The sequence below is a fragment of the Leptinotarsa decemlineata genome, unplaced genomic scaffold (assembly GCF_025532065.1).
Source record: "Leptinotarsa decemlineata unplaced genomic scaffold, Ldec_3_MD MMD2_tig00001365_RagTag_RagTag, whole genome shotgun sequence".
Classification (NCBI taxonomy): Eukaryota; Metazoa; Arthropoda; class Insecta; order Coleoptera; family Chrysomelidae; genus Leptinotarsa; species Leptinotarsa decemlineata.
In genome coordinates this window covers 329,078-459,567 of record NW_027412561.1, presented here as the reverse complement: position 1 = coordinate 459,567, position 130,490 = coordinate 329,078, and the positions used below count along the sequence as shown (strand labels likewise).

Genomic DNA, 130,490 nt, shown 5'->3' with positions numbered 1-130,490 from the left:
AACTAAATTCAGCAGTAACGAAATTATTTCAGTATGTAGTGCATATTGTAAGCGATTTTATTTCCGTTCCACTCCATTTTTCTCCTTCTTCACTCCGTTACAGTTTCTAGGTTGGTATTCATGTATTCATTTTCTACGTTTTTAGTATATCCACTCTCAAGATTTATTATTCGTTTCTTGTATTCATTTTTTATTTGAAATATGACATGTAGCACTGTTTTTATTTGAATTATTTGCATATGTGAGATTATATATCTTATCAAAATCTGTAATTTTGGTATATATATAAATTAATGGAAATTGTTACAGTTTTCATATTGATTTCTTCTCATCAACTTATATTCTGGGATAGAGTAGAAAGGAATAAAAATAATGCTCATTTTCGCATAAAAAAACTTGAATGTTTCTATATTCTGTTTAAAATATGTTTTTCCGTTAATCAGCTGAAAGAAACCGATCCTCATGAAGTTATTGATCCAAACAAAGATAATTCAAAAATGTAATGGACTGAAAATATTATGTTTAAATGGGTTTTTACAAAATTGCATCCCTAAGCATCTGCTAAGCATTCGACAGTTACCAGAATAAAGCGTCAACTTGACATTCGTCCTCTAATAATTGATTAGATAAGTTGATGCACATGTGCAATATTTTCTTGGAAATAAAAACATTGTTAACAACGATGTTGTGGAAAACACATTCCTGTTTGCAAATTTCCCATTGATTTTTATAAAAATATAGGTCCATAGTATAGCAAAAATGGTAGTGAAAATTTTAGCTAAAAATAAACTCCAGACATCATATGCGATATTTTTTGAAGAGATAAAGATGAAGTCGATTTCTTGTAAAAACAAAAATATTTTATGTTAGTCATTTATAAGAAGTAATCTGATATTTTCCATCAGAATCTCTTTAGAAATAAGTGAAGATATAAAGTAAAATCAGTGGAAAAAATGCAATCAATTTTTAATCAATTTATAAGAAGTAATCTGATATTTTCCATCAGAATCTCTTTAGAAATAAGTGAAGATATAAAGTAAAATCAGTGGAAAAAATGCAATCAATTTTTTGATTCCACTATCTGTCGTTTCTCATGTCGTTTCCAAGAGCTTCATTGAACGAAATATAAATTTCGAAAGAAATTATTTATATAACAAGTATATAAGATGTGTGACTGTATATATAATTTTAAGACTATTTATAAGTATTCGATGTTATCCAATGACAAGGATTTTCAAGCAATATGAAATAAACAAATGTATACCCTTAAAACCAATGACTGCATTTTTACTCCTTGGTAAATGATTTTTGAAGACCAGAAAGTGCAGAAACAACATATGTTTGTGAATAATTCAACTTGCTGTAATTTTCACTGTCCATTCTTTGGAATAGATGTTGAAAAGAATGCAAATGCATTTTCTATTTCCAGGTATTACATTAACCAAACTTTCTGGAGGAAATATATTCAGTTTCAGATTGTTTTCGGAATTCAAAATTATGTGTAATATATCTTTCGTGAATAACATTGTTCAAAAATGGTAGTATACTTTTCTGGAAGTTTTTTTACCAAAGGGGTGAATCACAGAAAGGGCAACTAGTCGATATCTGAAAGTTCGGTTATTTAATTAATTGGTCTACTCGATCAACTCTTCAGACAAATTTCAATTCAAAATAAGTATGTTTTGATCATGTGTACTGTGGAAACTAGAATAAATTCTGTGGAAAATTGCTCATGATTTCTTTGAATAATAAAAAAAAATGCAACTAATTGCAACTGCAACTAATTGCAACTGCAACTAATTGCAACTTAGATTCAAACAACCCACAACCTTTTTCAAATGTCTTGTTATCAGTTGAACAACCAGAAATATAATACACTATTAACGGGAGACGAGCAAAAATAATTAATTTGAAAACAATATAATATTCAAATTGAAATATTGAATTAAAAAAATCTTCGTTTCACCAAATGATATGTAGCACTTTTTTTGTGCATGAAATATTCAATAAAAATGAAAATGAAATATATATAAAATGGAATAACTGTATATAATATGATTTATGAAGAGAAAAATGAAACAAATGATAATATATTGTTGAAAATTTTTCATAACGTCGCTCAGCCCTTTGACGTGACATTTTAATTCTGAATACTTTATATTGTACTGGATTTTTTCTATATCGATAAAACACAATTGTCTTTTATAAATCAAACAGGTTACTTATAAATCAAACAGGTTACATCAGAACATTTTCTACATTTGAACGTAGTTGAAACATTTCGGGATATTGAAGAGGAGTTGATCTACATATAGATTTCTGCTATAATATCCATATGGTGTAAGTTTCGAATTATAAAGTACTCTAGCAATGTGCTGAATCCAGAATTATAGTTAACTTGTTATTACACTGTATTTTCTAAACATAAACCTATAATTCAAAAAAGCGACAAGGTTTACCTATACATAATTCTGTGATTCACTCCGTAACTCTACACATTCACATCCACTTCACCGACTTGCGAAAATCACACCTGGATCTAGCTTCTCACTATAATCCCTTTCGGTGGAAATGGTACCCTAGTCACCTTTGGATGATTTTCGGAAGTTAGTTAAAACTCAGAAACATACTTCTGTTGAGATGCCATATGGTACAATTCAGACATTTTGCTGTTTGTCCGGGATCATGTTCTGTTCTTTTATCACATACCATACATATTTCAGAAGTGGTAGTTACTGTGTATCGAATAATCAGGACAGGCACTTGCAAGAGGTTGAATTGGAAATGTCTTCGTGTGGAAACGAGTTGTTTCATATGCCTGACAATTGTTTGGATACAACTGATTATTCTTTATATGCTGTATTTTTTGACGATACCAATCTGGGAGTTTGTAGATATTGCAAGTTAGTTAAATCAAGTTAAAGTTGTGTATTTGGCGGAAGATAAGTGGTGATAAGTGGTGATATTCAAATTATCACACACCATTTTTGAAATATCCTAAAAAATAAAATGGCCTTATTTGGTTTTTCACCTTATCCCTTTTCCAAATAAAAAAAATATATATATTTTTGATAGTCAGAATTTTTTAATGAATAGCATTGGATTTTTTTTGAGTTTATTGTTTTATATTATTAGGCTTCATCACATTTATTCATTTCTCATATTGTAGGTGAAAATCCTAGAATACTTCAAGGAACATGAAAATGTATCAAAAGGTAAAACTGGAAGCTCTGGTGTAGAAAAAATCCAAAACGAGCACTTTCTTCAATCACCAGCCAACCGTGGTGAAAACGCTCATCAGAAAGAGTTTTGCATTTCTGGTGACTGAAAAAGTGCTTGTTTTGGGTTTATTCTACGCCAGAGGTTCCAGTTATACCGTTCAATAGAATAAATAATTATTTTCTGTAGACACTAGAATACCGGGTGTAACGAATCTATCGTGCAACTTATTACTTCTAGATAGAGTATTAGTTATATCAAAATAAGATTTGATATAGGTAAATTGTCAAGTCAAGTCAAATCAATTTCAACATTAATGGATTCCTGGTATAGAAGTTCTACACATGACCCATTTTTAGGGTCGTTATAATTTTGCCATGATCGAATATAAACTAATCTGAGGATCTCAGGTGGCATCAGAAAGCTCAAGTGATTATCATGATAAACATGTTCTCCGAATCACATTTTTTTGACAAGCATTTTCCGAAAAAAAAAATGAATAGATGAGCACTATTCGTTGACTCGTAAATTATAGTCAAGTTTTGGATTATCGGAGGATATATACTTGTATACATAAATTATTAATTTTTGGTTACATTTCAAAGCAAAAATTTGCAATAATTTTTTTAGTTCTCAAGACCTACCACTGTATATGCATAATTATAAAATGTTGAGTATATGATTAACTGATAAAAATAATTTGTGAATAAGATCAAGTCATTGGTACACCTATTCCTGCCTGATCCCTGTAAATTTATGTTCGACAATGAAGCAACTAATTCCTTCCAAGATTCATTTTCGATTCGGGTTTCGCCATTAAACAATTGGGTATTGCAGTAAGGGTTACATTGTCTTTGTTAATTGACACTATCAGTTAGCGTCATCTAGCTATTTCAATTACACCAGTAATTCATTAGAGGCCCTACCGCCGTCTATAATTCTAATTTTCTGAATAATCACCATGGTACAAACACCACATGCGTTAAACTTGATTAATTTTCAATACTTCAGACGTCACATTGTTTGCCTCTTTGTCTTCTCTACACGCGTTCATACATCTATATTATAATTTATCACCCTATCCCGCCTGTTTTCTCTCAGGAATAAATGACTGCCATTCATTCAACGTGAAAAATTTGGTCTTTGTCAATAGGTTTGTGCTCAATGACTGATTTCGAATTATTACTGAGTGACCTTGGTGACGTATTCTTTTCTCGTTTATGGAAATTTATTCACGTTCTTCATTCATTCTATTCGAAGCTGAAGGTATCAACTTTATCTTTTCCGTTGTCATCGTTTCGATGACTTTATTAGTGGAAAAATATTCGATCAATTAAAAATATTGATATTAAGAAAAAAATATTTGTTCACCTCTAAACAAACATTATCTTCATCATTGGATGTGGTGGTAGTTATGGGCAATGTCTTGACGAGCGAAAACCTGTGACCAGTGACTGTTTTTGTGATATTATTTACACCCGGACACTTGATGTTTGCTGTACTGTGATTGACTGATTGATCAATATATTACAGCATTTGACAGTTCAATGCCACTGTAGATTCTTTTGTTTGAGCAAGTTTTCATCATGATTGATATTCGATGAGCTTGATTTTCATGTTGTGATGATTTCCTAATGTTTATATACAAATCTGAATAGACCTGAGGTTAGGAGTGAATTTTAGGATTCATTTGAGAAACGTTACAGTATATCTATCTATCTGGTAGACTTGCAAATGACCTCGATATTCTGACAAGCTCTCATCAGTTTACCAATTCCGTCAGTTAGCGTTGCTTATTGACTTGGAGGCATTTATTATTATGCCCGTATGAGTATCAATTACCTGTAAGACATTATTAAGATGTTAGACAGTGAATACTCATATTAGGAAATCACAGGTGCCACTGGACGGTAACAAAGCAGTAGATTCACCTCCAATAAATGCATTCATAATGAAAGCCTGCCTCAAATAATTTTCGCAAAGTGAATAATGGTTTTATTATTTGACACCCAATTCAAGTGAAATGGTTAAACTTGTAAGGTATCAAAATGTAGTTATAAACTTTCGAAAGGAAATTGAACGTTGGGAATTGAATACAGACGATTTTTTCAAGTGTCTCGTGAAGATACAATGTGGAAAGGGGTAGTATTTATGAAGATATTGGTATAGTATTTTTCCCAGACACTTTGATTTCGTGTAAGTTTTTTGAGTAATATTGGATTCAGGTGTGAAATTTGCAAAAAAAATATTGAAGCTCCCAATGAGACAACATTAGATCACTTTCAAGTGTTGACTTAGTGTGTGACGTGCAGAAGCGGACGCCATGTTGGAACACTACAGCATTTATAACAAGGGGCGAGTAATTCTACTAATATTTTGTGCAGTGACATTTAGCAGTCATGTGATAATTTGACAATTACTAGATTTTTCATACTTTGCGATGTTTAATATAGTGATATAGAAGTAGCCTTTTGTAGAGATATTAACGAAAGTATAGATCTAGATTTTTATGAAAATGTTTATGACAAATGTAAAATGAAGTTGAGCATCATTTATACATCTGTCATCCCGTGATATATAATTCAAAATGTTATAACGAGTACTAGAATAGAGAAAATAGTGTGTAGAAACTTAGAACAGTGATTTAGAGTAGAGACGTGTTAATAATTATATTTCGGATAACAGTTCTTGATTTTTATAGAAATAACATCAGTTGGGCTTATGTGTGATAGATTTAGTTAATGTGTAGATCAGAAAAAATACTGTTTTTAGTTACAATGTTTTGTTTCACCTAACATAATAGCAAACTTAGTTATCAGTAATTTTTTGTGAACATTCCTAGCACACATCACCAAACATATAACCAATTCATCGAATAGCGTATAAAACTTCCAATCGATATCCTTCGCTTCTGAAATATGATTTTCGAGAGAAAATTCCGCGAATAAAAATGTGTAGACATGTTTTGTATTGAACCTTGTCCGGCGATGATAGATGGAAAACCACAAAAATAAATTCAATACGAATCATGAGGACAGCTTTACATGTCTTGAAATGGGTGTGCATATACTCGTAGAAATGTTCCTCTGAGGGCATGGTAAACTGTCGCTTCTAGTTGTCCGTTGATATAAAGTATGGGTGACACTGTCATACAGTAGATGGAAAAGTTACCGTTAATAATGGAATATTTTGACTAAAGTTACTGAAATATATAGTTTTGATAATATGGGACACAAGCAGAGTATTCTTTGTCTTATTGATTCAACCATACAAGTATATTAATTTAGCTCACAATTCTACCTCAACTTTGATATTGATGAGTGGCCTTTTAAAATTTGTTCTCCTTTCTGAATACTAGTCCCTTATCCACAGGCCAAATTTTTTTGTATACTCATCAAAGTTTTGTAAGGGAAATATTATGAAGTTACTTCATGAGTGGCGAATTTTTTTCCAATATTTCCACGTGAACTACTATCATATTACCAGAACCGGTTTTATTGAATTCACAGGCATACAAAATAGAAAGGTATTTTGACGTAATGAATGCGAATCCTCTTGCGGTATAGTTTCATCACATACTATTTTCATGTAAATTCAGCATAAACTGATGAAAATCACCCCTGTTTAAAAAAAGGTGAACTTCGACACGACCAAATAAGAAATGCGCTCATTTGAAGAATATTGAATTTTTGGTAAAATTTATATATGGGCTAAAATATCATCACCAAGTGATCATTTTGATATTGAAAAGAACAATTTAAATCTCTGCCGTTGAAGTTATTCAACGATTACTCTATATCCACACAATTAAACTCTAGTACTCTCCTCAGCAAGAGTTTGATAAACTAATTTATAGTATTTTATACTAACTACGAACCTTTGACTTGGCCTCATTTCGTAGACAAGAAAATTGTCATGTCACGCAATAAGCTTTCTTGGAAGTCGGTAATAGAATAGATAAAAATTACTTGTAATTGTTGAGATCGGTACACGACACTAAACTATCGTATACTTTCGTAAATGTAGAAATACCAAAGTGTGGCGTGAGAAGTATGGACAGTGTTAAAGGCCTTAGTCTAAACAGTCCATTGTAGATCCGTTTATGAATCACCTTCTAAACATTGAATAGAACTTTTCCAAGAAATGTCATGCTGATTTGTATTGAAGAAATCATCCACGTATGTATTATAGGTATACATAATTATAGAAGGCTGTGTAAGAATTTGGGAAAAGTGTTTTTCTAGACGTATGAATGAAACCTGAAACACAATACACTTTTCACTGAACAGCCGTATTATACCATATTTCAGAACCCTACCTAACCTTTCTGAAACGTTATTTACCTACTGTGATATTATAGGTTCATCCAGTTTTCAACTAGGTGCTACGTAATTCATACTGATTCAATGAAATATTACCGCGCTCGAATTGGTTATCGTTTGTATACAGTTTCAGTTCCTTATATTTTTTTTAATTTGAATCATTTGAGAGTGAATAAATAATATAATCAACAAATCTAAAGAAATGAACTTTGAACGTTCAAGTCAGTCTCGGAAATACTTACACAGTAGGTTGAATGGACTGACGCCTGTCAGAAAACAACTTCTCCCCTGGCTAATACCATGAAGGGCGTTGGATTATATCCGACAGGCGTCGTCAGTGCAGGAATCTTCGCAGGAAATTTTCTGTGAATATTCCTGCAGGAATCGGGCAAATTTCGCAAATGCAGTTGGTTAGTACCTCGTCCACTAGATGGAGTGGCATTTTGTTGTTCGCTCCAACTTAGGAAGAGGAATGAAATACTCTGAAAGAATTCAGATTTTCAATTATGGAATATCATTGATTTTAGGTCGATGATGGCAACTATCTTGCACTGACGAGTGGCTAATGAGCCGAAACCGGTCTGCAAGTGTGCCCGTTTCAAAATTGAAGGTCGACTCTCTCAGTTGTATTGCCAATTGAATATGCAGGAAATTTTCTGTGAAGATTCCTGCACTGACGCCTGTCGGATATAATCCAACTCCCTTCGTGGTATTACCCAGGGCTGTTTTCTGATAGGCGTCAGTCTATTCAACGTTCTGTGAAGGTATTTCCGAGACTGGCTTGAACGTTCAAAGTTCATTTATTCAGACTTCTTTCTCATTTAGGCCAATTCACATCTCAGCATATTCAGATTCGTATTCAATAGGTACAAATACTTGGAATATCATCGTGGCTCTCTATAGGAGTCCTCCTCTTTTTTGTATGCCTATGAAAACATAGGCATATGTAACTGAAAACAGTTACATCGTGTTTCCACAAACAAATCCTCATGTAGTCAACTTGTAATAACCCAAATTTGTGTAAAACATAAAAAAAATATTGATATCGTCATATACCTCATTTTCTCTCGAAATAGATTGGATGTAAAATTACTTGTGGATATGACATGAATATATAAATTATTGAGAATGTGATATTCTTAGCTCATCATTGTACACTTGTTCAGATATAATCTTAAAACTTTTTAATTTTTCCTAAAAAATGCAGTTTTCAAGTTGTCCAATTTTCGTTCCAAATTCTATTCGGAACAAAATTTCTTGATATCCAAATCTATTGCTTCTCAAAAAATGAGTTCATGTCAAATCCATATGGATGCATAAAATTTATTTGATATCATAATACACACTTCCACGTGTTTCGACTTTTCTGTTGTAATATCGAGTTTGTCTCTGTTTTCAGTGGATCTAACCAATGGACAGCTCACTCCGAATAATAACACTCCGCTCTTGACTCAAGCATTGTCAGGTAATCATCGTTTCATCATACTCCTATATAGTTAGAACCTCCACATTTTTACAATTTTTTATCCTGTTTCATAATTTAGTATATTTCACAAGTACCATCATAAAATTTCAGTTAGCCTTCACCAATAATTATGATGGAAATGTCATTCGATTCGAAATTTCACAAATAGTAATTTACAATTTGAGGCAAATTGCGCTAACAAATAGTTCGAAAGTTATGAACAATAGTGAGACATAAAAAGAATTGTTGATTTTTTGCAAATATCTCAAGAACTATTACAGATTTTTAAAATTGGATAAAGATGTTTTAAAAAATATTCACGTACCAAAACTGTAGCGCCAATATTTATAGTTTCACTTGAGCATATGAAAAAGGAGGGCTACTTAAGGCTCGCGCTCAAGGCTCACGACTCAATTCTGTCGTTTTAACAAAAAGAAATATTTCAACTAATTAAGTGTGAATACTAAGGAATAAAAAATGAGTTACTTGGTGGAAAGTTGAATGAACAGTAATGAGCTGACAAAAACTTTCAAAGCAACTGTCCATAACTTGATGATGTTTATAACTTTCTTGAACTCATCTCATAAGAATTAATTTTTTTTTCAAATATTTAGATTAGTCTGTTTTCCTACTGATAAAAGGTACGCTGATATGTTTGAATTTGTTGGGGATCTAATAATCTTATAGTTGATCATGGCTTTTACGGCTGATGTCAAAAATATCATTTGATGTTTCCGGGTTTATTAGTCGTCGTCTGAAGGTTTTTATACCTGACGTTTCTTCTGCTACTGCGGCAGATATAATCAAAAGCGATGCGACAACGGTCGAAGTCGAAATAAAAAAATCAAAAACCTTTATTTACAACGTTACTATTTACAATATTTACTGTAACACTCCAAAGAATTGAAGAGGGGAGAAAAAAAGAAACCCCGAACAAGACGCGCCCTCACGACCCAGCCGAGAAAGGGAGACAGACACGATTTTGTTGAGATCTCGCCAGTTGTTAGATATACTTTCAGTCAGTTGTTGTTCTTCTGACACCTCCTCCTTGAGCTTATGCGCCACTCATTTTGAGGTTGATATTAAGGTCCATCATCAAAAATCACATTCGCTGGCGATCGGATTTGTGATACAGACAACGGTAGAAGTGATCTACCTTGCGGCGATGCACGAACTGAAAATGGTCCTGGTGCGTTTGAACTTTTAATGGGACTAGATGTCGGACGGTTCTTGTACCTAAGACCCTTTTTCGATTATTGAAAGAGTCTGTATGTTATGAATTGCCGGTATGCATGTCTTCTTGATGTTCAAACTCTCTTCCTTACAGTTGAAATTATTCTTATGTTCAAGTATTTCTATAGCCTCTCTGAATAGCCTCGGATAGTACCAGCTGGTTTTATCAAAAACTTGCGTGCATTCGAAGGCAATGTCATGTCTGCCCTCTGAGAGAGCGTGTTCTGCCACTGCCGATTTTATCTGTTGCCATAGCGGCAACTTTTTATGCTAGTCAATTGCATTATAACGTTTCTTTTCATCGTTCCTCCTGGTTTACTTATAGGATTTCTGGCGGCTTAAATGTATTTCTGGAGTCTTTAGTTGACCTGAGACTATAATCTTTCGTTCTGGTGGACTTGAAAATTGCTCTAACTCCATGTTTTTCCAGGATCCTTCTAATGAAAACCTCCAGACCACGGCTATTACACCCAGAAACATCGGATAATCTTTCAATCAATTATTAATTTGGAAAAACACATTTTTCAAAATTTTTCATTACATAAGAAATCATTGATCAATCAACTATTAATTTTTGATAGTGAATCGATAATAATCAATAACCATTATATTCCGAAAAAAGATCTTATTATTTGAAATTTTTCATTTGTTTGTTTGATGAACAATTACCTGTTAACGAAGGAATTTTCATACTTCTTTTTTAAAATATAAATGAAAATAACCACTTGCAAATATGAATATTTGATTGAAATGCACTTTTAGGCATTGAAATTTTTCAAAAGCATTTTTTCGAGTAAATATTTGACTATCATAGTTTCCGATACATTCGTTTATAAAAATGATTGAAACGATGGTAATAAAAAGTTTAAAAAAATCATATCAATGTAGCCTTTATCATTGAGAAAACATATCAATGGAAATATTAGAAAATGATTGTATCCAAATAATTCGATAATTCATAAATTAATGGAAAATGAATTTTTCAAAATGAATCCAGAATGGATATTTTTTAAAGAAAAAAAATCCAGTCTTCAAATTTAATAATAATCAAGGTTTCTATATACACTTTCAACTTGAAAAAAATATTTGACTATCATATTTTCAGATACATTCGTTTATAAAAATGATTGAAATGATGAGAATAAAAAGTTTTGAAAAATCATATATCATTAGAAAACAAATCAATCCAAATATTTGAAAAAAAACGTATTCAATGGTTTTTTTTTATTCAAAATCTTTGATAATTCATGAACGAATGGAAAATGAATTATTCAACTTTTCAAAAATAGATCTTTGCTTAAGGAAGAAAAAATCCAGTCTTTGAATTTATGAATTATCAAGTTTTTTATATATACCTTCAACTTGGAACAAAATATTGTCAGCTAATTATGGTTCAGTTTCCTAATACTCACATTCAATGGGTTGAAAAAAATGTTGTAGCGATCATTAAAACTATAAATATTGGCATTACAATTTTGGGAAGAGGACATTGTTTAGTGAATTTTCTGCTATTTCAGTATCTTCTTAAAAATTTTGGATCTGAAAAGATTTTTGAAATATTCACAATAAACAAATCTCTTTTTCCAGTAAACTAAGTTGTTTATACCTTTGAATCTATCAATGAGGAATCAAAAGAAATGGTACTTATGAACTAGACTGATTTGCTTGAAAACTGTATTGTTTATGTACATAACACCAGTACATCATATGTACATAACACCTCGACACGTGTTTCGATCACCAAGTGATCATCTTTAAGAGGAAGATGAAACTGGAAACTTCGCGAAACTAAAGCTATTTATGCTATACAGATATATCATACAGGTAAACCATACAGGTGTACCACCCATACAGGTATACCACCCTAAATTAATTTCACAATTAGCCTTATCTATTATTTTACAATATGTCCTTATGTAATGTTTAAATGTTATAGCTATATATAAAACAATTTTCAGCTATATAAAAATTAATTTCACAATATTGCCTAACTTAATATATTTAGAATGTGTCCTTATGTAGTAATCAGTAAATACAACAATATTATTTCAACAAGCTATATAGTATGCTATTTGGTATTGGTCGGTCATCGTTATTCCTAATATTATTATGTTTACCTATTTCTACACTCTTATCGGCATCTAGTTGCCTGTTGTTGTTAACTTGTCTAACTAATCTTAATGAACTGTGAAGTCTATGGAATGGTTTTGTTGCAAAATATGATGGGCGACTGCTGATTTTTCAGGTCTTCCATATTATAAGTGTGCTATGTGTTCCTTATATCTCACTTTAATAGATCTTTTTGTCTGTTTATAATATTTTGCATCGTAGTCCTTACATTCAATTTCGTAAATTCCGGACTTTTCCGCATCCTCGACTTTGTCTTTTGGACTTCCCAAAAGGCTCTGTAGTGTATGACTTGTTCAAAAACCACCTTCATACCTAGTTCCTTGAAAATATTTCCAAAGTTCTTCGTATATTGGTGGTATGGAACTGAGATGTATTTATCTTGATAATTATCATTATGATGTATTTATCTTGTTCCTTGAAAATCTTTCCAAAGTTCTTCGTATATTGGTGGTATGGAACTGAGATGTATTTTCTTGATATTTATCAAGATAAATGAAGGTATGAAGGTGGTTTTTAAACAAGTCATACACTGAAGAGCCTTTTGGAGAGTCCAAAAGACAAAGTCGAGAATTCGGAAAAGTCTGGAATTTACGAAACTGAATGTATAGATGCGATGCAAAATATTATGGACAGACAAAAAGATCTATTAAAGTGAGATATAAGGAACACATAACACACTTAAAATATGAAAGACCTCAAAAATCAGCAGTCGCCCATCATATTTTGCAACAAAACCATTCCATAGACTTCAGTTCATTGAGATTAGTTAGACAAGTTAACAACAACAAGCAACTAGATGCCGATGAGAGAGTAGAAATAGGTAAACATAATAATATTATGAATAACGATGACCGACCAATACCAAATAGCATACTATTTAGCTTGATGAAATAATATTGTTGGGTTTACTGATTACTGGAGTAAGGACACATTGTAAATATATTTAGATAGGCAATATTGTGAAATTAATTTTCATATAGCTGAAAATCGTTTTATATATATCTGTAACATTTAAACATTACATAAGGACATAGTGTAAAATAATAGATAAGGCTAATTGTAAAATTAATTTAGGGTGGTATACCTGTATGGTTTACCTGTATGATATATCTGTATAGCATAAATAGCTTTAGTTTCGCGAAGTTTCCAGTTTTATGTTCCTCTTGAAGATGATCACTTGGTGATCTAAACACGTGTCGAGGTGTTAAAAATAACGATTTGGTGTTGTGAAAAAACTCCAGTAATATGTATTGTTTATGCATGATTATTGATTTGCTATGCAACATCAACATCTGAGATATCAAGTTGTTCTATCATATCGTGCGGATAATGAAAGAATCATTATTATTCATGCCAACGGAAGTTTATCAAATAGGTCCTATCTTGCATACTGTATTTGTTATGTTGAATTTGAAATGTAGTAAATATGAGTCGAATACCTTTGTAAAATATTAGGCAGTGTTGGAAAAAGCGAAATGAGTGATGTCTTACATTTCAATCATTCGAATTGTTCTTTAAAGTTACATTTTCTTATAAGTATCCACTTATGAAAGTATAAGATGTAGCAAAGTTTTCATGAAACAAACTGATACATCAATATTTTCGTGATGAAATGTTTTGACATCTAGATAAGACAATGCTATTGACATTAAGGAAATTGATATCTTCTTGATTCTATTAGGATAGAAAACTTAATGAAAACCTTGATTCAAAATAAAATATTTTAGCAGTAGCACCAAATCGAAAATTTGAAAGAAATTATAAATTGAAATTAAAGTTATGATTTGTTGCAATATAGGCAAATAAATGAGACTTATATTCAGAACTTGCAAAATATTATGTTGGAAAATCCGTTTCACCAAAAATTATTGTAATTGTCGACCCAGTGAAAACTTCCATCCACCTATTCAAGAGCGACCTCGCCATCTTTGATATCGAGCGCCGAACAAGATCTGTCCTTTTATTGCACTACAAGGCAACTGGATGAAACCATAGCCCAAAGCAAAGCATTCATGATTCAACATCATAGGTGTTTCGACATAGGTGTTTCGACCCATCAAGGTTTCATTATTGGAACTAAGCTGAAAAACGAATGCTTAGGTGGACTCAACTATTCTTAAAATTCTTAGGCAATGATATCTCCCCCCACCAGAATTACATCTAAGGGATCGATAGAAGACTCAATTCACTAATATTCATAGTAAATGAGAGTCATCAAGGCGTAAAAGGAGATATAATTCCCTCTATCCACTTTGGGTTGAGTCCAACACTTCATTTGTGGTTCAGCCTAGCACCGTTGATGATACCTTGGCGGGTCGAAACAGCACTGTTTGGTATTAGATCTTAAATGCTTTGTCTGAAGGCTCTGATTGAATCTAGCTGCCTTGCAGAGAAATATGCAGTGGAAGAAAGAGGACGAATCTCTTCCGAAGGTAGATGTCGAAGCTTGGGTTTGCAACTGACATTTTGTTTTTTATTGAAATTTTCAGACCGCGAAATCTAATATGGGCTCCATTCACTTCTTATTGAAACATTTTCAATATAACTAATGAAAGTTCACCGTGACCAAATAGACCTACATCCTTTGAAATATTTCATCTAATTGATATTTTTTTTATGTACTTTTGGACAAAGTAGTATTTTCAACTCTGTTATTGAGTAATTCAAAATTTACATTTTGAATAAAATAAATGTTACAAGAAGATAACGAAACATATGTACCTCAGATCTGTCTCTTTCTTTCTTTCATTAATCATATTACGAAACATGAAAAAATGTCGTAATTTCAGAGGACTAAAGATATAATACACGACTCTGCTTCAAGTATTCCTCAAGAATTATGCTGTTGTGACATATTTGATGGGGGATGATTTTCATTGAAAAAAAATCTTTCAACCATATTCTTCTCCATGGTTATAAAAAATTGTGAAACTTTCGAAAAAAAAAAACCGAATTAATCAATAAAACTCTTTATGAAGTTGTGTACACGCACATTTTCATTCAAATTTGAAGTGAAATAAAAAATATATCCCAAAACAAATACTTTCAAATATATGAACTTTGAATTATGAAAGTTTTCCACTTCTCTATTATTATGGAGAAGTGAAATTCCAAAAGATTTTTTCCGAAAACTAGTATTATCTAAAAAAAATATACCTCATTTATAAATACCCCACGATTTTTTTCATTTGTGGCAGTAGATGTATTGGTAGTCTATGAGCTGATTGAAAAATATTGAACATTTTGGAAAAGAGAAAACGGCTTCGGTCGGCTCCAGGAGAGTGTATTTGTGTCCCGTAGGGTCATCCGGTGCCAGTTGGACGCAGCAGCAGCCTTCAGGAGCCGACCATCAGAGTACATCTGCACCCCAACCACACCACTTCTCCGTTTCCTTTGCAGTGATGAACAACTACCAGGCTGCAGCAGCAGCGGCAGCTCAGGGATTCGGCCCGCCGACTTCACCCCATGCCACCAACACCAGGGGCGGGTTCCCGGCCGCCAATTCGCCGGGTCCCACTATCGATATGTACAACAGCAGCGCCGGAGATAGCGTGGGATACGTCCAAGCTGCCAGTCCTCAGCCCAGTAGCTTTCCGGCTATTGCTGTCAGCAGAGCTCCATTAAATTATAGTCCGGTGAGTTACCATTATTTTCGCAATAAATTCAGTCATAAATTTTTCCAATTAATAATCGTATAATGAACATCTGAATCATGTTCATTCATAATAATAAATTGATATTTTCATTTGGTCACAACTCTATGTATATAATATGTAAAATACGAAGTACAAAAAGAAATTGTTCAGTGCATCAGAAATCACGATCTAGATATCGATATAGATTATAGATTTGTCCTCACAACTACATGCTCCAAGCTTTGTAGGCAACCCTAATATCCGTCTCTATCACATGTAGGGTATGGGCAAGAAGAATGAGGGGGTGTTCCCATGTGCATCGAATTTTCACACACCGTACATAACAAGTTTTTACCACCTTATCGACCACTGGAGACAAAATGGAGTTAGTCAATCAGCCCTGAAATCATGGAGAAATTTGTAAATTTGCCTAAATTAAAATGTTAACAAATCGATGTTAACAAACGTTTTCAAATGTGAACAGGAACAAGAAAATAATAAAACAAACTGGATGTCGAAAACAGTGAAAGAATCGTGTACAATATGTCATGACAAGAATGAAGATCTGAAATCGTATATTCTTGCACAGTTATAGAGGTTTGTGTACAAACACCTTGCTGATATCTTGAATACATGAAAGGAAGACATCTTCATACTTTTTTCTTTAGGATAAAGACTATATAGAAGTAGAGGCGTCCTAACAGATTTTTGAAAATATGAGTTTATCTGAAATATACCTGAAATAACAAAAATTTCACCTGATCTATCAATCTCAGATGGGGTATTGATAATTCAGGTAACATTACGGTGGCGGGTCGAATAACCCATTCACTTTGGACCTAACCTAAACTAATATTTCAGCCACATGTTTGATTAATCTACCTCATGACATTCACTATATTATTGCATATTTGAGGATTGCAATTTGTTTGAAATCAATAGAGTTTGCGCTCTACTCTTATGCAATTATAATATTATATTACTCTCAGTATTTGGGATTAATTAGAACCATCTTGAATATTACTGGAGTTTTTTTCCAACATCAAATCGTTATATTTAACACCTCGACACGTGTTTCGATCACCAGGTGATCATCTTCAAAGAGGAAGATTAAAACTTTAATCTACTACACCAAATGTTCCAAACAGTGCATCATAAGTAGAACCATCTTACTGGAATCAGAAATATCAAAAAATATGGGCAATAGGTTCGAAATCGATGTTATTATTTCTGTTCTGGTTCCATACGACTTTTATTATCGACGACTTTATCCACTAGGTAATTCTATAATATTGAACAATCAAACGCAATATGTTTTATGTACGCGAGTAGATGAATAATAAGAGAACTGGGGCTGAAGTGGCTATCATTGTTAGCGGTGCCGTTATCGCTGTGTAAGGCATAACAATTCGAGTGTGCTTATGAGAGCAATAATATTAGGTGTACAGGGTGTCGTTTCAAAACATATCAATCGAATATACAGGGTGTGTAGCTTTGAAGAAAAAAACATGACTGCCAGCGTTAAAAAAACGAACATGGCTGCCGTCGCGGTATACATGTTGTGTGCAGTGTTATAGAAAAAAACATGGCTGCTATGGAGGTGTACAGGGTGTGTTTGCAGCATTGAAGAAAAGTTGCCATGGGGGTGTACAGGGTGTGGCGTTGAAGAGAAAAAGAGGGTTGCCAGCGTTAAAGAAAAATAACGTGACTGCCATCTTAATATACATATACAGTGTAAAAGAAAAAATATTTCATCGAAAGAAAAACACTTTCTGTTTATAAAAATACAGATAGAGTCCGAATCTACAATAAAATAACCATTTCCGGTTATCACTTCCGGTTATCACTTCCGGTCTTCCGATTTCGATAATTTCGATATCAATGGATTGTCTCGATGCCAAGAAACATATTAAAGCATTTTCAAAAGTGTAACAGACATAGGAGGCTAACTTTTTTATTAGTGAAGAAAGGAGTGAGATGTGGGTAATCTAGCCTCACAATGTTTACTGGAGAATATGAAAATGAAAAACATAGGTATGAAGCATGCATTTTATACAAAATATCAACATTATGGAGACTGCAGTTGAATGGGCTTCATTTGGAATGATGCCTTTAGAGCGTGCAGCGTTATCAAATATTAGATGAGGAGGTGGAAGATGTCAAAGAAAACCCGCGACATTAGGCGAGTGGGTAATATTATTGTTTGAAAGTATGTTAAGATCATTGAGCAGATGAAATAGTCAGTATTGAAATGTCATTTGACGGATACATCCGGAAAGTTGAAGAGTAGAGTGGTCGATCGAAAAGTACCCCAAGCGAGATATCCATTGCGAAGAATTTAAATGCCACTAATAATGCTTAAAATGAATTTCGTGATTTCCAAGGCCGTAGCCAGGGGGGATCAAGGGGGCCATCCAAACGGCCATCCAATGGCCATCCAAAAATTATATAAAATGTAACGATTGACTTGTTTGAACATCACAGGAGCCATGAGAATAAGACCAACCGCGGCAATGGAATTAATTACTGGTCTGTCTCCTCTGAACCTGTACGTATAGGAGGTTGCGTTAATAGCCATGTTACGATTGCACACGGTTGGTGTACACCTTGAAGTAGGAATGGGTCAGTTGAGGCTGAGCCTATGGCGAGAAGCGCTTACTGCGCATTCTCTGCTGCAGGCAACCAGTGATGCAATTTTACCCAGGTTTGTGTTTAATGAACCTCACAAAATACAAATAAAACAGAGCATAGATTCAGATGCTACAAATGCAATACGCATATATACAGATTGCTCAAAAACCAAAGAAGGCTCAGGATATGGAATGTACTCCAGATCACTAAGCCTAAGGATCGATTGGGGAATGAGAAAAAATACAAGCGTGGTTCAAACATAACTGGCTGGTATTTCAATTGCCACAAAAGAAATAACCAGGAAAAGAATTTTTGGCAAAAAAATAACAATCTGCACTGATAGCAGACACGCCTAGCCTAGAACAGACGTGTTACCTCAGGACTAGTACTAGAGTGCTACCAAGATTTAGCCAAAGCCTCGGTAGATAATAGCATTATCATGGGGTAGATTAAAGGGCACGACAGGCGTAAAGGTAATCGCATTGCCGACAAGGAAGCGGCTGCACTAAGAATGTTAGGACCCAGTGGCACCTACGGCCTGATGACTTCGACAATTGCGGAACTAGCCAAATGTTATACCCATGCTCAATCCCTAAAAAGATGGGATGAAATCAAAGGTTGCAATCTTGCTAGGATCACCCTGGGCGTCCCAAGCAAGCTGGCGCCGAAGAAATATCTAGCGATGACCAGGAAAAATCTACGCTTAACAGTAGGAGTTCTGACTGGCCACTGTCAACTAAGAAAATACCTCCATAATATAGGGCTAGTGACACACCCCCTATGCAGCATATGTGAACAGGAAGATGAAACTGTCAGGCATGTCCTATGCGAGTGTTATCATCAATAAAAGACTGTGTGTTCAGCGAGTCTTGGCCTACACCTGCCGATATAAAGGAGATGCCTCCTAGTGACCTGTCCACCTTCCTGGAAAGGACAGGATTGACGATGACCTAGGAGAACAACTCCTTGAGAGGATGTACAATGGTTCACATGTGGCCTAAGTGCTGTGGGCCTACACTCACCCTCCCCACTCTACAGATACAAATACTATTGGAATTATAAAATCCGTTAGAAATTATATCAAGTCCTTTGCAAAGCGACACCAGTGTTTGAAAGAGAATATTGAAAAAACTTCCCCGAAACACAATGGAAAAACCTTACGGCACTGAGCGTACAAACTTTCAAAGATCTTGGCGACACTACCTGTTTCCACATGTACCCTTGAAAGGACTTTCTCTTCTCTGAAACGCCTCAAAACTCCACAAGCCAGGAATGACTAAACGGTTTGGCGTTAATGTCAATCTACCGTAGAATTGACATCGACACCGAGAAGGTAATTGATTTGTTTGCTGCAAAGAAAGCTAGATAACTAAATTTGAATTTGTAAGAAGATGTTAATATTTCTGTAATGATTTTCTAATAAATATATATGATCATGAAAGACAATTTTCTTTCCTTTCGTTATTTTTATATTTCATGTTTTTCTACAGTTCCACCAAACCAACCCCCTCCCCCCCGAAATTGTTTTCAGGCTACGGCCTTGTTTCAACTGCAATGATAAATAACGTTTTTTTATGTAAACGTACCAAAGGGTGAGAAATACATGGCAATATGTGTAAAGACCAATAATTTCGGTCATGAATACAATAGAACACAATGGAAATTAATGAGTTCCACATTTGTCAATGACAATTAGTTGGCAGTGTTTGTAAGTGAAGATCCAAAAAATACCCCCTTCAAATATAAACTGAGGCTGATATACCCAAGGTCTTCGAGAAGTAGACACGAAAAAAGTTGAATTTGTTCCAGACCATGCGAGGCTAAAGAAGTCACAAATGGAATTTGACCTTTATAATAGAATTCTCATTATAGTATCTACGATACTAATAATTATGGAATTTAATAAGAAATGGATAGTTTGGTTCAAATAGTAAATAGTTGAATATTCACGAATTTTTGTATTATTTCAAGTCGAAGAAAATATATAAAACAGTTATGCATAATTGATCTCTTTATTGATAAAGCCGAAAACAGAAAACTTGCGATAAGCTGAAACAGGAAATATACGATGGCAGTGAATCGAGGAGAAAATATGATAAAGGGGGTTTTTTTTCTGTTATCTGCATGACAACGGTTATTTATTCCATATCAAAAATTCTCGAATGTTGTTTTGTCATCACGCCAGAGTAATAAAACAAGTCAGGACGAACAATAAGCTTCAGTTTTCGATTAACTTAGCAGCAGCAAAGATTGTCTTGTTTAGTTTGTATGTGTGCATCATCGTCAATAATCAGATGTAAGTACAATATTTATTTTCAAAATCTTTGTATAATCATGCTTTTTATTGTCGAAACTCAGTGAACCGATTTCAATTGAGTAGTTTTCAAAATTTTTGTTCAAAGTTTTACGCTTTCGTTGTTTGTGTAGACAATGAATTACATTTATCAATTCGAAATAGGAAATTTTCCGTTTTCCAAGAAGTTTCTCAAATTTTTGCTCAAAATTGTGCACTTCAGTGGTTGTGTCAAAAAAAATCATCTTATTTGTTATAGATGGATTTTAATACAATTAACGTTATCTCCGTTCTAGAGGAAAAACCCATTATGAAATTGTAACATCTTCAGTTAGGAGTGCCACATCAAATGTCCTCAGCCAAAATGGTATCCACTAAATGTGGGAAGACAGTACTCAAAGAATTGAAGAAAAATATCGTGTTTTTTACCGAGGAGGGTTACCGCAACATATGAGCCATTCATTTCACATTTCCAAGGGGGAAAATACCTCTTGTTTTCAAAGGTGTAATAGACGTGGGCAAAGCCAACCCGGCTACATCGTTCGAAATTGTAGAAAATTGAGGTTAGTATTGTTGATTTTTTTTGGTATGAAGTGAAAAAATCGTTCGAAATATTTTTTTCCTTTTTCATTTCCATATACTTTCACTCCTCGGTGCAAGAGAAATATTTTTGTTCGAACTTTCCTTTCGAGCATCATCTGCGTTTGTGACTTCATCAAGGTTGCTTTTACAAGTCGTTCCTGTGCAGTTTCTTCAGCCCATCTACCGGACTACTTAAAGTTTCCATTTGGAGCGTTCAGCAAGCATCCATTTGCCGCAAAAAAAATCTTGTGAGTTGAAAATGATGTTTTCAAAAACTTTATCGCAAATTGATAAATTGCTTGACGTAATCAAACAAAATTATTCAAGTTCCATTGCACGAACTTCGTTAAATTTGATTAGTAAACATATTAGAAAATGTGAGTTGAAAAAATGAAACAAGTGGAATTCTTAGGTGAAATAGGTAACATTGGGGAATTGAAACACATTAGATGCATAATAAAAGTTATGAAAAATGATAAGTATATTGGATCAGGTTTGAAACGAAGCAGTAGAGTTTAATGGAAAATGTGAATCTATTCTTAAGAATAGAGTTAGAAACAGGTGTCATAATAAATTTAGCGCACAAAAAAGTAAGAAAATTTTTGAGTGATGCATATTCTCTTTTCAAATGTAGAATTTTCAAATTTTTGAAGGAGATGCAATCCCTCAAAGTGAACATGACACTATTGGGGGATCTCATTAAAATCCCGAATGACGGGGAAATTATTGATAGAAAATATTTTAATACTCGTGATGAAATCATTGATTTGGAGACGGATTTGAGTGTTTGGTACAATGAGCATGTTGTGGATGTTATTTTGAATAAACTTGATGGGGATTTCATCAGTTCGGACTTCCATTGTCTAATATAATATAAATTGATTTGACATCCCTTCAAAAAATCAACAAAATCAACAATAAAACATTTAGTGAAGCCAGCGTAGAGATACGTAACATATGGAAACCTCTAATGAAGCGAAAAATGACCAACTCTCGCCAAACGGTCATCTCCCGCTAAAACCAATGAAGCATAGAGAGGGAAAAGGGGATAGGTGAAAGCACTCGAATGACCTATAAATAGTCAGATCTCGAAGGAATAAGTCCAGTTATCACCCGAAGACGGAATATTTTCAATTTTCTGCTTTTACTAATATTTCAATTTTTTGGTTGTAGCTTGTATATTATTTCTTTATAATTTCAGTTTTTTGTTTAATAAAATTGTTTTTTTTCAGGGATTTCAAATCAATTTATATTATATTAGACAATGGAAGTCCGAACTGATGAAATACTCCACGAAACATTGTAACCACCTTCAAACAAACGTTGAATACCCAGTACGGACCCGGAACTAGCGACTTATTCCCAGGATATGAGAAGACTATGGTCAAGCTTACCAAAGAAGAAACTCACCTCAGCTTCTTGTGCAGAGCTAGAGACAATAACATCATACTCAAAAGTTTTTTGCTGAAATCGCCAATCCCAGGAGAGACAGCCAAACGCATATAGGAACGCGCCAGCCGGGCACTGATAAGGTTTCAAATCAATTACCACCGTTGAAAGAGGTCAACTCTGATTCGGGATGCCACAGAACGATTTGAAGAAATAAGAAGAGAAACCTTGGAAAAGGATCATGGACCAATCTTTGCCAAGATTGAAAGTACGTGTTTGAAGATCCGATAAGACATGGAGAATACCCAAGTGAAGGTACTATGTTGTTTCTAGCTAATTCCTTATGGAGATTTACATGGGAATTCACTAAGGTTCATTTGGGAGATTTTTTGCCCATTTCAAGGTCACGCGTACGACGGAGAATCGAGCAGAAACGTGTGACGTCATCGACGCAAGGTGGAATGAGTATCGTAGCGATTCAAGTGTTGAACCCCTTAACTCCACCCCTCGGACCCGCTTAGTACCCCACCCCTCGGCCCCCCTCAACTCCGCCCCTTGGTCCCCTCAAGACTCCATCCCTCGGCCCCCCTTGATTCTAATTAAAAAAAGTTTATAGTTATGAGAATCGAACACACGACGTTCGCGTGGTAGACGTTGTCCTCAGTGTCTACACCAACGTATGATATTGAAAGTAAGTGCGAATGATGAGTATTTACAGAGTTATTTTTATTTCCGTAGAATTCAATCATCATTATTATTATGTTGAAGATACGCGTTGTGGACTCAACATGTGGGGTAATGGGGTTATTTGACAAGGAAATTTCAAAATACGTTGTTTTGCATAAGTTTCGACAGTTTTTCGTTCGTTTTTTTTCATGTTACCGTTTTGCGTACGACAGTATTTCGTGCGTTTTCGGCCGTTTTTCGTGTGACCCTTTTGCGTGCGGCTGTTTTCCATGCGTTTTCGATCGTTTTTCGTTCGTTTTCGCCGTTCCGCGTGCGATTCCATCCAATGTGTGTGTGTACAGTGTTGTCTTTTCAAGGAACATGACAGATGGCTCTATCGTTTTAGCCTGCGATTCTTCAAAGTGTACAGGGTGTTTTATTCCAGAATCATGGTTGTCATCGTGATATATGGGGTGTGCAACGTTTAATAAAAAAAAACATGGCGTCCAGCATTAAAGAAAAAAACATGGCTACCATCGTGATAAACGGGGTGTGCAGCGTTCAAAGAAAAAAACATAGCGTCCAGTGTTGAAGAAAAAATAAGTTGACATCAGGAGATGACGGAGAAAAAACATAGATGGTGCGCGTGCAACCCGAATATGTCAAATATAACAAGGAAAAAAACAAAGATTGCGGTCAGAGGGGCACTAAGTTGTATATTCGCTAATAACAATCAAATCATTGCATACAGCACGTCAAATAAAAGGATAAGAAATGCAGAATTCATCGACAGAAAAAAAACAAAGATTGCGATCAGAAGGACACTAAGCCATATCTTCGTCAAATGAAAGAAGAATAAATGCAGAATTCATTGACAATGAAAAAATAAAGAAGGCGGCCAGAAGGGCACCAAGTCATATCTTCGTTAATAATAGTCGATTCATCATAGCACGCCATATGAAAGGAGATGAAATGCAGAATTCATGCAAAAAAAAACATCCAGGTTGACATCATCAGGAGATGACGGAGAAAAAACATAGATGGCGCGCGCAACATGAAAGGTTAGGAGGGTCTAATATTTTTTCGTGGGATCCAACATGACAGAAAGATAGCATTATTTGTGTTTGATGAACGTATCAAATAGATGAATTAACAAAGTTTCAGATCTGTACGATTCATCCGTGTTGGCATCATCAGGAGATGACGGAGAAAAAACATAAATAACGCACGCAACATATAAGGTTAGGAGGGTTTAATATTTTTCCGTGAGGTCTAACATACCAGAAAGACAGCATTATTTTTCTTTGACGAATGTGTCAAATATATGAATCAACAAAGTTTCGGATTTGTACGATTCTTCCTAGATGGCATCATCAGGAAATGACGGAGAAAAAACATAGATGGCGTCCGCAACAAGAAAGGTTAGGAGGGTCTAATATTTTTTCATGGGATTCAACATGCTAGGCATCATTTATCATTGATGAATGTGTCATATATATGAAATAACAAGGTTTCAGATCTGTACGATTCATTGAAAAATAAACACTTCCGGTTTATAAAAAATTGAGATAGAAGCAGAGTAATGGTGAATTCGGAATTGCCATATCGTGTAGAGTCCAAATCTACAATAAAATTGTCACTTCCGGTTTTCACTTCCGGTCGTCCGATTTTGATAATTGTGACATCAATGGATTCGTCTCGATGTCAAGAGAGGGTTGCGAGTACTCGAACGTCAAAATTTTCACTGGAGAACATGAAAATGAAAAACATAGGTTTGTAGCATGCATTTTATTCATTTTGGTAATACATTATAAAGCCATTTGTATAGAATATCAGCATTTCGGAGACTGCAATTATATTTGGTTCGGTTGTGACGTACAGTACATCAAATGAGAGGAAAAGAAATGCAAAATTCATCGGCAGCGAAAAAAACAAAGATTGCAGTCAGAAAAGTATTAAACCATATCTTCGTTAAGAATAGTCAGATCATCACGGATCATCATACAGGGAGTGAAGATATGTAAAAATATCAACAGGGAGTCTCAGTTTCATTACAGAAGTTTGTACAGTCAATGGTGTCCAATGGTCAACTATGAAAATATGAGTAATCTCCGTGCTTTTTTTGTTCCAACTTTAAAATAAATTTCAATATCCTTGCTAAAAATCAATTGTACACTTCCTTAGGACAAGCCGGTGAAGCCTGACACGAAAAACAAGCACCGCCGCACCGATGGTTTTTCTTATGAACGAAGGGAACATAACATTCTTCACAGTAATAATAACAGCAGAATGCTGTAGTAAGGGAAAACAGGGCGATATTTAGTGCAGCGTTAGAGAAAAAAAATGTTTGCTACCGAGGTTTACAGGATGTCTCATCATTTAAGGAAAAAAGCATGACGTCAATGTGTACAGGGTGTCTCAAAATACGTGATTCAAGAAAAAACATGTGTAATTCTTCAATGTATACAGGGTGTCTCATTCAAGAAAAAACATGTCAATTTAACGGAGCCCTATCGTTTTAGCGTGTGATTCTTCAATTAGTACAGGGTATCTCAAAATACGACATTTAAGAAATATGGCAGTTCAACGGGATTCTATCGTTTTTACGTGCGATTCTTCAATATGTACAGAGTGTATCAAATTACGTCATTCAAGAAAAAACACGACAATTTAACGGGGCTCTATTGTTTCACCATGTGATTCTTTAGTGTGTACAGGGTGTCTCAAATACGTCGTTTAAAAAAAGATGACAGTTTAACGCCATTTAATAATAATAAACATCATTTCTGGCTCAAAATTCAATGCGTTTTCTTATGGAGCTTGAGTTTGTAGCAGTATTTCCTAGCCTAGAAATCAAAGAAAATTAGCCAATTCGAGTGACATCCGATATAAATATGATATTCCAAACTAATAGTAGAAAAGGTTACATACTATACGACAATAAATCATACGTGGAATTTTTTGAAACACCCGGTGTAATAACAACCAGAGGACGGATTTCCGATATATTTCCGGGAATTCCAGGAGATATCACAGGTGATTTTCGATACATTGATGGACACATGTATTTCTTAGAAAATACACCTACTATAAATACAATGCTGGAAAAAAATTCTATTGGAATTTATTTGGTGTTCCATGCCCTGCAGATGGACTTTTGCACCAGCTGAAAGAACTCCTGAAAAAAATTACATCTATTTGTCAGTAAATGACTATTCCGTAATTATATTTTGCTTAATGTATTCAATAAATACTTGTGTAACAACTCAATGTTTTTTTCTATTTTACAACCGTTACAACACCAAGCTTAACAATCTGAAGATCATCTGAAGAAGCCTCTACTCTCACGTTACGAGCATTATCGCATGTAGGTAGTCCCTCATTGTTAGGTCAAATTTCAAATTGTAAATAGGTAAAATATCCAAATTCTCTGTTCTATTTCAAATCGATGAAAACAAATGAAACCTTCATGTGAAACAGAGAATCGAGCAGCGTTATCGCGGTTCGAAAGATAACGATTCGAGCGTGCTTGAAATAATATGAAAACAATAATATACAAGGTGTGTGTGTGTTAAGGAAATAAAACATGGCTGCCAGCGTTAAAAAAAAAACATGGCGGCAATGTAACGGGCATTGAGTGGAGTATACAGTGGTGCGTCATAACTAATTTCGCAAAGCGCAGTTGGTCAAGTATGTGGCGGTTACGCAAAGAACAAAGAATTTGAATATTTTACCTATTTACAATTTGCAATTTGACATAATGTCCTCCGGCGGAGTAATAATGTTCCGTTGGGGGGGCGTGTCCTACGACTCCGCCCCCGTCGACCGCGTTTACCCTACGTCGCAACGGCCGGCTGGCCTCCCAGACCTGAGCCCTTGGGATTTCAGGACTCAGCTCTTGCCTGGGTGCAACGAGAGGTTGGTATGCTTCGGTTCGCTCGTATTCTGAGAATCGGGATGCGTTTAGGTACTGACCCCGCCATGAGGCCACTCACAAGTCACTCTCGGCTTCAAGGTGACTCCCTGGCATTCCTCCACCCCCTAGCGCTTTCGCTAGGTCGTCAGTATCCGGCTCTAACCGGGGACGAGGTGCTTCTTTGCGCGATGACCCCTTCTCCTCCCAGGAATCACTAAGTGTTCCCCCCTGAGGGCATCGCGACGCCTGGCGTCGGACGACCTGTGCTTCGTCGCTTGATTTCCTGTTGCCAGCATCTCCAAAGCCTCCTTTGCTTTGGAAACGCTGTCCTTCACCGCGCCTCTCGAAACTTTCCTTGTTTCGAAAGTCCTGTCCATGATAGCATGATTCTCTTGTCGGGTTTGTCAATGGCTTCGACATTTAGCTAATAACTGTTGTCACAGGATGGCTGTACACCCTGTGAAACAATACCCTTGGTGACTCTACTACATAAGTAGGTATCACCGCCTCAATGTTTTCACTCAAAATCTTTCGTTCGGGGAAAACTCTCAAGTCTAGAGGCAGACAACCCTCCGGTTGTCGCCGCCGGTTAAAAATTTCAAATTGTTCCGATTTTTCTGGTTCTGATGAAAAACGCTGTTGGCTCGTTTTCGGAGCCGATCTCAGCATAGGAGATCACGTTTTCATATTTAATATCTCGCGAAGCCCTAATTGGGGTTCGCTCTGTGGATGTTTTTCTAGTAGAGACCGTTCTTGGCGTTGTCAATTCAGCTCGCATGTCGAGCAATTGACGGAGATTGGCCTGGTCATGCTCCTGGTCCTGGACAACACCTCTCCTCGGAGACGATGTCCATTTTCTCGGAGTAACGTCTCCTGACGTTCCTGAGCATTATTTTCCTCCTGAAAAAACGTTGCATTTTCCTTCTGGAAAAACTGTGTATTTTCCTCCTGGAAAAACGGTGTATTTTCCTCTTGGAAAATACTATTTCGTCGACTCTGAGGAGTATTAAATTCCCTAATGCGATTTAATACTGATTGATAAGCCGAGTTGTTACCGCGATTTGAGGACTCTGTCCTTTGTGTCATGTCGAGTTCTCTAGCTACTCGACTTGCTGAAAAACCACCAATGCCCAAAGTTTGTCGTTCTGCGACCACGGGAGAGGCACTGGTGTCTTCGTGCGCAAAAGGTCTACGTTGAGTAGAGGATGCCCTCAGACTGGCCATCTCTACCGGAGTTCTCGGAATACTGTTTCCTGTGAAAACAGAGTCCTGGGGGGTTCCGCGTCTGCTTGTAGAAGTCGCACTCAGGCGGCTAAGCGTGTCTGACAAGAAACTAGATTGACCGAAGCTTGTGGTCTCGCGGTTTGGCACTGGTGTATTTTCTGCAAGCTGCGCTCGCGCTTGTCTTGCCCCACTCTGCATTTCAATTTCAAAGTTTCCCTAAAATGACTCTGACGAGGAAATAGTCAGAGGGAAGGATTCACGGAAATCTAATATTTTTAAGTTCATCCTTGGATCGCGAAAGCTACTTTCCTATCCAAGGCCTACAGGGTGAACAGAGCTAGTGAGTTAGGAACAAGGAGCCTAACGGTTGAACAGCACCCTAGGATGAGGGCCGCTCGCAAGATAAGGTAGAAAGGTATCGTAATCCTGTAAGGTCCCATCGGTTAGGTTGAGTCGTTCGCCCGAAGGACGTAACTAATGATGTCTTGACCCTCTCGAGTTTAATCTCGAAACACCTCGATCGTTTAACACCGCAAGGTGATCGGGTGGAGTGAGACCAGGCAACTTTAGTAGGGACCTGTTCTTCCTTTGCAGGATTCTGGCTGCTTTCCTCTGGCGGAGTGCCAAAAGGAACCTGGACAAATGTAAAGTATGATTAAGCACTTCAATAAGTTACCCAACCAATAATCTGCTCCAGTATAAACTCTGTTAAATCCCAGAGTTTCCACAATCCTAGAATTCTTCGAATAAGTATCCAGCCACTAATCTGCTTTGATTTAATCTCAATTGGTCCTACAGATTCTTGATTCCAGTAAAATTTCCTCCAATTCCACTAATTGATAGTAACCGCCGATCCCTGAAGACTCCTGTGTTGTGCTTTGTCTCTAATAAGTTCTGAAAAGAACCAGAGACTCGAATTCATTCAATTAATCCCAACCGCAGCTTCAAACTTTCGAAAAATCTTCGGATTTTTAGGATGACTGCTACTCGCTCGATGTTCAAACTTCGACTAACCCTCGTGGCTTGGAAATCCGTATATTTATGCTAAATAAACGGGCTCTCTTCCGCGCCACTTTCGGCCAATTGGCGATCGCGAAAGCCGTGCGATCCTGCCTGACCTAGATTCAATATTTACACAACGAAAAAAACTCATTTCGTATGGATTTGCCAGCGTTTACGACCTGTTTTCCTACAGGCGCTGGGCTTTGAAGTAGGAATACCGCTCTGCTAGTTTCCATTGACGTCTATATGCCGCTGTTTCTATCTCATTCTTTCCATGTATTGTTTCGATTTCTCAATTTGCGTTCTTCGATAAATGAAATGAAATCTAACAGTCTTCGGCCTTACTCGGAAATCTTCGGAAAATCACAAAAATTCTGAATTTTTGTTTTCCTCGATTTCATATAGAACTCAGCATCCTAAGACAAAAAGTCTTATGCCGCGTCTCGATATTCACATTCCTTCTTACAAAAAAATGCATTTGAAAAATGTTATATTTTTCAAAACTTGAATGCTAATAAAAATTGAACCATGAGTACTAGAAATGTGATCGAGGTGTCAAACAAAAGCTACTAAGAATCTCTATCGATGCTTCTTTGAAGAAAGCACGATTTCCCTATCTAGATAGCTGAAAAAGCCATTTTCCATAAAATCAGCTTTTTCCCTTTTCAAAAAATTGGCGAAGGCTACTAATCTTGCAAAAGATTTTTCTATCGCTTAGGAAACGCTTAATTTTCGAAACTAAGCTGAAATACTTTGGGAAAACCAATATTTTTCCACGTTTACTTAATGTTCATTCTAAGTGGGCGGTCCTTGTACTGGAGCTCGTGAAATTCCAAACTAGTTTGGACAATAACACGACAATAACCATGAGGCACTACCTACATACGTGAGAGTAGAGGCTTCTTCAGATGATCTTCAGATTGTTAAGCTTGGTGTTGTAGCGGTTGTAGAATATAAAAAAACATTGAGTTGATATCCAAGTATTTATTGATTACATTAAGTGAAATATTATTGCGAAATAGTCATTTATTGACAAATAGATGTAATTTTCTTCAGGAGTTCTTTCAGCTGGTGCAAAAGTCCATCTGCAGGGCATGGAATACAAAAATAAATTCTAAATAAATTGTCCAGCATTGTATTTATAGTAAGTGTATTTTCTAAAAATTACATGTGTCCATCAATGTATCGAAAAGCACATGTGATATCTCCTGGAATTCCCGGAAATATATCGGAAATCCGTCCTGTGGTTGTTATTACACCGGGTGTTTCAAAAAATTCCACGTATGATTTATTGTCATATAGTATGTAACCTTTTCTACTATTAGTTTGGAATATCACATTTATATCAGATGTTACTAGAATTGGATAATTTTCTTTGATTTCCAGGCTAGGAAATACTGCCACATAATATTTACGTTTATTTTCATCGAGTGCAATTATGTAGCCTGCTGAATTTTGAAAAATTTGGTCAACAAAAACGTTTTCACAAATATAATCAGCAATTTTCTCTGGTTTCGCAGGTATCAACATCTCATTCAAATCCAGTTTCCATAAATATTTTTTGTAACCTGGTCTGTGATTTGTAAATTCTGAAGCCAAAAACATAAAATCGGGGATTTTCACATTGCAAAGGTTTTTTATTTCAGTCTCAGGGGTTTTGGATGTTTTTTGGTTATTCCGCAAGGTTCCGCTACGAGGTCTGAAAATGACTAAACTTAAGCTCCATAAGAAAACGCATTGAATTTTGAGCCAGAAACGACGTTTTTTATTAAATGGCGTATTTTGAGACACCCTGTACACATTGAAGAATGGCGCGTTAAAACGATAGAACCCGTTAAACTGTCATGTTTTTTTAAATGACGTATTTTAGACACCCTGTAGACACTGAAGAATCACACGGTAAAACAATAGACCCCCGTTAAACTGTCGTGTTTTTTCTTGAATGACGTAATTTGACACACCCTGTACATATTGAAGAATCGCTCATAAAAACGATAGAATCCCGTTAAACTTCCATATTCCTTAAATGTCGTATTTTGAGATACCCTGTACTAACTGAAGAATCACACGCTAAAACGATAGAGCTTCGTTGAATTGACATGTTTTTTCTTGAATGAGACACCCTGTATACATTAAAAAATCACACATGTTTTTTCTTGAATGCCGTATTTCGAGACACCCTGTACACATTGACGTCATGCTTTTTTCTTGAATGATGAGACATCCTGTAAACCTCGATGGCAAACTTTTTTTTTTCTTTAACGCGCTGCACTGAATGTCACCATGTTGTTTGTCCCTTACTACAGCATTCTGCTGTTATTATTACTGTGAAGAATGTTATTTATGTTCCCTTCGATCATAAGAAAAACCATCGGTGCGGCGGTGCTTGTTTTTCGTGTCAGGCTTCACTGGATTGTCCTAATAATCCAGTGAAAATCCCCTGCGAGTCATACAAAAGATCTTTTCGAGGTCGAGTGTGTTTCGAAAATCATATTCGGAATAAAATGTGTGGAAAAATAAGAAGATGCGAGGAATATTTCAAAATTGTACCAACTAATCGTTCTCACGTCTACGGAGAGATCTTCTGCAAAATTTGTAAGAAAACAATGTCCCGCCGGCTACCTTTGTTACAATCAACCGGACACAAAAAAGTCTCAGACTTATAATCTCTTGTTCATCTTTTATGATCTGGAGACACGTCAGGAAAGTGTGCAGGACGATGTATCGATACTTCACGAGCCGAATTTGGGTCCATGCAATTCATCATAATGTACTCCATCATAACATCAAAGGAGAGGAATCGTAATGCATCATAACGCTACAAGATCATAATCGTAAGCCGTCATAATCGCAATTCATCATAAAGTAAAACATCAGAACGTACTTTGTCATAAAGTACAAAATCACAACGTACTTTTAGAAACGTCAACCGATCATAATCGCAATGCATCATATCTACATTGTATCATAAACTCAATGTATCATATCGCTAAAGCGTAGAAACCGCATTGTACAGAATCCGTATTCCATCATAACCGTAATGTATAGAATCCGTAAAGTATCATAACGTAATCCATCATAATTTGGTTGCGCGCGCATCGAGGTCTTACCTTTTAACGTGTGATTCCTAACACGGGTTGGACGATAGCAAGTGAAGATCGATCGTTCAGACAAGGGCTTGAACCACCGACCGACACGGCAGTCAATTCGAGTGAGTGAACAAATCACCCTCGCTTTGTTTAAAGCACGCATGCTTTAAACATCTCTCACTAGAGAGATGATTCATAATTATTATTATAATAATTAATTTTTTTCCATTTCCATTGAACATATGTAATAACAACATTTTGTAAGTAGATATCAGGTACTTCAAAATGGCCGATCAGATACATAATTACATCTGTTTTGGTGTATATTGATTATAATAGACTTCTTCGTATATTAATTTAGTCCCTGTATTTCATCGTTTGGCATAGTAGGTACTCTTCGTAGCGGTTCAGTCTCAAAGCATTGTTGATTTACGTAACACAATAGAATCCATAACGTTAACATTTTTCACTATTTCATTGAAGCTTGTGGCTCACCGTCGTATTGTTGGATAATATTGCTTTGAAGTGACGTCATTACTATCGGTTTCATCAAATTGTTTGAAGAGCAGTTCTTCGAACCATTTGCCGAGACACACGGGTTAATTATAACTTTTTGCTTTTTGTCTGCCGTATTCGCCAAATTCGTTTTACTAGATTTGGCATCTGCCAAATTCCACAAAAGACTATAGTGTTTTATTGAATTGTGATTCAAATTTGAACAACTTGTTGAAAATTTCGAGAGCTGAAAACAGTTTTTCAGATATTTGGAACTACGCTGACATCGCCAATTGGAAAATACGTATTTATGTATTAGTATTCTGAGCTGATACTTTTTTTAAAGATGATAAAGTTTATGACTCCTGCTTACATTTCAAGTTAATCTCATTCTGAAACTATAAACAGTAAAAAATATCATCACTCAATGAGAGAGTTTTGTTCAAGTTGCCAATCAACATTTTTCATGAAAAATCTCTATCGCTTTAATTGTAGAAATTTATATGAATTCTTGTACAGAAATGAAAACTAGACCAGCTGCATATCTTATTTTTTTTAAAAACGTCCCTAATAACTATTTTATGGTCAAAATTAACTTCCTAGGGAATCTAGGAAATGTGTGTTATGTATGATTTCAAGGGATATTTTTGACAGATGCTATGCCATTCACCAATTTCACAATGTTCATTTTTGGGGATGGATAGAAGCATTAGAATATCATGCAGTTTCTCATTTTTAATTGTTCTGGAATAATTATTACAGTCATTAAACGAACATATAGTTTTAGTGAGATGCTTAGCAGTTTATGCAACCAACAGAACAAACAGAAAAAACTAATGTGGATGGCACTAATAACCGATGGGAGGATGATTTTTATTTTGCATCTGATACTGATACTAGCTTTCGAGTTCAAAGACAGCGAATAGTAGCTGGAGGCATTTTGAATATGAAAAATATTTGCCGAGCAATCACGTAAAAAAATTCAAATGGAAATGAAGGAAATGAATCGAAGGTGGACTAAATAAATATTGTTTAAAAAAACTAAAAAACACGCTTCTAAAGAACATTGAACTAAAAAGTGAATTTGTTTGGAAGTAAAGGGAAAATTTTCAGTAATACTTTCAGAAAAAAATTCAGTCTTGATGTTTTGATTTGAAGTTTCATTCAAAATATTATTGGAATATTTTTTCAGTGAATAATTTTATTTTTCGAACCAATCTCTTGATTTGATATGTATGTCAAGCACCTAAATTCTAATTTTTCGATTTTTTTAAATATTTAAGTAACTGAATTTTCTAGCTCTAGGTACAATTTACGATAAAGTTTTCATGGTTGAAATATATATTCTGGTTTGCTTTCAAATAATCGAATTAGATTTCAAAATGTATCTTCCGTTTCGTTCAGAACTTTTTTTTGTAGTGAATCACGGGTAATTGAAAATATTCAAATATATCATCTGTAGTACAAATCGATTTTCTTTTGAACAACCTATCAAGGAGGTTACGAATAGCGCCATCTGCCCGCGAATAGCTCAAGCAATAATTGATAGTTACGTATCTGCCCGCGAATAGATTAAGAAATATCAATCTTTAGACAATGCAATGAGGTTACGTACAGCGCCATCTGCCCGCGAATAGATCAAGCAATAATGCCGATAATTCTGTCAATACAGATCCCGAGCTTGAGAGTTACAAACAAACATAGGTACATACAAACATACATACAAACATACATATAGCCTATTGGGCATCGTCAGTACCGGTACTGACGATGCCCAATAGGCTGAAACAGCTGTATACCGGTGGCTCTTAAATTGAAATCAATATGGGAATGATCAAAGAGTACTTATCTATTCATTATATATATATATATATATATATATATATATATATATATATATATATATATATAATCTAGAAAGGTTAATGCAGTCAAGCTGCTGGAAAATAATTCCATGAAAATCAAAAAATAAATAGATAAGTACTCTTTGATCATTCCCATATTGATTTCAATTTAAGAGCCACCGGTATACAGCTGTTTCAGCCTATTGGGCATCGTCAGTACCGGGCAGGCGGTCCTCGATTGAAGACAAAATGAGAAAAAACCAAGAAAGTACTTGATAAAAATAGCTGCGTAAACGCAAGCGAAACATAAGTGGAACCACCTATTGGTGTGACACCCAAGTCAACTTGCCAAGTTTTTATGTCAGTGTTGGTAGTTTGACCAATCAACCGACAACTGCGGTAGCAGAAATTTGGGAAGCTAACCTGAAATGCCATCGGAAAACGAATCCACATGTTTCTAGAAATGATATGAAATCTAGAAAGGTTAATGCAGTCAAGCTGCTGGAAAATAATTCCATGAAAATCAAAAAATAAATAGATAAGTACTATTATCTTTAGCATACTTTGTATTATTCCTGTTATAAATGTTGTTGAATTAACGTTATCATTATTATTTCTGCTTTGATAATTATTCATTTCAAATAATGGTGGACGAGCGGGTTTGATGTCGTCGAGTGAAACTACATTTTTATCAAGACTCGTTGCTCCGATCGACTTTCCACACGAGTACTTTTATTCATAAAATTGTCCAAGTAACCTTAATTTGTTGAAAAATATTGAAAAATATCTGTCATTTCAAAGTTTTGGGGTGTGGACCATCGGGGGTAGTCCGTTCCTGACTTTGTATCAAAACAACTGACTCCTGCACGAAAGCTCATCGAAGGAATTCATTTGTTTAGTCAATTACCAAAGTTTGGATGATTTTGAATATTCACTTGAAAAGTTATCAAAGAAAAACATTTTTCATTTTGTAACTTCGAGGGCCCGTTACTTGATAACGAAGGATTTTAAGAAAAAAAGTTATATGAAGTACTGGTGATATTTTGACCCCATCTATACATTCCCGAGAGGAAAAGAGGAAGTCCAGGGACACCCTGTATATATATATATATATATATATATATATATATATATAGTGTCATCCCCAAACTATGCACCATATGGAAAACTTACCTATGAAGGGTTTTTCGACAAAATATTATTGTTGATATATATATATATATATATATATATATATATATATATATATATATATATATATATATATATATATATAGCCATTTGTATAGAATATCAGCATTTCGGAGACTGCAATTATATTTGGTTCGGTTGTAACGTACAGTACATCAAATGAGAGGAAAAGAAATGCAAAATTCTTCGGCAGAGAAAAAAACAAAGATTGCAGTCAGAAAGGCATTAAACCATATTTTCATTAAGAATAGCCAGATCATCACGGATCATCATACAGGGAGTGAAGATATGTGAAGATATTGAATTTATTATTTCATTGTTTCTAATTTTTCATAATTCTGCATTATAATGCTGGGTGAACTTTTGAGACGGTTGAGACTACCAATATAACTTTGAATTCTGTAAAAAGTGTGACTGTGTTGCTGTCAAGGTTCCAAAATCAAAAACCACGATATGTGCATAAGGTTAGTAATTTCATCACATTGATACAATATTTTGAATCTACCCAATTATAATCAAAACCAAACCAAAACAGTCATAAAAAAAAACATATGTGGGTGAGTGCACTATAATCCTGAAATCTATAGAGGATGCGTTCAATTTTGTGATTTGCTTGTTTGAAGGTGATTGACAATGTTTCGTGATGAATTTCACTAGTTCGGACTTCCATTGTTTACCATATAAAATGATTTGAAATCCCTGAAACAACTAAAAAAGGAGAATTAAAAATGAATAGCTGAAAATAAGAATTATGTTAACCAAAATAAACCTGAAATGAAATAATAGTGAAATAAAATACAAGTGAAAATAGAACAATTGAATAAATAAAAATTAAGGAAAGAAAAAAGAAAATAAAAATAAAAAGTGGAGAGATTCCAAGTTTTTTCTTCATTTTTATTTATTCAATTGTTCTATTTTTACTTGTATTTTATTTCACTATTATTTCATTTCAGGTTTATTTTGGTTAATATAATTCTTATTTTCAGCTATTCATTTTTAATTCTCCTTTTTTAGTTGTTTCAGGGATTGCCCTGTCTGAACTAGTGAAATTTTTGTGATTCGCATTCGATTCAATTTGCATACTAATATATATATATATATATATATATATATATATATATATATATATATATATATATATATATATATATATATATATATATATATATATATATATATATATATATATATATATATATATATATATATATATATATATATATATATATATATATATATATATATATATATATATATACATATATATATATATCCTTAGCATCATTTTGCGTCCATCAATAGGCTCGGTACATTACATTTTGCTTCCGTGACTATTTTACGTCCGTATATCGGACGTAAAATAGTCATCGTAAATATCTCTCTAGATAAACGACTGAAACCAACCATATCACAGATCCCCAACGGATATATTCATGGCTTGTTTCTGGTTCAGATAATTTTCCTTCTCTCCTTACCAGATGTCAGTAATAGACAATTCAATGGAAGTAAGTTAGTGCCAAAAATGAAAGTAAATATACATTTTTAGTTCATCATAAATCCGATTGGGAGCGCGAGCGTTATATACATAATGTATATTTTCATTTCACTCCACGCATTAAATTGACTCCTATTCGTGGCAACCCTGTAATACCCATTAAACGTGACTTCGGGACTCCCAGGTCAGAATTTCCATATATTTGTATTGAAGTCTGAAAAGTTGAAGTTTATAAACTATAAAAAAGTTATAACAAAAGCATAAGCAGTTACGATAACATTATAAATTTGATTATGTCCGATTGAAGTTCTAAGGTTTCTCAATTCTGCTCGAATTAAAATTCTTAATGAAGTACCTAATATTCCTGCTCATACTCCAAAAATAAAATATTCAAATATAAAGTTTCAATATTTTTATGATAAGTCGAGAATAACCATTCGCATTCGATTCAATTTGCATACTAATATATATATATATATATATATATATATATATATATATATATATATATATATATATATATAGTTGAAGGACAGTCTTTGCTGACTAGTTAAGAACAAAACTTGGGAATTTCTTTGGGTGAACAGCAGAACGGAAGTGTACTCTTATAACACAAGTTATTCCAATATTTCGATAAAATTTATTATCATCTTCTGGGAAAAGCTACAAATGTTTTATGGTGATAATACAATATGAAAAAGTTTTTTTTTTTTATTTTAATAATGATATAAAAAATTTTTTTTAACAACTTACTGTTAGTGAGGTTGGCCGTGTCGAAAAGAATGTTATATCTAAACAATTGAAACATGTCAATACAATAAAATAGTCATCAAGTTAAAAGAGGTAGACACCTCACTGGATACAAAGAAGAATAATGAATTAAAACTTTTAATAAAAATCGTTATTTGTTTTAAAATTATGGGAATACCCATAAAAAAATACTTTTTCATATTGTATTATCACCATAAAACATTTGTAGCTTTTCCCTGAAGATGATAATAAATTTTATCGAAATATTGGAATAACTTGTATTATAAGAGTACACTTCCGTTCTGCTGTTCACCCAAAGAAATTCCCAAGTTTTGTATATATATATATATATATATATATATATATATATATATATATATATATATATATATATATATATATATATATATATATATATATATATGTATATATATATACATATATATATATATATATATATGTATATATATATATATATATATATATATATATATATGTATGTATATATATATACATATATACATATATATATATATATATATATATATATATATATATATATATATATACAGGGTGTCCCTGGACACCCTGTCAATACTTCTGCAAATGCTTATTTATGTTTCTTGACATCGAGACGAATCCATTTATGTCAAAATTGTCAAAGTCGGACGACCGGAAGTGATCATTTTATTCTGGATTTGGACTCTACACGATATGGCAATTCCGAATTCACCATTACTCTGCTTCTATCTCAATTTTTCATAGACCGAAAGTGTTTATTTTTCAATGAATCGTACAGATCTGAAACCTTGTTATTTCATATATATGACACATTCATCAATGATAAATGATGCCTAGCATGTTGAATCCCATGAAAAAATATTAGACCCTCGTAACCTTTCATGTTGCGGACGCCTTCTATGTTTTTTCTCCGTCATCTCCGGATGATGCCATCTTGGAAGAATCGTACAAATCCGAAACTTTGTTAATTCATATATTTGACACATTCATCAAAGAAAAATAATGCTGTTCTTCTGGCATGTTGGACCTCACGAAAAAATATTAAACCCTCCTAACCTTTCATGTTGCGCGCGTTATTTATGTTTTTTCTCCGTCATCTCCTGATGATGCCAACTTGGATGAATCGTACAGATCCGAAAATTTGTTAATTCATCTTTTTGACACATTCATCAAAGACAAATAATGCTGTCCTTCTGGCATGTCGGATCCCACGAAAATATATCAGACACTCCTAACCTTTCATGTTGCGCGCACAATCTATGTTTTTTCTCCGTCATCTTCTGATGATGTCAACTTGGATGTTTTTTTTCTTACATGAATTCTGCATTTCATCTTATTTCATTTGACGTGCTATATATGATGATCCGACTATTATTATGCTGCCCTTCTAACATGTTGGATCCCATGAAAAAATATAAGACCCTCCTAACCTTTCATGTTGCGCGCGCACAATCTATGTTTTTTTTCCGTCATCTCCTGATGTTCACTTGGATGTTTTTTTCTTGCATGTTGGCAGCCATATTTTTTCTTCAACACTGGACGCTATGTTTTTTCTTTGAACGCTGCACACCCCGTATATCACGATGGTAGCCATGTTTTTTTCTTTAATGCTGGACGATATGTTTTTTTTAAACGTTGCACACCCCGTATACCTCGATGACTGCCCTGTTTATTTCTTTAATGCTGGACGCCATGTTTTTTTTCTTAAACGCTGCACACCCCGTATATCACGATGAGAACCATGATTCTTGAATAAAACACCCTGTACACATTGAAGAATCGCAGGCTAAAACGATAGAGCCACCTGTTGTGTTCCTTGAATAAGACACCCTGTACACACACACATTGAGGGGAATCACACGCGAAACGGCGAAAACACATGGAAAACGGCCGCACGCAAAACGGTCACACGAAAAACGGCCGAAAACGCACGAAATACTATCGTATGCAAAACGGTAGCATGAAAAAAAAACGAAAGAAAAACTGTCGAAACTTATGCAAAACAACGTATTTTGAAATGTCCTTATCAAATACATCCATTACCCCACACGTTAGTCTACAACGCGTATCTTCAACATAATAATAATGACGATTACATTCTACGGAATTGAAAATAACTCTGTAAATACCCATCATTCGCACTTACTTTCGATATCTTACGTTGGTGTAGAGGCTAAGGACAACGTCTACCACCCGGACGTCGTGGGTTCGATTCCCATAACTATAAACTTTTTTTAATTAGAATCACGTGACAAGGGGGCCGAGGGGTGGAGACTGAAAGGGACCAAGGAGGCGGAGTCTTAAGGAGGGCCGAGGGGTGGGGTACTAAGAGGGTCGACGCTTGAATCGCTACGATACGTGACGTCATCTCGGGTCGATGATGTCACACGTTTCTGCTCGATTCTCCGTCGTACGCGTACCTTGAAATGGGCAAAAATTTCCCAAATGGACCTCAGCAATTTCCCATGTAAATCTCCATAAGGAATGATCTAGAAATGGCATAGTACCTTTACTTACCCACAACAGGAAAAGTTGCTGAGGAAACAATGCCCAATGTAGAACAATAACAGGACAACTATGAAGCCACCAACGTCATCAACATGAGTTCCCGCCCGCTCACGGATGTAAAGGAATCTTTATTGAGGAAAGGTCTAAACTTCGCCATTGCACCAACATCTGTGCCCACTTTGGAAATAATAACTGCAGTAGAATCCACCAGTTCCCTTATGGATCAGATCGAGGCAGAAGCATTCAGATGAAAAATCAGAGAACAGCCAGATCGAGAACCAGTTCCACCTTCTAACGTCAGCAATGAAGAACGAAGAGAGGGCTCTTTTTCTACGTTCAGGGGAACGAGCTACGTAGAGACAACATCATCAAGATGTCAAATCAATTCATATTATATTAGACAATGGAAGTCCGAACTGAAGAAATACTCATCAAGTTCATTCAAAATAACATCCACAACATGCTCATTGTACCAAACACTCAAATCTGTCTCCAAATCAATGATTTCATTACGAGCATCAAAATATTTTCTATCAATAATTTCCCCGTCATTCGGGGTTTTGATGAGATCCCCCAACATCCCTTTTTTTTGCCAAAAACTGTCTTTCCCAAAAATTAATCACTCCTAAAAATATAACCCCTTCAATTCAAATAAGATTCCTCTTGGCTAACATTAAATCAAATAGGTGTATGAATGTCATTACGATGTCATCGATGACATAAGCAGATCAAGCTTATTCCGTGACATTAAAAAATCGTAATTCATGAATGAATTGTGTGTATTTTCTATAATGTTATCCAATTTGGTACTGAAGAGCCTTGGGGCAAGTGCCTTAAGGCGAAACATCGGTGTATACCAGTGAGGGTGACAGTGTTCCATGTAAGTGCAATTTATTACCATTCATTCAAAGTAGAACTCATGTGAATGATATCTGATTTTTATTCTACAACGAGTGTTTGAAATACAAACTGAGTAGAGAAAAGTATCTTCTGTATAATTCAGTTTTCATATAGAAGTATTTGTTTCGAAAGAATTTTTTTCTTTCGTGTAATTCAATGTTTTTATGGAAGTAGCTGTTTCAGGAGGACTTTCTTTCAGTTTGTGTCTGAAAGTTACTTCTTTGCATGATCTACATATCCATGTATAGAATTACTTATTTTCAAATTGATTACTTCCTTCCTTTCTTTGGAAGATTCCCTCATCCCTTTTTCTGTATCAAGATGGAGTAGTAGAAAGCCAAAAACTTTCTTTCCCAAAAATACTTATCATTTCTCATAACTTTTATTATACATCTAATGTGTTTCAATTCCCCAATGTTACCTATTTCACCTGATAATTCAATTTTTTTCATTACCAACTCACATTTTAATCTACACATTTTAATATTAATCAAATTTAACGACGTTCGTGCAATGGAACGTGTGATGCGATGGATACTGATTTTTACGAACAGAAGATCGAAGAGGTGCTTCAGAAAGGAATATACACGAAGATCGTAAGGGACCCTACTGCATCAATTGAAAGGAAGTTGTACCAGACTTTGAAAACACACCAAGTCTATTTTTCGGAAGAAGAGAGATAATCGCTAAACCGCACCACAGTAAGCCCCTTTTTTTGTATGAACTACCCAAAATTATTATTATTATTATTACATATAAATAAAGGATGAAGACAAAGTCCTATGTAAGCCTAAAAACGAAGGATATCAACAAGTTAATACAATGCATGCAAAAAGAAAAATAATTAATAAATGCATAGAGCCGATTTAGCAAATAAGCAAATGTCTATTTTGTTTTTGAAACTGTTCACTGAGTCGGAATTCAAACAACGTTGGGTAAGTTATTCCATGTTTCGAAAATACAATTCACCAAAAAATATTGTCTCTGCCTCGTTGGGAATTTTTCCTCTTTTAATTTGAGTGTGTGACCACGTTTGTTGAAAACAAAAAGGATTCCGCTCAGACCGATCATTAGCTCCAGAGATTCAGCCACTCAGAACTTGTCCAGAGTCTTACTACCAATAATTAAACCATTGCAAGGTAAAACATCAACTTTTGTGATAAATTCAAGGCATTTCGTTGAACTAATAGGGGAAATCGAAGTCAAAGAGCAGGATGAACTGATCAGTTTTGACGTGGAAAGCCTCTACACCAACGTTCCTGTCGAAGAAACACTTCAAATCATACAGAAGAAGCTTTCCGAAGAAGGGGACCTGAAAAATAGAACAAACCTACCGATAAAAGTAATCATGGAATTACTAGAATGCTGTGTACGAAACAGCTACTTCCAACTGAACGATAAATTCTTTACGCAAGATGAGGGACTGCCGATGGGATTGCCACTTTCAGCGGTTATAGCTAATATACAGGATGTACTGAATGAGTATAAACATTTGAGGAGGTGACTCCTCATCGAAAAAGAAATAGGATCTTTCATATAAAGAAACTTCATTGGAGTATCCTTTTTTAAGATACAGCCTTTTAAAGGTGGTACAAAAAATTTGTATAACAATATTTTTCACAAGCACTGAAAAAGCTACAATATTGAGATTAACCTGACGTTTTGTACTACCAAAAAGACACTTAGCCAGTAATTTATTTGGTTTACCCCATGGTTGTGACGGGTGGAAAACGCAACTCCAAAAATGTATTTCCAATGTAACTTTTTGTCTTATTATTTGTTTACCATTTAAATTTCCGATAGCCTGTTTCATTCTAAACAAAAAATGTCTTTTGAGTTTTTTGCCTATAATAAACCAGTTCGCAGCAAAAAATTATTTTAGGAACAACTAGAGAGATACATCGTCATAAATGCGAAAATTCTTAACTAATCTATCTAGTAGGTCGCCATTAGCGATAGTGACAATTAAAATTTAAATGGTAAAAAAATGATAAGACAAAAAGTTACATTGGAAATAAATTTTAGGGGTTGCGTTTTCCACCCCGTACAACCATGGGGTAAACCAAATGAATTTTTAGCTAAGTGTCTTTTTGGTAGTACTTTAGTAGTAGTACTACTTTTTTAGTTCTTGTGAAAAAAATTGTTTTACAAATTTTATGTACCCCCTTTAAGGATATTAACAAGGGATGCTCCAATGAAATTTCTTTATATGAAAGATCCTATCTTTTTTTCGGATAAAAAATCATTAATGTACGAACATCTTCAAAATTCGAAACATAAAATAGATAAAGATAATTTAAAGATCCTACATACATGCGAAAAAGGGAAAATGATGAATCTGTTGGAATCTATGGAAATAAACAGGTCAAAGAAAGATCCCAATTCTATTGTCCTCAACGAACAACTTGAATTAAATAATAGTCCTCTCCTGAACCTATAGTCCAGATCCCAAAACCTACATTATATTGAAAGCTTTGTTATGTTCATGGATTTTACAGGTATATGAAACGCAGGTACCGGATATCAGGTATATCAGATATATCAGGTATATCAAATCATTTATGCTAGAATAATATAGCTATAAATTACTCGGATTTAAATGTAATCAGTTAGTTTTGAAAATGGTATAATAGCCGAAACCGGTCAACATTAAAGAAATATAGTGGAAAATAGACAAAAGTGTGTTTTTGTAGTGTATCCTCAGTGAACATGAATTTCCACAAAATAAACAAGTCGTCAATCGAAGAAATTAATATTTCAATTTTTTGGTTGTATCTTGTATATAATTTCAGTTTTTTGTTTAATAAAATTGTTATTTTTGGTTAATCTTTTAAATTTTTTTCAGGGATTCCAAATTCATTTATATTATATTCTACAATGGAAGTTCGAACTGATGAAATACACCACGAAACAATGTCAACCACCTCAAACTAATTTGATGAGTTTCAGGAACAAGACTCTGGTTGAGCATTGAGTAAAATTCTTTTGCCTGAGGTAGCAGTCAATAAATATGAAATGGGCAACGGTTCATCATTGATACAGCTACCCAGTGAAATTGCAAACAGACTGCATGTGTGCATTTTGATAATCAAGATGATGCGTGTTTCTTCAGAGCAATCGTAAGCGCTTTGTACCCTCCTAAAGAAAAGCTTATACGTGCATCTTCATATACAAATTATGATACAGTTTTGAATATAAAGGGTTTGGTAATTCCAATGCCTATTAACTGCTTCACAAAATTTGAGAAACAGAATTATATATGATGAAAAGAGAAATGAAAATTTCTATGTTTTTAACCACTTTTATTTGTAACTAACGTTACTGCTGTTTCGTCCTATATGGACATTCTCAAACTCATACAATAAACTAGTTTATTGTATGAGAATGATAATAAACTAGTTTACTGTATGAGTTATTTGTAACTAACGTTACTGAAGTTTCGTCCATATAGGACGAAACTGCAGTAACGTTAGTTACAAATAAAAAACATAGATACTATGAGAAAAAACATAGGAATTTTCATTTCTCTTTTCATTATGATCTCCTACGACGTAGTAACGGCTACATCCATCAATTCATAGGGTGATATATCCGTAAATGTTTATACTTCAGAAATGAATGTTGTTGAAGAAAACCATTTTACGATGGACCAGAAATAAATCAAACAAACATGTTAATTTACTTTTAGATCAAAATGTATACTTTCCCAAATTGAATGAGTATGACGCTCCACCTAAAGATACAGATGATTATGATATCAAATACCACTATTGCTATATTAAAAATATGTATAGATTATTTTTTTTAATGAGTGATTATAACGGACAAAAGTTTTTCTGTGATCGATGCATTAATCATTTTCATACCAAACAAAAATTGTGTTGTGTGTTGTGTGAGAATATTAACGAGTGTAAAATTTCATAAAATATATATATATATATATATATATATATATATATATATATATATATATATATATATATATATATATATATATATATATATATATATACATAGGCTGCAACAGCTACGGTGTACCGGTAGCTCTTATATTAAAATCAATGTGGGAATGATCAAAAAGTACTTATCTATTTATTTTTTTATTTTAATGGAATTATTTTCCAGCAGCTTGACGGCATTAACCTTTCCAGATTTCCTACTGATGCCTACTGATGATGTTGCAGAATGCTTTCACTTCTTATTGGAGCCATGCCCATACTTGTCAATAGTCGAAATAAAAATGTGGCAAACACCGATATGATTGTAGTAATATGCGTTTTTTCTCAATGCGGTTTCCGCAATTCGAATGCGTGTTGAAATTTTGCAAAATTTTCCATACGTTTTTCACGACAAAAAGTCAACGGTTTATCGCACTATATTTTTGATGTTTTTGAAGCGTTTTTTCATGTCAATTCTGTATTATTTTCCGTGACGCATTACAATGCAAATCATATGGGTTTTTGCGAGAAACGGAGGTTTCAAAAATGCATTTTTTTGCGAATAAACTGACAAAAATGACTGTTTAAACGCATTGAACAAATGCATTTGTTTCGATACGATTAAAGTGACGAAAACGATTGCTTCAATTATATTATATTACATCAAATGAAAAAATATATCTCATATTGAATTATGTTATTATTATATGTAATAATGTTACTGAATAATGTTGGCTTCACCGAATATAGCTATTATTTCATTGTCTTGAGAAGAAGAAGAATTTGCAGATTCTTTCGAAGCCATAATTAGTTTCAATAACTCGTTCGGATCATTCCAATACACATACTCGAAGGGATCCTCGTTGTATATCCAACGATGAGTGTCGATGGCTTGTGTAGAATGCTGGAAACAACTACATCATTGCTCACCTTCACCAAGTGTTTGATTACGGAACATGGGTCTAACTATATCGGACCATTTCCATTTATGTGTTCCCTTCATAGATCCTCTGGCATTCAGGTGGCCTTGTGTCACCTGCAGAAGATGGTTATGAGAGGCTTGCTCCTCTTTATTATAGTATTCAGGTTCATTGAGGAAGATTAAATTATATAGTTGGAGTTCCTTTGAAAGAGAGTTTTTCAGTTGTAATATTTCCACATTTATATCAAAGTCAATGTACTTTCTACCGAGGATCCATTTTGAAGAGGACTCGTCATGAACTGGTCCGTATATTTTATCTATGGAAGTGTCTTTAGCCCAGTGTTTCATTACATATTTGTGTATATGGGTAGATATTGCTCCAGATACTTCATCATTCTCTCCTCTGAAATATTTTCTATTGATGGTTGTGGTGGTGGTGATCCGTGGAATACCTCATCATAATCCTCATTCCCTCCTTCTCCCTCTTCTTGGTGACACCACTACGTTTCAAATGGTCTACCGATTTTTTAGAGATTTCAGCTATATCCTTCAATGGCCTAGATATAGGTTGAAAAAACTTTTGCAACGAGTCATCCTCTTCAGACTTTCTTAATTTCAGAGCTATATACTTTTTTCTTATACTTTTCGAAATTTCATTAATTTTGTTTTTCGCACAACATCGACTTCTTTACCGAGAGGTTTCTTGTTGACAAATGACATTTTCATCTCTTATGTACTTGTCAAAGCCTTTTCGATATCGCCCCGCATTCAAGTCACATTCCTTGACAATGATAAAAGTTCTATAGGTACATGTCGCGCCAATATTCTCCACATATTCTGTTGAATTCATCGAAAGACATGTCGGGAGAGACGTGTTCATCGAATACATGTTTCAAATTCATTTCGTCTTGCTTGCAATTATCGCGTATCAGTTGTTTGGGTATCTTGGAATACGTCTAACACATATACACGGCATCAATGTCCTTATGTTGGCACATGGAATAATATCCAAGTATTTTCTGTTGACCATCGCAGGCTACATCATCGAATATGAAAATGGAGTTTCGATTAACTGCATCTGGACTCTGAATTTCTTCATTGTCTTGAAATGCGAAATAATCGACTTCTTTGGTTTTTTCCAGTAAGCAGCTGATATTTAGGTTGATACAATGATTTTGAGTACACGTAGGTATTTTCAAAAATTTTGGGTCCATTCGGATAAAATAATATTGATGAAGCTGTCTTGGTTTTTCCACACGCTGATGGACCACATATGATGGCGCGGAAAGAATTGGGCAACAACTTGCCGTGTTTATTTCGATACCTGACATCATCATCTAAAAAGTCCAAGTTGTCTATGGGCAATCTATTGTCTTGAGAAACGACCTCCATATTATCATCAACAGTTAACATATTCACTTAAATATGTAGCGTGCTCATTGACGCCATACATCATTCCTAATGTTGACTCATCACGGAGAGGGTATCGTCAATACGCTAATCAATAAGCTGCCATTCGAATTACACCTACCTGTCTATAAGTATTGCGGTTCTGGTACGACTTGGTATATTCGCAAGATACGTCTCTCGAACCTAGAAATCGAGCTGATGAGAGGCAACACTTGAGGAAAAGGCGAGCGCTCTATTCGTCACCGGAGTGATGAAGTCCAAATGCAAATTGGTAATGGGGAGTGTGAAATTATTTCAACGCAGCATTTTGCAAAATATAATCAAGAACTGGAAGCCTACGACGAATGACGTTTATAAATTTGTAGCATCGGCTCTAAAGGCGGCAAAAATGGCCGTCCATAAAGCTGGAGGACGTAAGAAGATACATATACCGATAGGAATCCTACCACTCATATTTGCAGGTCTTTCAGCTTTGGGTTCATTGGCAGGGGGGCGAGCACCATCGCAAAAACCGTGATAGATGCAAAAAATGCTAAGAAGAAACTCGAAGAAGATTCACGTCACAACAAAGCTATTGGCAGCGAGAATGTGCTGTATTGAACTGGGATTCTCGATTGAATGCAGGCACTAATTGGGTAGCTTAAATTAAAAACGGCAATGCTGTACAATATTTCAATAGTTTCGGTAATCTCAAACTTCCAATGGAATTGATACGATATTCTGGAAGGGGTATAACGATTACATATAACAATGATCGGTATCAAAATTTAAATCAGAGTAATTGCGGACATATGTGCCTGCAATTTCTACTTCATAATGCCAAGACATAAATCTTTGCTGGACTTAACCGATGTTGAATTGAAAACTTTATCAATTGACTATTTGATTGAGAATGCTGAAACCTTGGGAATTATTCAATGTTTGGCATAAATTACCAAAGGACTACCAACATCAATTCGCTTTGTAGATTCGTTTACCATGTTTCATCCATTATCGACATGAGTTACCACCACCACCTACATCAGCTGCGTCATCATTACAAAAAGCAATGTATTATGGTCCTGTTAGCTCACAAATATAATGGTATTATTGTAGAAATGAATAATTCAAAATATTGTTGTTTATAATCATTATTTAGGGTGTGTACATGTGGGAAATGTATCAGTCATGTCTATGAAACTAACTCTAACGAGTCGTTCTTCAACACTTTCCATCGATTTCAATCCACCCATTTGATTGGATTCCGATTCCGAATACAGTTTAGTTTGCTCAGTTTCCATTCGTACAACAGTATACCGAACATTGAAAAAGTCAAGAAATTCTATTATTCTATAACGAAAATGGTGATATTGAAGCTCTAATGAGCAAATATATTTTCACCTAAAACGTACAAGGAATTTTTCTATCCCAAACCGAACAATAATACGCTGAAAAGCGAAATATTTTGTTTGAAACACTCGATTGATTTCCGACCTGCAAATAGCTTGGCTGACATTTTGGGGTTTTCATCTACTCTTCTCAAACTCAACTTACGTTACACATCCGATCAACCTGTGGGTTGATTAAAGTATGTATCATACACATAGATAGCAACATTATGTTTGGAACCTTCTACAACAACCGTCTCATGCGATATACTAATTTGCCGTTGATGTTGATCCTGGTTACGCAATTGACGAAACACCCAATCATCTTATTTACCTACCTGTTTTTGATACGAATAAAATGAAGAACATTATATTGCGAGTGCTCGACCAACATTATAGGCACATTGATTACCTAAACAAAGAAATTATAATTCATTTGGAATTAAAACGAAAGTACGGTGTTAACTATCTATAAGGATAACTCATCACTAAACCTTCCGTCAGTCTTCGTCAAGACCTTCAAACAGCGTCAACAACTGTCAACGAAGAATTCATTATTTTTGAAATCTTTTGGCTATCATGTTTTACAATCAATTGTTCAACATTTTCGAAAAACCACAAAACGATGAATCCATACAAAAAGTAGAATGGCAGACCTACTACCAGCATGTCAAATCTTTTCGCAACAGTGATGCCATTGAATCAACACCAAAGGTGTTCACCTTCGTGAACAATGCTGATGGTTTCATTTTTCAGGTGGAACTAATTCAAAGTTTTTCATCAGTTGACAGTTGCACCTCATGAGACCAGTATTCGTTGATATTCAAGAATTTGTTGTTGAACAATAATTCCACCCCAAACAGATTACCATCAAGATCGCTAATCATTGTAATGATTTTCTGTTCATGCCGCCGAAGCTATTCTCTCCCTTGAGCAGACACGATAGAAAAGGCATTGTCTATGTGGAAAAAAACATTCATTGTTTGAAGTATTCTTCTGGCTTTTTGGAGTATCATCTAGACAAAATTCTTAAGGAAAATCTATATGACGTCGACATCATTTATGTGCGTGGTCATCAAAAAAAAGGCCTTTCTGGATGACAGACTTCACCTATCAAATGAATATACAACAATCGGGAATTTGAAAGACTTAACGGATGGTGAACTGTTCCGATTTTCGAGAAAAACATATCGTTCTGTATGCACCATTCCAAAGGAAGCCCATTCAACTGCAGTCTCAATAATGTTGATATTTTTCATGAATGATTTTATAATGTACTACCAAAATGAATAAAATGCATATAACATGCCTATGCTCTTCATTTTCATGTTCTCCAGTAAAAGTTGTGAGGTTAGAGTACCCACATCCCCTTTCTATCTTCTCTGATGACAAAGTCAGCCTCCTATGTCTTTTAAACTTCTGAAAATGCTTAAATAGTTTTCTTGGCATCGAGACGAATCTATTGATGTCGAAAATATCGAAATCGAACGACCGGAAGTGAAAACCTGAAATGTTCATTTTATTGTAGATTTGAATTCTCTTCCATATGGGCAATCCTAATTCACCATTAGTTTTCTTCTATCTCAATTTTTATAAACCGGAAGTGTTTATTTTTCGATGAATCATATAGATCCGAAACTTTGTAAATTGATATGGTCACCATCATCGGTATGTTACGTTAGCGGTCATGGTTTTTTTACGCTACACATCTGTATATTGCGATGACAGTTATATTTTTTTTAACGCTGGCAACCATGTTTTTTTTCTTCAACGCTGCAAACACATCCTGTATACCTCCATAGCAGCCATGTTTTTTTTCTAACGTTAGCAGCTATGTTTCATTTCTTCAACTCTACCCACCCTGTATACCTCCATGGCAACTTTTCTTCAACTCTAAAAGCACACCTTGTATACCTACATAACAGCCATGTTTTTTCTCTAACGTTAGCCGCCATATTTTTTTATATAACGCTGCACACAATATGTATACCGCGATGGCAGCCATGTGGTTTTATTTAACGCTGGCAACTGCCAGCGTTAAAGAAAAAGTAGAAGTAGAAAACATAACTATGTTTTCTACTTCAAAGCTACACACCTTGTACATTTTATTGATGTGTTTTGAAACAACACCCTGTACACCTAATATTATTGCTCTCATAAGCACACCCGAATCGTTATGTCTCACACAGCGATAACGCCACCGTTAACACTGATAAGCCATTAACTAACGCCCCAGTTCTCTTATTATTCATCTACTTACGCGAACTACTGACTGATTAAATTTATTCAGAATGCGAAAGCAAGGAAGGCGACGAGTTGGCAAGTGGTAATAGCGATGGTTCGTTAAAATGGTGATAACAGCGGTATGAGTAGTAGGGTAGTACTAACAAAATTTGCTCGGGAATGGACGAATTGACTAATTCTAAGAAACTTTTGTTTCACTAAGTTTGTCAATTCATTCACGAGTGAATGTGTCAATTTTTCAACAAATGAACCCACGTCTAGGTTTTCGCGAATAATTCAAAACGTAAATATTTGATGAAAGAAAAACATCTCAAGTGACAATATAGTTAAAGAAAGAGTAATGGCTTTTCGGTCATTGGTTTTAATCTCATAAAACGCCAAAATTGAAAGTTTCAATGGAAAGGCACCATAGAGCAATACAAATAATCATAACAAGATGATGAATGGAGCACTCATTTACTTTCAGCACACAAAGGCAGGCTTTGGAAATAATATTCCAACTCGTCTATAACATTCTCGAAAGTAGCAATCCGTAGCTCTAAAAATACGTTACGGAAAATAATATTTGGATCGAGTATATCAAATACAACTCCGAAGCAGACACGAGCAAACCTTGAGTTCACGAAAATACCTAGTTGATTGCTGCACTACAATTCAAGGCCATGGAAAAGGACTAAAGAAATGGATATGCAGTTGAGAATGATTACTATATCCGAATAAGCAACGTCGAACTGGAAGTCGAAAAGCTCAAACAAATCATCTATAAATAGAGCGATTCCTCCAGGAAGAGGCGTTAATATAACTGAGGATATAAGAGGTCCCTGCAGAAGAACTATTGGAAGAGATTAGGCGCCATGATATATGGAGAAAGAGACGAACAAAAAATTTACTTCTAAATCTGAAAGAAGTAATGAAAATCAAATCATTTTGGAAAGAAATGAATAATAGACAAACCACACCAGATAAAAGACACGGGTAACCATTGTCCGATAGCAGATATCGATTTCTGATCTGGTAATGATACTCAACAAAAATATACATCACGATGATTTCCTGGCTGTAAGGCATCTAGCTAGACATAATCATTCACATCTGAAGGGTAGAAAACCGGCTAGAAAAAAAGTTCATTACTTCATTTACATCAATATACCATATATAATTCATTTGTTTGTCATTACATGATCATAATGACAACAGTCACTTACGGTTTTAGTTGACTTACTAGTTCAAACTAAGAAACTAATATAATCTACAAAAAATTACATTCGCTTCCATATACCTTACTCATATGGGCTGCCGAATGCTACAGCTATGAGAATAAGTGCATCAGTGGATCAACAACCACCAGCACCATTTAGGTGGCTGGTGGTGGCATTTGGGTCTTGAATTTCAACCACTTTTCTCTTCCACAATTTCCTTCTTTTTTTCATGTCCTGTCTTCCATTCGTTCCAGGTTTGCCCTTCCCAGACTCTCTTTTGCATTTATACTACCCTTTTATTCATATCTTTTCTACTCATAACCCATTTCACAGTCACCTCTGAGTCACAATTTCTTGATCATCTTCTCCCTACCTGTTAGCTCTGCTCAATTTGACAAAACGTTTGACTCTTTCGAGGCCGAAGTTTTCACTATTTTTCGTTGGTGGACTCATCCAATCCCCTCACATCCTTCATATCTCTTCACTCCGGTATCTATATAGACTTCTACCACAGCTATGATAATTTACTTTTCATTTTGTCACCTCCTTCCACTCTTGCCCAAATCTTTCGATACCCTTAGATAATCCCCTCATATCTATCACGGACCTCCACATACAGTAGTGCCGGTGACGACATCGTCCTATGGGAACCGTTATTGCAGAGCCTGTTGCTAAACAGAAAGCACCTTTGCTCAGCATTCAGTTGCCTTCGTAGTCCACTGTGATTCGCTCTGTTCCCCCATATTTGAACCCTTCATATTGCTGCAGCATTTTTGACTTTGTTGTATATAATTCAATGACATTGTCTCATCATTATTTTCCTGACGATATATCTACTAACTTTCCCTGCTAAGCATTTCTTATGTTTATGAAGTTATATTCCGTCTATAGGCTTCCGTTACCTTTTCCACTTCATCATGTACCCCCTCGAATGAATGAAATCCCATGTATTTTCTTATGGTGCTTCATTCTGGCGATTTCACGACCTCCGATCGGAACCTTGTGGAACACCCAACTCAAGGTAGGTGTGACGTAGTCGTCCCCACTTCTTCAATTTTGCCGTCTGTCAGTCAATAAATCAGAACCTACCCCGCGCTCATCGAGAAATTTTAATCAAATTTGTTCCTAGCCCAAAATCCTATGTATTTTCTTATGGCGCTAAATTTTTTGTAATTTTCATGACATTCGATCGGAGCAGGAGTGGGAGAGAGAAACATGTGACGTAATCGATTCAGGAAAGGATTCCGAGAGATTCAAAGAGGGTGAGACCTCTTGAGTCTCCGCCCCTCCCCTCGGGCTTCCTTAGGACTTCACCCCTGAGCCCCCTTGTCGTACCAGTCACGTGTTCATCGGCAACTGAGGGAAATTCAGTTAAAAAAATTTACTGAACTCAGATCGTCGGTGTAGTAGTTTTTGTACTTAGCCTCGACACCAACGTGGGATATTGGGAGTAATTGCGAAATGTTAATATTTATGGCGGTTGTTTTGTCGGGACCAAAATTCACTCATTTTCTATACTTGTCCGCATTTTTTGATTCCTTATGGTACTTCATTCTGGTCAATTTCAGACCTGCGATCGGAACCTTGTGGAACATCCAGCTCGAATAAAGTATGATATGTGTAGAGAATAATGAAAGATGGCGACATACCAAAAGGACTAAAAACCGTATCTTCGTTGATACTAGTTGGATCTCCACTTGCAGCACATCAATTGAAAAAGAAACGAATGCCGAACTCATCGACATAAAAACAAAGATGGTGCAACATGTCAGAAGAGCACTAAGTTGCATCTTCGTTGATAATAGTCGGATCTTCATGTCAAACGAAAGGGAAACGATAGAGAAAACACAAAGATGGCGCAACTCGTCAAAAGGGCACTGAGTCACATCTTCGTTAATGACAGTTGAATCTCAATGTGCAGCACATCAAATGAAAGAAAAAAATGCGTAATTCATCGACAAAGAACGAAACGAAGACGATGCCGAAAGGTCACTTAGTTGTATTTTCGCTAATAATAGTCGCATCATCACATGTAGCACATCAAATAAAAGGGAAAAGAAAGCAGAATTAATGTGTTATATGTTTTCTGTTGACCTTATCTATTCACACCCAAGGTGACATGGATCAATGTTAATGCTGAATCTACATCCGACAATACCCCTCAAAACGTTGAAACGAAGAAGACACTTTATTTTTTTTGTCTCATTTTAGAATATATGAACACTTATTCTATTATAAATGCATCCTGCGAGGTGAACCGAGGTAGTTGTATCAGTTGAAAGTACCAGTGAAAAGTGCATTCATTCTATTTGAAAGTAAGTGTTTTTGAATTTGATAAAACATGGAAAATGCTGAGATTTGAAACTCGTTCTGGAAAGGTTGCTTACATGGTTTTGGATGCTGTTGTAGAGATGTATCTGAACTGATACTGCACACGTTAATGAATTTTGGAAGCTACTGTGATTTGAAACTCTTTCTGGAAAGGTTGCTAAGACGGTTTTGGATGCTGTTGTTGAGATTGATTCTGCATTCCTTTCTCTTCCATTCGATGTGCTACACATGACAATGCGACTATTATTTGCGAAGATACGGCTCAGTGCTCTCTTTGCATCATCTTTATTTTTTTGTTCTTTGTCGATTAATTCTGCATTCATGTCCCCTTCATTTGATATGCTGCATATTGTTATCGCATTATTATTAACGGAGATACGGCTTAGTGCCTTTTTGGTATGTCACCATTTCTAATATTTCTTTGTCGATGAATTCTGCATTCATTCTTTCTTCATTCGACGTGCTAAATATGACGATGCGAATATTATTAGCGAAAATACGACTCAGTGTCCTCTCGGCATCATCTTTTTTTCTTTGTCGATGAATTCTGTATTCGTTTCCATTTCATATGATGTGCTGCATGTTGAGATCCAACTATTCTCAGATGAAGATACGGTTTAGTGCCTTTTTGGTACGTCGTCATCTTTGATTCGTCTCTACTCCGTACTGATATTACCACCTTCTCTCTCATACAAACATATCGTATCGTCTCACTTCACACTTTCCTCGTGTTTTGTATTCCACAACGTTCCGATCGGAGATCTAAAAATTACAAGAATGAAGCGCCATAAGAAGAAGCATGGCATTTTGAATTTGAATCTGTATAGCTCATATAATGGATAAACGGTTGCAAAATGGTCTGAACGCACGCAAAACAACGTATTTCTCCCCATTTTCGAACGTAAACTCCACTACACGTAATTTGTGGACACATTTGAATATACAGGGTGTCCCTGGACTTCCTCTTTTCCTCTCGGGAATGTATAGATGGGGTCAAAATATCACCAGTACTTCATATAACTTTTTTTCCTAAAATCCTTCGTTACCAAGTAACGGGCCCTCGAAGTTACAAAATGAAAAATGTTTTTCTTTGATAACTTTTCAAGTGAATATTCAAAATCATCCAAATTTTGGTAATTGACTAAACAAATGAATTCCTTCGATGAGCCTTCATGCAAGAGTCAGTTGTTTTGCTACAAAATCAGGAACGGACTACCCCCAATGGTCCACACCCCAAAACTTTGAAATGACAGATATTTTTCAATATTTTTCAACAAATTAAGGTTACTTGGACAATTTTATGAATAAAAGTACTCGTGTGGAAAGTCGATCGGAGCAACGAGTCTTGATAAAAATGTAGTTTCACTCGACGACATCAAACCCGCTCGTCCACCATTATTTGAAATGAATAATTATCAAAGCAGAAATAATAATGATAACGTTAATTCAACAACATTTATCCTGAGATGTCTACCATTATTCGAAAATATTAGTTTTTAAGGAAAATGGAAATGATAGGTAAAATGTTCATAACGAATTTTTATAATGCAAACACGTTTAACTAACGAAACTCAAGAGCCTCAAGAGCAAACAGAAATGAAAAATCCGCTACAGAAACTGCTCGATATGACCACCTTCTCTCTCTATACATTTTCTTAGTCTGCGAAGACACCCTCTCTGTACTTGAAATAGCATTCCAGGGTCGTTTCGTATGGCTTCACAATGTAATGTTATTCTATTCAACAATGCATCTCTTGTGTGAATAGGTGTAGCGTAAACAAGGCTCTTTAGATGCCCCCACAGAAAGAAATCCAATGGATATAAATCCGGAGACCGCGATGGCCATGAATATGGCCCACCTCTACCAATCCATCTATTGTGGAAAATATGGTTCAGATGGTCACGCACAATCAAACTGAAATTAGGAGGAGCGCCATCATGCATAAATCACATATCTCTTCGGGTTTGCAATGGAACATGTTCCAAAAGTCCATTCAAATCGTTCTGAATGAACTCCAAATAACGTTCTCCATTCAATCGGTCCTGTAGAACGAATGGTCCTATAAGATGGTTTCCTATGATACCAGCCCAAACATTCACGTTGAATTTCCGTTGGTGTTTGGTTTGCAATATCCCATGGGGATTTTCTTCGGCCTATATATGGAGATTATGAGAGTTGATAACTCCATCTCTACTGAACCTGCTTCATCAGTGAATAAAACTCGATTAATAAAAGTCATATCCTCTCTTTGCCTATCCATGAACCAATTGGCATATTCCAGTCGTGCTGGAAAATCTTGAGGTGTCATGGCATGTACCTTCTGGATGTGAAATGGGTGGAGCAGTTGTTCCCTAATTATTCTATGAATAGTGGACTTGGATGTATGGAACTGTTCTGATAGATTTCTGATGCTCATTGAAGGATTATCAGCGACGGCTTCCAAAATATTTTCCTCCAATACAACGGTACGTACAGTCCTAGGAGCGCCCTCACCACCTCGTTTTGGCAAAACTGTACCTACAATAATATCGAAATAAAACAACGTGCTCAAATTAATTATCAATTATTACATACCTGTCTCCCTCAAGCTGCGATCGACACGCTCGAATGTTTCTCTTGACGGTACCGTTCGATTGGGAAAATGCTCGGAATACAGACGACGAGCTTCTGCAGCATTACAAAATGCTCGTCCATAAAATACATGCATATCTGCATATTCATTGAATGTAAACTGTTCGGCCATATCAAAAAAATTCAAAATATCCTATAGAATATTGACAATACAATGATAGTCATATGACAACGCACCACTCAACAAAACAAAATCGCATTCCAGTTTCTCATTTTTTATCAAAACTTTCTAAAAGGTTTTTTTGTCAACATCTGTGAAAGAAATGGAACATAATTATTCCCTGGATATTTTTCACCTGATCATGTGCAGCCGTTTTTGTAGTTCATTCGTTTGCTTTTTATTAGTATAGTAAATATTTTTTCCGATGTGCGTTTTTTCAGCTAAATTTAGATTCGTGTTAAAGAATTTCTCCCATAAAATTATAATTATCAGTGAAACTCCTCAACAGTTTAGCTGTGAAGAAGAATTTGAAACATTCGAATGTTGAGTTTCATGAGATTCAGATAACTGATCAACACGAAACGTGATTATCCCGCACGTATTATGTACATACAAAATATGGAATGATTTCGATATTTCATAGTAGAGTAGCTTGTTAGTTTAAAAACACCACGAATCTACAGAACTTGATATTTCTTTTGAAAAAATATCTGCTATCACAATTGTGACTTAAACTTCCAGATAGGTACTGTACTTTTTGTTTACAACTTCATTTCAGCATACTTTGTATTATTCCTGTTATAAATGTTGAATTAACGTTATCATTATTATTTCTGCTTTGATAATTATTCATTTCAAATAATGGTGGACGAGCGGGTTTGATGTCGTCGAGTAGAACTACATTTTTATCAAGACTCGTTGCTCCGATCGACTTTCCACACGAGTACTTTTATTCATAAAATTATCCAAGTAACCTTATTTTGTTGAAAAATATTGAAAAATATCTGTCATTTCAAAGTTTTGGGGTGTGGACCATCGGGGGTAGTCCGTTCCTGACTTTGTAGCGAAACAACTGACTCCTGTATGAAAGCTCATCGACGGAATTCATTTGTTTAGTCAATTACCAAAATTTGGATGATTTTGAATATTCACTTGAGAAGTTATCAAAGAAAAACATTTTTCATTTTGTAACTTCGAGGGCCCGTAACTTGTGGTCGAAGACTTTTAGGAAAAAAAGTTATATAGAAGTACTGGTGATATTTTGACCCCGTCTATACATTCCCGAGAGGAAAAGAGGAAGTCCAGGGACACTCTGTATACATGGGTGATTAGCAGGACGGACGTGTACGCTTATAACACAAGTTATTTATTCCAATATTTCGATAAAATTTATTAACATCTTCAAGAAAAAGCTTCAAAATTTGTATGATGATAGTACAATATAAAAATCATTATGAATGGGCTCAACTAATTGTTAGGGAAAGTAAAACCCCGCCATACGGAGGTTGCCATATGGCAGGGTTTTACTTTAATTCAACAACACTTCTAAACTTCTAAATAAGGGTGTTGTCAAATAATTAATATTAAATTGGACATATTTGTTTTTGGGTTTTCTTATTGTTCTGATCACACTTGCACCATAATTCTCTTTTGTTTCATAGTTTCATCATGGACAGACACACCTTTCCAAACTGAATCACTTGACAACTGTCAATGTCAATTGTTCGTTGTCTCTCTCTTTATTCTTCAACCACATGGCTTTCACATGTAATCCATAATTTTAAAACAAATAATAATTTTTAGTAAATTTTAATTCAATAATCTTCTCTATATTCAATGAGGAGTCAACCTCTTTTAATGTAGTGACTTGTTTTATTGTATTGACATGTTTCAATTGTTCAAATGTAACATTCTCTTCGACACGGCCATCCTCACTAACAGTACGTTTTTATATTGTACTATTATCATATACATTTTCGTAGCTTTTCTTTGAAGATAATAATGAATTGTATCGAAATATTGGCATAACTTGTATTGTAAGAGTACACTTTCGGAAAAGAAAGTTTTTGGCTTTCTACTACTCCATCTGATACAAAAAAATGGATGAGAGAATCTTCCGAAGAAAGGAAGGAAGTAATCAATTTGAAAATAAGTAACGCTATACATGGATGTGTAGATGATGCAAAGAAATAACTTTCAGACACAAACTGAAAGAAAGTCCTCCTGAAACAGCTACTTTCATATAAACATTGAATTACACGAAAGAAAAAAAATTCTTTCGAAACACACACTTCATTCATGAATGAAGTGTGTGTATTTTCTATAATGTTATCCAATTTGGTACTGAAGAGCCTTGGGGCAAGTGTCTTAAGGCGAAACACCGGTGTATACCAGTTAGGGTGACAGTGTTCCATGTGAGTACAATTTATTACCATTCATTCAGAGTAGAACTCATGTGAATGATATCTGATTCTTATTCCTCAATAAATGTTTGATATACAAACTGAATAGAGAAAAGTATCTTCTGTATAATTCAGTGTTCATATAGAAGTATTTGTTTCGAAAGATTTTTTTTTCTTTCGTGTAATTCAATGTTTATATGAAAGTAGCTGTTTCAGGAGGACTTTCTTTCAGTTTGTGTCTGAAAGTTATTTCTTTGCATGATCTACACATCCATGTATAGCGTTACTTATTTTCAAATTGATTACTTCATTCCTTTCTTTGGAAGATTCTCTCATCCATTTTTTTTTATCAGATGGAGTAGTAGAAAGCCAAAAATTTTTTTTTCCAAAAATTAATCAATCCTAAAAATATAACCCTTTCAATTCAAGTACACTTTCATTCTGCTGAGAATCCAAAGATATTTTTCAAGTTTTGTTTGAAAAAAATAATTTTTAAAATACGTTTTTTTTCGTTAACCAGCTATCGCACTTTTACGAACGACAACCCTCAGAAGTCGGAACTTGTGCAAGCTGAGGACCAACCAGTTTTTACCTTTCAACGTGTGATTCCTAACACGGGGTGGACGATATCAAGTGGAAATCAAGCGTTCAGCCTGCGGCTTGAACCATCGACTCACATATAATTAACACTTTGGTGCGCACTTTAATGGTGCGCACCATTAAAGTGCGCACCATATGGGAAACTTTTTTTTCGAAAAATTTCAATGAAGTTTACCTTCGGCACTTGTTTGTGCCGAAGTTAAACTTTGTGTCACTGCGACCCACTGACGTTCAGTGGGTCGCAGTGAATTTCAATATTCAGTATTTACAGATTATTTATAAACACTAACTAGGGCGATAAGGATACTTAATCACGTTCTTCTCTCTCTCCTTGAAACCAGAATGAAAACCCTAAACGGCCATCAAAATCTCGTTCTTTTAATGTGTTAATAAATTTTGGCTTGTAAGGCCAAAGTTCATTCTTTAATAAAATTTTTCTAACACTTTCTTTCTTGTAATCGGTATTTTTTATAATATCGATTTTGCTCGTTTGCCCGTGTTCAACAACTTTTGAACAAATGTTAAGTTGGGCCTCCTCATCATATTTACTTGGAGTGTGCTTTTTCTTAAATTGATTTGCTACGGATCCTGTTTCTCTGAATTTCGACATTATCCTTGACACAGTAGTATGTTGAACATTTTTTCCTGGAAGCCGTTCATTAAAAATGTTAGCTACTTGCCGATATGGTGTATTTTCACCACATATTAAATCTATTTCTATTCTTTCCTGAACAGACAACATTATTGCAACAATAACTGTTAAAAATTTGACAAGTAAATCAACAATTTGACACTACCATAGCATGCATTTTGTTTGTCAAGACCTACTTAAAAATTTCATTCAACGTGATTAAGCATCCTTATCGTCCTAGTTAGTGTTTATAATCTGTGAATACTGAATATTGAAATTTTAATGTAATTTCAACTCTAGTAATTTTATTAATACTTATTGCAGTTTTTGAGTTGTGTCTGTTTTTTTTAAAATTGAAGGTATTGACGTTTGTTAAAGAAAATAGCCAAGTGATTGAAACTTTGCACCAGTCAAGTTGAAATTGTTATAGCACATTTTTAATTTCTCTCTAAAAATGTCCGTATAAGTAAAAATTCATCAGGAAAGTTAAACTCCATGATGAGTTTGTTATGTATACATGAATTGATGACAATTAACCGAACTTGTTTTTTAAAATAAAGGGGATAGATATCTGTCAAAAATAAGCAAAATGTCAACTTTATCCTAGTTGCATAAAATTTGGCATATGTATATAAAATTGCCGTAGACACAACTTTTTCAAGTAATTTTCTGTTGAATTCGATCTAGAAATGCACTTTTTCAATAAAAAAAAAAAGTTGAATTTGACAAACACTGAACGTCAGTGGGTCGCCGTTGGCCGCATCATTTTGAGTTAAATTCAAAGCACAAACAAGTGCCGAAGTTAAACTTCATTGAAACTTTTCGAAAAAAAAGTTTCTCATATGGTGCGCACTTCAATGGTGACACTGTTATATATATAAATGAATAAAATAATAAATTCAACAGTCATAAATCACTTATCGAGGAACAAGTACAAATCAAAACACAGCAAGACCTAACATTCAATATATTAAACAAATCAATTCACACTCCTAGAAACAGTTAACCTAGAGAAGATCCAACAAAAAGAATTGTACCTTATGTAACCCAAATACAGGCAAATCCACCTAAAGAACCTGGAGTACCTGCATTGAGGCGTTCGGGCCGTATAAAAGGGCATACAACAGGATGACACGTTCAGATTGAGTAGAGCCTAGATGATGATAACACGACCAGCTGTCGAAAGCGCTCGCAGATAATTAAATAGAATCAATGAATCGAAGAGGTTTTTTGTATTGAAGTGTATAATTTTTAAAATTTTTGCAAAGCGCTTTTGACTTTCGTCATCATCAGTGCTCACTTGTCAGGCAACAGGAAGTATCAAAATAAGTACATGGCACATTTGTAATATTTGACTTATATAAAACAAAATAGGCTTATAGCCAAGAAAAAACATTTTTGGATTGAGGTCATGTGGTTCAGTCAAAGTATTATATGAAGAACTGACTGATTTACTGAACCACATGGCCTCAATCCAAAAATGTATTTTCTTGGCTTTAAGCCTATTTTGTTTTATATGAGTCGAATATTACAAATGTACCATATACTTCCTGTTGCCTGACAAGTGAGCACTGGTGATGACGAAAGTCGAAAGCGCTTTGCAAGAATTTTAAAAATTATACACTTTAATACAAAAAACCTCTTCGATTCATTAATTCATTTAAGTGTATTCTGCTTTTCCAAATCTAATTAAATAGAAGTTATAAAACTTCAAATCCTTTTTGTGACTAATATTAATATTAAAATACTGAAAATAAAGGAAAATTAGTTGCATCATTCAAAAAAAAATATAAATATATAGTAGAATTCATCTATAACGACTCCACTTATAACGACTATCCGTTTACAGTGACGATAATGTTTACCCAAGTTCAGTTTCATATTTAGTTACTGAGAAAATATACCGTTTAGTGCGACTTCGGTTTAAGCGACCAACCGCTTATAGCGACCGCTTTTCATGATAATACATCCGGTTAAAACGTCCCGCAATGTTTTGTTTACACTCTGCGCACCAATACCTCGGCGCACTCCCTCTTCTTAGGTTCCTCTATTGATAGGTACTGCTAACAGGTAGTATCCTTAGGATACTACCGCTACGCAGCTATTTTTATCAAGTACTTTCTTGGTTTTTTCTCATGTTGTCTTCAATCGAGGACCGCCTGCCCGGTACTGACGATGCCCAATAGGCTGAAACAGCTGTATACCGGTGGCTCTTAAATTGAAATCAATATGGGAATGATCAAAGAGTAATTATCTATTTATTTTTTGATTTTCATGGGATTATTTTCCAGCAGCTTGACTGCATTAACCTTTCTAGATTTCATATCATTTCCAGAAACATGTGGATTCGTTCTTCGATGGCATTTCAGGTTAGCTTCCCAAATTTCTGCTACCGCAGTTGTCGGTTGATTGGTCAAACCACCAACACTGACATAAAAACTTGGCAAGTTGACTTGGGTGTCACACCAATAGGTGGTTCCACTTATGTTTCGCTTGCGTTTGCGCAGCTATTTTTATCAAGTACTTTCTTGGTTTTTTCTCATTTCGTCTTCAATCGAGGACCGCCTGCCCGGTACTGACGATGCCCAATAGGCTGAAACAGCTGTATACCGGTGGCTCTTACATTGAAATCAATATGGGAATGATCAAAGAGTACTTCTCTATTTATTTTTTTATTTTCATGGAATTATTTTCCAGCAGCTTGACTGCATTAACTGCATTTATATATATATATATATATATATATATATATATATATATATATATATATATATATTGATGCAACTGATTTTCCTTTATTTTGAATATTTCAATAATAAATTCTACAAAAAGGATTTGAAGTTTTATATCTTCTATTAATTATCTGCGAGCGCTTTCGACAGTTGGTAGTACTGTCATCATCTGGCACTCCTCAAACTGCTTGAGTTTGCAGCAAACAGTTTGAGGAGTACATTTATATACATATATATGTGTGTATATATATATATATATATATATATATATATATATATATATATATATATATATATATATATATATATATATATATATATATAAATACGAAGGTTATCGAGTGTCTTGATATAGACAAAGAAGTTCTCAAATCGGATATAGCACTCAAGGAAGTGGCAAACCATAGACACGTGTTTCGGGCTTTTGGCCCATCATCAGTATGGTGCAGCCAAGTGTAAGGATGGGCAACACTTGGTTACCAGAAGAAATAAATACAAATGCATTTGTATATATATATATATATATATACAAGTATGCACCATATGGGAAAATTATTATTTATTAGGGGTTTTTCGACAAAAAGTTATTCCCGATAAAAGTTTGTGCATCCCCTGAAACTGAACATACACCAACAAAATACAGTAAAAAACACACGTAATATACGAGAAGCCTTCAAATATTTGATTTTGAGGCAGGAGTAAAGTACTCTCGTTTGAAAAAATCTCGGGAAATGTTATTCAGAAAAGTTGTTAGGCAATAAAAAATACATCTAGTCATGGCCATCTAAGTGAAGTTTGATTGTTTTTACCCATTTTTCAAAATGGGGACTACGGAAAAAAATTTGCCTAAACGATAAATAGACAGCATCCTGTATACCACGGTTTATTTTCAAAGCCTGTTATATTACAAAATACACACCTATGGTGCTAACCACGGTCAATTTTTTGAAGAGTAAAATAAGAGTCTTGTTTGAAGATCTTCAGTGTTATTATTAATTGACTGGTGCCTCGCTATACTTGTTTCCTCATAACAGTCAGTTAGTTTGGCGTATGTTTGGCAATACACTCGATAATCACCTGTTAAAAATTCAATTTTCAGAGGATTCAGCAATAAGCTTTGCACGAACTGGTTACTGTATTGTACACAGAATGCTGTCTATTTATCGTTTTAGCAAATTTTTTTTTCGTAGTACCCATTTAAAAAAATTGGTGAAACAATAAAACTTCACTTAGATGGCCATGACTTCAAATCTAGATATATTTTTTAATGCTCAACAACTTTCCTGAATAACATTTCTCGAATTTTTTCTTTACCCTTGTCTCAAAATCAAATATTTGAAGGCTCCTCGTATTTTACTTGTGTTTTTCTGTAATTCGTTGGTGCATGTTCAGTTTCAAGGGATGCACAAACTTTTATCAACAATAATATTTTGTCGAAAAACCCTTCATAAGTAAGTTTTCCATATGGTGCATAGTTTGGGGATGACACTATATATATATATATATATATATATATATATATATATATATATATATATATATATATATATATATATATATATATGTATATGTATATATCGGGATTGCACGATGTAACGCTACACTCTACTCTAGACCGAGATTGATGTAATTTGAGAAACCCTGTAATACATTGAGAAATCGCAAGTTGAAACGGTACAGCCGCATTGAACTGTCATGTTTCTTTCCTCAAATGATGTATTTTGATGCACCCTATATACTCCACTCAATGTCCGTCATATTGCCGCCATGTTTTTTTTCTTCCATGATGTATTCTACCACACCTTGTTCATCGTCTCATTTCAATCGAATCGTATTCCTAACCCTTCATGCCTGATTTTGAAACCGGAAACGCTTCAAATGCTACATCGCCCCATAAACAATGATTTATTTCACAACCGACAACACAGAACCTACCAAGCTTGCGCTGGCGACGTATCACTTCGATACCATCTATCTATCTTTGCATGGAATACGTCACACGTGTCTCTCTCACTTTTACACACACCTTTTTATTATGAAACATCAATTCGTTCCCCAAAATTCTTCGGAAATCAAGAAATGCGATTAAGTATAGAGAATGAATCACTTTCGGTCCCGATAAAACAACCGCCATAAATATCAACAATTCGCAATTACTTCTAATATCCCACGTTGGTGTCGAGGCTAAGGGCAACATCTACCACGCCGACGACCTAAGTTCAATTTTCACACCATCAATTTTTTTTTATTGAATTTCCCTCAGCTGCCGACGACAACGAGACTGGTACGTGACAAGAGGGCCCAAGGGGTGAGACGGAATTTGAGGGTGCCCACGCTCTTTGAATATCTCCGTTACTCATTCCATTCTTCTCTGCATCGATTACGTCACACGTTTCTCTTTCGCACTCCGAAACACACCTGCCTCGAGTTGGGTGTTCCACGAGGTTCGATCGAATGTCATGAAAGTTACAAAAAATACAGCTCGGAAATACAGTTCGGAACAAATTTGCTTATCTACTAATTAGAAAATCTCGCTGTACGCGCAATAGCTCTGTCCCTTATAATCTGTTTGAAATGGGCCTGGGGTCAAAAATCGCCAGAATGGACCTTCTCAAAGTTGCACGTGTTTTTCTATAAGGAATGTCATAGAACTCCTATAGCTGTATTACTGATTTGTAATTGGTTCCTTTTCACGATCTTTCAATGCAGATAGATTAAACACTATACGTAAGAATGTGATTTTGTGGGTTCTTTGTATAAAAAACTAATTTAGTGTCTGTTTGAAGGTGATTGACAATGTTTCGTGATGAATTTCACTAGTTCGGACTTCCATTGTCTTCCAGTGTCTATTTCCCCGACAAATCCACTACATAGAAAAAGATGCGTCGATGAATTCACAAACATACTTGCCAGAAAGATCTAGACGAGAAACTGCAGGGATCAACAAGAATCTTGATGATGACTTTATCTGACCTGATAAATTTGGCAAAGAAAGGAGCTGTTCACCGTCAAATCTTGTTTCAGTGAAATCCAAACAATTAAGAAACAAATTGAGTAAAGTTTCCAGGCTACATTTATAACCAAGCATAGAACGAAAGCTTTTAGCATTTTGAAATAAGAAAAGCCAAACAAGAATTATAAGAGAAGATGCGCCAGTTAAAACAGAAATAATTAGTGAAAAGTCTGACATTGTTGGAGGTACCTAGAGCGCTAACTGGGAGAAGCTGTCACATGGCTCGTAAGCTTTATTGACCATTTTTGCACTGTATCTGTATCTGTAATAACTCTCAACAAAGAAACTTGAAAATTGTTCTCACTGATATAAGTAGTTCTGCAGTTAATGTAGTGTATTGTACCCTATTTCTTAAAATGTAAGTCAACACGAAACTGATTTATATTCCAGTTCATCTGTGGAAACTGAAATCATTTGATGAAGAAACACCAGTTGAACTTTATACTTAGGGAAATAGCTTATCCCATCAAAGGTAGCTTAATTCTAACAGGGATGAATGAAAGTGAACAGTTGTCACATAACGATCTATATACCGAACTTCTGAACGCAATTGTTATTGAAAATGAAAAAATCAAACGAGAATTAATTTTGCACATAAATGATGAAAGTCAAAAATTAATGAAAACTATTGAAAAACAAAACAAATGAATAAAAAAATTAGAGGCAGAGTACGAGAAGCTCGTACTCGCGGAAGTATAGTATATACAAGTATAGTCGGTTTTGACATCGATGTACAAGGAGATACTAACCTTATTCCTTCACTTCTTCAAAAATTGAATGCCATTCTAGAGATCAATATTAGTGTTCTGAAAAATAACTCGAGACCTGCCATAAAAAATGATTTATTTAAAAATGACCACAAGCTGAAGGGAACCAATATTACCCACGATATGTGTTACGACGATCGGCTAGACCGCTAGACAGTAAAATCATAGTGAATCACTTATAGGAAGCTAGAGCTAAAAATCTGACGGCAAACATCAAAGGAAATTAATTGATTGTGAATGGCGAGGCCTACACTGCTAAAGAACTGACAAAACAAAAAATATGAATTTGGGGGAAAGAAGGCAAAGAACCCGTCAATACTGCAAAGAAGATATCCTAATAGTTCACCAACCCATTCTCTCAGATAACCGACACCTAGATGACAATAATTTTGATTTGAATGTTACCATCAATGACCCGGCCAAAAAAAAACAAAAAAATCACTCGTAGTAACAGCGCAAGTTTCAGACGGGCTGATAAATCATTTTTATTTTTTATATACATATTGTATACAATTATTACTATAATTATTCTATATAATTTCTGTTATTTTCACTCTCTATCGTATTCTTTACGGTATTATCAACAATCAAATTCGAATATATTATTCCTACATCTTGATACATTCATTTACTAAACGTTCTATGACTTATGTTTAATTAGCTCATGTGAGCATCGGGTCGCTATCCACTGGATTTGATATAGTGGTCCACCACCATCCATCATCACACAAAATGGCCGCCTATAGCGCATTCTTATATAGAATGTTGAGGATACCACTCAGCAATAAAGCCCGAAACAAAGAACGGAAAGTCATATACCAAATAGCGAACGAAAACGGACACACCCAAAAGACAATAGATAAACTAGAAAACAAAATCGAACAAAAAATACAGAACAAGGATCAAACCACCCCAACAGACAAAACAACACAAAAATGGACAGCATTTACGTACGTAGGACACCAAACCAAAAAACTAACAAACCCCTGAACATCAACATCATATACAAGCCAAACACGAAGATAACACAAAAAATAAACAACTATGAAAAAGAAGAAGACAAATACCAAAACGGGATATACAGTATACAATGCTCGGACTGCAACAAATTCTGTATCGGCCAAACCAAGAAAAAACTGATCCAAAGCTACAATCAGCACAAAAAGGCATAAATAAATCCAATAGTATATAAATCAAACCTCGCAACACACGCCATACAAAACAAACATAATTTCCCCCCACCAGAGAACATAAAACTCATAAAACAAGTCAACAAGGGAAACCGCATGAACATTTGGGAAAACTTGAACATCCATAAATTTAACAGTCATGAATCACTTATCGAGGAACAAGTACAAATCAAATCACAACAATATAATAAACAAAACCATACACATTCCTAGAGAAGATCTAACACAAAGAATAGTACCTGATGCAGAAGAAAATACAGGCAAATTTACCTAAAGTACCTGAAATACCTCAGTTGGACGTTCGGATCGTATAAAGAGGCAGACGACAGGATGACAAGTTCAGTTTGAGGAGTGCCTAGAAGATGACAGTACGACCAGCTGTCGAAAGCGCTTGCTGATAATTAATAGAAGATATAAAGCTTCAAATCCTCTTTGTGAAATTAATTATAAGCGAGCGCTTTCGAAAGCTGGTCGTGCTGTCATCATCAAGGCTCTACTCAAACTGAACGTGTCAACCTCTTGTTTGTCAAATCATTCAGAATCTGTTGAAAAAAAGAACTTGAGGATGAATTGATAACTTTTTATGTGACTCACTTATATATTACTTTCAGAGATTTTTCCAACTTTAACACTGACCATTTCTTTTCAGATCTGAATTGAATTGAATTGAGATTTCATCTATATTTCAGAGAACGTGAATGAAATGTTACTTATTTCAACAATAACATAAAAGCTCTCTTTGATATTCATTCTCTTGTCCTGTCCACCAGCATCCTTTTTAATCGATTGGAAATACTATAAAGATGTCAGAAACTATACTACAGCCGCAATACAAGGTGAAACGAAAGCATACCTAAGTTTTGTCCTCTCGAACAAAAACTCAAAAACATTTAGATCGTTCGAAATTTTAACAAATAAACGATCTGAAATTCCTCAAGAACTTGAAGACGCATCAAAAATCAATTCATATTTTCTTAATATTAGTCACGTGGATAAATCTTCTGATTAACTTTTTCTCCTCAATAAATATGACACGGGTCATCCCAGTAATAAATTCTTCAGTTAAAACCCTAGGGCTAAATGGATTGAAAAATATTGGCAACACCAGATTCTAGAACAGCGTAATCCAATGTCATTGGAATATTTGAAAAACGAAGAATTCATGAAATATATCAATACTAGTATTTCTAGTATGGAGGGAGGGTGCTTTAATAAAGCGTTTGCAGAAATCATCAAGAAATTGTAGTCAGAAAATTTATTTGATGAAGTAGTAAATACAGTCTCCTTAAAAAATCAGTTTTGCTTTTCAATTAATGGTAATGCCCATGAAGACGATCAGAAGTTCCGTCGTTATCTTTTAGAGAGTTCACATGAAGACGTTAATAGAATTAATGAGGAACCTATACCGATCTTAAGAGATTCACGAAAAATTAAGCGACAGCGGGAAAACACAAGAGTCATGGCTCAAATATTTGAGGATACATAACTCTAAGGTCGTAGATAATTTCGATGGTCAATGCCACGTGGCACACCCTATACTGACACGTACGTTTTCTTTTATGAAAAGGGTGAAATGAAATCGCACCTTTAAAAATGATGTTTCTTCATGCTCCTGTACCAATATATTTGATATTAATGAATATGAATATTTGAATAAAAATGTATTTGTGTACCTGATAAGTTAAATTTATATTGTTTCATTATATGTTTCACATAACATAAAAAAGACAAAAAATTTTAAATTTCAAATTCAATAACATAATTTCCATGATGATGGTATGATATTATATTTCATTTTCTGAGTGGTCGCTATGATTTTATCTCAATCTAATTTTTTCTGAAATGAAAAAATTACAAATGGGGATATTTTGATTTCATGCATCTCTTACTCCAAATACCCCTATCTAACAATTTTAATGACATTCGTAATGAAGTTAAGTAATTTGGAGAGGAAAGAAATCGCTCAAAAATTTCGATATATTTGCTTTCCCTAGAATACCGAATTCTTTTCTTCTTGAATACCATATTTGCGTAGAATAAAACAGTTTCATAACGTTTCAGACGTTTCATAAGTTTCAAAATTCCATTATGTAAGTGAATGATTTGGATTGGATCGGTTTAAATAGCGCCTCGGTTCGGGTCATAAATAAATTATTTCAAGGACGAATATCAATTCAATTCCTAGAATTATTCACATTTCCGGTCAGTTGTTCGAAGGAGTTCACCTTCATATTTCCTTGTTACAGGGCCCTCTTATCCCTGCTGCATTCACCAACGGATACCATTGAGTTGATGCACCGTCTAGTGTTTTGTGACTCCCAATGGCAGCTAATGTGATGTCATCACATCTGCACTTGTACATTCACTCTATGTATGATAATATAATAATTTAGCACCCCCGCCAGGCGAGGCCCACTTGTTGTTGTAATGTTTGGTGTATGCGTCCCGCTTTCCTGTTCATCGGTAGCCGACGAGCGTCTGTCACTCCAATCACCCCCAAACTAACAATTGTAATTGAGTTGGATCAATTGCTATCCATGGAAATGGCTTTCACCTATTGCTGAAGCATTCTACAAAAATTATTTCTGGGGATGCCTTCACTACTTTTGAAGAAACTGGGTTTGCTTATAAGATGAATACTTCTTCAAGTATTCATCTTATTAGCGGTTCATTAATACATGTTTTCAGGCAGGGTGAATAGCAATAGGTACAGAATAATCAAGTAATTATTTGTTCTTTATATGATTAATTCAATAATATTTATTCCAACGCACATTTAAAAAAAAGAAAGTTCAATTCTTTCTGCAAGATATCCAAATACTCATCATTACTCAAGCTTTTCTAATAATAAAAGGACTGTATGGCAATTATTTTCATAGAATTCATGAACGTACTTATCATTTGAAGACAATTGGTTTCTTTTTTTATGCTGAATCTGAAAGCCAATATTTTTCTAGATTTGTTTCTTTTCATCTTATTTATATCGTATCGTATTTGTTCATGCAGGATTAGATTGAGTAATGAATGTTATTGATCTCCTATACTTCAGGAATATTTTAAGTTGCAACCAAATATATCAGGTGATTATGAAAAATATTAATCCACCTCGAATATTCCATATGAAAAGAACAGCATGCATAACCTAAATCATTATATAAGTACATGATGCGACCGATTCACACTCCATAGTATGAAGCTGAATTTTATTATAGCCTAAATTTGTCAGCTTCCAAATAACATTGTGAACAATATCTATAATCTACTACTGTCCATTAATCTGTTAGTATACGCATTTATTGCTCAGTAACTTCGAAAGTCGCAGTAATTCTGGTTTTCGATAAAGAAAGGGGTTATTGTTGTTGGTTTTCCTCTGCGGCTGCCGATAATGCAACTTTCCACCAAACACAGGCACTCTTGGTTAACGTCTTGCGTTAAATTACATATGATGTATTACAGGGTATCTTAAAAATGGGATACATTATCCTCACATATTATTATAATTAAGGACCAACTTGGCAACGGCATCAATGATATAAAAATGTTAAGGCTTTGCCGTGGTAAGTTGACTATTTCATTGTTTAAACATTTTATTTTCATTTTAAGATAGTTGTTTTATATAAATTTTATTATTATATTACGTAATATATAATATATTGTATTATTTATGGAAATACAAAATAAACATAAGTTTGTGTTATGTAACGTCACAGGATGCGTGATCAATGTATACAAATTATTCATTGTCACAATGAAAAATTGCATTGTATATATTATTAACATTATTGTTATATTTATTGTTTCAGTGGGCCGGAACAAATGTAATCAGAGATATATTTTTTCATATATTTTTCTTCCAATATTTCATTCATATTCATTTCAACAAAAACCTTCAAATATTTCCTGTATCATTTTCATAATATTTTTAATGGAAACTGATGTTTTGTAAATTTTCATCAAAATTTCATCAACAGTTTGTTAGTAGGTTTCAGATTTTGAAAGAACTATTACCATTGGTATTCAGCAGCGAAAGAGTTACTTCAGAGAGTTGTACTGGCAAATCTTTCAAATTTAATTTGTTCCGTCGCATTGATGTCTGTGTAGCTTGTAGTTGAAAATCATGTTCGTATTCCTCATTGTAATATTCTTACCCCTTCAGATCTGTCTGGTGTTAGTATAGGCAAGATCAATTTTAAAAGTATATACTATATGAATACGATAAATGTTTCCTGTTATTATATGAATATTCTATAGAGTGAATGGCAAAGGCGAGTTGAAACGAGAAATGAGAAATCCAAATAAAAAAACATCGCTTAAATGAAATACATGAAAAATAAGGCTCGATTCTTCAATTGATTCATATTTACTCGACTTTAATGATCGCCTTTACCGTTCAAACACTTCATGTGGTTTATAAGATGTGTTATTATTTTATTACTATTTGAGTTGTGTTTTCGCCGATAAATGGCTTGTTATATGAATATTATCATAATTGTTGTCTGACTGACTGCGAAGTATGCAAATGCTTGTAATTTAATGTCTCCTCAGTACAAAACACCACTATATAAACTAATTACCTATATAAATATATAGCTGGAGTGCTTGAAGTTTAGAGGAATTTTGGCTGGCATCCATCTACTTCGAGCCAAAAAACAATAAAATTCATGATAAAATTCAGTAACCCTAGCTGGTACCAAAATTTGGTTGCGAATGAGTAATTTCATCGAATATAATCGAAGATAACCATAACAGTAGGTTCATCAGTATCAAATTGAAGGACTCTAAGCAGCGGCACTGTAGATTATTCTAACTATGCTTTCACAATCATACCAAAGTGAGAAGTATTAATTCATTCAACCAAAGATTAGCTTAAATAAGTATTATCAGCACATAAAGTTGATCGCATAGATGGTTGTCAGTCTCAGGAAAAGTCGCAATGATTGACTAATTGAAATACAAGTAGTTGTTAGGAACACGTTTCCATGAAGCGTTGGAAAAAAATTGAATATTATTTCAACCTCAGCCCCTGAGGTGTTGATACGTATTCCGATAAACAAAAATAATGACATTTAGATAGATATTAATCTTAGTTTAGATATATTAAAATATTTCCCATCACTACTTTTGATATTATACTTTTAATGATTGAAATCATTTTGGTCAAAAATGTCAATTACAGAACTCCTCATTATTCAGGATTTGCACTGTCATTTTTATTCCTATCATTAGAAATTTCTTAGTGACCTTCATCAAGGGATTAAGCGATTCATTTTACTTTTGTTTTGAAAATTCATCGTCGAAAATTATCGATCGTAGCACTGACAGTAAAGCACCCTGTATATGATTTGGTCATTATATTTGGGTGTCGGCTAGTTATTCGAAAAGAATCGGTGAAAAACTGACCAAAGGTAGGTGAAATGTCAATATCAATGTCAATGAGATTTTTTTGTGTATTAAATAAATGTCAATCGAGAGCAATACGATAATGTAGGTAGTCAAAAGTTAACCAAAAACATTAGAATTTCTTTTTTATCTATTTTGATATCTGCAAAACTGTGTTACATTTGCATTAAGTAGAGGTAAGTTGAGAAAGATATTGGTTCCAAATTAGTAAATATCTTGAAAAAATTGGTTTTTCGAAAACCTCGAAATGACGACGTTGTTGGCCACAATACAAATGAACAAAAAATCTGAACTACCTGGCTAAATGTCTGAATACAAAATAGCTAAATATTCTTATGCAGAATATTCCTCTGAATCCGAGGTATTTTCGAAAGATGCAATTTTTAATTTTCCAAAGGCGTTTACTTTTGAGCAATCTTGTTCGTTCGCGAATTTGGCATATGGCTTTGCATTGCCTAGTTTTAACATAAAATACTGATGTTGCTATTGAAGGTAAAATGTCATTAGGACCCCTTTAAAAAAATGGAATTTTGACTTGTGCATGAACTCGAAATAGCACATCAACGTCAGCCAATGACAACATATCAACAGCCAATCGCGGGCTTGCTCGGCCAGAATTAAGAGACACGCCAAAAGCTTCTTTGTACAATACCTAGATGGCGTGGTACAATTTCAGTGATGAACATGTTAGGAAATTATTACGATATGATTTTTTACCAATGTGTACTCAAAAGTAAGTAATTATTTCTCCTCTCGGTTGGCTTTTGGTGTGTATCTTTTGTAGTAGAAATATACGTTGAAGACGCAATTATCGAAAACACACATTATTAATTATTTTTAAGAAACATATTACGTTTTTTTTTGGATTTTATTCAAAAATCCTTTTTTGTACCATTCATACTAAATTGAGATATCCACTGAAGTTTACAACGAAATATAATATTTCTCTAACCTGAATTGGAGTGTATTTGAAAAAGTATAAATAAAAAATTCAATGACGTATTGATTCAGAAATTCTTTCAATTAATCTTTTATTTTCCTAGAAAAATAATAACTCCACGTATAATATGATACACAAAACATTATAAATCTAATGGAGCAGAGTTGTTTCAAAATATAAGTAGGTGAATACTGAAATGATTTTTGCATTCGATAACTGAGTTTTCAACAAGAACAATATCGAGTCTTTTAGTGACTAGAAGTATAATAGTCGTTTGTGAAAAATGTATTATTTCGATGTAAAAAAAAATTATCTCGACAATATTGATTCACTCTGTGAAACTTTCAGTTGTATGTTTAAACTATATATCGTGGGCCTTACTATACACTGAAAATTATATTGTACTGTCCAAAATTTAATGGTTATTCATATTTTATTGATATTTTTCTATATATATATATATATATATATATATATATATATATATATATATATATATATATATATATATATATACAGGGTGGTTATCACATACGGATTAATTCAGATGAAATGAAAAACGTAAACATAAATATTAATTAATCATTATTTATCCGCTCAAAATATTCAATGGTATTTTTATACCACCCTGGTTTCAGGGAGGCGCCCATACTAAGATTTTGTTTTCAATTCTCCGCCTCCCTTTGCTATTTCTGAACACAAAGCGTGGTTAGCCCTTTTTTACTACAATCTCATTTGAAAATTTTCACTATTTTTCTTTGTTAATTGTATACAACCTGTATATATTGATATTATCAAATATAAATATATAATCTTATTTACTTATTCGGTAGCAAAATGGTGGTTTGGTGTCGCCACTTCATGTATTAGACACCTACATGTCCCTGTGTTGCAAATCCCAATCCATCCGCGTTTCAAGTGCAACCAAAATCATCTTTCCACCAAAATAGTGTCATCAGATATGGAAAGGTATTATTAGAAAAACGAGTAGATAGTTTTTTAACGCCATTTTCCATTGTTGTTCCCGCAGTTTCGAATGCGAAGAAATGATGTGAATGTGATAAAAATGTTCTAAGAACATTTTTCAAGACGCCTGATTCACAAAAAATTTTTAATTTTTTTTTTTTGATAACACGGAATAAGTTTCCATCATCACAGACCACATCATTTTTTCCTAAAAGATTTTGGTGTGTTGAATCTGAATCTGTTCATGATTTCGAAATGTATTAAAATATCGTTCAATTTAATGAAATTCATATTCCAAATTTCCTTTGGAAGTTTGAACCTCATAATCTTAAAGTGTAAACACTTCAATACAATTAATTACAATCAACCAGAACTACATGATTAAAACCACATAACTTGAAACCTCTGATAGCGTTAATTGGCATTACGTCAAATAAAAACTAATGCCATAACCATAAACGTCATGATTCCTAACCTCATTACTACAGTTTTCACAATTCAGCCTAGAATATCATAACCAAAAAGGCTATATTCATATTTCCATAAATTTCAATCGATCAGGTATCCAAAACGAAATGATGAGGTATCAGAAGAAGTTTTTACTTCGCAGGCCCAAACGAGTTATGTGTGAGAATTGAATGGAGAATATAGCAAAAAATATGTTTATGCATTTTCAGGTTAGGCTATTTGAAATGTTTGCTGTGACGGAGCAATTCTGAGATGTGACATGTGCACAGAACAGAACAAAAATTCATGTGAATTTTTGTTCTGTATTATCTAGAAATTTCATTAAACTTGTGATGATTTACTTTACTTGCCTTTCATTTAGGATTGAGACATCCTGAATGCAATCTGAAAATTCTTATAAACATGCATGTGAAACGTTTGAAATATGAGCATTTTTATTGTGGGAAGATGACTTGTGTTGTATTTTAGACGCTCTGTGTTACGTAAATCATTGTACCAGCCACTTTGGGCTTCTTGCAATAAAAGAGCAATAACCATACTCCTTCTGTGGACGCTTCTGACTTTTACATATTAAGAATTATAATATTGAACAATTTAATTAATACTGTAAGTACGTACTTTATGAACAAGAATTTTACACTAAATGATAATAATGAAGGCACATGGCAGAAAATGTCATATGTTAGAATGATTGTACAGATAGAAGTTTGTAAAATAAAAAAAAATGTTTTACGTCAAGTTGACTGAGGTGTAGTCGACTCGCGGGCTATATTAGCGTTCGGCAAATGTCCCGTCGATCCTTCATGTATATCTCATGCATTCTACAATGTACATATAATTCAAACTACAATGATAAGACAAGGTTCACAACGTGCCGTGTGTATGTGGGATAAATATATAATATGGACATTGTTCAAATCACTTGTTTTATTCAACATTCCTATCCATACATCCAAATTCCATTCAATCAAGGAGTTGATGAGTTTTGAAATGATGAAGTGGTATTGTTTTTGCATTGTTCCTATAATGAAATACTTTCATCAGTTGATATTCGTTATTTCATTGAATTCAGTCTGAAATGAACTATAATTCTACACAACGAGAGAAGTTCTTGATTTACAAGTGAACTAACTTATTTGAAATTATATTGTCATAAAAAAGTACAATACTCTGATCAGAAAAAAATTATGAAAATTTCATGAAGAGCAATTATATTCTCATACAAGCTGAAAGATATAACATTTGATAGACAGAAATATTCTAGAACGTGTTAACATTTTTTGTATAATTTTTTTATGAAATAATGCAGTTCCTCACAATAATAATGGATGGAGTTAATGAGACAAATTATTGAAATCATGAATAATAAAGTAGTTTTAAGTATTAAAAAAATGAATTCCATATTTATCATACCATTGTAAAATTGAACTTTCGGAAAAAACAAATTAAAATGATATATTACATATTCTTTCCTAACATTAAGCAAATTATCCAGGTGAAATTTCGGACTGGTATTTGAAGAAATGCACAATTGAATTAATTAGGTCAACCCATTTAAAAAATCTCATTGAGTATGAAACATAAAATATGCAGAATTGTTGTATACATTAAAAGAAGTTCAAATAATTGGTTTTTACTGAATGAAACAATTTGATTCGATATTAAAAGAATCGAATGTTCGATTATAATTTGTGGAGATTAAAAAAATAAGATTGCACAAATATCATCAAGAAGGAAACCATCCTCTAAGATAAATTATTATTCAAGTTGCATATGGTGTGATTTTCTCAGGAGAAGGGCTCTAAGACTATAAGAAGGTAAGTGGAGTTTTCATTAATATGAAAGTCTTTCATTTGTATGATGAATTGAAGTGTGTAAACGTACAGAAAGTTACTGATTACATTTCCAATAAACTCATAACAGATTCAGAAAATGTATCGCAAGGCAAAACTGTGAATCTGATTATTTTGCAACAATACTCCTATAGAGGTGCTAAATGAAACTGATGCGCCATATTGGGTCGCCAGAAAATACTGCAGCCTCAAGAGCTTATTGTTTCTCGAAAAAGTGTGTTTAGGAGTACCTAGCTTATGGGTTATTCAGTCAGCTCAATTTTGTGCATTCCGTTTTTCATTTTGATTAGTGCTTATTATCATCAACGATATAATGATAAACTTCAAATCAATTATCAACACGCGAAGTCACGAGATACGTGGGATTTTCGGTACAACGCCTTTACCACATTTGAACGTGGCAAGGATTTTAATGTTTGAAGTCTGAATGAAGATGTGTCCAGTTCAGAACAGTTTCACCATGTAGTTTCACCTACATGGAACACTGTAATTCTCAATATCGAACATCGGAATGAGGTTTGTTTGAAGGTGGTTGACAATGTTTCGTGGTGTATTCCATCAGTTCGGACTTCTATTGTCTAATATAATATAAATTGATTTGAAATCCCTAAAAAAAAAATTAAAATGATTAACCGAAAATAACAATTTTATTTAACAAAAAAAAACTGAAATTACAAAGAAATAACATAAAACCAAACAACAACAAAAAAAAATAAAAAATTGAAATATCATTAAAAGCTGAAAAATAAAAAATATTATTGACAAAAAATGAAAAATCAAAATCAAAAGATTCGTTTTTCGCAACTCTAATCAAGCGAAAAACAACCAACTCCGGCCAAACGGTCATCTCCCGCTGAAACCAATGAAGCGGAAAGAGGGAAGAGGGGATAGGTGAAAGCACTCGAATGACCTATAAATAGTCAGATCTCGGAGAAATCTTTCAATTTTTCTTTTTTTTTCGTTAATATTTTTTAATTTTCAGCTTTTATTGATATTTCAATTTTTTATTTTTTTTGTTGTTACTTTGGAAGTTTCTAATTGCCAATTGTCAATGTTCGTCAACTAATTTTACATTTTATTCATTTCCCAAATTCTAATGAATTGAATTTGTTATTTATTTTTCACTCAATATCATTCATTTTCCAAGAACTTCTTCATGGTCTAGTCATAATATATATGTTATTATTTTTTATGAACAATAATTTATAATTAATATCCGTAACACTAGAATGATCCTGATATTATTCGAATTTCTACATTTCAAACCACACAAGCACAAATAGCCAAATCAACAACACAAAATTTGGGACGTATCCTATAAAAATCTAATTTCCCTAGTAAAAAAGTGTATTTTATATTTTGAATATGTAGTTGAAATGAATGAATCGGAACAAGTTATGAATTTATATACATATAATATTCATAGCGACTGAGTGATTGTGCCTATAATGTTTTTATTTGTTTTTTGAATAAATCGTTAACACGTTAACATTCACACAACTTAACACAACATAACACACTACATAACAGTAGCAGATTACAGCCGGTTCTGGGCCTCCCCCCACCACTATGACGTATTAATTGCTTTTTTTGTTGTTGTTTAGTAACATCAAGGCGATGTGACCTTGAAGTGTCTGGTCCATGGATCGTTCAGAATTTTTTTTTTCATATGAGATTTTGTGTGTGTCTGTGTGTGTGTGAGACATAGTGACGTAATTACATTTGATTGGTGTGTGTGTGAGAGTGTGTGAGAATGCACGGTACAGGGTTTCATCATGTGCTTGTCTATGTACAAACATACGTCTGCTTACTTCGAAGATCCTTCAAGTAATGAATGTTCCATCGGTGTGAGCCCACCAAGTTAGTAGTAGTGTGACATCACACCATCAACCGTTCAACGGTAAGAGAAAGACATGTTCACTCCACGACGTGTGGCTGAGTAATGCGTATTCATCGGTGTGCCCTCACCTCTCTCAACGCAATGAAGGCTGTGACGTAACGCATCGCTCTAGCCTCGCTATCGATGGTGACACGCAGGCGGCCGAGGACTGTCTGCCTAACGTCTGTCCTCTACGAGATCGCAACCACCACTGCCTGTTCGTATCGACATCTGTTATCGCATCCAGCTGGGAGGTGGGGTTGGCGCATGTAGCTGAGAGGTGGGGTTGGCTATGACGTCTTGGCGGACCCGAACAGACTGTATTTGAGAAGCGAACGAGTGTTGGTTATGTCAGTGAGTTAGTGAGAACTATCATATAAAATGTATTCCTGTGACTGTGGTCACTCGTAGTAATAATTTTCGTCGGCATCAGCTCCAGAGTTGCCAAGAAGGGCCTTCAGTGAAACGGATGAGAGTGGACAATGCAACACCTATCTATACTTGCAATTGTTGTAATGTGACAATTCCTATGACGCGAGTGAACTCTCACCGAAGAAACATGAGTCATAAAAATAATGCATTTGTTCAATTTGTCAATTACCACCTCAAACACAATCGAAAATTCCCAAATTAATTCCAAATTTGAATGATAGAAATCTACAGCAAGACATCAAAAATGGTTTGATTGTAATGAATACACATAGAATACACAAACACGTTGGATGAAACCCTATATAGATCTTAATACTGAAATGCGTAATAGGTCTAACAACAAATCTGTTGAAGATTTCTATAAACTATTGAATAATGCGGTATATGGAAAGACAATGGAGAATGTAGATAACAGAATTGATGTTAGACTCGTTACACATTGGGAAAATATAAAGAAAAATATAGGTGCCGGCACTCTCATATCCAGACCAAATTTCAGAGTTGCTTGCAATAGGACTAATCCTTATGCAGGTAGTTGGACGACCGCTCGTAAGAGCTTGAGACTCTCCACGCTGCCCGCAGCAGTAGTGGAAAAACCGAGGGCGCCTTCGCCGCTTTCGCCGCTGCCAGCAACACCGGCGAATCCTGAAGTGTTGGTCACAAGTGCCAGTGCGACAGCCTATCGGAGAGAATAGTGAAAGGTTGAAAACTTTCCTACAGAGGTGTAGGGAAGCAGAATAAGCTTCCCGATGTAGCGAGGCCGCGTTGGTCACCATGAACCGGCAAATGGCTGAAATGGTTAACCGACGGAGAGAATTACAAAAAGAAATGGCCGAAATTGATCGGAATTATGCATCTCTGCAGGAAAGGTGTAAAGCAGAGACAACCTTCGCCCAATTTCTGTAACGCCTCTATGATATTCCTGATGATTTCCCATAACTTATAGAACAAGGTATGCAAGAGGAAGTAGATGCATAGTTTGAGATGGCTGTTCACGACTTAGACAATCTAGATGATTATTAGTATATCATCTGATTCAGATGATTATGATGAAGACATCATTAGTATATCATCTGATTCAGATGATTATGAGGACGACATCATCAGTATATCATCTGATTCAGATGACGACACCATCATTATTGTTTCTGATGATGTGGAGCGTTAGTCCATACCATTGCATGGAATAATAAAAAAACAGTCCTTTTCAGAGCTACAATTGAATACTGAAACAAAAACAGCTCTTTCCAGAGCTATCATTATACTTTCAAACAGAAACAGGTTCATACCATTGTTAACAGTGGGTTAACATTATAATCTCGAACAAAATGCATGTAAAAGTACCATCATCCCACTCTGTAGTGAGATGATGCATTATATGCATATATATTCAATGATTGACAAATTGCCAACTTCAACTGAAAGTTGAAGTTGGCAATATGTACAGATTTTCAATGACTAGCAAATTCCCAACTTCGACTTTTCAGTCAAAGTAGTACAGATATTCAAAGACTAACCAAACTTAGACTTTTTATTAGTCAAAGTAGTCATTTGTCACATAATCTGTGAATACTACTACAACTACTGTTTGTGTGAATAATGTAGCCCTGAAAAGGGCTGTTGTTTTTTTTTGACCAATAGGTCCACGGTTATTCTGTCACAGGTTTGAAATTATTGCATATGATGCAATGCACCAATGCACCAATACTGACCCAGCTGCATCATAGACACCGTATCATGGATGTTTACATGTTGATACCAGCCGCCGTTATTGTTCCTTATCGAGTAAAATCGAAAACAATACCAACATAACTTTTTGATGTTGCCATCAATCGTTCGGATCTGCACATGCGCGTCCATCACGCAATATAAATCCATGGGATCTTCTAACGTGTCGGTGATGTTGAGCATTCGGAGACCGATTCTCAAAGCACCATCACCTTCAGATGAATCAGCTACAACCCCTTCATCATCGCCTTCACCATCCACGACCAGCTCATTGACCATGTCATCATCTTCATCGCTCTCATTAGCCTCGTTTTCATTAGCCTCATTTTCAACTTCGTTGACTCCAACGTCAATCTCCTCTTCATCGACTCCAACACCTTCTCCAACTATCACTTCCTCTAGCGGAATGTTGGCATCCTCATTATCTGACTCGTCTATCCAATTATTTGCATCAATAGCAGATATTCTGTTTAATGCAGCAACGATTTCTTGAGTATTCATCTTGACGTTTTCTCACAGTTGCAGAGTGAATTTGTATAAATAGAGAATGTCGGTATAGGAGAGAGCAGTCAGAGTTTCTATAAGTCATCTCTTAATATTTCTACTTGAATTAGTAAAATGCCGTTTTCAAAAGAGTGGAATGAAAAACCAAAAGTGTGCGTCTACCCAATGATGATTGCAGGGGCTATTGTGTGCTACTTTTGCCAAATGAGTAGACCTAAGAAACAATTAATCCATGTACTGGTATTCAGATTATCTGAATCAGATTATCTTCAACAACAGTTACAACAGTGCCTGAAGTGTTCCGAACCTATAATATTGAATAATATAGGTATTTGTAGAAATATTTGTGGTACCTGTGCTGCCGTTCCAGCTCCGCTGCAACGTTGTTTGCGTTGTCATACATATTCTATGAATTGTTGGAATCATGTTTGCACTACATCTAGAAGTAATTGGGATCTATGTGAGAAGGTTGGTCAACTCTACCCCAATAGGAGAATTCATTTTTTTCAATGTTGGTGTCTGACACAAGAACAACAAATATTGAGGAGGAGAGTGAAAGAACGTTTCACATCAACAGTGACATATTAACATTTTTTTTTATTATTATCGTTATCGTCCCCTATTATTAATAAATATATATACAGGGTCCTGCAGGACCCTGCAACAGGGTCCTGCAACATGCCACACAAAGTGTTCCTCTTAAATGACAAAGATTGTCACATGCGTGAATAGTTTAGTGGAAGAGCGCATGTGCCAGCTGATGAAAGAGCGCATGCGCTAGTTTATTTTCTTCTATAAAAGTTGAGGTATCAGTAACATCATCACCTTTCCTATTCATATTCTATTGCCTAAATAATCATTAGCATGAGCTCTATGCCGCTTTGGTTGCTGAAGATGGTTCACCACTCGTTGATATCGATCACACTGATTTTGAAAATATTCCAGTATAACATTTATCGAGTCAAGATTCGATAAATGATTTTGATATTGACGACTTCGTTAACTTTGCAGATGTGCCGGAACCAAATGAGCAAATTGTTATTGAAAATCCAATCGTTTCGCAATTATCACCGCTCAAACACCCTTCATCTACCCTTCCTCTTGGTAATGATAAGAAATCTAGAACAATCAAGAGGAAGGTTACTAATGCATCTCCATCGATTGTCACTGACTTCAAAGAAAAGAAACAATTCAAAAGTGTTGTGCAACAGAAAAAACCCACAACGAATAGTGACAGATCGAAGAGGAAGCCAAAAGGTGCACCTAAAGAAATGAAGGGTGATTTCGTCCTCTTTCGGGGTATGCTTTTGGGTTTGAAGCGTGCACACGCGCTCCGCTTCTCACTTCCGTATACCCCACACGTCGCATCGGCCACCAGGCCTCCCGGACCTGAGTCCCAGGGATTTCAGGACCCAGTATCTGTCCAGGCGCGACGCGAGGCTTATCCTGTGCCTGGCCTAGCTCGCGTCTTCGCGGCACAGGAACATGGTCATCTTCATAGTGGGTCACATCTGTCCCGCCATGAAGGTCTCCCCAAGCTTCATTCTGCTGCAGGACACCCCCCTGGCTTCTCGTCTTCTCGAGCCACTGCTCTTATTCGAAGTCGACAATGGTTTCGTACATTCGTATGTGTGAAACACAGGATGGCTGTACACCCTGTGCACTTCGACGCGTTGCGTTTCCATATAAATGGGCAACGCTTCCTGACTTTGCCATCTCGGCATATGTACAGGCACAGATCTCATCATAGGAGGTAACGTTGTCGTCTCCCGACATTCCGTCGTGGCCAATCTCGGCATATAGCTTTCGACATCTACCTGTCTTTCAGTGCTACGCTCTAACTGAGGTGCACTTCTAGATCTAATTTCAGCCTTTCAGCCTCTTGTAGGTGGCGTCCAGTATTCAAACTGGGTATCACCTGTGTGCTTTCCTCTTCGTTCTCCTCGAACAGGTTATGTGTTTGTGACGTTTTCGGTGTTTTTAAGTTATTCTGATACGCCGGAGTATTACCGCGATTTGGGGATTGTATCCCTTGTGACATTTCGCGCTCTCTATCTAATCGACTCACAGATGTGGCGAAGGTGCCAGGGTTTTGTTACGTTGCAACCACGGGAGAGGGACTAACGTCCTCTTGAGTAAAACTGAGACGTCTTGCAGAAGACAGCCTCAGAAGTAGATGAACAAGGCGGGCTCTAGCTCAAAATCCCATGTATCTTCTTATGGAGCTAAACTTTTTGCAATTTTTTGTTCAAACAGGAGTGGGGGACGTGTGACGTCATCGACGCAGGATGGAACGAGTATCTTAGCGATTCAAGCATGGAACTCAACCCCCTTGCCCTCGCCCCCCTTAGTACTCCACATCACCGCTCAGGCCCTCTTGAGACTCCGCATCAGCGCTCAGACCTCCTTGTCACGTGATTTTAATTAAAAAAAGTTTATAGTTATGAGATTCGAACCTGGATCGTCCGCGCCGTAGACATTGTCCTTAGCCTCTACACCATCGTAAGATATTGAAGTTAACTGCGAATGTTGGGTATTTATAGCTTTAGTTTTGTCGGGATCGAAATTGACTCATTCATTATACTTGACAGCATTTTTTTTTTATTTCCGTAGAATGTAATCGTCATTATCATATTGAAGATAGAAAAATATACTTCGATTTGGGAAATAATTGATATTTCATGAAGATGTGTATGTGTGTGTAAGAGCGAGAGACTCGTGTGACGTAATCGATGCAAAGAGAGATGGAGATCAAGGTTTTACCGGTTGCTAGTGCAAGCAGATGTTGCCAGTTGTACAATAAATCAATGTTTATGGAGTAATGTAGCGTTATCGGTTTGAAAATTAAGTTATAGAACACACATCTATGAGTCACTAACTGAACTATCTATTGGTTGAAGAAGGACACTGTAAACACTAGACTCATAAGACTGCATCTGTCAAATGTCAATACATGCCAGCATGGCAGGTTCGGCGTTGCCAGTTGTACAATAAATCATTGTTTATGGGGCAATGTAGCGTTGCCGGTTTTGGAATTAATCGTGAACTACTCGACGAAAATTGGAAGCGCGAAAATGATATATTAATAATAATGAATCAGATTTAAGAAAAAAGATGACAACTCAACCTGCGATCCGTCATTGTATACGGGGTATCTCAAAATACATCATTGAAAACAAACATGACGTCGAAGTGTACAGGGTGCGTCAAAATATACCATTTAAGAACAAACATGTCAGTTTAACAGAAGTCTAGCATTCCAACATGCCAAAAGGGCACTACGTCTCGTATCTTTGTTAACCAAGTTAGCATCATTAGGAGAAAGAGGAGATTCAAAAGTGTCGAGAGGTTGAGCGTTGTGTACTCAACGTGAGGGCAATGGGAGAGCGCAGTATTCGACAATGACGTTTCAAAACACGTTGTTTTCCGTGCATTTTCGATCGTTTTTCGTGCGTTTACGATCGTTTTTCGTGCGTTTTCGACCGTTTTACATGCGTTTACGGTCGTTTTTCGTGCGCTTTCGATCGTTTTTCGTGTTTCAATATGACAATCATTTATCATTTAACGCGTTCCGCTAACCAAGTTAGCATCATCAGGAGAAAGAGGAGATTCAAAAGTGTAGAGAGGTTAAGCGTTGTGGACTCAACGTGAGGGCAATTGGAGAGCGAAGTATTCGACAATGACATTTCAACATACTTTGTTTTGCATAGTTTCGAAGGAAAACGATGTTCAATATGTGAACGTACCGAATGTTGGTGAAATTCCAAAGAAATATGCGTGAAGGCTAGTGTAAACAATGGAAATCGATTCGTTCGACATCAGTCAATGAGGGTATTTGCTCAGGCGAAATTCTAAAGAATACACCATTCAAATGTGCATTGAAAAAGATATTTCAAGATCTTCGTCATTTAACAAAAACACTGTTGAATTTGTTCCAGAATACGCAACAAGGCTAGAGAAAAAATTTTGATTAGAGTTGTACAACAATTATGAAATTTAATAAAAAAAAATGAATATTTTTATTGAGTGAATGTTGTTTCATTTCAAGTTGGAGAAAATATATAATATAGGTATGGAGAATTATCGCTATCACTTATTGATAAAGCCAGACACGTGGCTCAAAGTGACGAAACAAAGGCTCTTTGTTTGATTGCATAATATGTCATCACCTATTTTCCTATTCTTACCCAAGGTGACATTGATCACTGTCAATGCCGAATCAGCACCCAGAGATATGCAGTTCTCGAAGCGACGGAACAAAGGCTCTTTGTTTTGTTTTGAAATATGTCATCACTTATTTTCCTATAAATACCTCCTGCGAAGCGAAATGATGAGTTAGTTGTATCAGTGATACTAGTGACAAGTGCAACGATTTCATCTAAAAGTAAGTGTTTTTCATGTTCACTTTATGAATTTTTATTGCAAGATTTTTTATACGTTTTTGACTTTTTCACAAAAAAATTTATTCAAATGTAAATGTAGGGTCGTGAGAGTTGTTGTTGAATTATCATTAATTTTCCAAAATTTTTCTCAGATTAATATACTCAAGTGTTTTTCTATACATAGTTTTTGAGAATTAACGTTTTTTTCAATTATTTAGTAATACAAAACGGTTCAGAGGTATTTACGTATTCCTCAAGCCAACCCTGGACAACTATTTTTATCCTACATACATCAGGAGATAAGAAATAACAATTAATGATATTTCTCAATCTTTAATAATGAATAAAAGATAAGAACCGGTAATTGCTGACATTCATTTTTTTCGAATACTATCTCTTACAGTAATTATTGTATCGCACAATTTGTTTTGATGTTTTATGAGATGACAGCCTCATAACCGGGAAACGTGAATATGAATTTTACTCGAGAATCATCCAAGCTGAATAAGAGTTTTTCTCGTATTTTATCTATTTGCCTTTGACAATGCCATAGTTTGTCTACATACACATTTATAATGTAGTAACAGAAGCTCATTTTGTGAGCAGCTTTCTAGTTGAATAAAACGCATAGTAAGTTACGAATAACTTTCATTCATGTTGTCGTTTATTGAGAGATTGTTCGTATAATTTGAAACATTAATTGTTTTTTTATTTTTGGTCTTTCGCAGGTGGATTTCCTAAAATTCAAATTCAGTCGTGAAAAGGGAACCAATTAACAACAACAACAATTTGTCACCACACCGAGTGACGGAGGAGTATCACCCCCATTTAGAAGAATTTTGTATCAGGAAAATACGCTGTCGTGTTGTTTCATTTGAAATTGTACGAAATTAAGGTTAGTACTGCTTTTTTCTTTGTTCAATATATGTATAGAGTTTGTGGTTGTATACTATATTTTTTGTTCGACTCAAAAAGTTTTTCATTCATAGATATGATCCGCATAAAGAAGTGTTTTCAATATTTTTTATGTGTTTAGTACTTGCAGAATATGTGTTTTAAATTCGTTGTTTTGAATGACAGTTGATTTTTTTAATTATAACTGTAGCTCGCTCATTTTTCACAATCACTCCATGAAACACATTACCCACACTCTTGAATTTTATTTTTCTCTATATTTGCATTGAAAATCAAATTTATTTCAGAACACTACATCAACGTGTGCAGTATCAGTTCAGTCATCTCAACAACCACATCCAAATCCAACTTAGCAACCTTTCCAGAACGAATTTCAAATTACAGCAGCTTCCAGAACCATCTCAACAGTGTCCACAGAACGAAATTCAATTCTCTGCAGCTTCCAAAACCGACTCATCACACCTAGAATTTCATTTGTGAACAAAATATCGGTGAGTCATGTCAATAAATAAAATCCAATTGGTCGATTTTCCAAAAATCAAGTCGGTAATTGATAAATACATTTTACACATCAAAGATAATCATTCGGATCATATTGTCAAACAAGCTATACAATTAATTAATAAACATATAAAGAAATGCGTTTTAGCTATGAAAAAAATTAAATTTTCGGTTGGGAAAAAAAAGAAAATAATTTTCAATAGTAGAGTAACAACGGGGGTAATCACCAATTTAACTCATAAAGATCCTAAAAAGTTTCTAGACGATGCTTTTTCATTATTCAAACGTGAGATTTCCAAAATTTTGAAATAAATGTCATGCCTGAAAGTTAATTTTACTTTATCTGGGGATTTTATTAAAAAATCAAATGATGGGGAAATTGTTGATCGCAAATATTTCAGTACGCCAAATAAAGTTATCGATTCAAGTACGGACTTGGCTGCTTGGTACAATGAAAACGCTGTGGATGTTATATTGAATAAATTAGGCGAATTTGAAGAACAATAGTCGGGGTGGGCTTTGAGTAAAATTCTTTTGTTGGAGGTAGCAATTAATAAATATGTGATGGTAACGGTTCTTCTTTCATTCCACTGCCGCAAAAAATCGCAATGAAAAAGGCATGCATCAATGTACAAAACAATGACGAAATGTACAAAACAATGACGAAATGTGCTTCTTTTGGAGTATTATTAGCGCCTTGTATCCTGTAGCAAAAGATCCACAAAGGGTGTCAAAATATCCACACTTTTCTTCAGTTTTGAATACTACAGGGCTGAATACTCCAATGGATTTACATCAAATTTCCAAATTTGAAAAACTTAATGATATTTCTGTAAACGTTTACTCTTTGGAATTGAATCAAGTAAAGGAAAAACCATTTTTTGTAGTAGTACCTGCCAGACTCACGACAACAAAACGAAACAGACATGTTAATTTGTTATTAATACGAGACAAATATTTTCCAAAATTGAACGATTATGAGGCTCCACCCATTAATGACGATGACGAAACTGAAATTAAATTCCATTATTGTTGAATCAAAGACATGTCCCGATTATTATGTAGACAACTGAACAAAAAGAAAGACAAAAAATTCTTTTGTGATAGATGCCTCAATTATTTTTCAAGTCAGCAAAAATTAAATGATCATACTGTTTTGTGCGAAAAAGTGAATGATTGTAAAATTTCCTTTCCTACATACGATTATGTGGAATTTCGAAATTATGTTTATAAACAAAAATGTCCCTTTATAATTTTTGCTGATTTCGAGTCACTGTTGGAAAAATGTAACGAATGCATATCTAACAAAACTACAAAATACCAAAAACATATACCTTTCAGTGCAGGCTACTACTTCAAGTGTTCCTATGACGACAGTCTCTCTCATTTCAAAAGCTATCGAGGTGAAGACTGTATGAAATGGTTTGCCGATGAGTTGTCTGATATTACAAAATTTGTTGAATCTAAAATTAAGAATATTGAGCCGATGACAGTACCTTTAAATAATATCGGTGCTGCAACGACTTGTCATATTTGCGAAAAACCGTTCGTCCCCAAAGATGTTATCGTATACGATCACGATCACTATACGGGGGCGTTCCGCGGTTTTGCCCACCAAGCCCCCTGTAATGTCAACTTTCGAAAATTATTCGTGGTACCCATAACTTTTCATAATCTTTCAGGATACGACAGTCACTTCATTGTCAGAGATATCGCAAAAAAAGGCTGTGTGAGCATACTTCCCTCAAATAAAGAAAAATACATTTCCTTTACACAGAAGGATGCTGAAACTTAAATTAAATTTCGATTTATAGATTCTTTTCGATTCATGGGAACATCGTTGGATGAATTAGTATCCACATTGGATCAAAATGATTTGGAAATTTTAAAGAAAGAATTTAGTCATTTAGATGATGAGAAATTCGCTCTTCTCACCAGGAAGGGGGTATTTCCATATGGTTATATAGATAGCATGGAAAAATTGAACATCACCGAGTTACCATCACGAGAAGAGTTCTATAATAAATTAAATGATGCATACATAACAGAAGAGAAATATGCTCACGCACAAAATGTTTGGGAATCATTCGAAATTACAAATTTGGGATCGTATGCGGACCTATACTTGAAAACAGATATTTTATTACTGGCAGAGGTTTTTGAAAATTTTCGTCAAAGAAGCATGGCAACTTATGGGTTGGACCCCGCATGGTATTATACTATGCCTGGGTACACGTGGGATGCCATGTTGAAGTATACGAAGTGTAAATTACAAATTTTAAAAGACATTGATATGATTATGTTTGTAGAAAAGGGGATAAGGGGCGGAATATCGGTTTGTTCAAATAGATATTCTGAAGCAAACAATAAATATACAATCCCGAAAAACCTCCAAAATATCTTTTATATTTAGACGTCAATAATTTATATGGGTGGGCAATGTCAGAATTTTTACCTTACGACGGTTTTCAGTGGGTGGAAAATTTTGACAAAGATGTAACTGAAATTCCTGACAATGCTTCAGAAGGCTACATATTGGAAGTTGATTTGGAATACCCTGAGAGATTACATGATTCATATAAAGATTTTCCGTTTTGTCCAGAGCATTAAGCACCACCAAATTCCAAACAAAAAAAATTAATGGGTACCCTGTATAATAAAAATAAATATATTTTGCATTATCGCAACTTGAAACAAGCATTGAAAAACAGTTATTCTAACCAAAATTCATCGGGTTGTGAAATTCAAACAATCTGCATGGCTGCGTCCATACATCGAGTTGAATACTCGTCTAAGGGCTGCAGCCACCAGTTCTTTTGGCAAAAGTCTATATAAACTAATGGTAAATGCTATTTTTGGGAAAACGACGGAAAACATTCGGTTACACAGGGTGGTCAAACTTGTGAATTCTTGGAATGGTCGTTATGGCGCCAAAAATTTAATTGCGAGCCCCCGATTTCAGAGTCGAACCGTTTTCGATACAGACTTGGTGGCTATTGAATTGAAAAAGACTGAACTTGTTTTCAATAAACCTCTGTACATCGGAATGGCAATTTTAGATATTTCAAAAACATGCATGTTTGATTTCCATTACGATTTCATGGTGCTCACTCTAGGTATAGAAAATTGCAAGTTAATGTATACAGATATAAGTATATAGGCAGCAGGGCTTCTAGATCAAAACCCCATGTATTTTCTTATGAAGGTTCATTCTGGCAATTTTGGATCCTGCGACCAATCAGAGCGCTCCAAATTGTCACGTGACCCAGACGCATCGTCGCGAGTACACCAATCAGAGCGCTCCAAATTGTCACGTGACCTAGATGCATCGTCGCGAGTACACCACACTGGCGCCACCTATGAGTCACTAGCTGAACTATCTATTGGTTGAAGAAGGACACTGTAAACACTGATCCTGGCGCCACCTATGAGTCACTAGCTGAACTATCTATTGGTTGAAGAAGGACACTGTCAACACTAATCTTAGCGCCACCTATGAGTCACTAGCTGAACTATCTATTGGTTGAAGAAGGACACTGTAAACACTGATCCTGGCGCCACCTATGAGTCACTAGCTGAACTATCTATGGGTTGAAGAAGGACATTGTAAACACTAATCCTGGCGCCACCTATGAGTCACTAGCTGAACTATCTATTGGTTGAAGAAGGGCACTGTAAACACTAGACATATGGGTGTTGTCATGCGACGCAGTGTGCGCAGTTGCTGGTTTTATGACGTCTGTCAATACGGATCGGTGTCTGTGCAACTGTCAAATGTCAATGAGGGTGTGGGACGGTGTCTATGAGGGGGAAACGTCGGGGTGTTGCTAACTTCAAGGCTAACAAATTGACCTTCATCGGCTGCGGAATTAAGGATCGTGCACGCCACCTATGAGTCAATAGCTGAACTATCTACTGGAAGGCGTAGGACGGTGCATCTGTCAAATGTCAGCGTAGGACGGTACTTCTGACAGAGGGGGCTACGTGGGACTTTCCTACAGAATTGCTTGTATTATGTTGTCTTCTGACAGAGGGGTCTCCTTGAGACTCCGCATCACCCCTCGGCCCCCTTGGTACTCCACCTAACCTATCGGCCCCTTGGTACTCCACCTAACCTATCAGCTCCCTCGGCCCCTTCAGTCACGTGATTTTAAATAAAAAAAGTTTATAGTTATGGGATTCGAACCTGGGTCGTCCGCGCCGTAGACATTGTCCTTAGCCTCTACACCATCGTAAGATATTGAAGTTAACTGCGAATGTTGGGTATTTATAGCGTTAGTTTTGTCAGGACCGAAATTGACTCATTCATTATACTTGACAGCATTATTTTTGATTTCCGTAGAATGTAATCGTCATTATCATATTGAAGATAGGAAAATATACTTAGATTTGGGAAAATAATTAATATTTCATGTAAAGATGTGTATGTGTGTGTAAGAGCGAGAGGCGCGTGTGACGTAATCGATGCAAAGAGAGATGGAGATTGAGGTTTTACCGGTTGCTAGTGCAAGCAGGTGTTGCCAGTTGTACAATAAATCAATGTTTATGGAGTAATGTAGCGTTGCCGGTTTGAAAATTAAGTTATAGAATACACAGAGTCATCTATGAGTCACTAGCTGAACTATCTATTGGTTGAAGAAGGACACTGTAAACACTAGACTCATAAGACTGCATCTGTCAAATGTTAATACATGCCAGCATGTCAGGTTCACATGACGTCGAAGTGTACAGGGTGCGTCAAAATATACCATTTAAGAAAAAACATGTCAGTTCAACAGAAGTCTAGCATTCCAACATGCCAAAAGGGCACTACGTCTCGTATCTTTGTTAACCAAGTTAGCATCATCAGGAGAAAGAGGAGATCCAAAAGTGTCGAATACTTCGCTCTCCCATTGCCCTCACGTTGTGGACTCAACGTGAGGGCATTGGGGGAAAGAGGTATTCGACAATGACATTTCAAAATACGTTATTTTGCATAAGTTTCGAAGAAAAACGATCTTCCGTACGTCATTGGTAAACAAAAATTAGTAATAAAATGGCATTCAGAGAGTACAGACGTAAAGTAGAGGAATTTGAGAGACGTGTCCAACAAATAAGTAAAGATATTCAATTATATGAGGAAAAGAAAATGGTTCTCAAGCAGTTGAATAATTTATACATTCAAGACAAAGTGTTCCAGCCTCAGAGTGTAGAATATGTCGTCAACGATGCTGAAAAACAAATTTTGTACTTCCAACTACAATAATTTCTGTTCAATATGTAAACGAATGTGGGTGAAATTCCAAGGAAATATGCGTGAAGGCTAGTGTAAATAATGGAAATCGGTTCGTTCGATCAGTCAATGAGGATATTTGCGCAGGCGCAATTCCAAAGAATACACCATTCAAATGTGAATTGAAAAATATATTTCAAGATCTTCATCATTAAAAAAAACTGTTGAATTTGTTGCAGAACACACAACGAGGCAAGAGGAAAAGAAGTCACAAATGTAATTTGACGTTTATAGAGATATCATAGAATCTACGATGTCAGTATGTATTCTAATTAGACTTGTACAACAACTATGAATTTTAATAAAAAAATGAATATTTTGATTGAAACAGTAAATTTTTTTGTTTCATTTCAAGTTGGTAAAAATATATAATATAGGTATGCAGCATTATCGCTATCACTTATCGATAAAGCCAGACACGTGGTTCAAAGTGACGAAACAAAGGCTCTTTGTTTGATTGCACAATATGTCATCACCTATTTTCCTATTCTTAGCCAAGGTGACATTGATCACTGTCAATGCCGAATCAGCACCCAGAGATATGCAGTTCTCAAAGCGACGGAACAAAGGCTCTTTGTTTGGTTTTGAAATATGTCATCACTTATTTTCCTATAAATACCTCCTGCGAGGCAAAATGATGAGTTAGTTGTATCAGTGATACTAGTGACAAGTGTAACGATTTTATCTGAAAGTAAGTGTTTTTCATGTTCACTTTATGAATTTTCATTGCAAGATTTTTTATACGTTTTTGACTTTTTCACAAAAGAATTTATTCAAATTTAATTTAATTCAAAGGTCGTGAGAGTTGTTGTTGAATTATCATTAATTTTCCAAAATATACTTGAGTGTTTTTCTATATATAGTTTTTGAGGATTAACGTTTTTTTTCAATTATTTTGTAATATAAAACGGTTCAGAGGTATTTACGTATTCCTCAAGCCAACCCTGGGCAACTATTCTTATCCTACATACATCAGAAGATAAGAAATAACAATTACTGATATTTCTCAATCTTTAATAATGAATAAAAGATAAGAACCGGTAATTGCTGACATTCATTTTTCTCGAATACTATCTCTTACAGTAATTATTGTACCGCACAATTTGTTTTGATGTTAGATGGCGGCCTCAGAACCGGAAAACGTGATTATGAATTTTACTCGAAAATCATCCAAGCTGAATAAGAGTTTTTCTCGTATTTTATCTAGTCGCCTTTGACAATGCCATATCTTGTCTATATACACATTTATAATGTGGTAAACAGAAGCTCATTTTGTGAGCAGCTTTCTAGTTGAATAAAACGCATAGTGAGTTACGAATAACTTTCATTCATGTTGTCGTTTATTGAGAGAGTGTTCGTATAATTTGAAACATTGTTTTTTTATATTTGGTTTCTCGCAGGTGGATTTCCTGAAATTCAATTTCAGTCGTGGAGAGGAAACCAAATAACAAAATAGCAGATTCACCTGTAGAGACGCCGCAGAAGAAATTGACAGCCAACATCGTGAGAAGCATTTAGAAAATACGCTGTCGTGTTGTTTCATTTGAAATTGTACGAAATTAAGGTAAGTACTGTTTTTTTTCTCTGTTCAATATATGTATAGAGTTTGTGGTTGTATACTATATTTTTTATTCGACTCAAATTTTTTTTCATTCATAGATATGATCCGCATAAAGAAGTGTTTTCAATATTTTTTATGTGTTTAGTACTTGCAGAATATGTGTTTTAAATTCGTTGTTTTGAATGACAGTTGATTTTTCCAATTATAACTGTAGCTCGCTCATTTTTCACAATCACTCCATGAAAAACATTACCCCCACTCTTGAATTTTATTTATCTCTGGTGTATGTTTCTATTGAAGATTGCATTTATTTCAGAACACTACATCAACGTGTGCAGTATAACTTCAGAGTCATCTCAACAACTACATCCAAAATCGTCTTAGCAACCTTTTCCACATCGAGTTTCAAATCACAGCAGCTTCCAGAACCATCTCAACAGTGTCCACAGAACGAAATTCAATTCTCTACAGCTTCCAAAACCGACTCATAACACCTAGAATTTCATTTGTGAACAAAATATCGGTGAGTCATGTCAATAAATAAAATCCAAATGGTCGATTTTCCAAAAACTAAGTCGGTAATTGATAATCACCTTTTAGTTATTAGAGATAATTATTCAGAGTATATTGCCAAACAAGCTATACAATTTATTAATAATCATATAAGGAAATGCGTTTTAGCTATGAAAAAAATTAAATTTTCGGTTGGAGAAAAAAAGAAAATAATTACAAAAATTGGGGAATTGAAACGCTTCAAAGTGATTGTCAAAATGATGAATAATAAACATACAGGCTCGGGTTTGAAGCGACGAAGCTCCAGGGTAAAGTGGCAAACTGTTAACAATGTTTTCAATCGTAGAGTTACAACGGGGGTAATCATCAATTTAACTCATAAAGATCCTAAAAAGTTTCTAGACGATGCTTTTTCAATATTCAAACGTGAGATTTTCAAAATTTTGAAACAAATGTCATGTCTCAAAGTTAATTTTACATTTTCAGGGGATTTTATTAAGAAATCGAATGATGGGGAAATTATTGATCGTAAATATTTCAGTACACCAAATAAAGTTATCGATTCAGGTACGGACTTGGCTGCTTGGTACAATGAAAATGTGGTGAATGTTGTATTGAATAAATTAGGCGAATTTGAAGAACAATTGTCGGGGTGGGCTTTGAGTAAAATTCTTTTGTTGGAAGTAGCAATTAATAAATATGTCATTGGTAACGGTTCTTCTTTCATTCCATTGCCACAAGAAATCGCAAGGAAGAAGGCATGCATTAATGTACAAAACAATGACGAAATGTGCTTCTTTTGGAGTATTATTAGCGCCTTGTATCCTGTAGCAAAAGATCCACAAAGGGTGTCAAAATATCCACACTATTCTACAGTTTTGAATACTACAGGGCTAAATACTCCAATGGATTTACATCAAATTTCCAAATTTGAAAAACTTAATAATATTTCTGTTAATGTTTACACTTTGGAATTGAATCAAGCAAAGGAAAAATCATTCTTTGTAGTAGTACCTGCCAGACTCACGACAACAAAACGAGACAGACATGTTAATTTGTTATTGATTCAAGACAAATATTTTCCAAAATTGAACGATTATGAGGCTCCACCCATTAATGACGATGACGAGACTGAAATTAAATTCCATTATTGTTGGATCAAAGACATGTCTAGACTATTTTCAAAACAAATGAGTAATCATAGAGGTCAAAAGTTTTTTTGTGATAGATGCCTGAATTATTTTTCAAGTCAGCAAAAATTAAATGATCATACTGTTTTGTGCGAAAAAGTGAATGATTGTAAAATTTCCTTTCCTACATACGATTATGTGGAATTTCGAAATTATGTTTATAAACAAAAATGCCCATTTATAATTTTTGCTGATTTCGAGTCACTGTTGGAAAAATGTAACGAAAGCATATCTAACAAAACTACAAAATACCAAAAACATATACCTTTCAGTGCAGGCTACTACTTCAAGTGTTCCTATGACGACAGTCTCTCTCATTTCAAAAGCTATCGAGGTGAAGACTGTATGAAATGGTTTGCCGATGAGTTGTCTGATATTGCAAAATTTGTTGAATCTAAAATTAAGAATATTGAGCCGATGACAGTGCCTTTAAATAATATCGGTGCTGCAACGACTTGTCATATTTGCGAAAAACCGTTCGCCCCCAAAGATGTTATTGTGTACGATCACAATCATTATACGGGGGCGTTCCGCGGTTTTGCCCACCAAGCCCCCTGTAATGTCAACTTTCGAAAATTATTCGTGGTACCCATTACTTTTCATAATCTTTCAGGATACGACAGTCACTTCATTATCAGAGATATCGCAAAAAAAGGCTGTGTGAGCATACTTCCCTCAAATAAAGAAAAATACATTTCCTTTACACAGAAGGATGCTGAAACTAAAATTAAATTTCGATTTATAGATTGTTTTCGATTCATGGGAACATCGTTGGATGAATTAGTATCCACATTGGATCAAAATGATTTGGAAATTTTAAAAAAAGAATTTAGTCATTTAGATGAGGAGAAATTCGCTCTTCTCACCAGGAAGGGAGTATTTCCGTATGATTATATAGATAGCATGGAAAAATTGAACATCACCGAGTTACCATCACGAGAAGAATTCTATAATAAATTAAATGATGAACACATAACAGAAGAGAAATATGTTCACGCACAAAATGTTTGGGAATCATTCGAAATTACAAATTTGGGATCGTATGCGGACCTATATTTGAAAACAGATATTTTATTACTGGCAGACGTTTTTGAAAATTTTCGTCAAAAAAGCATGGCAACTTATGGGTTGGACCCCGCATGGTATTATACTATGCCTGGGTACACGTGGGATGCCATGTTGAAGTATACAAAGTGTAAATTACAAATTTTAAAAGACATTGACATGATTATGTTTGTAGAAAAGGGGATAAGGGGCGGAATATCGGTTTGTTCAAATAGATATTCTGAAGCAAATAATAAATATATGGAAGCATACAATCCCGAAAAACCTTCAAAATATCTTTTATATTTAGACGTCAATAATTTATATGGGTGGGCAATGTCAGAATTTTTACCTTACGACGGTTTTCAGTGGGTGGAAAATTTTGACAAAGATATAACTGAAATTCCTGACAATGCTTCAGAAGGCTACATATTGGAAGTTGATTTGGAATACCCTGAGAGATTACATGATTCACATAAAGATTTTCCGTTTTGTCCAGAGCATCAAGCACCACCAAATTCCAAACAAAAAAAATTAATGGGTACCCTGTATCATAAAGACAAATATATTTTGCATTATCGCAACTTGAAACAAGCATTGAAAAACGGTTTGATTCTAACCAAAATTCATCGGGTTGTGAAATTCAAACAATCTGCATGGCTGCGTCCCTACATCGAGTTGAATACTCGTCTAAGGGCTGCAGCCACCAGTTCTTTTGGCAAAAATCTATATAAACTAATGGTAAATGCTATTTTTGGGAAAACGATGGAAAACATTCGATTACACAGGGTGGTCAAACTTGTGAATTCCTGGAACGGTCGTTATGGCGCCAAAAATTTAATTGCGAGCCCTCGATTTCAGAGTCGAACCGTTTTCGATACAGACTTGGTGGCTATTGAATTGAAAAAGACTGAACTTGTTTTCAATAAACCTCTGTACATCGGAATGGCAATTTTAGATATTTCAAAAACATGCATGTTTGATTTCCATTACGATTTCATGGTGCCCACTCTAGGTATAGAAAATTGCAAGTTAATGTATACAGATACAGATAGCTTCATCTACGAAATAACGTGTGAAGATGTCTATTCAGAACTCATCAAAAATAACCTATCAAAATTTGATACTTCCGATTATTCGCCCGATAATAAATTTCAAATTCCACTTGTGAATAAAAAAATTCCTGGGTTAATGAAAGATGAAGCAAATGGTAAAATCATCACGCACTTTGCAGGGTTACGTTCCAAAATGTACACCTACAAAGTGCAGGGTGGAAAAGTTATCAAAAAATCAAAGGGAATTCGATATAATGTAGTCAGAAATAAAATTGATTTCAAAGATTATATGGATTGTCTCAGAAATTTTAAAGAAAAAATATGTGAGCAGTTCACTATTCGATCATACGCTCACAGCGTTTTCAGTATCAAGCAGGTGAAAATAGGCTTGAGTCCACACGACGATAAACGAAAATTAATCCCCAAATCATCTGACACTTTACCTTGGGGGCACTATAGCTTGAAATGAGGTTATCATTTGGATTTTATTTCTATTGATGTGATTGATTGATATATTTTGTCCTTGTTTGAATATGACGAATAGGTGTGTGTTACTCTGAGAATTTTCAACAGCGGTAGGAGACCACCAACTTTTCAAGAATTGACTGCAAACAGAAATATGTTTGAGTATTTCAGTTTTTGCATACTATTTATTATTGTACATGTACACGTTGATATAATTTGAATGAAATATATTGAAATTTTGCATACTATTTATTATTGTACATGTACACGTTGATATAATTTGAATGAAATATATTGAAATTTTGTATACTTATTTATTGTTGTACACACACGTTGATAAAATTTGAATAAAATATATATTGAAATTTTGGTGTTTTTTTTTCCATCAAATAACTTTTTAAAGCTGTTGTTTTCACCTTATACATTAAATGAAACAAATGTTACAACGTTTTCTCATTTATTACATAAATCATACACTATTTTTTGTTTATAATAAAATAAATATTCACGTAAAGCATTAGCATACAGACTATCTAGAGCTGAGGCTTGACAAAAACCTTCTATGATTTCTTCCAAAGTTAAATTAGTTTTATTCTCACGTAACCATGATTTTATTATATTGAAAACACCTCGATAATAATCACAAAAGTTCAAAGCATCCAGCATAGCGATACGGTCAGAGAGCACACCAAGGTGAGTATTCAGGATATCGTTTACATCTCGTTGAAACAGCTCCATGTTCGTGGTGTCCTTGGAAATGGAAACTTGTTTGGTATTACTTTCGATGTACTGTGTGACGTAAATGTAATCCCCGCAACGTGTTGTAATTGGATCATATTCGTCTAGATATCCATCGATTTGTGATTCGAAGAAATTTTCCTTTATTTGTTGCAGGATGTCAATGAGGGTCGCCCATTCATAACTTGTTAAATTGATGGAACGAATGGAGAACTGCTGCTTCAAAATTATGCATGGGCTGAAGTCTCTGCATGGACTTAGGCCACATCGAATTTCATAAGATGACATGGGGAATGCCATCAACAGCAATTGATGTTCGTTTCGAGCAGCCATTTCGTATTGCTCCAACGCTCTGTCTATTGCATTTAGAGTTCCATTATAATCTTCACCATCACTGTCGAATATTACTTCAACTTCACTACCGTAACCACTATCGAGAGACATTTTCAAACTGAATGTCCATCTGTGTTTGCTTGCGCTCTTATAGCTTCAGATCACGTGGTCCGTTTCAGATATTGTGCGTTTGTTAAACACACAAATATTTCTTCACAAAAGGCCCTCCCAATACATTGTCAGTGTGCTTGTTTTCCATAAGATTCTATACAAAATCGACATTTTCGATCCAACTGTTGTGTTTGTTATCCAAACCCAGCCATTTTACGTACATTTTTTTATCTTTCTTCCTCAAGACTTTTTCAACGAGATATATATCAGGATTTGCAGTTTTTTGTAATTCTTCTCCATAAAAAGCACCCCTAATAGGTGCACCCTGCATATCTTCTAGCATGAAGGTGGCGGGGTTGGTAATATTGACTTTGACAATTTTGAATAATTCCGTAGTCCAATTGGGCGTATAGCCTTTTTCAAAAACGTGTTTCGCCTTACTGATTCGTACAACATCACCGACTTTGAATTTTCTCGGTCCAGCTATTTTCACATGGGTGTATGTTGATTTGAGAATTTGTTTTTCGTTAGTTTTGGTAATTTTCGAAGGTTGTATGCCCGTCTTCGAGTGTCGCGTATCATTGTAGGATTTTGTGATTTCAGGCAAGACATTCAACCATTTGTAGGTGCCATTCAGACTAAAATATTTGAAAAGTCTTTCTTTTAACGTTCTAATGATACGTTCAGCCATAGAAGCCTTCGTGATACTGTACGTATTGTAGTGATTTATTCCATGTTTTTTCATCAAAGTTTGAAACTTATTGTTGTAAAATTCTTTACCTTGATCGGTTTGTAAATTTTTTGGACAACGTTTCGTATGTGTCAAGATATCTGCAAACGTTTTCGTAATTTCCTCTCCCGTTTTTGATTTCAGTGGTCGAGTCCACACAAATTTCGAAAAACAATCTATGACGACTAGAATCAGTTTGAAATTTCGATTTTGGTGAGCGAACGATCTCATCTCAGCCAAGTCCATCTGCCATAAGTCATCTATTCCTTTGATAACTGTACGACGTCGAGGATAATTTTTTCTAATTGGTTTATGTAGTTCGTTGACAAGTTGAATCTTGTCTTTGGAAGTCATGACGACTGATGGGGAGAAGATGTGTGAACCCCGCTCTTTTATTATGGTTTTGCTTGAACTTTATTTTGTATCTTTTTGATTTCCTTGATAGTAGAATTTATTTCGGTAATTTGTTTGGAGATGTCACCTTGAAATTTGGTTAGTTTTTCATTTACTTGGATCATTTGTTTTTCGTGTTTCTTAGCTAGTTGATATATAAATGAAGCAAGTTCATTATCGGTTCCATCCACATACTTTTTATTAGCAACATCGTAATCAGTGGTGGGGCTCTTCACATGACACAATTTCACATCACCACAATGAATATTACCATCTGAGGTATAATGCAACAAACATCCTCCAGAGGGCGTTGGCAATTTTCGCTTTCTGTTGCTGTCGCTACGTCCAAACTTATCGATAACCATTTTGAAAATGATAATGTATTGGGGAACGTAGTGTATCTTATAGAATTATTTTTGCCTCTTTGAGTTCATTCAAAATGGCAATGATTTCATTGTTGTGCGAAGTATTTCCTGCATCTCGAGAGGCTAGCAATAATTTGAGACGTTCGCATAGCTCGTTGGGATCGTCCCAATAAATGTATTCAATGGGTTTCGTATTGAATGTCATTGCAAGAGGTGACGTTTTGGGTAGACATGATGTCATCGCAGTAGTAGTAGTAAGAGGTGTTTTAGGTTGAAAAAACCCAGTACCAGTTTTACGACGATTTCCTGCTGTAGGAAACAACGGTTTGATTATGTTGGTGTACTTGTATCTCTGTGTGCCTTTTAGATGCCCAGCCGAATTCTTGTGAGCGCTCGATAAATTCAAAATCTTTTTGTATACATTCAAATCCTCAGTGTTATAATTTTCAGGCATGTCGAGAAATAACAGTTCATATATACCGGGTGTTCCTTTCGTGTGATACCCAGCCAATTTTATGTATCCGCTACGCTTGTCAAAATCGATTTCCTTTTGGCCTAGGAACCATTTTGAAGATACCCCATCATATATGGGACCGTATACTTTGTCGATTTCCTTGTCATTTCCCCAATGTTTTTTAATGTACGGTTGAGACATTATCGGATATTGATCGATATATTCTTCTAAAACTTGTTCATTTATGCCTGACGCAACGTTGTCGTCTTGTTCGTCTTCTGCATACCCACTAAAGACGTTTTCATCATCATCATCGTCATCCTCATCTGTACCTGCAACATGTACGAGGGATTGGAATGGAGTCGTTTCAGGCTCTTCCACTGTCTCTTGTTTGACTTCGGTTTTTGCCTCAGTTTTCAATGGGGTACTAGCTGACTGTGTTGCTGTTTTATTAGCTATTTTCCTCAATGGAATAGACAGAGGTTTGAAAAATCTTTGCAATGACTCATCTTCTTCGGATTTGCCCAATTTCAGAGCCAAATATTTTTTTCGAATGATGCGTGCAATTTCGTTGATCTTATTCTTTCGAATAACATCAACTTCTTTGCTCAACGGTTTCATGATGGTGAATGATACTACATCACGCACTGTGTATACTTATATATTTGTCGAATCCTTGACGATAACGTCCACCATTCTTATCGAAATCTTTCATTATTACAACGGTTCCATATCGATGTTGCCAACATTCGGCACACATTCTCTTGAATTCATCGAAAGACATGTCGGGAGAGACGTGTTCATCGAATACATGTTTCAAATTCATTTCATCCTGTTTGAAAAGTACAATCATATTGCTATTGTCTCGTATCAATTGTTTGGGGATTTTTGAATATGTCTGACAAAGATAGGCGGCGTCAATGTTCTTATGCCTACATACAGAATAATATTCGCGAATTTTCTGTTGGCCATCACATGCGACATCGTCGAAAATGAATATGGAATTTGATTTGGCTTCGTGAGGGCTTATGATATCCTCATTTTCCCTGAACGGATAATATCCCAACCCCTTGACTTTACTGAAAATTTCTTGAATCACTTGATATTTAGGTTGATACAATGATTTTGAATATACGTAGATATTTTCAAATTTGGCGCCATTCTGGTGGAATAGCAATGTTAAGATAGCGTTTGTCTTTCCACAACCACTCGGCCCACAAATTATTGCACGAAACGAATTGGGTAATAATATACCATGCTTCCCAACTACACTACTATTGTTGGCTTCATTCAAAAAGTCTAAATTTTCAATAGGTAATGTCTTGTCTTGTTGAACGACTTTCATGATGTGATGCTGGATAATGAGTGCGCTACGCTTATAAATAAAAACATCACAGTCATCACCCAATCATTCTCAATGTTGACTTACTCCGGTGCAGGTGTCGTCAATTCGATTATCAATAAGCTCCCGTTCGAATTACATCTACCTGGTTATCAGTTTTGCGGACCAGGCACCAAATTGAAAAAGAGATTGGAACGCGGTGACACCGGTGTAAATCCTTTGGACGAATATTGTAAAGATCACGATATCGCGTACTCTCAAAGCGACTCATTAGAAGACCGTCATAAAGCAGATCAAGTGTTGGAAAATAGAGCTTGGGAACGCGTTAAATCGAAAGACGCTAGATTTGGTGAAAAAGCTGCAGCTTGGCTCGTTACTACAACAATGAAAGCGAAACGTAAGTTCGGCATGGGGTTGTCCTTTCGACGTAATATGCTTCAAAAAATTACTAAAAATTGGAAGCCACATCCTACCAATATTAAGAAATCTAGTGCTTCGGCTTTGCGAGCTGCTAAAATGGCATTGAGTCAAGCTGGAGGACGTAAAAACATACGGATACCTAGGATAATACCATTTGAAGCAAAATCTGGAGGAATTCTTCCCCTCATCCCTATATTCGCTGCCCTTTCAGCTTTGGGTTCGTTGGCAGGTGGAGCAGGCGCTATCGCAAAAACCGTAATAGATGCTAAAAATGCCAAAAAGAAACTTGAAGAAGATCAACGTCACAATAAAGCTATGGAACATTTAGGTTCCGGTTTGTACCTACGCAAAACACCTCGAGGATTTGGTCTGTTCCTAAAGAAACAACAGCAACGCAAAGGGCGAGGTCTTTACTTGAAAAAGCAAAAAAACTCCTACTGAAGCTACCCCATAGAGCATTATACGATTCGGAAATTCAAAAATGTGCCCGTCAAATGAGAATTCCACATTTTCGTGGAGTCTTTATGCGCGACACGTTGCCAACTCGTGGTCCTCGACTGCGAGAATGTGCTGTATTGAACTTGGATTCTCGATTGAATAAAGGCACTCATTGGGTAGCTTACATTAAAAACGGCAATGCTGTACAATACTTTGATAGTTTCGGTAATCTCAAACCTCCAATGGAATTGGTCAGATATTTTGGAGGGGGTATAACGATTACATATAACAATGATCAGTATCAAAATTTTGACCAGAGTAATTGCGGACATCTGTGCCTACAGTTTCTGCTCCATAATGTCTGCAAAAATGGTTGGAGATAAATCTTTGCGAGATTTAACCGATGCTGAATTGAAAACTTTATCGATCGACTATTTGATTGAGAATGCTCAACCTTGGGAATTATTGGATGTTTGGCATAGATTACCAAAGGACTACCAACATCGATTCGCTTTGCAGATTCGTTTACCATGTTTCATCCATTACCGACATGAGGTACCACCACCTACATCAGCTGCGTCATCGCTACAAAAAGCAATGTATTATGGTCCTGTGAGTTCGCAAATAGAATGTTATTATTGTAGAAATAAATGATTTTTATGCAAAATGTTGTTGTTATTGTTTCAATCATTATTTAAGGAGATGTCATACTGACATTATATCAGTCATGTCTATGATATTAACGCTAACGAGTCGTTCTTCGACGCTCTCCATCGATTTCAATCCACCCATTCGATTAGATTCTGATTCTGAATATACTTTGGCTTTGCTCAGTTTCCATTCGTACAACAGTATACCCAACATTGAAGAAGGTACGAAATTCTACTACTATGAAAACGCTGACAAAACTAAACAGAAAAGCATCGATATACCTCTTGGATCTTACGAAATTGGTGACATTGAAGAATTAATAAACAAATACATCACGCCTAAAACGTTCAAGGAAAACCCTGAGGATTTTTTCTATCTGAAACCGAATAATAATACCCTGAAAAGTGAAATATTCTGTCTGAAGCACTCGATTGATTTCCGACCTGCAAATAGCTTGGCTCACATACTGGGGTTTTCATCTACTGTTCTCAAACCAAACTTACATCACGAATCCGATCTACCTGTGGATATCATTAAAGTACGCACCATACACATAGATAGCAACATTACGTTTGGAGCCTTCTACAACGACACACCGACTCATACGATATACGAATTTGCTGTTGGTGTTGATCCGGGGTATGCAATTGACGAAATACCTAATCACCCCATTTACCTACCTATTGCACATAGAGACGAAATAAACAATATCACGCTGCGAGTGCTCGACCAACATTCTAGGCTCATTGATTTCCGAAACGAAGAAATAATAATTCGTTTGGAATTGAAGCGGAAGTATGGTGCTGACTATCTATAAAAATAATACACCTCCATACCCCAAATCAGTCTTCACCAAGACCTTCACTAGTCGACAACTATTGACAACGGAAAATAAATTGTTTCTGGAATCTCTTGGTTATCATGTTGTCCAATCAAGTGTTCAACATTTTCCGAAAACCGCAAATCGATGAGTCCATACAAAAGATAGAATGGCGGACCTACTATCCATATGTCAAATCTTTTCGCAACAACGATGTTATTGAAATTAACATCAATCAATCTGATGCCTACGATGCTTTGTACGATAGTCTGCTGTTCATTAGTGGAAAAGTTGAGAAAACTAAAGGGGACGGTAAGGTGTCATTCGTAAACAATGCTGGTGCTTTCATGTTTCAATCTGCTAGTTATGAGCAGAGTGGTAAGGAATTGGAAGCAGTTCGTGAACTTGGAATTGTTAGTACTGTTAGAGGCTTTCTCATCTACACCGACGAAGATATCAAACACTTGGCCACCTCCGGTTGGACTTTTCCCAACAATACAGGCGCCATCAACACAACTCATCTAACATTCAACATGCTCATACCCATCAAGCATTTTTTGAATATCTTCAACGATTATCAGTGTGTTTCCTACGGTAAACATACCATTCGATTAGTACGAGCTGGAGATGATAGCAACTGTTTCAAAATAGAAGAGACTCCTGCTGCACTAACACCGAAAACGGAAGTTAAATTGGAAATTGAAAATATCGAACTGAAAGTTAAACGACTCTTTCCGCATGATCAAATTAAATTGCAACTTTTGAAAGCTATCCAAGCAGACACTCCTATTCTCATACCGTTCAGAAAATGGGAACTTCATATGCTGCCAGCTCTCACACAAGGTGCAAAAAATGAAATATGGGCCGTCAAGACTTCTTCGTTCCTCGAAAGCCCTCGCTATGTAATTGTATGTTTCCAAAAAAATCGTGACTACACTAAAGTCAACAATGATCCAACAATATTCAATCATTTGAATATTACCAATATAACGCTCACTCTTAACGGTGAGAATTACCCCAAGGAAAATATGCATTTGAATTTTGCAAAGGGGAATTTTTCGCAAGCTTATTTCAACTACTCACAATTTGGTCTCAGCTACAAAATAACCAATCAACATAATCCTCTTCTTACTTCCACCGTCTTCACGGACAAAGCTCTCTTTGTCATCGATTGTTCCAGAAGGGATGAGAGCATCAAAAGTTCCAGTGTTGATGTAAAACTTGAAATCGAAGCATCCGAGGGATTTCCTCAAAATACTAGAGCCTATTGCATAATTGTGCACGACACTGTCATAGAACACCTCCCACTCAGCGAAATTATTAAAAAATGGAACTGAACATGTTATTTTGCTTCAGTATCAATCGAAGAGTCAACATGAGAATAGCTGTTGTAGATATTCAAGGCTTCACCGTCGAGCAAAAATTCCATCCTAAAGAAATAGCCATTAGGATTGGAATTCAGTGTAGTAAGTTTTTACTGCTGCCAAACACACCATTTTCCAGTTTGAGTAAAGAAGATCGTCGTACCGCCTGTTACTTGGAGCGAAACATTCACGGATTGAGGTATTCCTCTGGCTTTGTGGAATATAATCAATTGGATGCCATCCTCATGGAGAATCTACAAGGTGTCGATGTCATTTATGTGCGAGGACATCAAAAATATGACTTTCTAACTGAAAAATTTCACGAGTTGAATATACCGACACGCGTTGTGAATTTGGAGGGCTATGACAATACAACATGGTTGGTTCCCACATTCGACAACAACGAAGGTACCTCACCCTGTATGCATCACATTCGCAAGCGAACCAACTACAATTGCAGTCTCCGAAACGTAGATATTTTATACAAATGGCTTTGTGATATATTACCAAAATAAAAATGTATAATAAATTTCCAAATCATTTATCTAACCTCACCGCCTTATGATACCCTCAACAAAAAATAGAAAACGTATGCAAAACGTTCGAAAGCGCACGAAAAACGATCGAAAGCGCACGAAAAACGACCGTAAACGCACGTAAAACGGTCGAAAACGCACGAAAAACGATCGTCAACGCACGAAAAACGATCGAAAACGCACGGAAAACCACGTATTTTGAAATGTCATTGTCGAATACTTCGCTCTCCCATTGTCCTCACGTTAAGTCCACAACGCTTAACCTCTCGACACTTTTGAATCTCCTCTTTCTCCTAACGATGCTAACTTGGTTAACAAAGATACGAAACATAGTGCCCTTTTGGCATGTTGGAATGCTAGACTTCTGTTGAACTGACATGTTTTTTCTTAAATGGTATATTTTGACGCACCCTGTACACTTCGACGTCATGTTTGTTTTCAATGATGTATTTTGAAATACCTTGTAACATTGAGGGATCACACTTTGAAACGATACAGCCTCATTAATCTGTAATGTTTTTTCTTGAATCTGATTCATTATTATTAATATATAACTTTCGCGCTTCCAATTTTCGTCGAGTAGTTCACGATTAATTCCAAAACCGGCAACGCTACATTGCCCCATAAACAATGATTTATTGTACAACTGGCAACGCCGAACCTGACATGCTGGCATGTATTAACATTTGACAGATGCAGTCTTATGAGTCTAGTGTTTACAGTGTCCTTCTTCAACCAATAGATAGTTCAGCTAGTGACTCATAGATGACTCTGTGTATTCTATAACTTAATTTTCAAACCGGCAACGCTACATTACTCCATAAACATTGATTTATTGTACAACTGGCAACACCTGCTTGCACTAGCAACCGGTAAAACCTCAATCTCCATCTCTCTTTGCATCGATTACGTCACACGCGCCTCTCGCTCTTACACACACATACACATCTTTACATGAAATATTAATTATTTTCCCAAATCTAAGTATATTTTCCTATCTTCAATATGATAATGACGATTACATTCTACGGAAATCAAAAATAATGCTGTCAAGTATAATGAATGAGTCAATTTCGGTCCTGACAAAACTAACGCTATAAATACCCAACATTCGCAGTTAACTTCAATATCTTACGATGGTGTAGAGGCTAAGGACAATGTCTACGGCGCGGACGACCCAGGTTCGAATCTCATAACTATAAACTTTTTTTATTTAAAATCACGTGACTGAAGGGGCCGAGGGAGCTGATAGGTTAGGTGGAGTACCAAGGGGGCCGATAGGTTAGGTGGAGTACCAAGGGGGCCGAGGGGTGATGCGGAGTCTCAAGGAGACCCCTCTGTCAGAAGACAACATAATACAAGCAATTCTGTAGGAAAGTCCCACGTAGCCCCCTCTGTCAGAAGTACCGTCCTACGCTGACATTTGACAGATGCACCGTCCTACGCCTTCCAGTAGATAGTTCAGCTATTGACTCATAGGTGGCGTGCACGATCCTTAATTCCGCAGCCGATGAAGGTCAATTTGTTAGCCTTGAAGTTAGCAACACCCCGACGTTTCCCCCTCATAGACACCGTCCCACACCCTCATTGACATTTGACAGTTGCACAGACACCGATCCGTATTGACAGACGTCATAAAACCAGCAACTGCGCACACTGCGTCGCATGACAACACCCATATGTCTAGTGTTTACAGTGCCCTTCTTCAACCAATAGATAGTTCAGCTAGTGACTCATAGGTGGCGCCAGGATTAGTGTTTACAATGTCCTTCTTCAACCCATAGATAGTTCAGCTAGTGACTCATAGGTGGCGCCAGGATCAGTGTTTACAGTGTCCTTCTTCAACCAATAGATAGTTCAGCTAGTGACTCATAGGTGGCGCTAAGATTAGTGTTGACAGTGTCCTTCTTCAACCAATAGATAGTTCAGCTAGTGACTCATAGGTGGCGCCAGGATCAGTGTTTACAGTGTCCTTCTTCAACCAATAGATAGTTCAGCTAGTGACTCATAGGTGGCGCCAGTGTGGTGTACTCGCGACGATGCATCTAGGTCACGTGACAATTTGGAGCGCTCTGATTGGTGTACTCGCGACGATGCGTCTGGGTCACGTGACAATTTGGAGCGCTCTGATTGGTCGCAGGATCCAAAATTGCCAGAATGAACCTTCATAAGAAAATACATGGGGTTTTGATCTAGAAGCCCTGCTGCCTATATACTGATATAGATAGCTTCATCTACGAAATAACGTGTGAAGATGTCTATTCAGAACTCATCAAAAATAACCTATCAAAATCTGATACTTCCGATTATTCGCCCGATAATAAGTTTCAAATTCCACTTGTGAATAAAAAAATTCCTGGGCTAATGAAAGATGAAGCAAATGGTAAAATCATCATGCACTTTGCAGGGTTACGTTCCAAAATGTACACCTACAAAGTGCAGGGTGGAAAAGTTATCAAAAAATCAAAGGAAATTCGATATAATGTAGTCAAAAATAAAATTGATTTCAAAGATTATATCGATTGTCTCAGAAATTTCAAAGAAAAAATATGTGAGCAGTTCACTATTCGATCATACGCTCACAACGTTTTCAGTATCAAGCAGGTAAAAATAGGCTTGAGTCTACACGACGATAAACGAAAATTAATCCCCAAATCATCCGACACTTTACCTTCGGGGCAGTATAGCTTGAAATGAGGTTATCATTTGGATTTTATTTCTATTGATGTGAATATTTGATATATTTTGTCCTTGTTCGAATATGACTGATAGGTGTATGTTACCCTGAGAATTCTCAACAGCGGTAGGAGACCACCAACTTTTCAAGAATTGACTGCAAACAGAAATATGTTTGAGTATTTCAGTTTTTGTATTTATTATTGTACATGTACACGTTGATATAATTTGAATGAAATATATTGAAATTTTGTATACTTATTTATTGTTGTACACACACGTTGATAAAATTTGAATAAAATATATATTGAAATTTTGGTGTTTTATTCCATCAAATAACTTTTTAAAGCTGATTTTTTTCACCTTGTACATTAGATGAAACAAATGTTACAACGTTTTCTCATTTATTACATAAATCACACACTATTTTTTGTTTATAATAAAATAAATATTCACGTAAAGCGTTAGCATACAGACTATCTAGAGCTGAGGCTTGACAAAAACCTTCTATGATTTCTTCCAAAGTTAAATTAGTTTTATTCTCACGTAACCAAGATTTTATTATATTGAAAACACCTCGATAATAATCACAAAAGTTCAAAGCATCCAGCATTGCGATACGGTCAGATAGTACACCAAGGTGAGTATTCAGGATCTCGTTTACATCTCGTTGGAACAGCTCCATGTTCGTGGTGTCCTTGGAAATGGAAACTTGTTTGGTATTACTTTCGATGTACTGTGTGACGTGAATGTAATCCCCGCAACGTGTTGTAATTGGAACATATTCGTCTACATATCCATCGATTTGTGATTCAGAGAAATTTTCCATTATATGTTGCATGATGTCAATGAGGGTCGCCCATTCATAACTTGTTAAATTGATGGAACGAATGGAGAACTGCTGCTTCAAAATTATGCATGGGCTGAAGTCTCTGCATGGACTTAGGCCACATCGAATTTCATAAGATGACATGGAGAATGCCATCAACAGCAATTGATGTTCGTTTCGAGCAGTCATTTCGTATTGCTCCAACGCTCTGTCTATTGCATTTAGAGTTCCATTGTAATCTTCACCATCACTTTCGAACATTACTTCAACTTCATTACCGTAACCACTATCGAGAGACATTTTCAAACTGAATATCCATCTGTGTTTGCATGCGCTCTTATAGCTTCAGATCACGTGGTCCGTTTCAGATATTGTGCGTTTGTTAAACACACAAATATTTCTTCACAAAAGGCCCTCCCAATACATTGTCAGTGTGCTTATTCTCCATAAGATTCTATACAAAATCGACATTTTCGATCCAACTGTTGTGTTTGTTATCCAAACCCAGCCATTTTACGTAATTTTTTTATCTTTCTTCCTCAAGACTTTTTCAACGAGATATATATATCAGGATTTGCAGTTTTTTGTAATTCTTCTCCATAAAAAGCACCCCTAATAGGTGCACCCTGCATATCTTCTAGCATGAAGGTGGTGGGGTTGGTAATATTGACTTTGATAATTTTGAATAATTCCGTAGTCCAATTGGGCGTATAGCCCTTTTCAAAAACGTGTTTCGCCTTACTGATTCGTACAACATCACCGACTTTCAATTTTGAATTTGATTTGAGAATTCGTTTTTTGTTAGTTTTGGTGATTTTCGAAGGTTGTATGCCCGTCTTCGAGTGTCGCGTATCATTGTAGGATTTTGTGATTTCAGGCAAGACATTTCAACCATTTGTATTGCCATTCAGACTGATATATTTGAAAAGTCTTTCTTTCAACGTTCTAATGATACGTTCAGCCATAGAAGCCTTAGTGATACTGTACGTATTGTAGTGATTTATTTCATGTTTTTTCATCAAAGTTTGAAACTTATTGTTGTAAAATTCTTTACCTTGATCGGTTTGTAAATTTTCTGGACAACGTTTCGTATGTGTCAAGATATCTGAAAACGTTTTCGTAATTTCCTCTCCCGTTTTTGATTTCAGTGGTCGAGTCCACACAAATTTCGAAAAACAATCTATGATGACTTGAATCAGTTTCAAATTTCGATTTTGGTGAGCGAACAATCTCATCTAAGTCCATCTGCCATAAGTCATCTATTCCTTTGATAACTGTACGGCGTCGAGGATAATTTTTTCTAATTGGTTTATGTAGTTCGTTGACAAGTTGAATCTTGTCTTTGGAAGTCATGACGACTGATGATGAAGATGTGTGAACCCCGCTCTTTTATTATGGTTATGCTTGAACTTTATTTTGTATCTTTTTGATTTCCTTGATAGTAGATTGTACCTTCGAATTTATTTCGGTAATTTGTTTGGAGATGTCACCTTGAAATTTGGTTAGTTTTTCATTTACTTGGATCATTTCTTTTTCGTGTTTCTTAGCTAGTTGATATATAAATGAAGCAAGTTCATTATCGGTTCCATCCACATACTTTTTATTAGCAACATCGTAATCAGTGGTGGGGCTCTTCACATGACACAATTTCACATCACCACAATGAATATTACCATCTGAGGCATAATGCAACAAACATCCTCCAGAGGGCGTTGGCAATTTTCGCTTTCTGTTACTGTCGCTACGTCCAAACTTATCGATAACCATTTTGGAAATGATAATGTATTGGGGAACGTAGTGTATCTTATAGAATTATTTTTGCCTCTTTGAGTTCATTCAAAATGGCAATGATTTCATTGTTGTGTGAAGTATTTCCTGCATTTCGAGAGGCTAGAAATAATTTGAGACGTTCGCATAGCTCGTTGAGATCGTCCCAATAAATGTTTTCAATGGGTTTCTTATTGAATGTCATTGCAAGAGGTGACGTTTTGGGTAGACATGATGTCATCGCAGTAGTAGTAGTAAGAGGTGTTTTAGATTGAAAAAACCTAGTACCAGTTTTACGACGATTTCCTGCTGTAGGAAACAACGGTTTGTTTATGTTGGTGTACTTGTATCTCTGTGTGCCTTTTAGATGCCCAGCCGAATTCTTGTGAGCGCTCGATAAATTCAAAATCTTTTTGTATACATTCAAATCCTCAGTGTTATAATTTTCTGGCATGTCGAGAGATAACAGTTCAAATATACCGGGTGTTCCTTTCCAGTGATAACCAGCCAATTTTATGTATCCGCTACGCTTGTCAAAATCGATTTCCTTTTGGCCTAGGAACCATTTTGAAGATACCCCATCATATATGGGACCGTATACTTTGTCGATTTCCTTGTCATTTCCCCAATGTTTTTTAATGTACGGTTGAGACATTATCGGATATTGATCGATATATTCTTCTAAAACTTGTTCATTTATGCCTGACGCAACGTTGTCGTCTTGCTCGTCTTCTGCATACCCACTGAAGACGTTTTCATCATCATCGTCATCCTCATCTATACCTGCAACATGTACGAGGGATTGGAATGGAGTCATTTCAGGCTCTTCCACTGTCTCTTGTTTGACTTCGGTTTTTGCCTCAGTTTTCAATGGAATAGACAGAGGTTTGAAAAATCTTTGCAATGACTCATCTTCTTCGGATTTGCCCAATTTCAGAGCCAAATATTTTTTTCGAATGATGCGTGCAATTTCGTTGATTTTATTCTTTCGAATAACATCAACTTCTTTGCTCAACGGTTTCATGATGGTGAATGATACTACATCACGCACTGTGTATACTTATATATTTGTCGAATCCTTGACGATAACGTCCACCATTCTTATCGAAATCTTTCATTATTACAACGATTCCATATCGATGTTGCCAACATTCGGCACACATTCTCTTGAATTCATCGAAAGACATGTCGGGAGAAACGTGTTCATCGAATACATGTTTCGAATTCATTTCATCCTGTTTGAAAAGTACAATCATATTGCAATTGTCTCGTATCAATTGTTTGGGGATTTTTGAATATGTCTGACAAAGATAGGCGGCGTCAATGTTCTTATGCCTACATACAGAATAATATTCGCGAATTTTCTGTTGGCCATCACATGCGACATCATCGAAAATGAATATGGAATTTGATTTGGCTTCGTGAGGGCTTATGATATCCTCATTTTCCCTGTACGGATAATATCCCAACCCCTTGACTTTACTGAAAATTTCTTAAACCACTTGATATTTAGGTTGATACAATGATTTTGAATATACGTAGATATTTTCAAATTTGGCGCTATTCGGGTGGAATAGCAATGTTAAGATAGCGTTTGTCTTTCCACAACCACTCGACCCACAAATTATTGCACGAAACGAATTGGGTAACAATATACCATGCTTCCCAACTACACTACTATTGTTGGCTTCATTCAAAAAGTCTAGATTTTCAATAGGTAATGTCTTGTCTTGTTGAACGACTTTCATGATGTGATGCTGGATAATGAGTGCGCTACGGTTATAAATCAAAACATCACAGTCATCACCCAATCATTCACAATGTTGACTTACTCCGGTGCAGGTGTCGTCAATTCGATTATCAATAAGCTCCCGTTCGAATTACATCTACCTGGTTATCAGTTTTGCGGACCAGGCACCAAATTGAAAAAGAGATTGGAACGCGGTGACACCGGTGTAAATCCTTTGTAAAGATCACGATATCGCGTACTCTCAAAGCGATTCATTAGAAGACCGTCATAAAGCAGATCAAGTGTTGGAAAATAGAGCTTGGGAACGCGTTAAATCGAAAGACGCAACATTTGGTGAAAAAGCTGCAGCTTGGCTCGTAACTACAATAATGAAAGCGAAACGTAAGCTCGGCATGGGGTTGTTCTTTCGACGTAATATGCTTCAAAAAATTACTAAAAATTGGAAGCCACATCCTACCAATATTAAGAAATCTAGTGCTTCGGATTTGCGAGCTGCTAAAATGGCATTGAGTCAAGCTGGAGGACGTAAAAACATACGGATACCTAGGATAATACCATTCGAAGCAAAATCTGGAGGAATCCTTCCCCTCATACCTATATTCGCTGCCCTTTCAGCTTTGGGTTCGTTGGCAGGTGGAGCAGGCCTTATCGCAAAAACCGTAATAGATGCTAAAAATGCCAAAAAGAAACTTGAAGAAGATCAACGTCACAATAAAGCTATGGAACATTTAGGTTCCGGTTTGTAGTTTGTACCTACGCAAAACACCTCGAAGATTTGGTCTGTTCCTAAAAAAACAAAAGCAACGGAAAGGGCGAGGTCTTTACTTGAAAAAGCAAAGAAACTCCTACGGAAGCTACCCCATAGAGCATTATACGATTCAGAAATTCAAAAATGTGCCCGTCAACTGAGAATTCCACATTTTCGTGGAGTCTTTATGCGCGACACGTTGCCAACTCCTGGTCCTCGACTGCGAGAATGTGCTGTATTGAACTTGGATTCTCAATTGAATGCAGGCACTCATTGGGTAGCTTACATTGAAAATGGCAATACTGTACAATATTTTGATAATTTCGGTAATCTCAAACCTCCAATGGAATTGGTCAGATATTTTGGAGGGGGTATAACGATTACATATAACAATGATCAGTATCAAAATTTTGACCAGATTGATTGCGGACATCTGTGCCTACAGTTTCTGCTCCATAATGTCTGCAAAAATGGTTGGAGATAAATCTTTGCGAGATTTAACCGATGCTGAATTGAAAACTTCATCTATCGACTATTTGATTGAGAATGCTAAACCTTGGGAATTATTGGATGTTTGGCATAGATTACCAAAGGACTACCAACATCGATTTGCTTTGCAGATTCGTTAACCATGTTTCATCCATTACCGACATGAGGTACCACCACCTACATCAGCTGCGTCATCGTTACAAAAAGCAATGTATTATGGTCCTGTGAGTTCGCAAATAGAATGTTATTATTGTAGAAATAAATGATTTTTATGTAAAATGTTGTTGTTGTTGTTTCAATCATTATTTAAGGAGATGTCATACTGACATTATATCAGTCATGTCTATGATATTAACGCTAACGAGTCGTTCTTCGACGCTCTCCATCGATTTCAATCCACCCATTCGATTAGATTCTGATTCTGAATATACTTTGGCTTTGCTCAGTTTCCATTCGAACAACAGTATACCCAACATTGAAGAAGGTACGAAATTCTACTACTATGAAAACGCTGACAAAACTAAACAGAAAAGCATCGATATACCTGTTGGATCTTACGAAATTGGTGACATTGAAGAATTAATAAACAAATACATCACGCCTAAAACGTTCAAGGAAAACCGTGAGGATTTTTTCTATCTAAAACTGAATAATAATACGCTGAAAAGTGAAATATTTTGTCTGAAGCACTCGATTGATTTCCGACCTGCAAATAGCTTGGCTCACATACTGGGGTTTTCATCTACTCTTCTCAAACCAAACGTACATCACGAATCCGATCTACCTGTGGATATCATAAAAGTACGCACCAATCACATAGATAGCAACATTACGTTTGGAGCATTCTACAACGACACAGTGACTCATACGATATACGAATTTGCTGTTGGTGTTGATCCGGGGTATGCAATTGACGAAACACCTAATTACCCCATTTACCTACCTATTGCACATAGAGACGAAATAAACAATATCACGCTACGAGTGCTCGACCAACATTCTAGGCTCATTGATTTCCGAAACGAAGAAATAATAATTCGTTTGAAATTGAAGCGGAAGTATGGTGCTGACTATCTATAAAAATAATACACCTCCATACCCCAAGTCAGTCTTCACCAAGACCTTCACTAGTCGACAACTATTGACAACGGAAAATAAATTGTTTCTGGAATCTCTTGGTTATCATGTTGTCCAATCAAGTGTTCAACATTTTCCTAAAACCGCAAATCGATGAGTCCATACAAAAGATACAATGGCGGACCTACTATCCATATGTCAAATATTTTCGCAACAACGATGTTATTGAAATCAACATCAATCAATCTGATGCCTATGATGCTTTGTACGAAGCATCCGAGGGATTTTTTCAAAATACTAGAGCTTATTGCATAATTGTGCACGACACTGTCATAGAACACCTCCCACTCAGCGAAATTATTAAAAAATGGAACTGAACATGTGATTTTGCTTCAGTATCAATCGAAGAGTCAACATGAGAATAGCTGTTATAGATATTCAAGGCTTCACCGTCGAGCAAAAATTCCATCCTAAAGAAATAGCCATTAGGATTGGAATTCAGTGTAGTAAGTTTTTATTGCTGCCAAACACACCATTTTCCTGTTTGAGAAAAGAAGATCGTCGTACCGACTGTTACTTGGAGCGAAACATTCACGGATTGAGGTATTCCTCTGGCTTTGTGGAATATAATCAATTGGATGTGTTCCTCATGGAAAATCTACAAGGTGTCGATGTCATTCATGTGCGAGGACATCAAAAACATGACTTTCTAACTGAAAAATTTCACGAGTTGAATATACCGATACGCGTTGTGAATTTGGAGGGCTATGACAATACAACATGGATGGTTCCCACATTCGGCAACAACGAAGGTGTCTCACCCTGTATGCATCACATTCGCAAGCGAACCAACTACAATTGCAGTCTCCGAAACGTAGATATTTTATACAAATGACTTTGTGATATATTACCAAAATGAAAATGTATAATAAATTTCTAAATCATTTCTTCTTTCTTATCTAACCTCACCGCCTTATGATACCCTCAACAAAAAATAGAAAACGTATGCAAAACGGTCGAAAGCGCACGAAAAACGATCGAAAGCGCACGAAAAACCACCGTGAACGCACGTAAAACGGTCGAAAGCGCACAAAAAACGATCGAAAGCGCACGAAAAACGACCGTAAAGGCACGTAAAACGGTCGGAAACGCACGAAAAATGATCGTAAACGCACGAAAAACGATCGAAAACGCACGGAAAACAACGTATTTTGAAATGTCATTGTCGAATACTTCGCCCCCCCATTGCCCGCACGTTGAGTACACAACGCGTAACCCCTCAACACTTTTGGATCTCCTCTTTCTCCTGATGATGCTAACTTGGTTAACAAATATACGAGACGTAGTGCCCTTTTGGCATGTTGGAATGCTAGACTTCTGTTGAACCGACATGTTTTTTTCTTGAATGGTATATTTTGACGCACCCTGTACACCTCGACGTCATGTTTGTTTTCAATGATGTATTTTGAGACACCCCGTATACAATGACGGATCGCAGGTTAAGTTGTCATATTTTTTCCTAAATCTGATTCATTATTATAAAATATATCATTTTCGCGCTTCCAATTTTCGTCGAGTAGTTCACGCCTAATTTTCAAACCGGCAACGCTACATTACTCCATAAACGATGATTTATTGTACAACTGGCATCACCTGCTTGCACTACCAACCGGTAAATCTCGATACCATCTCCATCTCTCTTTGAATAGATTACGTCACACGCGTGTCTCGCTCTTACACACACATACACATCTTCACATGAAATATTAATTATTTCCCAAATCTAAGTATATTTTCCTATCTTCAATATGATAATGACGATTACATTCTACGGAAATCAAAAAAAAAATGCTGTCAAGTATAATGAATGAGTCAATTTCGGTCCCGACAAAACTAACGCTATAAATACCCAATATTCGCAGTTAACTTCAATATCTTACGATGGTGTAGAGGCTAAGTACAATGTCTACGGCGCGGACGATCCAGGTTCGAATCTCATAACCATAAACTTTTTTTAAAATCACGTGACAAGGAGGTCTGAACGCTGATGCGGAATCTTAAGAGGGCCTGAGCGGTGATGTGGAGTACTGAGGGGGGCGAGGGCAAGCTTGAATCGCTACGATACTCGTTCCATCCTGCGTCGATGACGTCACACGTTTCCCCCACTCCTGTTTGAACCAAAAATTGCAAAAAGTTTAGCTCCATAAAAAAATACATGGGATTTTGCGCCAGAACCCGCCTTGTTCATCTACTCTCAGACTAGCCGTCTCTGCAGGAGTTCTTGGAATGCTGCGTCCTCTGAACACAGATTTCGGGGGCTCTGCTACTGTTCTGTAGAAATCGCACTCAGGCGATTGAAGGTGTCTGAATTAAGGACTATTTGGTCGAAGGGTGTGACCTCGCGTTTTTGCACCGTCGTAACAGTTGTGAGTTGCGCTCGTGCTTGCTTTGCCCTAGTCTGCATTTCCGTGTTTAAAAGTTCCCTACAAAGAATCTGACTTGGAGATAGGCAGAGGGGAGGATTCACGGAAAGCTAAGACTTTAAGTTCACTCTTGGATCGCGAAACTAATTTCCTAACCAAGACCTACAGAGTGAACTGAGCTAACAATAAAGGATCACGGAACCTAACTGATGAACCGCACCCTAGGATGAGGGCCGTCCGCAGGAAATGTGGATAACGGGTTTCGTAGTCCTGGAGGGTCCCAACGGTATCGTTGAGTCGATAGCCCAGAGGCTGATCTAATGATGGCTTGACTCCCCCGCTTCAATCTCGTTATACCAGGCTAGTTATCACCGCTAGGTTAGCCTTAGTACCTGAGAGTGGGCCACTTTAGTGGAGACCTACTTTTCCTTTGTAGGATTTTGGACTGCTTCTCCTGGCGTGCCGCAAGGAACCGCAACGCTGAAAAGAAAAAAAATCCGGCCAGCAATCCGCTCTGATCTTAGTCCATTTGACCCCGGGACACCGCTACTCCAAGTCTGCTCCAGTCAAGTCCAACACTGCTACGGTACACGAAGGAAACCTCTGAAACGACTTCTAGAAAAAATCCTCCTGTAAATCCCTACTCGAAATCATCTCTATTGAGTCCTGGGAAGGACCAGAGATCGAATTCTTTTGAAATCCTACGCAATCAGAAAAATCCTCCAAGAAAAAATCCTCGATGTCCGGATCTAAGTCCAATTGACTTTCCTCGAACTCCGGATCTAGGTCCAATTGACTTTCGAGTCCAATCCTCAAGTGTCTCTCAATAGTTCTGAAAAGAACCAGAGACTACGAATTCATTTGATGAAAACCTAAAATCGAAGAAGTTTTTTTCTTTTTCTCTATTTGGGTCTGAAAAGATCCAGAGAAAATAAACGAATTCTTTTGACCAAACGTCACCTAAAAATCGGAAAAAAATTATTAACGAATTCCTTTAGTTCTAAAAAGAACTAGAAAACCAACGAATTCTTTCAGTTCTAAAAAGAACTACAAAATGTCGATGAATCCTTTGAAATATCCAAGAAGAAAATCCAATAATCCAATGTCGTATATCACTTTCAAATGTTCGCCAAGGAATCTCTCTCAATCGCCAGTCAATTATCGCAAAATAGAATGCTTCTCAAATATCAATATTACGTGTTCTCTATCTGAAAAGTCTCTGAACGAAGAATGCAAAACCCTGCATATTTATACATTCGTGGACGAGCTCCAATCGGCCAATCATATCGCTCAAAAAATCACATCCATTTCGATCGACTAGAAAATCGATAATCACGCCATTTCTTTCAGCCAATCAGAAGCCGGCTAGCCGGTGGCGTGTTTTTGCCCTGGAGCGAAACCGTTGCGAACAAAGACCTGTCTAACGGAAATTTGCAATTTCTCAACTTTTCCCCGAAAAATTTCAACTTCATATTCGGATAGTATTCAACAATCCGAACCGAAAGTACTGATGAAATTTTTTCGATATCTCTATTCCTTCCGACTGTAAAATGCATTTAAAAGTACAAATTTGTACGATTTGGTCGAAGCTATCGACAATTGATTCCTCCGATGCTTATAATTCCAAATCCGACTAAAATCTACATAAAATCTGAACCAGTCACGCTACAGAAATCATTCTGGTATCAATCGAAAGCTAGTTAAAAGTTCTATCGATGTCTCTTAGAAGAAAACATGATTTCTCTATCTAACTTAGTGAAAACAGCATTTCTCTGAAACTGACCGGTTTCGCTATATAAAATAAACAAATGATAATAATCTTGATTTTCTAACACTTAGAAGATGATATTACAATGCTGAGTTTTCATACTAAGCTGAAATATCATAAAAACATAGGTTCCAATTTCCATTTTTCCTCAGAGTGTGCGGAGCTCGCACTGAGGTTCGGGAAACAAAGCAAACAGTTTTGTTTCACGACAATTTGAAAGCTGAATCGTTATCTTCTTCCAGTCCACTACATCAGTTTGGAGAAATGAAAAAGAATGCAAAATACCGCCTTGTAAAGGCACATATGGGTAGTGCTGAACTTGAAAAGAGTGAGCGAGCTAATTATGTTATAACGAAACTCTTCAAGCATAGATGCCAAGATTGCATTAACGAAGGTTGAATTGGCTAAAATGTGTAAAGATGCAGATAACTCCGTTCAAAAATTGTTAAAGATAATCAATCCAATCAACGTTCGAAAATGCAAGCCCAGGCAGAGCTTGAGGAGTCGACTCAACTTTATGAGACGGCATTATCAGTGAGAGATAATTGGCGTAAAGAGTTGGAGAGTGCATTTCAAAGTGACGGCGATTAGTTTTGGGAATGATAATGTGTTTTCAATATCGTGAGTTGAAAAATATAAGCGGGAATGGAGTATACAATTAATTTGGTTTGGTATACACAGAACGTTGCGAATGGCTGGGGCAACGTTTACCGCTGCCATATTTTTCAATTCGCATACTTATAATTGAAATGAAAACAATAATGAACTTTTACATTACTTTATCCTTAAATACAATAGTAGATACATTTAAACCATATTTTATTCATCAATCCAAGAATTTCGTTCATTAGGAAGGCCTAACCACTTTACATATACCTTATTTTTTCTTCTCTTCAACACCTTCTCAATCACATATACGTCAGGATTCTCGGTTCGTAAAAACTCTTCTTCGTAAAAACATCCTCTAATAATAGGTTGTTCATTCATATCTTCAAGATTATAGGTCGTTGGGGTGGTTTTATTAATTTTAAGAATCTTGAAGAGCTCCGTGGTAAAGTTCGCAGTGTAAGACTTTTCAAAAATATTTTTGTACTTGCTTATACGTACAATATCATTCAATTGGAATTTGGGTTTACTTTGTTCACCTCCAATTCCATTGATACCTTTGAATTTCAATTTTGTTGTTTAATCAACAACAATAGGTATGGGTGCCATACCTATTGTACGTTGAACTTTATTGTTATATCTACTAGTTATAAATGGAAGAATATCAAGCCATTTGTGGTGACCTGTCATCGAAAATTCCTTGTAGAGCCATGCCTTCATTGTACGAATCATTCTTTCTGTTGTAGCCTCCTTCTTTGTGCTAAATGTTGTATAATGATTGATATTATATTCTCGCATGAGAGATGAGAAGCTTCTATTAAAAAATCCTTTCCCTTGATCGCTTTGTATATGTTTGGGGGAAAATTAGGCTTCCTTCAGTACATATTTCATTGCATTAGTTATTGTACTACCTGTTTTATCTTTAACTGCTACAGTCCACAAATATTTTGAGTAACAAGTAACACTACAAGTGACACTACTAGTATATATCGATATCCTTTATTACTTTTTACATAAGATTGTAGTTCAGCTAGATCTATTTGCCATGGATCTGCGAAACCTTTGATGGTGGTTATTCTTCTGCGAAAATTACGTCTTGCAGGTCTATGTAATTCATTAACAACTTGTCGTTTGACATCATTTATTTCATTAGTCATTCTATTTCAATATGATTGAAGAGAAAAAGAGTGATAATGTTACTACATTGAATGATGATGTAACAGTGATCATTACTTGTGGATATATTAATATATGTAATATCGTGAGTAGGACGATCTCACCGGTATCAGATTACCAAGATAACGACTTCCAAGACTTTGAGTCAGCAGAGTCAGCAGAACGTGATACTTTTGTTATTCCCATCGTCTCCTGCTGACACCGCTGTCTACACATTATAAATGGACCCTGCGAGGTCAAATCATAGTCAGTAACTATTTAGAGTTGGTCAGAACTAATTTAGAATTCGTGTAGTATCAACTTAGATTCTGTTCCATTTTTCATTGTAGTTTTTGTAACGATTTTTGTTGTTATTCAAAGAAAGTCTGTAATTGAAAATAAAGTGTTTTTAAAAAGTCGTATTCAAAAGAGTGAATATAACAATTGGCGCAGTCGGTAGGATCTGACAACGTTGCTAGAACAAGGAAACCCTAACTAGTAGCGGCGAATTCTAATCCCTCAACAGAGAAAGAACCAACAACCCCTGAGGAGTCATCACTCGAGGAAGCAGCGGAAGGAACACCTGGTGAAGCCCCTGGCTGGACGACTTCGAGAACACGACGAATCGGAATGAAGATTGTAATACTGTAAGTCGATATTGAATTGTCTCGATTTATTTTGCAATTTATTCACCATCACTTCAATTCTTTTCAAAATCAATAATCATACTGATTGATTATTGCAAATAGTAAATAAGTACTGTTCGATCATTCAAATTTTGACACCAAAAATTTGTTAAGATAAATCAAAATGCCTCAAAACCAACCAGAACCAGAAGCAATCGAACCATACAAGTTATCAGAAATATTTTCAATAGTGCCTGAATTTGAAGGTGATCAAATATTTTTGAACACCTTCTTAAATGCTTGTGATTGTGCATATCGCATGTCAACAGCAGACCAACGCGATCTATTAGTGATTCACATCAAAAACAAACTCAAAGGTAGAGCAGAACAATTGATAAGTTCAAGGAATCCTGGAACTTATCCCGAAATCAAACATTTATTAAATTTATTATTTGGAGACTCTAGAGATCTAACATCACTGATTCACGATCTCCAGCGTATCAAACAACTCCCAAATGAAACACCTTTAATATTTTTCAATCGCCTTCAAGTCCACAATGCCAAAATGCACGCATGTGTACAAAAATCCGTCCTTTCTGCGGAACAAAAACACGCGCAATCCGCACTAATTGAAACAATGGCATTAAACACGCTTTTAACCGGACTAGAACCGCGAATAGGTCAAGTAATTCGTGCCTCCAATCGACACAGAATGTCGAATGAGACAACAAAGACCCCAAAATAATTATCAATATTCCAACCAAAGGTTTGCGAGACCGAACCCTCAACCCAATCAAAATTTTTCGAGTCAAACAAACCCTCAACCCAATCAGAATTTTCCAAGACCAAACTTTCAAACAAATTCTCAGCCAAACAGGTCCCAGACTAATCAAAACCAAACTCGACCTCAATCTCAAAACCAATTCAGACCACCCGTAATTCAAAGAAATCCGAATTACCCTGTCAATTTTAACCAAAACCAAAGAGCTCATTTCATGACATACGAATCTCAAGATTATCATACAGGTGATAATCAAGACTATCATACAGCTGATAGCTATAACTATCAATACAACGATTACTACCCCACCGATAATGACTATGATTACTATACCCCTAGTGATCAAGATTACCAATACAACCAAATTCAAACACCTGAAGATCCTTCAATATACCAGGATTTTCTTTCACTCCCGAATACGAACCATCCACCTATTCAACCCCAAATAACCAACAACCAATCGATCGACCCTATATCAGAAGTCCAATCCCACATTCAGTCCCTGAATATACAAGACTTCAACCCGAACGCGAACTTCCCGGAACAAATTTTCATGTAAGCCCTATGCTTTCTATGAATTCGAAGAATCTGTACTACATCAAAGACTCTTCCAATACTTTTAAAATCCTCATCGATACAGGTGCAGGAATATCCATTTTCAAACCCAAAACATGCGAAAAATACCCCCTTAGATTCCCTGAAAACGTCACTATACAAGGTATCACTGACCAGAAAATTGTCGTGAATGAATCCACTCTAATAAATTTCACACAAAACGATCCACATAAAGTCTTTATCTACGACTTAGACATCGACTTTGACGGTTTACTCGGATCTGACTTTCTCGAACATTACAATTGTATAATCGACCTGAAAAATAAACAACTTATAACAAACTTTAAAACGGTCCCTTTGTTCAAAGTTTCAGATATAAATGACCATATACTCACTGAAAAACCGAACCAAATTCAAATAGAACCCCGACTGGAGAAAATATTCAAATTACATTGCAACCTCAAGAACACTGAAGCTATACCGCTAGCTGAAGAAAGAGAAAAAGTAAGAATTCCCAACGCCATAGTCAAAATTGATGAAAACGGTATGTTCTACACTACTATCGTAAATACAAACGCGATCCCAAAACAAATTGATTTCTCTGAAATAAAACTCGAACCCCTTCCAACACATGAAACAATTTTGAATATTAATGAATCGTTTTCCCAAAACCAACCCAATATTGATCGTATCTAAGAAATTGAAGCGCAACTAAGAACCGAACATTTGAACGAAGAGGAACATCAATCAATAACTGATTTATGCCTCCAATTCGAAGATATCTTCTATTTAGAAGGAGATAATCTCACTTTTACCAACGAAATTAAACATACCATCGATACTAAGGATGCTAGACCCGTCTTTACGAAATCCTACAGGTACCCACAGGTACACAAGGAGGAAGTAAAAACACAAATATCAAAAATGCTAAATCAAGGCATTATTCAGCCATCAATATCCCCATGGTCATCTCCAGTTTGGGTTGTACCCAAAAAGATGGATGCCTTCGGTAAACAGAAATGGAGAGTTGTCATCGATTACCGAAAACTCAACGAGCTAACGGTTGACGACAAATACCCATTACCCAACATCTCTGACCTCCTAGACCAGCTTGGTAAATGCGAATATTTCACCACGCTTGATCTCGCCTCCGGATTTCATCAAATTGAAATTGAACCCAAAGATATTCCCAAAACGGCTTTCTCCGTAGACAATGGTCACTACGAATTTGTTCGTATGCCATTTGGCTTAAAGAATGCTCCAAGTACGTGCCAGAGAGTTATGGATAATGTTCTTCTAGGTATACAAAACGAAAGATGTCTCGTATACATGGATGACATCATCGTATATTCTCCTACCATCCATGAGCACATAGCAAGGTTGACCGAAGTATTTAAAAGACTTCGAAAAGCGAACCTGAAAATCCAACCGGATAAGTGCGATTTCTTGAGAAAAGAAGTCGCCTATCTTGGACATGTCATTACCCAAAACGGAGTCAAACCCAATCCAACGAAAATCGAATGTATCCAAAATTTCCCCGAACCAAAAACCCAAAAAGAAATAAAATCATTTCTAGGTTTAGCTGGATACTATCGACGATTCATTTGTAATTTCGCCAAAATTTCGAAACCATTGACCAAATTACTTCAAAAAGATATCCCCTTCAACTTTGACGCAGAATGCAGACAAGCATTCGAACAACTTAAAAATTCACTCATAACGAGCCCCATTCTCATTTACCCTAATTTTGAGGAACCATTTTTGCTCACCACTGACGCCAGTGCGTTTGCAATTGGTGCCATTTTATCACAAGGTCCCATTGGCAAAGATCTCCCAGTAGCATATGCGTCTAGAACACTTTGTAACGCAGAATCGAAGTACTCTACAATAGAAAGAGAACTTCTTGCCATCGTTTGGGCAGTAAAGCATTTTCGCCCATATCTTTTCGGACGAAAATTCCGACTAATTACTGATCATAGACCCCTCACCTGGCTTTTTTCAATAAAAGACCCTGGTAGTAGGCTGGCACGCTGGCGACTCAAACTCGAAGAGTATGATTACCAGATAGCATATAAACCCGGCAAAATCAACAAAAATGCAGATGCACTATCCCGGATCAAAGTCAACTACTTCAAAGAATGTGCGAATTTCCTACACAAAATTTCCATACACGCATCTAACGAGAACGAAACCGAAGTAAAAGCGGACCCCGAAATAAGTGATAACCCTGACGAAAACATCCCTGAAGAGAGAAATAACCCTGAAGGAAACGACACCCCTGAAAACGAAATACCCGTAGAAACCATTCAAGAAGAATTTAATACATTTGTCAATTTATATAAATCAAAATCTTTAATCGATTATTCTAAAATAGAATTCGATAATTCTCAACTTCTTGATAAACATCATAAAAACATTGTTAGTTTCTTTTGGCAAAACAAACTAGAACCGTTACATTATGAAATCATCGAAGACCTCTTCGAAGAACATCCAGAGTTTTACAATGATAAAATCAACATACTTTCTAGTAAATCAGTAAAAGATCGTAAATACTACATCATACCTCTTCCTTTTGATCCTGAATCTGTCATAGAACACATGTTCTATATTATTTATAAATCCCAAAATGAATTCGATCTAAGAAAAACTTTTTCAATCGAAAACAACCTAGAACTACCCATACTAGAAATATTTTCATTTAATTTTGCCGACAAGGAAATCAAATTGAAAGTCTGTCAAAACTTAACGACAACTCCTGACCCCGATCAAATTCCCATAATCATTGATCAATGTCATTCAGGAAAAACAAATTTACACCGTGGCATTAATGAAACCATCAGAAGAGTAAAACAGAAATACAACTGGCAAGGTCTCATTAAAGACGTCGAAAATTTCGTAAAAAAATGCGAAATTTGTCAAAAAGTCAAAATTTGCCGAAAAAACCTTAGTACACCTCTCGTCATAACTGAAACCCCAAAAACCCCTTTTGAACGTATCAATGTAGACATTTTCGAAATTCCCACAAAATACTACGCTTTGACAATAAGAGACGAACTGACTAAATTCACGCAAGCATACGCCATAGAAGACAAATCCTCGAAATCAGTCGTGAATACCCTTCTTCTTTACTTCCAACACTACGGTACACCACTTAGGATACATTGCGACTACGGTCGAGAATTTACAAGTCAACTTATGAAAGACTTATGCTTTTTGTACGACATTAAACTAACATATTCGAGTGTAAATCACCCACAATCGAACGGATCAATCGAAAGATTCCATGCCACATTTGCTGAAATGATTCGCGCCCATAAAGCCGAAAATCCCGACGAACACCCCACGAACGTTTTACCATATGTAGTTATTTGCTATAATAATACGAGAAACAAAACAACAGGTTTCACACCGTACGAATTAATATTCGGACATACAGCTAGTCGATCCCCAGAAACGCTCTATAACCAAAAAGACCTAATTTCAAAATATGTTAGAGATCCTAATAACCGCATGACGTATTTCTATAAATTGGCCAGAGCAAAAACCGAAAGGCAAAAAGAAAAGTCCAAAATCAGATTTGATAGGACAGTTTCCGAAAACGTCCCTAAATATAAAGTAGGAGACAAGGTTTATGTGAAAGAGTCACAAATTTCAAATAAACTCGAAAATAAATTGAATGGACCATTCGAAATATTAGAAATTTATCCCAATTCCGCGATGTTAGTGAATTGTTAAACGCGAAATAAAACTAAAGTAAATTTCGACCGCTTGAAACCTTTTCATAAATAATATTCTTTTTCAGGACACTCCTGCTGTCATCAACAGCCAGTGCCCAATACAACTTAGAGTCAATCAATAACTCGATCGGCGTTTTCTTCCATCAAGAAGGAACCTTCAAAATAACGAACGAAAAATGGACCCTTTTGATCTACAAAGATTTATCATCCATCAAAGACGCTCTATACAATGATGATAAAATTCTAGAAAACCTCATTTATTTTCTTGACAGAGACGAGCATAGAATACTAGCTTTCAAAGCTCAAATAAAAACACATACCAGTCTTTTAACCCAAATATCAGACTCACTACAAGTAAAGTTCAGAGATATCTTCACGGACACAGAAAAATTCGAAAAAAGAACAAAACGTGGTTTAATAA

General features: G+C 35.6%; 2 protein-coding genes and 1 long non-coding RNA gene across 4 annotated transcripts in view; all 3 read left to right on the top strand.

Annotated features, from left to right (window-relative positions):
- Positions 1-8,940: 8,940 nt before the first annotated feature.
- Positions 8,941-78,011, top strand: LOC141482479 (RNA-binding protein Musashi homolog Rbp6-like). Its single transcript, XM_074175812.1, has 3 exons — positions 8,941-9,006; positions 15,670-16,004; positions 71,566-78,011. Exons 2-3 carry the CDS (start codon positions 15,771-15,773, stop codon positions 71,605-71,607), a joined length of 276 nt encoding a protein of 91 aa, XP_074031913.1. The 5' UTR covers positions 8,941-9,006; positions 15,670-15,770; the 3' UTR covers positions 71,608-78,011.
- A 15,442-nt stretch (positions 78,012-93,453) lies between these two features.
- LOC141482480 (uncharacterized) lies at positions 93,454-101,519 on the top strand. 2 transcript variants are annotated; one of them, XR_012465557.1, is made up of 3 exons: positions 93,454-95,250; positions 95,960-96,123; positions 96,437-101,519. It is a non-coding gene; the product is annotated as an uncharacterized lncRNA (long non-coding RNA). The 2 variants fall into 2 exon arrangements; XR_012465556.1 differs by having other exon boundaries at positions 93,455-95,865.
- Positions 101,520-123,817: 22,298 nt separating this feature from the next.
- LOC141482478 (uncharacterized) overlaps positions 123,818-130,490 on the top strand; it is a 9,126-nt gene continuing 2,453 nt past the window's right edge. The window contains exons 1-2 of the mRNA XM_074175811.1: positions 123,818-125,017; positions 130,135-130,490. The exon at positions 130,135-130,490 is cut by the window's right edge and continues 2,453 nt beyond it. Of these exons, the coding sequence (XP_074031912.1) occupies positions 125,001-125,017; positions 130,135-130,490 (373 nt within the window). The 5' untranslated portion in view covers positions 123,818-125,000. The remainder of the gene's footprint in view (positions 125,018-130,134) is intronic.

Excerpts from the sequence above, each read along its gene's own strand:
- LOC141482479 (XM_074175812.1), top strand. The coding sequence starts at position 15,771 with ATGAACAACTACCAGGCTGCAGCAGCAGCGGCAGCTCAGGGATTCGGC. Across the intron at positions 16,005-71,565 it reads CTCCATTAAATTATAGTCCG|GGCCCTCTTATCCCTGCTGC; the intron begins GTGAGTTACCAT and ends TCCTTGTTACAG.